Source organism: Pelodiscus sinensis, chromosome 17 (genome assembly GCF_049634645.1).
Source record: "Pelodiscus sinensis isolate JC-2024 chromosome 17, ASM4963464v1, whole genome shotgun sequence".
Lineage (NCBI taxonomy): Eukaryota > Metazoa > Chordata > Testudines > Trionychidae > Pelodiscus > Pelodiscus sinensis.
Window position 1 is genome coordinate 2,841,007 of NC_134727.1, and position 140,982 is coordinate 2,981,988.

Sequence of the window (140,982 nt, forward strand, 5' to 3'; positions counted from 1 at the left end):
GAGAGCTACACACACACACACACACACACACACACACACACACACTGAGAGCTAGATCACGTTGCCTCTTCCTCCTCTGCGAAAATAGCCCCTTCTCCGTTCTGTGCGTGACACTCAATACCCTTTGCCTTCCTGTCTAATCCACTGCATACGAGGAATGTGAGATTCCCTTCACACCCATCAGCAATTGCTGAGGTAACCTTCCCGCATCCTTTCACACCCCGGGCGCGCCGCTCCGGCGCAGAGCATGCCAAAGCCCAGCAAAGAGCTGAGCAGAAGGATGCTGACGGTGGGAAGAGAAAGGGGAACCGAGGGAGGGACGGGCTGGTATCCGAAGGCGAGAGGGTGGAAATAGCCCGAAATACTTTCTTCCAAGCTGCCTGTGGTGTTTGTTACATGCCCAAGGGTTGTCTAGAGGGTGGCGTGGTAATTACAGGCCAGCGCTAGCCTACGTGGCTAAGGCAACTCATGGAGGCCGCTAAAACAAGAGAAGCCATGGGCTGTTGGCACACCCAGCTATGGGGACCACTCTGCTTGCCCATCTCCATGGCACCGTGTTTTGGGTGCCGCATCCCAGCGAAGAGTCGTGATGAACTGCAGTGCCCAGCTGGCCCTAGGAGCGGGGCTGTAAGGGGCATCAGTGCCGTACCACCAATATTTCCACAAAAATGCTCCCTTTCACTGGTGACATGCCCCCCGGTCCTGTGCTCCCTCGTAAACCCCGATGCTCTTTGGAACCAGGCGGCGGCAGGGCGCAGCACGGCAGTGCAAACAAGCCCCGACGAAGCCGCGTCTCGCTGGGGTCGGAGAGCTGGATTTGCAGCGTCTGCCGCCGCCAGACTCTGCTCCGCTTGGCTGGCCGGATGCGGGAGGGACGTGGACATGCCAGCAGGAGTCCGGAGCGAGCGTGTCCTGGGGAAAAGTGTGCAGAGAGCTGCCGCGTGGTGCATCTGACCTGCCCGAGGGGTCCGTCAGAACCGGCTGGAGGTGCCCAGGAATAAGTCAGCCTCGCCTGGGGGTAGCTCAGCGAGAGCCACAGCAGACGGGGAGCCGCCTGATAGAGCTGAGCGAGCGCCCTTGTTCCGTCCTGCTTGCTGTGGTCAGCGTGAAAGGGTTAGCGGAGCGGTGCTGAAAGGGGCCCGGTTGGGCTTGAGAGAACAAGGCCTTGCCATGGACGGGCACAGGGCGCACCTGCCTTAGCGCGGGCGGGTCAGTCTGGGGCCGCTCAGGCATCGGCTTCCTTTGGGTCCCGCCTCCAGGCTTTTCTCTGCTGCCCTTGGAAGGAAGCGCAGCTCCCCTCTGGCGCACAAACTCTAGGCCGAGCTCCTGCCTAACCCACGACCCTGGGGGCAGAGCGTCACCGCGCATGTAGAAGAGGAGGCCTCGAACCAGATGCCCACAAACCGCCAGGGTAGAGCCTCAGCCTGGCCTTTCAGAGCCGTCCCACTTGGTAGATACATAATTCAACAGTGACTTGCCCAGAGGTGTGGCTCAGGGAGTCAGGCACCCCACGCCGCTGGGAGGAGGGAGACCCCGACCAGGTCTCTGACGTCCCCCCGGTGCGCCCTAGCGGCCGGTCTCTTGGCTAGTCCAGAGGTGGGCCCTGCTGGCCTGCTCGCTCCGTTTTGTTTCACTATAAACGTCCCCACCGCAAACCAGCTGTTTCATTTTCTGGCTGGTCGCAGCTGCACACTGGTGGCTCCTTAACATCGGGGCGCGTCTGGAAGGCCTGGGCTGCTGTGGGCGCCGAGGGCCGGCCCTGCCCTGCTGTGTCCCTTTAAGGCTGCTGCCCCTCAGCCCGCCTGCTGCCAACCAGCGCGCCTGGCAGAAGGAGCCTGCCATACATCAGCTGTTGCAGTACAGGCGGCCAGCTCCCTTCACTTCCCTGTTGAATATTAACAGAGCAACAGCAGCAAAACACCTGACCCATTGTTCGCCCAGGAAGGCTGGGCCTGGCTGGCCTGTCTGCCCACCGCCTGCCTGGCCATGCTCCCTGGGAAGGACACGTCGACTAAAGCAAGGACAAAGCACAGCCAGGCTGGAGCCTGCGCACGACTGGATCCCCTCCTCCCCCGGGGCCCATCCTGCAGCACCAACGCCCGCAGGGGGGTAGCTTTGGAGCACAGTGGGAGCAGGAGCAGGCCTCGGCGCGCTCGGGGCGCGAGCGCCATCCGGCTCAGATGAAGCACATTTTGTTCCGAGCTTCCTGCATCCTGCCCGCGTTCCCCACGTCGCTTTGTTTTGCCCAGGGAGGGGGCGTCGAGGTTAAAATGAGGTCAGGCTGCTAATTGCGTCAAAGCACCAAGCTGGGAGTGGGGAGTCAGCAGCCAAGCGAATGCGCCAGCAATTCAGAGCCCAAACCAGCAGCAGGAGTGAGAGAGGAGGCCGGGCGGGGGGCGGGGGGCAAAGGCTGTGAGAGGAGAGAAGGGCAGTGAGCGCGGGGAGAGGAGCAATGGGCAGAGGAAGAGAGAAAGAAAGGAGGGAGAAAGAAAAACAGGAAGAGCCATTAGTCACTGCCGGGATGAGCACTGTGGAAAACCACAGCTAGACAGAGGAGGAATAGCTGGATGGGTACGTATGGGGGTGGAGAAAGAAAGAAAGAAGGTGGCTGGAGAGAAGAGAAGCAGAAGACGAAGGAAGGGCCAGCAGCAACCAGAGCTGAGGGAAGGAGAGGAGGCAGAAAACGGCAGGTGCTGCAAGACCAGGGCTGGGATGCTTGGCTTGGATGCTCCATGGGGTTGCCTGGCACTCTCCAGCAGGGCTCAGAAGCTGACCGGCCCCGGCGGGAAGTGTGTACGTAAGCACCCGCCACCTTGGGCCTCACGCCAACGCCGGTAGCAACCCACTAGGCAGCGAGTCCGCGTGATCCGCTGCAGTTGTCAGATTCCCTCTTCGGTCTGCGGCAGCCCGTCCGCCCGTGGGCCAGCTCGTCTCCGCGCCCATGTGAATGAATTCCCCAAGTGGGCAGGAGAGAACTAGTCTTCAGAGACCACGATCTCGTGCCTCAACGGCAGCCCCCTCCCCGCCCGCCTTTCCTTGTTCGTTTGTAAACACGTTTGTTAGTCTTCCTGTGTCCTTGCTGCTGGTGGCTCCTGGGGCCTTCGCCCTCCAGCTGCGCAGAGCTTGCTCGCCGCCATGGTTCCCAGTATTTTAAGGAGGGCAACGGCCAGATGTACTGGAAGTAACGGCCAGGAGCACGGGCCTTGGCCTTTTGTGAAGCTCTGGGCCACATTTTCTTTCCCCTTCTCCACAATTCTGCCAGGGAGGTCACTGAGTGGGGTGAATTCCCTTTGCGCTAGGGCAGGAATCCTGCCGGCTGCCACATGCAATCCCCAACGTCCCCTCGCTTCTCCCTAGTCCCAGCTAGACCCTTATTGCTCCTCAGTTACTCTCTCTCCACGTTCTTCATTGGCCTGGCCTCGCAGGAGACATCCCAACACCCCCCAAAGCGTCGTGTCCCCTCCCTGCTCCTGAGGGAGCCTCCGGGGGCTGAGCCGACCACGGCCAGCTGAGGGTGGCCGTGCTGTGACCACTCGCCAGAGCAGAGCCGGCAGCAGCTCTTGCGAACTTGGCCCCGACGGGCTAAGGCCGGTGCCCCCCCGACTGAACGGCAACCTGGCCTGTGTGTGTCAAGCTCTGTCGCCCTCTAGTGGTTGTGTCAGGGAGGGACTAGGCCCTACTATTACTGCAGCGCCCGGCGGATCTCCTACCCCTCTCCATGGCCGCGAGATCATCCAGCGAGCCTTTGCTCTCCTGCGTGGGACACTGGCCAGCCCTCGCGTGGCTGGCTGAGGTCGGGACTCTCTTAGCACTGACCACGGCTCCTGCGGATTTCCCTCCCCCTTCCAGTTCTGGGTCTTCAAATCTCCTTTCTAACGGCTGCAGCGCTACAGCTCCTCCGGCTGGGCCAGGGCCTCCGGCCTCGTCCCTCGCCGGCTCGCTCCTTCCTCCAGCAGCTCTGTTGCTGCCAGACGCCTGCGACCTTTTTTTGCCCTTTGGGCCTTCTCAAAGGCATTGCCCATTCTCCTTCCGCCCACCCATCCTGGGGGCCGACTCGCTCTGCCTCCCCCAGCTTCTCAAGGAGACGGCAGCAGGATCCCTACACGTTGCACTGGTCATGCGCCCCCCCCTCGCGCTCCCTCTGCCCTCTCCCCCCATCCCAGCCCCATCTCCCTTCTCACACCCAGCCTGGCTAAACCTCCTCTCTTCAGCCTGCCCGGGCAGCCCCTCTGCCCCGATTTCCCTGTTCCCGAGGCTGGTTGTGCTCAGAGACAGCCGGCAGAGCTGGGGCGGAATGGTCGCTCTGTCTAGCGAGCACCTACCTAGGCATTGCCCTCATCTTACATAAGACTGGCCAGACTGGGTCCATCTACCCCAGCGTCCCACAGTGGCCAGTGCCAGGTGCTCCAGAGGGAAGGAACAGACCAGGGAATTAGCACGTGATCCCTCCCCTGTTGCCCATTCCCAACTTCTGACAAACAGAGGCCAGGGACACCCTCCCTGCCCAGCCTGGCCGATAGCCATTGATGGACTTGATCTTAGTTATTTCTTTTTTGAACCCTGTGAAAGACCTGGCCTTCACAGCATCCTCTGGCAAGGAGTTCCACAGGTTGTCTGTGGGTTGTGTGAAGAAATACTCCCTTTGGTTTGGTTTAACGCTGCTGCCTATTAATGTCATTGGGTGCGGCCTGGTTCCCCTGAATGTCTCAAACACAGCCAAGCCATATGGAGAAGGGCTAATGGGCGAATGACACTACAGCTCGTTTTGGCCAGGACCGTGCCTTTTTTAAGCCCTGGCCAGACCATCCCAACACTGTGCACGTGCTCTTGCCAATGGGACAAATGCACAATTGTCGCCAACAAAGTGGCATGCCATCCCTAGCGGAGTGTGGGGGAATGCACGAGGCGGATTGGCAACATCAGCATGGGGGGAGAGAGGCCTTGGGAGACCCCCTTGGGCTGGGCAGCAGGGGGGTCTTGAGCTGGCCCCCACCTCTAGAGTAGAGGGGGTCTTGGTGGGCCCTATATGTATAGGGAGCAGGGGGTCTTGAGCTGGCCCCATATGTATGGGGTGCAGGGGGCCTTGCGCTGGCCCCATATGTATGGGGAGCAAGAAGCCTTGGTCTGGCCCCATATGTATGGGGGCAGAGGATTTGGGGCTGGGCCCATATGTATGGGGCAGAGAGGGGGTTGGGCTGGCCCCATATGTATGGGGTGCAGGGGGCCTTGGGCTGGCTCCATATGTATGGGGTGCAGGGGGCCTGGCACTGGCCCCATATGTATGGGGAGCAGGAGGCCTTGGTCTGGCCCCATATGTATGGGGAGCAGGGGACCTTGGGCTGGCCCCATATGTATGGGGAGCAGGAGGCCTTGGTCTGGCCCCATATGTATGGGGAGCAGGGGACCTTGGGCTGGCCCCATATGTATGGGGAGCAGGGGACCTTGGGCTGGCCCCATATGTATGGGGAGCAGGAGGCCTTGGTCTGGCCCCATATGTATGGGGAGCAGGGGACCTTGGGCTGGCCCCATATGTATGGGGTGCTGGGGGCCTTGGGCTGGCCCCATATGTATGGGGAGCAGGGGGCCTTGGTCTGGCCCCATATGTATGGGGAGCAGGGGGCCTTGGGCTGGCCCCATATGTATGGGGTGCAGGGGGCCTTGGGCTGACAGGCAGGAGCCGGGGAGGACTCCGGCTGCCCCACCAGGAGGGAGCGGAGGCTTGGGGCCAGCTCCCTGCTGGGTCCCATGGCCCCTTTGGGATAGGAGGGCGACAGTGCTTCCAGTCCGTGATGCAGGCGGCCCGGCAGCTGCGTGTGACCCACGGGCTGGGGCAGAGCCAGGCCGGGTCACCCACCAGAGGCTGAGCGGCCGTGCAGGCCCTGCCCCGCCCCGGGGGTTCTGTCCCTGGCTCGGGGGCTGCTCTGCTGCGTCGGGCCCCTCGCCCCGGCTGCTCGCAGGCCCTGGGACGCGCGCTCCCGCCGGGCAGAGGCGCTCGCCTCCGCGCTCCCTTCTGGAGAGGGCCAGCTGGAGCCAAGCCGCCGGGAGGCCGCGCCGAGAGCCCTGCTGACCGGCGCTCGTGCTGCAGCAGGGCCCGCGCGGCGACGGAGCCAACACGGAGGAGAGAACATGCAGCTGGTGCTACCACCTGTGCGTGTCGGGCGGCAGCCAAGCAATGGCTTCCCCTGAGTCTCCCAGGCCGGGGGCGGAAGGGGGGGAAGAAGCTCGCGAAGCCGGGCCAGAAAGCGAGCGCCGTGTCCCTGGCGCCGGCCCGGAACGCATCAGGGAAGCGAATGAGCGTCCTAATTAATGCCAGTGGGCACGGCCCGCTCTCTCCGCCACGGCGGGGCTACCCCCTCCCCGTGCTGCTAGCGAGAGCTCCATCAAACACCTGCAAGGTAGCCAGGCCCATCCACTGCTGCCACACCATCTGCGGGCCGGGCCGGTGCCAGCTGCCGCGCAGGCGGTGGGGTAGGGAGAGCGGGAGAGGGCGCGAGGCCTGACACCCCTCGGCAGCACGGCCCGGCCCTGCGCTCCGGCAGCGTCTCCCTTGGAAGCGGCCCCTGAGGCGGCTTCCGAGGCTGAAGGCATTGGGAGCAGCCCCGGCCAGACGCACACGTGGGGGGTTCCTGTTCGCCCCGCGGGCTGCGTGTCAGCAACGTGCGCCCCTCTGCTGCTGGCTTGGCGCCCAGGCCTCGGCATCCCCATTCAGTCGCCACCTCGGCAGCCTCTGCGTTGCGCTGGGCGCAGAACGTGGCCCCGGGACGGGACCGTCTCCGTGGGCAGGTTGTGGCAGGACTGGCCAACGCGGGGCAGCTCAGTGTGTCTGCCCTGAGGTGGCTGATTCCCGGGGGGCTGAGGCGGGGCCCGGGGGCAGCATGGCTGGCTCTGCTTCCCTGCCCCTGACTCTACGCTTGCGTCCAGACGCTCATTAGCTGCTCAGGGGAGCCGGGCTCTCACCAAGCGGCTCCTCCCAGCACTGGCCCGGGGGGGAGCAGGATGTTGAGGGCCGGTCAGTGGGGAACAATCCTGCTATTGAGCAAGCTGGGCCCGGGGGCTTTCCTCCATCCTGTTTGGGGCAATACGGCCCCTCTCCCCCCGCCCGCTCAGCTACTGAGGCTGTGGCTTTGCCCAGGGCGTGTTTCGGCAGCACGGCACAGTCTGCAGCCCCCAGCTGGGGGGCTGCCCTGAGGCTGGACAGTTGCCCTTCTCCCAGACAGGCATTTTGTCCCAGCTCCAAAAGGGAGTTGGGACCCACTGCAAGCAATGTGAGTTAGGCGCCTAAATACCGTGGAGCGTGTGGATTATGCAGCTCACAACTGCCCACCCCAACAGCCTCTACGGCCCAGCCCCTGTACCGGGGCCTTCAGCTTCCCTTCGCCACTGAGCCGGCGCTCCCCCGGCAGCCTTCTCCAGTGTACTGCCTGGACCAGCCGTTCTAGTTCACCTCCCCGTGCTGTGCCGGGGCAGTGTGGGCTAGTGGGCGAAGCCAGGGCTGGGCGCTCGCAGGCGTGGGGTGGGGCCCTGGCTCTAGGGCTGCCTTGCTGTGCGACCCGTACCTGCAAAAAGGGCCGAGACCCCTCGCTGCTCCCAGGGGTTGTCAGGCGCAGGCTAAAACCGAAGGCCAGGCCATCACTGCAGCGCGCGAGGGGGAAAAGCCCTTCCAGGAACACGCAGGCTGCTTGGCTCAGTCGTTCCGGAGGCTGTGCGGGGCCGCGCACCTTCCCAGCACGCGCTTCGGCCTTCCCTTCTGGTGTGCCTTGAAGGCAGCGGACACGCCAGTCTCAGCCCCAGGCGGCTCGCGTCCTGGGTGAGGACAGGCGGCCCTGCGTTGCCCTGCGTGTCAGCACGTCTTGGGCGGCCGCACACCCTGCAGGGCCCAGTCGCATCTGGGCCGCGAAGGCTGGATCCGGGTACCCGGCAGCGGCGGCAACCCCCCTCCATGGCTCAGTGCTATAAACCTGAGCACGGAGGAATTTGGGGGGAGCCCTCATGCCGCAATGGGCTGCGCCCATACAACCGTCAGCCAATCACCCCGCATTTTATTGTGAGACACAACCCTGCTAAGCAACGTTCCCGCCACGGGTAGGTTTTTTCCCATCCATGTGTGGAATAACATTTGTGTGCGCCCTGAGGCACGTGTGATGGGCACCACCCTGAGAAACAAAACACTCAGCTGGGGGCGCTCTGCTAATCAGCTGGGCGGCCTGCGAATCGCTCCTGAGCGGCCCCACAAGCGCCCCGCCTACTGCTGCTCAGCCTGCGTCCGAGGGCCGTTGAACCGGGCTGACTGCAGACGGGCAGTGCCAAGCGGGGCTGAGCGCCCGCGGCCGCACGCTCCCATGTGCCAGAGCCCCACAGCGGCGTGTCTGCCCGGCGGGTTCCTTTGCCCGCCCCCATGTGCCATTGCGCCCTCGCAGGCCGTGGCCAGGTGAGCGCCAGCCGCCGAGCTGCGACCCCTGTGCCTGTGTCACGGCTCTCTGGCGTCTGGGCGTTTGCCAGGCTTTGTCTTCCCCAAGTCCCCACCAGCACGGCCACAGGGAAACTGGTGCCCTGGACGTGGTTGGCATCGTGCCGCGTTCCAAGGGGCCTGTTTACCCTTCCGCCAAGCCGCCCACTCCCCCTCCCATTAGGCCACGGTAACAGCTGCTGTGCACGGGGCCCTGTGCTCTCCACGGTGAGCGGGTGATGCCCAGGTGCTCTGGCTCTTTGGGACCTGCTGGCTGTATGAGGCGTCATTTCGTTCCCCTTGCTCGCCACAGGGCTGGAAGCCCCTTGGGGTAGGCCCGTGTCCAGCTGTGTTTGTACAGCGCCTGGCCCAGAGGAGTGGGGCTCCTGGCGTCCGATCCGGAACAGTCATAGCCCCCCCAGAGGCCACGCTGCTCGACCCAGCACAAGGGCCTGGCCTGCCCCGGCTAACACCTTGCCCTTCCGTAGCATCTCCCACCTGAGCACTGCGAGGCACTACGCTGGTCGTCATGACAACAGCCTCCCCGCCCTATGTGTGGTACGGTGGCACTAGGCCTGCTCTGACCCCAGGCTGTGCGAGGCCTCGCCCCAGGGCTCCGTGGGAAAAGGCCCGACTAGCCCCCAAATCCTGAGCTCCCTCGGCCGCTGCAGCACTAACCTTCTCCTGAAAAGCACGCGGACACCCCAGCCCCTGGCTCCCTCACCCGCCCCCACAGCCAGCCAGTCGCAAGCACATCGCCCGTCCCTCTGTGCAGTATGGGTGAAGCCAGGTGGGCAAACAGGGGCTACCAGCCTCGGACAAACAGGGGCTACCATTCCTGCCCATCCTGGCTAATAAGTATTGATGAAATGATCCTCCATGAATGTATCCACTTCTTTTTTGAACCCTGTTACAGTCCTGGTAGTCACAAACATCCTGTGGCAAGGAGTTCCACAGGTTGATTGTGCATTGTATGAAGGAAAACCTCCTTTTGTTTGTCAAATCCACTAGGACTCTATAAACACTCGCAAGCTCAGGGCTCAGTTTTAGCTTGGACCACACCCTCATGCAAAGGAGCATTCGAGACCCTCATGCGGGCTTGCCAGATCTCGGTCTGGGGCATTGGGGCAAGCAGGAATTGCAGCCCACAAGAGATCAGGGCATTTTATGAATGCCATTCCCCCATGCACAGCGAAGATGTCACCTGCTGGCTTAGCCCCTGCTCCATGGAGGAGTCTGAAGAGGGCGTCAGGAAGACACAGAGCCTTGGTCCCACCCCTGACAACCATGCTGGCCAGCACAGCTGAGATGGCACACAGGAAGACGAGGGATATAATTTGCTGCGGCTATTAGTCAGTGACAAATTACAACAGGGAGCGCATCGGCGCTCAGAGCCGTAGCTTGGGCACGCTGACTCTGCGCTACTCATGGGGCGAGTCCGCGCCCCACTGTGTCCCTCCTCCCCACGATCTGGCAAGGGACCCCGGCTGCAAGCCGCACACGCTTCTTAACTGTCCCCCACACAGACTCACCATGCACGAGCGCAAAGAACATTTGCTTTATTGAACATTCAGCTACCTAAACTTCCTCAATGCGTCCCTGTTCAAAGCCTCCAATTTGTACTTGCCTTGACACAAGCAGCTGGAATACAGTTCTCAGTGGCATGGTCACTGTATTGTTTTACAGATACCCACGGCTTGTCCTGCAGGGTGGAACTCCAGGCCGGTCTAGGTAATCAGGTTTTCCCGCGAAGGGAGACAGTTTTGAACCAAATGACCCATAGGATTACATACAGGGAGACCGATCAAGTAGGGACACTCAGTCCTATAGTCCATGTTTCCTGCCATGGCACCTGGGGCTCGTCCCCTCTCCCCCCCCCCCCCCCGCATGTGTTGGGCACCACTGAAAAAAAAATGCGCACCTATGGGTGGCCTGGGTTGGGACCTGTCTCTGGAGAAAACAGCTGTGGAGGTCTGGACCTTGCCACTGAAATGAGGAGCAGGAGAAATCTCCCTGCAGCTGTTTGTTAGGAAGGAAGAAGGAAAGAGATACTGCCCTGGCCAACCAGGGGCAGGTCCCGTTCCCAGTGGAATCCAAACCAGCCTTCTTGTTGACCTCACGGGGCACTGGGTCAGGTCCCCAGCGCACTTGCCAAAGCTGGAGCGCTATGATCCGGGGCCTAAGAAACAGCGTCACAGTCCTGCTCGCTTGCGGGGCGGTGGCTTTGGACCCAAGCAAGGTAAGCAGGGGGAAACAGCAACAATGAGAACGCTCGTGGGTTGGACACCATTTATTGAGTGCGACTCCTCTTTCCGAAACGCATCGGTCACTGATTACATCTGTCCATGAAGATGGGACTGTCAACCCCCTTTGTGTCGATCCATCTCTACTGCCATGGCGGGCAACGGTTGCCTAGGCAAACACGGATCGCTCCTGAAAATAACACCCATCATTTCCGATCGTGTTTGGCCTCAGTTGATACACGGGACTGCAGTGCTGATTCCATCGCCAGGCACACGTTGTCAATTCCCCAACAAACTTGCCACCAACCCTATGTCAGTTTCCAAGGATTCTGAGGTTTGGTTTTCCACATGCTGCCTGTAATGAAAATTCTAGCGCTCAAGCCTTGCACCGTTTGGTTTATAGACTCCTAAGGATTCTGTAACAAACCCAGATTTAACACAGTATGTATTTTGCAGAACATGTGCTAGTCAGCTAACCAGTTCAAAATGTAACATATGCAACCTTAGGGGGAAAATGTTTGATTGCTCCATTTGCACTGGCAAACATTTACAGTTCACTCATTTATTTATTTTGTAATCTGCTGATAAAAAAACAAAACTGAAACACAAACCAAAAAATACACCCCAAACCCTAACTGCCAAAAAAAAGGCAAACTTAGCAAAATGCCATGAAACCAGGAGTGACATCTTTAAAAGGGACATTTTTTTTTAAGGTTTTTTTTTTCCACAACTGCGTGCAACAAAAATGGACAGAAAAAAAACCCGAGATGTAAATCCTGACACAAAACATGCATTCATTTTATTCACAAAACAGCCTGGATCGCTAAAACATTACAAACAGCATTTCAATGTACTGATGTAGAGAGAGCTGGAAAGACGGGGATTGGAACATAAGAGAAATATTAGTTTTCATAACTTGCTTCAGCACAGGTCCTGCAATATATTTTTTATTTTTCTTAGAACTTCAGTAAGTTTATAAAAAATGATTTGCAATTAGGATCTTGTTTTCCCTGTATGCAGTACTTCTTGTTCTATATTAATAAACTAACAAGGATTTTTTTTTCCAAGACTGCCCATTTTGCAGCAATTTTTCTTTCACCTTTAATACCAAACTTTTTGCTGGTTAAACTTACATACGTGAATGGTTAGGAAAAGGGACACTACATCGTTTTAAACATATTCTCATTTATAAACATGAAGTTGAGGCATTCTAGAAACTATCCACTCTATTTTATGATGGGAAATAATCAAATAAAAAGTATAAATGAGGGTGTAATTAAACAACTGTGCTAAATTACAGTAGTGCTTATTAGTAACTAGATTTTAAAAGGTTACTGTAAATTTACATTCTCTACACAAGAACTGCATCTTCCACACATAAACAACATCAACACCAAAACACAGAAAGAAACTGATTGTCCATACTCTGTCTATTAAGTCTTGGTACTTTACAGATCCGGTTTTTTTATTATTATTAATTATTATTATTATTATTATTATTCGAAAAGCAGTTAAATGTTTTACTAGGACTTGGAGATGTTAAAACAAACGCAAAAAAAATATATATATAAAAACAGGAATGAAATCTGCGAGAAAATATTTTTGGTTCTAAAGAGACACGGGTGCATCCATTCATTTTCAGCCAAAAAATTCCTTGCCTGAGACAACACAAGCAAGCAGTGACATTGCACTTGGATGACAGAGCTTTGGAATTCTCATTCCTACTGAAACCATCTGAATGCAGCTCCTGTAGGAAGCATCACCTTCTGGAAAGAAAGAGAGAAGAAAACAGGGACAGGTTAAGAGTCAGGTACATGCGGGGCAAACGGCTGCTCTGCACACAGCCCTGCTGAACTCTTTCCTCGTGGGATCAGCCCCGTCACTCCTCCAGGATGAAAGCCCAGCCCACGGTGGAGGTACCAAATGAGGATGGGGTGGTAAAGTCTCGCCCTGTGGACAGGGTGTTGGGCGGGGAAGGATCCCCAAGAAGCACCATGTTTGTGCTAGGGACCTTGTCAAAGAGGTATTAGCTGGCAGTGACGCTAATACAATCAACTGGTAAGTTGATTAAAGGCAGCTAAGTAAAAGCAACAGATGACAACATGCAAGTTGTGTCTGGAGTGCACGGGGGCGTGGGCGGCACTCACATTTCAGTGTCTTTGGGGTTCTGTTACTATACAGCCCGACTTGTCCTTCTGGGGAGACTTACGCCTTTTAGCAGTTGCAGCCTTTGGTGGGGGGAAAAAAGAGAAACAAAAGTCCACACAAAAGAGGAAAATCTGCATGGGAGGGGGAGACAAAACATCTGCTTTGTCATGTGAGGAGGGAGGGGCTGGCTTAATGTAGGGGATCAACCCCGGCCCCACCCCTCTGGAACACAAGCCTGCGGAAACACAATGCACAATTCCTCCCGTTTCAGGCAAGCCACTTCTCCCTCAAAACTCCCATTGTCTGTCTGCTGATTAGGGCACAAAGGGAGCCAGCGCCTGCGTAGGGGCCCCCCGGTGCTGCTCTGTGCCAGGGTGCGGGGAGCGCAGCGTTCGCTAAGAAACTCACTCCCACCGCCTTGCAAAGCTGGCGGCGCAGAGGTGAAAGGACGCGGCGGCGCCCTGGGACGCAGCTCCGGCAGGAGCCGGCTGAGCTGCGGCAAAAGCCAGCCGGGGAGCTAGCTAAGGAGCTGGCAGGACCCCAGGTTGCAACAGGGCGAGACCTGTAAGAAATTCTCGGTTACTTTCACTGCTGCCTGCGACACACTGATGCCTGCTTTCACCGCTGCCTGCTCTGATGTAGCCTGCAGCCCCCGGGGCCATCTGGAATGGGGGCCCAGCGCCCCTGACAACCAGCGGGCCAAACCCCGAGCCAAACCTTTCACACCCAGCCGCCTAACGTCAAGTTCCTCAGTGCAAATGACGGGGGACAGCCCGATTCCCCGAGGTGCTGAGCAATCCTGTGCAAAGGGACGGGCGCTGCAGGTGCGCAGCAATCTGAAAAAGAAGCTGCTTCGACGCAGTCCTGCGTATGGCCGTAAGGAGGCGCATGCCTGGGTTGAAAAGGTGGCCCCAAGAGGCAGGATCCAGAACCGCCCGTTCACTGCAGGCAGAGGGTCTGCCGGAGTGTGCGCTGAGCAAGAAGCGAGGGCGTCCGGATTGGGTCCACCGGGAAAGGCTCCGCCCCTGAATTTGGGCTTGTTTGTACATTAGTGACCAGTGAACATGCTGGCCCAGAGGCCTTCTGTCTCGGGCAACGTTTGCCTCTACCCTGGGAAATGCAGCCGGCTCTGCCAGCCCTGCTCCGGACCAGTTCAGCCCCAGGGTCTGGAGCACATGCCCTGTCTGCGGTCAGCCTAAAGGCACTTTAAAAATGTATTTCGAGCATTTCAAAGGCCGGAAAAGAAACAGTTGGCCGAAGTCTGCTCCGTCACATGTGCACAGAGATTTTATAACAATCCACTGGGCTAGTCGCTGAAGCTAATACCCCGGCTCATGTTCTCCAAACCCTGCATCTCTGCTGCCTCTTTTAACCAGCGCCTTACAACACGAGATTCAGGTGACAGCTCCTAATTAGTGGTCTCGTTTCAAATGCACAGCATTTCGCCGGGCAGTCGCTCTCCACAGCTCTGCCCGGCTGCCCCCCCCCCCATCTTCAGTGACAGAAAGGGAGGTTTGTTTTCAACCAGCGGCAGCATGGTTATTATTCGGCTTTCAGCGCGGGTGGCACCTCCGCCCTCCTTGCCCGCCGGGCGAAGCCCTAAGGTTCGGGCTGTGATATGGACACAAGAGCCGCCCGGCCCCAAGCTGAGACCCAACAAACTCGCAGTGCCTGAGAAATGCCTGGCCCGGTGCGGTGACATCGGTTTTTAATATGAAAGAAGGAAGCAGAGCCTGCCTGGGAAAGGGCTCTCGCTTCCCCCCACCCGGGCTCATCCTGGAAGGATTTCACCGCCCGGATCAGGGGGAGGGAAGGAGCTGGAGAGAATGCCTGCTCCTGAAAGGGCATCTGGAAAACCAGCTCTGCGATTGTTCCAGCCGTCCACTTACTGTTCCAGACACAATGGAACAAGCTGCCACTTCCCCTGCGTCTGATGTAGATTACAATGTCCGGCTTCCACTGAGTCAGCGGCAGAAAAGGCAGGCTGGCCTTCCCAGCGCAGCTGGCACGGCAAGGTAACTTCCCTTCACAAAGCCCCCTCGCCTCACGCTGGCTGCTGAGCTGGCCCCAAACCTCCCCTTCGTTTCAGGCCCTGCAAAGCCAGCCAAGGCTGGAGCACTTTGGGAAAGCAGCAAACTCGCAAGCCGGGGACAGAGCCGCAGGTGGCAGAGCCGAGCCAGGCAAAGGGGCCCTTCCCGGCCCCCCGCACGTCGAATCGTGGCTCGCACACCCCCATCTAAGTGAGACCTCCAGGCGTTTTGTGGCCAGGCGTAACAGGCTGGAGCAAAGCGCTCGGGGGCCTGTTACAGGCGGCGAGACGGCGGCACCGAGAAAGCTGGGACGTGCCCACGGTAAGCGACAGGCAAAGTGAGAACCATGTCTCCTGTCTGCCTTACCTGTGACCCACCTGGCCCTCATTAAACCTGAGCACTTACAAACCCTCAAGAGCTCGTTCACACCACAGCCCCTTGCATGGAGGGAGAGTCCAGGAAATGCGACTAGCCTCCAGTGTCCAGTGCCAGCGCTCAGGAATGAGGGCAGGAGTGGCTTTAACAGTCCAGCACGGCTGCACAGTCTCCTGAGAACCAGCCCCCCAGGACTTTCCAGGTGCTGGTGCCGACAGGGGCCTACGCCCACAGCACCTCAGCACCATGGGGAAAGCCAGTGCATCAGCTGGTGAGAGCTGGGGGCATTCAGGCCTGCAGGGTCAAAGTGAACTCCATGCAGCAGCTGGTTTTGGGCAGCTAACAGACCGGTTAGCCCACACCTGTGTGCGTGAGCCTTCAGGGCTATGGCCGCACGGCAACGCTATGTCGGGAGACCGGAGTATCCGGAAATCGCTATCCCGCAGCTGCACAGCAAGCCTGTTATTTTGGGCTCGCTATTCTAACGGCCCTGGAAACCTCATTCCATGCATAAGGGACGTGGTGCTCGGAGTTTACCTGCCCTCTTGCCACCTTGGGAAGGGGGCTCCCCGCTGGACGCTGGAGGAGGTCCTGCAGGCTGTCGTCCCCGCCACGCCAGGCCCCTCTAACCAGAGCTGAAGGATTCGCCCTTCAGGGACTGGGGATATGGCCTAGGCCCTGGACAACTCACCAGGGGTTTTCAAGGCTGCCTGGACAGAGGAGACTGAGCAGCAGCTCGCCAGGGTTAGCCCTGCTGGGCCACTGATGCTCTATCGACCTGCATCTCCGCAGGTCCGGGCGATCGCAGCTCCCATTGGCCGGGAACGGCGAGCTGTGGCCAATGGGAGCTGTGTTCCCCGTACCTGAGAGGCGCAGGTAAATACAGAGGTGTGGGGGGCCTGCCAGGGGTTAACCCTGGCAGACCGGATCTGGCCCACCGCTGCCCTCGCCACAAGACACCCCACTTCGGGCCTGGGGGGCCTCTTCTCCCGCACCATCCCACGGAAACACGGAAATGGCTGCACGCGACAGGGCAGAACGGCCGCCTGCCAGAGCAGAGGGCTGCTGCAGAGGCCAGGCGAGGGCCTGACGCCAGCGGAAGCCTGGAAGCTCTGAGGGGCCCATCAGAGCCACAGCGGATCAGCGAGTTTGTCCCCTGCCGCGTGTCTGCTCACGCAGTGACTAGAGCATGTGAAGCTGGCCCTGCCCACAAGGGCAGTCACACGACTGCCAGGCACGGCACGGGCTCCTCTGCTGGGCCCGGTAGCGAGTCTGACTTCCCCGTGGCCCCCACCGGCGCGAACGTGGCGGGACAAACGGCCGGCTGCGCTCAGGCCTAGCCAGGTACCGTGCCTGACGCTGTTGGGTAGCCGGGTGGTAACCGGTTCAGCTGAGCCCCTCTGCAGGCGGGACCGGTCTGTGGCCAGACGGCACTCCCACACGGGGGCTGCAGAGCACAGGACGAGGCTGCGCAGCACCGTGCCGGATCGGGCCCGCAGTGGGCTGCTCAGACGCCGATGAGCCAGGCCTCGCAGCACCCGGCTGATTTTCTGCACTGCTCTATCACGGGGTTCGCACAATCAACGTCTCCCAACCGGGGCTGCAATTTGCAATCACCTCGCCGGAGGAGACAGAAGAGCAATTGGGCGATGGTGCTTTTGTGCTAGGGACGTCTCCGGTCGGCAAGGCTAGCGCAGGTGGGCCCCAGCCAGGGCTTCCTGAGGAAACGCCTTTTGTGTCAGGAGACGGGACGCTGGGCTAGAGAGCCCCTGGTCTGACCCAGTCTGGCCCTTCTCACCTGACCTTAGCGTGCTCAGGTGGCACAGTGTGCGCCAGGCCGGGGGGCATCTGCTTTCCCGCCCTTTCATCCGCCATTCAACGTGGCCTGGCCTCTGGCCGGCTGAGCCTGCCCCCCTCGGGCACGCTGAGGTGCGGGGGGAGACGGCGATGCTGAGAGGGGCTGCTTCATGCCCAGAGAGCCCGGATGTGGGGTTTTATGGCCCGGTTTGGCGATGGATGTGGACACAGCTGTGCGCCTTCGCTGGGTGCTGGAGAGAGTCCTCCTGGAAAAGCTTCTCCCGCCCCTCCCACCTCAAACCCTAGGCCTCCCTCCCACACCATGGTGGCCAGGCAGAAGGGACCTGGCAGGACTTTCCCTGGGTTTGACAGGACCAGCACAGTCCCCTCCTGCCCCCTGCCCCCTCTGAGTTAACGTCGTCTCACAAAACAGGGGACCAAGGTGGCTCTGAATCCCGGGCCATGAACTTCCCAGGGTCCCAAGGGCAGCTCGGGATGGGCCTGACCCCCGTGGGACTGACCCACTGCCGGTGAACAGCCAGGCCTGTGCTCTATACCGCCAGCGAGGTGACCCCAGGGCCTTCCCCCTCCTCCAGCATTCAGCCTGCCCTGAGCACCACAGCGCTTGGAGCCAGTCAGTTGAAAATACTGAGCCAGGCATGAGGCTTGCCAATCCGTGAGCTGACTGGGCGCCAGGCGTGACGGCAGGCGTGATAGTCTGAAGGGCCGACGGGGCACCAGGCGCGCTAGACTGAAGGGCCGACCGGGCGCCAGGCGCACTAGACTGAAGGGCCGACCGGGCGCCAGGCGCACTAGACTGAAGGGCCGACCGGGCGCCAGGCGCGCTAGACTGAAGGGCCGACCGGGCGCCAGGCGCACTAGACTGAAGGGCCGACGGGGCGCCAGGCGCACTAGACTGAAGGGCCGACCGGGCGCCAGGCGCGCTAGACTGAAGGGCCGACCGGGCGCCAGGCGCGCTAGACTGAAGGGCCGACCGGGCGCCAGGCGAACTAGACTGAAGGGCCGACCGGGCGCCAGGCGCGCTAGACTGAAGGGCCGACCGGGCACCAGGCGCACTAGACTGAAGGGCCGACCGGGCGCCAGGCGCACTAGACTGAAGGGCCGACCGGGCGCCAGGCGAACTAGACTGAAGGGCCGACCGGGCGCCAGGCGCGCTAGACTGAAGGGCCGACCGGGCACCAGGCGCACTAGACTGAAGGGCCGACGGGGCGCCAGGCGCACTAGACTGAAGGGCCGACCGGGCGCCAGGCGCGCTAGACTGAAGGGCCGACCGGGCGCCAGGCGCGCTAGACTGAAGGGCCGACCGGGCGCCAGGCGAACTAGACTGAAGGGCCGACCGGGCGCCAGGCGCGCTGGACTGAAGGGCCGACCGGGCGCCAGGCGCGCTGGACTAAAGGGCCGACCAGGCGCCAGGCGCACTAGACTGAAGGGCCGACCGGGCGCCAGGCGCGCTGGACTGAAGGGCCGACCGGGCGCCAGGCGCGCTGGACTAAAGGGCCGACCAGGCGCCAGTCGCACTAGACTGAAGGGGCGACGGGGCGCCAGGCGCACTAGACTGAAGGGCCGACCGGGCGCCAGGCGCGCTAGACTGAAGGGCCGACCGGGCGCCAGGCGCACTAGACTGAAGGGCCGACCGGGCGCCAGGCGCTCTGGACTGAAGGGCCGACCGGGCGCCAGGCGCTCTGGACTGAAGGGCCGACCGGGCGCCAGGCGCTCTGGACTGAAGGGCCGACCGGGCGCCAGGCGCGCTAGACTGAAGGGCCGACCGGGCGCCAGGCGCACTAGACTGAAGGGCCGACCGGGCGCCAGGCGCGCTGGACTGAAGGGCCGACCGGGCGCCAGGCGCACTAGACTGAAGGGCCGACCGGGCGCCAGGCGCACTAGACTGAAGGGCCGACCGGGCGCCAGGCGCACTAGACTGAAGGGCCAACCGGGCGCCAGGCGCTCTGGACTGAAGGGCCGACCGGGCGCCAGGCGCTCTGGACTGAAGGGCCGACCGGGCGCCAGGCGCGCTGGACTGAAGGGCCGACCGGGCGCCAGGCGCTCTGGACTGAAGGGCCGACCGGGCGCCAGGCGCACTAGACTGAAGGGCCGACGGGGCGCCAGGCGCGCTAGACTGAAGGGCCGACCGGGCGCCAGGCGCACTAGACTGAAGGGCCGACCGGGCGCCAGGCGCACTAGACTGAAGGGCCGACGGGGCGCCAGGCGCGCTAGACTGAAGGGCCGACCGGGCGCCAGGCGCACTAGACTGAAGGGCCGACCGGGCGCCAGGCGCACTAGACTGAAGGGCCGACGGGGCGCCAGGCGCACTAGACTGAAGGGCCGACGGGGCGCCAGGCGCGCTGGACTGAAGGGCCGACCGGGCACCAGGCGCTCTGGACTGAAGGGCCGACCGGGCGCCAGGCGCTCTGGACTGAAGGGCCGACCGGGCGCCAGGCGCTCTGGACTGAAGGGCCGACCGGGCGCCAGGCGCGCTGGACTGAAGGGCCGACCGGGCGCCAGGCGCTCTGGACTGAAGGGCCGACCGGGCGCCAGGCGCTCTGGACTGAAGGGCCGACCGGGCGCCAGGCGCGCTAGACTGAAGGGCTGACCGGGCGCCAGGCGCGCTAGACTGAAGGGCCGACCGGGCGCCAGGCGCACTAGACTGAAGGGCCGACCGGGCGCCAGGCGCGCTAGACTGAAGGGCCGACCGGGCGCCAGGCGAACTAGACTGAAGGGCCGACCGGGCGCCAGGCGCGCTAGACTGAAGGGCCGACCGGGCACCAGGCGCACTAGACTGAAGGGCCGACCGGGCGCCAGGCGCGCTGGACTAAAGGGCCGACCAGGCGCCAGGCGCACTAGACTGAAGGGCCGACCGGGCGCCAGGCGCGCTGGACTGAAGGGCCGACCGGGCGCCAGGCGCGCTAGACTGAAGGGCCGACGGGGCGCCAGGCGCACTAGACTGAAGGGCCGACCGGGCGCCAGGCGCGCTAGACTGAAGGGCCGACCGGGCGCCAGGCGCACTAGACTGAAGGGCCGACCGGGCGCCAGGCGCACTAGACTGAAGGGCCGACCGGGCGCCAGGCGCACTAGACTGAAGGGCCGACCGGGCGCCAGGCGCGCTAGACTGAAGGGCCGACCGGGCGCCAGGCGCGCTGGACTGAAGGGCCGACCGGGCGCCAGGCGCACTAGACTGAAGGGCCGACCGGGCGCCAGGCGCACTAGACTGAAGGGCCGACCGGGCGCCAGGCGCACTAGACTGAAGGGCCGACCGGGCGCCAGGCGCTCTGGACTGAAGGGCCGACCGGGCGCCAGGCGCTCTGGACTGAAGGGCCGACCGGGCGCCAGGCGCACTAGACTGAAGGGCCGACGGGGCGCCAGGCGCGCTAGACTGAAGGGCCGACCGGGCGCCAGGCGCACTAGACTGAAGGGCCGACCGGGCGCCAGGCGCACTAGACTGAAGGGCCGACGGGGCGCCAGGCGCGCTAGACTGAAGGGCCGACCGGGCGCCAGGCGCACTAGACTGAAGGGCCGACCGGGCGCCAGGCGCACTAGACTGAAGGGCCGACGGGGCGCCAGGCGCACTAGACTGAAGGGCCGACGGGGCGCCAGGCGCGCTGGACTGAAGGGCCGACCGGGCGCCAGGCGCTCTGGACTGAAGGGCCGACCGGGCGCCAGGCGCTCTGGACTGAAGGGCCGACCGGGCGCCAGGCGCGCTGGACTGAAGGGCCGACCAGGCGCCAGGCGCTCTGGACTGAAGGGCCGACCGGGCGCCAGGCGCTAGACTGAAGGGCCGACCGGGCGCCAGGCGCACTAGACTGAAGGGCCGACCGGGCGCCAGGCGCACTAGACTGAAGGGCCGACCGGGCGCCAGGCGCACTAGACTGAAGGGCCGACCGGGCGCCAGGCGCGCTGGACTGAAGGGCCGACCGGGCGCCAGGCGCACTAGACTGAAGGGCCGACCGGGCGCCAGGCGCACTAGACTGAAGGGCCGACCGGGCGCCAGGCGCGCTGGACTAAAGGGCCGACCAGGCGCCAGGCGCACTAGACTGAAGGGCCGACCGGGCGCCAGGCGCACTAGACTGAAGGGCCGACCGGGCGCCAGGCGCGCTGGACTAAAGGGCCGACCGGGTGCCAGGCGCACTAGACTGAAGGGCCGACCGGGCGCCAGGCGCACTAGACTGAAGGGCCGACCGGGCGCCAGGCGCACTAGACTGAAGGGCCGACCGGGCGCCAGGCGCACTAGACTGAAGGGCCGACCGGGCGCCAGGCGCTAGACTGAAGGGCCGACCGGGCGCCAGGCGCTCTGGACTGAAGGGCCGACCGGGCGCCAGGCGCACTAGACTGAAGGGCCGACCGGGCGCCAGGCGCTAGACTGAAGGGCCGACCGGGCGCCAGGCGCGCTGGACTGAAGGGCCGACCGGGCGCCAGGCGCTAGACTGAAGGGCCGACCGGGTGCCAGGCGCACTAGATTGAAGGGCCTACCGGGCGCCAGGCGCACTAGACTGAAGGGCCGACGGGGTGCCAGGCGCACTAGACTGAAGGGCCGACCGGGCACCAGGCGCACTAGACTGAAGGGCCGACCGGGCGCCAGGCGCACTAGACTGAAGGGCCGACCGGGCACCAGGCGCACTAGACTGAAGGGCCGACCGGGCACCAGGCGCACTAGACTGAAGGGCCGACCGGGCGCCAGGCGCACTAGATTGAAGGGCCTACCGGGCGCCAGGCGCACTAGACTGAAGGGCCGACCGGGCGCCAGGCGCTAGACTGAAGGGCCGACGGGGCGCCAGGCGCTAGACTGAAGGGCCGACCGGGTGCCAGGCGCACTAGACTGAAGGGCCGACCGGGCGCCAGGCGCACTAGACTGAAGGACCGACCGGGCGCCAGGCGCGCTAGACTGAAGGGCCGACGGGGCGCCAGGCGCACTAGACTGAAGGGCCGACCGGGCGCCAGGCGCACTAGACTGAAGGACCGACCGGGCGCCAAGCGCGCCGGACTGAAGGGCCAATTCAGGGCTCTGTTAAGGGGAACGCAGGTGCTCGAAAGATCGGGACAATTAAGTACCAGGTGTAAGATGAGTCTGGGAAGGTTATAGGCAGCAACGAGCCCACGCCCGGGAGGGGCTGAGCACCCCAGTGCCCGCGGTGGCTGTGCGGGGTGCTCAGCCCCTCTCAGCGGGGGGCTGGGTACAGAGGAGGGGGACGAGGCACGAGGGACGAAGGGCTTGGACTCCTGCTGCCTGGGCGGGGCACACGAGTCAGAGCGGTGCGCGGGCGCCGAGCGGGAGGCTGGCAAGTGGCTGCAGCCCAGAGCTGTTGGCGCGCGTCCCGCGAACCTATCCCAGGCTCTGGGCTGGCCGCTCTCTGCCCTTAGGACGACCGCACCCCAGCTACACCACGTGGGCTTGTTTCTGTTCACCGACTGGACGGCAGACCCTTTTGTGCAACAGGAGAGGCAACTGACAGCCATTTCAAAATGGCCGCCGATTTGCGCTTGTATTCACAGGAGCCCGGCGCCTCCCACACACATTCTTGTGCAAGCGGCTGTGGGAGGGGGAGGGGTGTAATGGCCACCAAAAATGAATACAGCCCGCCAGGGATGCTGCCGAATTGGACGCGCTGAAAAGCACGTCTGGGAACACTGTCTGCGTGTGCCCAGCCAGCTCAGGAAGAGGGAGATTTTTAACAGAGCGCAGCTCTTGAGGGACTGTTGAAGCCCCCCACGAATGGCATTGGGACAATGCAGCCCTGCCTCGCCATCCCCAGCAACGGAGGAGCATCCATGCGGGCCCACAGGCCATCAGCAATGCCTCCACCGCCCACCCAGGAGTCACAACCGCCTCCCAGCGTTGGAGCCAAGAGAATGAGCAGGAGCCAGCGATGGGGTGGGAGTTTGTTGCCGTACTTTGGCCAATGGGGACGGGTGATGCAGGTGGGGGACGGGTAGCTCAGTGGTTTGAGCATTGGCCTGCTAAACCCAGGGTTGTGAGCACAATCCTTGAGGAGGCCGATTGGGGGCAAAAATCTGTCAGGGATGGTACTTGGTCCTGCTGTGAAGGCAAGGGACTGGACTCGATGACCTTTCGAGGTCCCTTCCAGTTCTAGGAAATAGGCATCTCCATTCATATCTCAGGGTACGTCTAAACTACATGGCTCCATCGACAGAGCCATGTAGATTTGTTGTTTTGGCAAATGAAGCCGCGATTTGAATGATCGCGGCTTCATTTAAATTTACATGGCTGCCTCGCTGATCAGCTGTTTGTCCGCTCAGCGCGCTAGTCTGGACGCTCCCCTGCCGACATCAAAGCCCTTTGTCGGCAGCCCCAGTAAACCTCGTCCCACGAGGAATAACGGGGCTGCAGACAAAGGGCTTTGATGTCAGCAGGGGAGCGTCCAGACTAGCGCGCTGAGCGGACAAACAGCTGATCAGCGCGGCAGCCATGTAAATTTAAATGAAGCCGCGATCATTTAAATCGCGGCTTCATTTGCCTTTGCCTATGTGTCTAATCTACATGCCTCTGACGACAGAGGCATGTAGTCTAGACACAGCCTTATAGCGGAATGTGTCAAAACACGGGCGATTCCCAACCGTGTCCGACGTTATGGAGCTGGCAAAGCCTGTGAGGGGGGTTTGCATCGGGAAAGAGAGAAATGACGGGAGACAGAGGAGGCTGTGTTCTAGAGTAGCCGCCGCCCGCAGCTCCACCAGGTTCCAGGGAGCGGAAGGCGATGCCGGCTTGCCTTAGGAGCGCAAGACCTGCGTCTCCATCATACTCTGCCAGCTGCCTTCACCTGACGCTGCAAACCATAAATTCAAAGCCCGATTCCAGTGACTCCAATTTCCCAGTCAGCCATAGAACAGGAAACAAATCAAACAGGTGAACGTTCCAAGGGCCCCCCGTGCTATTTAACTTCCATATAACTCACCCGGCAGGAAAAAGCACTCCTCAGCCTATTGTGAGCTGTGGAATCAATTGACCTGCTTTAGGACTCTTCAGAAGAGATGAACTTTTTCCCCCCCTCTCCCTTTTTCCAGATCACTGACTCAGCAAATTAGAACAAGAATATAATTTAGCAATACAGCGGATTTTGAAAGACACTGGTCCCGCCGACCCCCACCGCCCAAATAGATTTTTTGCCCCCTTCACTATTCATTCAGAGCTGATGCTAATTGAAAACTTGGAAGGTGGCTAAGAAAACAGCAAGTTCTCTCTTTTGGAAGACGTGAGAGGTTGTTGCATAGCAGCCTTGCAACCCGGCACAACGTCTTGCTGCCTCAATGGAGGCGAAGATGTTTTTAACCTTTCTCAGCTTCACAGGAGCAATCTCCAGCAGCTGGAAGAGGAGGAAAGCACATAGCCTGAGCAGTAGTCCAGCTACCAAAAAGGGACTGTGGATTACATGGAATAAACAGAGGACTTTGTTCACCGACCTCGGTCTGCAGCACAAAACACTCACTCATATTTTAGCCATTTTCTGCTCAAGACGCAGCGGGAAGAATCAGATCCCTCATATCCACACAGCTCTTCCAAGTCAAGGTTGAACCCTTAATATGCAAGGGCTTGCTTTTGTGGCTACCTACCTCGCTTTTCTGCTAAGACGTTAGAAAGCTCTACCCAGATCCCTGCACCAAACCACCACGTGGAAATCAGAAAACATCTCTGGTCAACAGAAGGCTTCCATGTGACAGATCTTCTAGGACTTCAAATTCAAGCGCGAAACTGGTCTGTGGCCCTTCTACAGAGGAACATCCAAAGCCCTGCTTGCCCGTGGGTAGATTTTATTCTAAAAAGCCAAAATGCCGAGACAGAGCCGTGGGAAGAGCATCTGATGACACAAAATGCCAACATCAAGGATTCCCCCAACCCCGGTCCCCGACTGTATTGGCCTTTCCTCATTTAAGGGAGGAATAGAGTAGTGGATAGCTGCATATATGCTGGCGTTAATAATAAAGCACAGTAATTCATTGCCATCTCTTGTCTGAAACGGGCCCAGAGGCACTGCAGGCTCCTAGCTCAGGCCTAACTTTTCACATAAATTCAGCTGAAGTTTACTGGGAACAACTCAGTTCTCACCTTGCTCTGCAAGGCTCTGGGTGAATTTCAGGCACGTCTGATACCTCGCTCCGCTTTGCCTTGCAGATGGGCTCCGGATTAAGAACCCATCTGCCCGGTAGTGGCGTTCCGTCAGGAATCAGCTGCACAACCCAGCGGGAGCTGAGGGACAGCTTTTTTCCAGTGCTCCAGTCTACTGTCCTCGCTTAGACAAAGCTCTCGCTCCTCTCAAAGGCTACATCTAGACTGGCACGATTTTACGGAAATGCTTTTAATGGAAAAGTTTTCCGTTAAAAGCATTTTCGGAACAGAGCGTCTAGATTGGCACGGATGCTTTTCCGCAAAAGCACTTTTTGCGGAAAAGCGTCCATGGCCAATCTAGACGCGCTTTTCCGCAAAAAAGCCCCGATCGCCATTTTCACGATCGGGGCTTTTTTGCGCAAAACAAATCTCAGCTGTCTACACTGGCCCTTTTGCGCAAAAGTTTTGTGCAAAAGGGACTTTTGCCCGAACGGGAGCAGCATAGTATTTCCTCAAAAAGCACTGATTTCTTACAGTAGGAAGTCTGTGCTTTTACGGAAGTTCAAGCGGCCAGTGTAGACAGCTGGCAAGAGTTTCCGGAAAAGCGGCTGATTTTCCAGAAAAACTGGCCAGTCCAGACACAGCCAATGAGTGTTTGCCCACGCAACGAGGAAGGACCCCATCCTGAAAGACGCAAAGCACCCTCCACGCTCACTGGATTCTGCCTGCTCACCGCAGCTCCCGGACACACCCAGCACTCTCCGAAACTGGACAGTGAGGAAGATTATAGGACCTGGCCCATAATGCAGATCTGATAAGGGGAAAGTCCCCTTTCCAGTTACACCAGTGTAAATCTGGAGTAACTCCTCTTTCCTCAGCGGATTCATGCTGGTGTAACCACGCTCAGCAGCTCGCCCCCAGGGAGCATAGGTCGTCTCCACTGGGCGTGTTTCCCAAAGGAAGTGATCGCACCAACTTTCAAGAGCTTGCTCCTTAACAATTTGTTCACTGCATGATCAGGTTCTTGGGAATTAACCAGCAGCCTGTTTCTTCCCTTCCAGAATCAGGGACAAACTAAGGCCGGCCGGCAGAACGCTAGTTTACAAAAACAGGGGTTTAATAGACTGATAATGGCAAGTTACTACCTGGAGATCTTCCCTGGGCCCGAGCCAAAATTTAGGGCCCGAGCCAAAACGCACTGCTGTCCATGGAAAGACTACCCCTGACTTCAGTAGGTTTTGGATCATCTGCTTCCTGGCTCAGGAATTGTACTAAGCAATGGCTAGCTAGCTGGCAGGAGGAGTTGGGAGACATGCCCCAGGCTATACCAGAGAGGGGTATTAAAACTCAAAAGCTCCTCCGGGCGGCCGCAGAAAAGATACAAATCTACAGAGGGTTGTAATCATCATGGCAAGACCTAGTTCGGGTGACATTACAGCTAATTACTAATCAGAATACAGTCGATCAACATGGGGGGAGGGGGAATCACTGACAATCTGTGTGTGACGCTAAAGGCAAGACTTGCTAAGAGAGAGGGAAAAGCCCCTGGATTTTATCATCGCTACCAACATCCGAAGGCGAGTCGCCCAAGAGAAAGGTTAGGCCGTCGGACTACAGCCAGTTACCTCCAGCGCTGCAGACGGCTTCTTTTTGAGTTCCTCACATTTTCGAAATTTGCAAATCTGGTGACCAGTTTTGCGATTCCTACAACTGCTGCACTGCTCGCAGTTTATCCGTCTTCGGCACGGCGGGCACATGCCACATCTTTTCCGTTTCTTCTTCCCAGAATTGATGGCAGATGCCAATTCATTCTGCATCGGGTACTCTGCCAAGCCAGCCATATGGAGCGCGCTCTCTGCCAGAAACACGCCAGCAGGGGTCATAATGAAGAGGCCTGGGTTTATGGGAAAAGCCCCCAGGTAGGGAAAATCAGATGGGTTGTTCATTGTCTCTGCAGCTGCGACCGCTTCCATATCAGAGATACCAGTCCCGTGGTCATGCGGTAAGGGAATGTGCTCCTGGACCGCTCTTTTGAGCATCTCTGTCGACTGAGCAAACTGTTGTAGGCTGATCTGTCCTTCTGAGGAGATTTCTGACGCCCTGTCTGATTTGCTCAGCATATTCGAGATGCTTTTGTGCTTTGAGGTAGAGTGACTTTTATCCACAGTTGCTGCTTCGTTGCCATTAGGTAAGGAGGCGCCTTTCTCCGAGTGTTCGCTTAGCGAGCTGCTGCTGCTGAAGGTGGAGTAGTGGGAGAGCGGACGCGACTTCTTAAGACTTTTGTTCAAAGGTTCACTTATGATCCCGCTTTTGTTCCTCCTCTCGGAGCTGGCGGGGGGCTGCGAGTCCTCTTGGTTATTTCTGTCCAACGCGTTGGGCTTCTTACCAGCCTCTTGAGGGGCACCAGGATTAGACATGGTGTTCAAAAACCCAGAGCCGAGCCAAGAAACCACACCCCACTCACCGCGGCAACCAACCAACCAACCAACCGCCAAAAAATGAAATAATTGTAATCAACGGGGAGCTCCTTCCAGCGGGGCGGCTGCAGGGGTCTTCAGGGGGGCGTCAGCGTAGGGACATACCATGCGGCGCCAGTACAAACCATGCAGCTCTGGAAGTAGAAAACAACAGGCAATTAGTCGTGCCCCAGGCCACGGCGCTTTCCAAAGCCGCTCGCTGGCTCCCTGCAATGGAACCCTCAGCACCATCCACACCGAACGACGGGGCGAGGACCCAGGCTGGATCCGTCACTCGGCTCTGCCATGCCTACAGGTCACCCTCACGGACTGCAGAGGAACTGGCCCGGCCTGGCCGAGTAGCCCTGCGCTGCTAAAGCTCCAGCCGTTTGATCCCCGTCTCCCGCGGGTGGAAATGAGCAGGAAGCCCCCAAAGCCAGTGGCTGAGCTGTGTTCGGCACAGCCCCACGACGCAAGGGAAGGTGGCTGTAAGTCACCATTGTGCTGCCCTGATTCCGGACCTGCTGGCCCGGTCCCTGGAGCACCCTTGCCTCTATTTCCCTCCAGCAGCCATCCCCGGTGCCAAGGATCTAGTCAGACACTGGGGCGTCTTGTCCAGGCCCCTTGCCAGGGCCGCCCCGAGGATTCAAGGGGTCTGGGGCAAAGCAATTTCGGGGGCCCCTCCCTGTCTCAGACCTCAGACTTCAGATGTTCTCATGGGGGCCCCTATGGGACCCGGGGCAAATTGCCCCCCCTCTGGGCAGCCCTGCCCCTTGCCCCTAGCCACACACTCAGGCAGACCGATTTCTCCTCAGGCCGGGCTTGCAGTTGCCGGGTGCTGTGAGGAGAGAACCGGGCCCCGGCGCTCTAATTTGTTTTCCCCGTCTCGGGAATTCTTTTTCCTTCGTCTCACCCAGCTCAGGCAGCGTCTAAACGGGTCAGTGGGTTTCCAGCCTGCTCGCCGGCCTGCCCTCAGTGCCAGCCTGGGTCACCGCATTGCCGCGGGGGGCCCAAGTCCGAGCACGCGCCCGCTGACGGAGAGAGGGAGGAGGAGCCGCTCGGAGCCACGACCCATTCTACGGGGGTGCGCGCGTGTGGCGGGGCGGAGCAGGCTGGTGTAACCTGCCCCCACAGGCAGGAAGTCAGGGCCCGGCGTGGCTGCAGGGAGACTCCTGCGTGCGGCGCCCACCCCTGCCCCCAGCGCACACACAGACAAAGCCAGATGTCCTGACGCCCACCCGGCCAGCAGGCTGCGGGGCCACGCTGCTTCCTGACCTGGGAGGTCGGCACGGACCCTCTCAGGGCCTTGGTCGCTGGCAGGCCCAGCGGGTCTCCCCGCCAGCGCTTTACCCCCACGGGCCTATAGGGCAGGGCTGGACCCCGCCTCTGCGGTGCCCATGGGGGGTGATGACTTGTCCAGCTGCTCTGCCGATGCCTCAGAGCCTCGCAGCCCAGCCCATCTGGCATCACGCGGTGGCGTCTCCTCGGCCTTAAACCAGCACGCCCAGTCCCAGCGCCAAGAGCCGCAGCTGCGTTATCTGCCTGGCACGCTCCGCGCTGCTCGCCTCTCCGGCATCCCGCCCTTTCTTCTAGGTGCGAGCGCCTGCCTGGCCAGACCCAGCTACAGGGGCCCACGCGGCTCCCCGGGCCTGCTGCGATGGAAGGGGAGAGGCTTGCAAACAGGCTCGCCCCACAGCATGTGAGCTGCCGCCAACAGACAGCCACTCGGACAGGGCTGGCGCAGCTCCCCGGCCAGCGCTGTGTCTCCGGCCAGGGTCAGTGTGCTGGGAGGCCACGCTGCAGGGAAGGGGCCAGCTCCCGTCTCGCCCCCCTGAGGGAAATGGCTCCCCTGACAAGAGAAACGGTCCTGCCCCGTTACTGGTCTCCCTTCCTTCAGCGCCTGCATGTTGGAATGTAGCATGCAGCCCCCCCACCCGGAGGTCACCCCAGGGGTCGGTGCTGGACTGTCCCCTTGCCCCTTCCCCCATGCTAGCAAATCAAGGGGGATCCCCGCTAGCAGGAGAGGGGGCCCTGAGACACGGCTGAGACGCAGGATATTAGCATGGCTGCGAGTCCTAGTCCCCTGCCCTCGCGACAGGTCCAAGCACTGTCTAGACCTGTGCATCACGCCCCCTTTTAGATTTCTGAGAAACCCTCATGCCCCCCTCCCAAAAATATCAGCAAAAAAAAAAAAAAAGGAAGTGAACAGGGCAGCAAAACTTGATGGTAGGGGGCTGGAATGCCTCATACCCCCCCCCCCCGGAATTTCTTCATGCCCCCCAGTTTGGGAACCCATGGTCTAGCCCATCCCTACAGGTGTCTGTCTAACCTGCCCTTATATATCTCCAGAGACGGGGATTCCACAACCCCCCCAGGCAATTGATTCCAGTGTCTAACCCCCCTGCCAGGCAGCCTAAAGCTCCCTTGGTGCAGCTTAACAATGACAGGCCAACCCAGGTGAGCTGGTGTAGCCCCACTGGCGGCCAAAGAGAGCCGCGACAGAAAAGCCAGGGAGAGCTGGTGAAAGGCTGCCCACGGGGCTGGAGTCGGGGATCTGACACCAAGTCCCCGTCTCCCATGCGGCACTCCGGGGTGTCCCACCTTTCGTGCACAAACGCCTGCAACTGGCAGCCCTGGGGCCCTGCGGGGCGCGAAGCAGGAAAAGCATCTAACAAGAGGATGTGAGATAAAGTCCCCGGGCTGCCTTATCTGACACCCTCCTGTGACTGCTTTTCCTGCTGACCCTCCCTCCGCCAGCTCCGGGGTGTGGAAGTCACACTTGTTTGGCACACCTAGTGCGGAGTGGCCAGCCCCCGCCTGGAACGACGCCCACCCCAACTCACTAGCCTGGCCCCGACCAGCTGAGCCCGGAAAGGGCCGGGGCAGGCCAGGAATGCAAGGGGGGGATTCTGCTGCACAGGCATCCAGACGTCTTTGCAGCCTGGAGCGTCACAAACAGGTCACAACCCCCACACAAAGAAACACCCAAGGGGCAGCCGGGCCGTGGCTCTGGAAACCCAAGGCAAGGTGGAGGGGGTGCAGCCAAACGGGCAGAAAATCCAACACAGGCCCAAGGGGGCGCCTCCCTTTTGGCCCTGCTCCCCGCTTATGGCCTGGGTGAATCCGTGCCCAGGGCCCCGTCGCCCCAGCCTGCAAAGGCCAGTCCCCACGGCGCTAGCCCCATAGAAGAGTTCTCCAGGGCTCGTCCCCGACAGAGCCCAATGAACGGGGTCTGAGCTCAGCTCTTCTTCCCCCAGTGCAAACCTTGGGGGGGGGGGGGCGCTAACCCTAACCCTGCCAAACTCAGGGGACGGACAGCATCCGCATTGCTGCACGTCGGCACTAGCCCCGGATCCTGCCCTGCGGGTCTTGGAGGAGTTTGCCGCCTGTCTCGCTGACCCCTTCCCTGCCCACGCAGACAAGCCCTGACTCGGCGCGGCGGATTTGGGCAGCAGAAGCTGTTTGCAGCACTCGGGGGTGTCTGCCCGCAGGACGTGCCTGACCCGGGCAGTGGGGACGCTACGGCGGCGGGGGCTGATTCCCTCCCAGCGAGCAGGGCTGGCTGCTCGCGCCGCTGTTATCTGGGAGGCAGCTGCTGCTGCCGAATGCGAAATGGATTGTTCCCTCAGCACGCCTCATCCCTGCTGGGCTTCGGCGCCCCCCAGGAGCAGGCCTGGAGCGTTGGCGCTTCGCAGCGCTGACAATCCGCTGGCTGCGACCCCTGCGGAGCCTGGACGCGGGACGTCTTTGGATAATTAGGACGGCTCCGTAATTGGGATAACAGGCCGTCCAGCAGGCTGCTCCAATTAAGCCGCTTCTCGATGGGCAGCCACCTCTGGGGTGGAAAACGGCAGGTGCGGCGACGCCGCGCCACAGTTCAGCCGCCGTCGGCGCTTGGAGCTGCAGGGCCAGCGTGGGAGGGGGGAGGTACTTACCCCGCTTGCAGTGGGGCTAAGGTCGGGAGGGCAAGGTGAATAAGCCGCCCATGCAGCCCCTTTGCTTTTTGTTTTGAAACTCAGTCTGGGGGGTCCCTCCCTGTAGGGCAGCTGGCACTGGCCACGGTCGGCAGACAGGACCCTGCGCTAGATGGACCGTTGGTCTGACCCCGTCTGCCCGTTCCTATGTTCTTATCTCAGCAGGTGTAAAGGAAAAGGAAAAGCCAAGAAGTTCTCTTCCTTGTGGCCACATTCGCGAAGCCACGGGCATGCCGCCTGCCCGCTCCGCTCACATGGCCAGCTCGTGGGCAAGCTCCAGAAGTCGAGGTCGTAATCGACTTGGCTAGGGCACCGGGAGGCCTTGCGGGGAAGGGTTAATGACAGGCTCAGGACCTTGCGTCTCTAGGTCACTGCGACAGCCCACGGTTGATCAAGATGGACTAAAACTCATTACCACGTCATGTCAACCTCGTCAAGCCGCTGTCCCACCTGCATCCTACCGGCTGCCGTTCGTATCAGTCTCGTATGTCTCCAGCCACCGGTCAGTGTGTGTCTCCACCAGCTGTTTACAAAGGCAGAGCCTTTCTCGTGGCCGGGGGCATGGCCCAAATGCTACCACAGTGGGTTTTTTCATTGGCACGCCCCGAAAACATGGGTCCCTGGAGCACAGGCTGGGAATCTCAGTGCTACAGCTAACAGCAGTGGTGCGTTTTTCTGACCTGAATAATCCTGGTGCGAATGAGGAGTCACGCCATGCAAGTGGATGGAGTTACACTAGCACAGCCCTAATGTCAGTGAGCCAGTGAGTCCCAGGACAACCCCACAGGGCCTCCCCTAAGGGACGGTCATACAAAGCATGCAGGGAGGGGCACGGCTTTAGGTGCTCATCATAGAGAGTTCCACAACGGCTAGCAAAGTGGAGGGGGTGGGCTGGCATCTGAGCTGCTGGGAGATCACGCAGGGGAGTGAGCATCTGGCCTCGCTGATGGATGGGACCTGATCTCCAGTCAGACAATGGCCACATCTCATGTGCAAGCGTGAGCATGCATGTGTCAGTGTGTGCACATGGGCATGTGCGTGTCAGTGTGCGCATGTGGGTGTGCACGTGTCAGTGTGTGCATGTGGGCATGCGTGTGTCAGTGTGCGCATGTGGGTGTGCACGTGTCAGTGTGTGCATGTGGGCATGCGCGTGTCAGTGTGTGCATGTGGGTGTGCATGTGTCAGTGTGTGCATGTGGGCATGTGCGTGTCAGTGTGTGCATGTGGGCATGCGCGTGTCAGTGTGTGCATGTGGGTGTGCACGTGTCAGTGTGTGCATGTGGGCATGCGCGTGTCAGTGTGTGCATGTGGGTGTGCATGTGTCAGTGTGTGCATGTGGGCATGTGCGTGTCAGTGTGTGCATGTGGGTGTGCACGTGTCAGTGTGTGCATGTGGGCATGCGCGTGTCAGTGTGTGCATATGGGTGTGCATGTGTCAGTGTGTGCATGTGGGCATGTGCGTGTCAGTGTGTGCATGTGGGTGTGCACGTGTCAGTGTGTGCATGTGGGCATGCGCGTGTCAGCGTGTGCATGTGGGTGTACATGTGTCAGTGTGGGCATGTGGGCATGCGCATGTCAGTGTGTGCATGTGTCAGTGTGTGCATGTGGGCATGTGCGTGTCAGTGTGTGCATGTGGGTGTGCATGTGTCAGTGTGGGCATGTGGGCATGCGCATGTCAGTGTGTGCATGTGTCAGTGTGTGCATGTGGGCATGTGCGTGTCAGTGTGTGCATGTGGGTGTGCACGTGTCAGTGTGTGCATGTGGGTGTGCACATGTCAGTGTGCGCATGTGGGCATGTGCGTGTCAGTGTATGCATGTGGGCATGTGTGTGTCAGTGTGTGCATGTGGGTGTGCACGTGTCAGTGTGTGCATGTGGGCATGCGCGTGTCAGTGTGTGCATGTGGGCATGTGCGTGTCAGTGTGTGCATGTGGGTGGGCACGTGTCAGTGTGCGCATGTGGGCATGTGCGTCTCAGTGTGTGCATGTGGGTGTGCACGTGTCAGTGTGTGCATGTGGGCATGTGCATCTCGGTGTGCGCAAGTGGGTATGTGCATGTCAGTGTGTGCACGTGGGTGTACATGTGCCAGAGTGCGGGCATGGCATGTCAGTGTGTGCACGTGGCTTGTTGGTGTGTGCACATGGGTGTGGGTGTGTCTGTGTGTGCACGTGGGTGTGGGCGTATCAGTGCGTGCACATGGACGGGCTCATTCGTATCTCCCATGCCGGTTTCATCTGACCCTGTTACGCTCTCGGGGTACATGTGATCCATGCCTGGCTCAGTTAGGCGACCCCCTTCACTAGCTGGTTTCTCGAGGGGCACTTCTTGGCGCGCCCTTTGTGCTGGGAGAGAGAAGGCACCGCGGGGCCCAATACAGCCGGAACCTGTGAGAGGCGCTTACCTACGGCACCCACCGCCCCGGAGAAAGAACCCGTCCCGCTCGCCCACTGAAACCACGGGAAGGGAGAGGAGACCAGGGCAGCGGGGGGGAGACACTTGGGGTGGGTCATTCAGCTCCTCCCAGTGGGTTGCGGCGGGTCGAGATTCATTGTCCCAGGGAGCGACGGCCCAGGCTGGCCCTGGCCTCTCCGCGGCGCCGCAGCCTGCCTGAGGTGACCAGGACAGGACGCCTCAATCTAGGGCTCTCGGCATTAGTTGACTTCTGAGGTTGTCAGTTCCCAGCCTTGTAGCTCCTTCCCAGCAGCCGCGCAGCTCCCCTGCGGCTGTCCATCTTCTCACACGGGGCTGGGTGCCCCATTCCTCAGCTCCCCAGCCCCACACCCAACCCGCCGGGCCTGTCTGCATCAGGAACAGCTACGCCCCTGGAAACCCACCCCAGCCTCCTTCCAGAGCAGCTACGTCCCTAGCACTAAACATTACCCCCAGCCAGTCCAGAACGGGAGGGGCAAGATATTGGAGGGGGAGAGAGAAAGGAGACGGGGCAGAAAGGAACTAGCAGGAGAGGGAAGGAGGAGGGAACAGAAAGAGCAGCACAGTCAAGGTGGCTGGCTCTTGGCTCAGCCTGGGAGCCAGTCCGGATGCTGGAAGCAGCCGGAGCGACTGAGGTGGCCGGCGCGCCGACCCAGGGCCCGGCCTTTAGGCTGGCAGCCGAAGCGAGGAGCGTGTCTGGGGGTGAAGGGGCCTCAGCACCGACTGCTGTGGGCGCCCCGTCCACTGGGAGAGCGGGGATGGGGGGCGGCTGGGGGCTCACTCAGCCACGGGGCAGGAGGGGCAGCTGGCTCAAGGAAGGGAGGGGCAGTTTTCAAGCCGGCAGCCCTGAGCAGAGACCCAAGCGGCCGGCACGCCACGGGAGGCCCTGCAGGCGGGGGGCTGGCCCGGCACAGGCCGCGGCGGCATCGGGGCCAGTGTGTCTCAACTTTGGGGGCCCCCCTTCCCCTTCCTGAGGGGCGGTCGAACCCCAAGGCCCTTTGCTGGCTGCTGTCTCCCCTCGGACTCCACCGGGCCTCCTTGCTGAGGGGGGTTAACACGGCGCCCCTCGTCAGCCACAGGCCTGTGCTAACAAACACCGCTGTGGGGAAAGGGGGCCCCCCCGCTGCCCATCCCCCCGCCAGGCACGGTGGGGTCAGCCGGGCTCCTGTCGGAAGGCGCTTAGTTTCCAGCCAGAGCATTAAGTGTCATGTGACGCCCCCGTTCGTTCAGGCCTTTCCACGGGGCTGCTTAGCGGGCTGGAAAGGGGCCAGGGTTCAAGGGGATGCTGGCACGGTCGGGGGGCCCCGCCAGATTTAGAGCCGTTTGCAAAGGCCAAGCCGTTCCTGGGGTCCCTGGTTTAGCCCAAACGCTGTTATTCCATTGCCCACTCCCCGGCCTTCCTGCCCCGGGCAACCCTCGAACAGCAAACCAGCGCCCACAGTCCTGGGTAACCCTACAATAACAAACCAGCGCACGCAGCCCCGGGTAACCCTACAATAACAAACCAGCGCCCGCAGCCCCAGGTAACCCTACAATAACAAACCAGCGCCCGCAGTCCGGGGTAACCCTACAATAACAATCCAGCACACGCAGCCCCGGGTAACCCTACAATAACAAATCAGCACACGCAGCCCTGGGTAACCCTACAATAACAATCCAGCACACGCAGCCCCGGGTAACCCTACAATAACAATCCAGCACACGCAGCCCCGGGTAACCCTACAATAACAAATCAGCACACGCAGCCCTGGGTAACCCTACAATAACAAACCAGCGCACGCAGCCCTGGGTAACCCTACAATAACAAACCAGCGCACGCAGCCCTGGGTAACCCTACAATAACAAACCAGCGCACGCAGCCCTGGGTAACCCTACAATAACAAACCAGCACACGCAGCCCCGGGTAACCCTACAATAACAAACCAGCGCCCGCAGCCCCAGGTAACCCTACAATAACAAACCAGCGCACGCAGCCCTGGGTAACCCTACAATAACAAACCAGCGCACGCAGCCCTGGGTAACCCTACAATAACAAACCAGCGCACGCAGCCCTGGGTAACCCTACAATAACAAACCAGAGCACACAGCCCCGGGTAACCCTACAATAACAATCCAGCGCACACAGCCCCGGGTAACCCTACAATAACAAACCAGCGCACGCAGCCCCGGGTAACCCTACAATAACAAACCAGCGCCCGCAGTCCTGGGTAACCCTACAATAACAAACCAGCACACGCAGCCCCGGGTAACCCTACAATAACAAACCAGCGCCCGCAGTTCTGGGTAACCCTACAATAACAAACCAGCGCCCACAGCCCCGGGTAACCCTACAATAACAATCCAGCGCCCGCAGTCCTGGGTAACCCTACAATAACAATCCAGCGCACGCGGCCCCGGGTAACCCTACAATAACAAACCAGCGCACACAGCCCCGGGTAACCCTACAATAACAATCCAGTGCACACAGCCCCAGGTAACCCTACAATAACAATCCAGCGCACACAGCCCCAGGTAACCCTACAATAACAATCCAGCGCACACAGCCCCAGGTAACCCTACAATAACAAACCAGCGCACGCAGCCCTGGGTAACCCTACAATAACAAACCAGCGCACGCAGCCCTGGGTAACCCTACAATAACAAACCAGAGCACACAGCCCCGGGTAACCCTACAATAACAATCCAGCGCACGCAGCCCCGGGTAACCCTACAATAACAAACCAGCACACGCAGCCCCAGGTAACCCTACAATAACAAACCAGCACACGCAGCCCCGGGTAACCCTACAATAACAAACCAGAGCACACAGCCCCGGGTAACCCTACAATAACAAACCAGCGCCCGCAGTCCTGGGTAACCCTACAATAACAAACCAGCGCACACAGCCCCGGGTAACCCTACAATAACAATCCAGCGCACACAGCCCCGGGTAACCCTACAATAACAATCCAGCGCACGCAGTCCCGGGTAACCCTACAATAACAATCCAGCGCACGCAGTCCTGGGTAACCCTACAATAACAAACCAGGCAAGCCTATAGTAACAAACCAGCACACACAGCCCTGGTCAACCCTACAATAACGAACCAGTGCATACAGCTCCGGGTAACCCTACAATAACAAACAAGTGTGCACAGCTCTGGGCACCCCTATAATAACAAACCAGCGCACACAGCCCTGCCAACCCTACAATAACAAGCCAGTGCACACAGCCCCAGTCAACCCTACAATAACAAAGAAACGCGCACAGCCCTGGGCACCCCTACAATAACAAACCAGCGCACATAGCCCCGAGAACCTCTACAATAACAAAGCAACTCATATGTAATGAGAACGAAGAGGGGCTGATGAGGAAACACGTCTCAACTTCAAGCCTCGAAAGATTTAGCGCCCAAAACTGCTCCAGTGCCCCAGCAACCCACATCTGTTCCCATATGGACCCCCTATAACTACTCCAAGACTCCCACCGGCCACCCCTGAAATCTCCTGCACTTTCCCAAGCCACTGCCAGGCCACCCACAGCCTTCAGGATGCCCCGGGCTTGCCCCCACGTGACTTTCTTCACTGGCCCTCAGCACATTCCTTCTGCCCCCCCCCCCCCCCCCGCGCCTTCCCGGTCTCCGGTGGCCGTGCCCTGTGGGAGCGGCCATGGGGCACGAGGGCGTGAGCGAGTCCTATGCACGTCAATGGGCCGGGGGGGGGGATGGATTCAAAGCACTCGAGCCGGCCCCTGCCCCTCCTCCCGGCGTGACTCCCACTAGCGCTTTCTTCTCAGGCGTCCCATCACACCCCTCCTCCCCAGGGGCTGCAGGAGGGGGGCTCCCCCGTGCAGGCAAGCTGCCGTCAAGCCCCACCGCTGCTGCTGGTGATTGCTGGGAGTCGGGGACCCCCCCCCCCCCCCCCGCTCTGCGGCGAGGCAGAGACACGGCAGGAAGAGCTGCCAGGGAGGAACAGAGGGCGACCACAGTCCCCTGCTGCTTGGTGGGGGCGACCCGACGCTTCCCGCCACGGCGAGGGTGGCTGCAAAGCCCACGGGAGCACGCTGCTCAACCCCCAGCGGCTCTGAGCTCCTGTCCACGGCTCCCCGGACGTGGCCAACCCCTTCTGAGCCAGGGCCAGGCAGCCTCGCTGGGTGGTGGGGTTGGCGACCCCCCCAGACCTTCTCCCAGGCCTCTGCAGTTCTCGGAGTCCGGGGGTTTGCTCGCAGGATGAACTTGGCCCTGGCGAGGCAGTGCTGGCTAAGCAGCGATGCCGGATCAGCGCCGGTCGGGGCTCCAGATAAGAGTTTCCTTGGAGGAAGCGGGAAGGCGTTCTGGAGTGAGGGGGAGGAGCAGAGGGCAGGACACAGCTGCTCCGAGCCAGCTCACCTCGACCCGGCTTCGGGAGAGGAAATCCCGGAGCAGAGCGGCCACGCGGGCCATGGGAAACTTGCAGCGGCTCACCACCCTCAAGGGGACCTCTTGCTTATTCAAGGCTTAGCCTTGACTGGGTCCAAACCAAAACCCTGGCTCCAACACCCCAGTGTCAAAGAGGGGCCCCTACCCCAGACTAGAATGGGCCAGAACAAATTTCTGATCCCAGCACCCTGAGCGTTGGGGTGCGGAAAACCCGCAGCGGGGCTGTCTCAACCGTGCGGCGTGGGGACGCGGCGCGGCGCGGCTCACCTGGGCACGGCGCGACACAGTGGACAAGGCATTCAGCTGACCTGAGGTCTAGTCCCAGCTGCCCTATGTGGCCAGGGTGCCGTGCTGCCGGTATCTTACAAGGGGGCTAACGCTGCCGGCCGCGCCTAGCGACCGATGAATGGAAAGAGCTCGCTGGTATTATTTCGACGCTGCCACGTCACCTTCCAGGGCCATCTGTCCACAGAGCCACCCACGGCACGAGAGTCACACCGGCCTCTCACGACCAAGGCAGGGGCTGGAACGACCCAGACCACAGTGCTCTCCACACACCCAGCAGCACTCTCCTTAGCCAGTGTCCTGACCGGGGCTTGGGGACTCAGGCCTAGTGGTTGGGGTCCCAGTACCACTGCTGGGGCAGGACCAGAGCCAGGCATCAAGGGGCAAAGTCGGCTTTCGTAGCCAGAGTCAGAGTTCAAGCACCGCAGCCTGGGGTCAGGGGTCAGCTGGAGATGCAGGATGGAGGCCGAGGGTCAGAGCCATAATCAGGAGCCCAGGAGCGAGCCAAGAGGCAGGCCCACTGCTACAGCCGGCCGGGGAGTCCGCCTCATTAAATGAACACTTCCTGGAATTCCTCCTGAGCTTACACAGGGCACCCAGCCCAACCAGGGGCCATGAGGAAAGCTGCCAGTCCAGCTCTGGAGGTGGCACTCCCTGTGCGTTTCTCCTCATGAGATTTGTGTGCCAATGCACACAGCCCTGCCCTGGGTCGCACGCCGGCCGCAGGGCCTCAGAGAAAGCAGCACTTGTGTTACGAGGCCTTCTTAGCAAACAGAATCCTCCCGGCGTGTATCCCGGACACCCGGCGTTAGCCCCCCGGCCCGACACCAAACCAGAGCTGAGGCATTCGCTGAGGACCGCTCGCCATTTTGCTACCCTCGGCTAGCAAGCGGGCCGCGTGAGTGGGCTAAGAGAGTGCCATGCCCAAGCGGGGCTCCCCGGAGGGCATTTTGCTACGTACGCTTGCCTAGAACGTGCGGGGGGTGCCGACGGAACCGGAGCGGCGCTGGGACGGATGCAGAGGCCGCGCGCGGCGCTCGCAATGTGGCGTGCAATCAGCGTGCCCCTCACGCCACGTGGCCGTGCTTTGTGTGCGTGTCGCTATACTAACACCGGGGAGGGAAAACCAGCAGAATCTGACAGCCCTGCGCATGGCCGGCGGTAACAAAATGTCTCAGGGGCAGCACATCGAACCCAGTGGGTTGTCCACCACCGCTCGCTGGAGCATCCGCGAGATACCGAACCGCATAAGAACCCTTCCTGCTGGGATTATGAGCTGTAGATCTCAAAGCACTTCACAAAGGGGAGCAAGTACCAGTCTGTCCCTGGTACCGATGAGGCACTGAGCCGGCAAATTACTTACTCCTGCACGGCCAGGCCTTGGAGGGCAGCCGAGGAGTCCTGATTCGTAGGCCAGTGCCCTCGCACTTAAATAGCATGGAGTCATCAAGGCGCATGCGAAATCCAGAACACCCCCCTTCATCCCACCCTCATCCGGTCACGGCAATGCCCCCTTGGATTTCTTGGCTGGAACCCGTGTTAGCGTGCTGGGCCTCCCAGGTCCTCTCTACTGGCTGAGTCACAGAAAAGGGCGTTGAGTCGGTTACCGCCTCTTTAGCGCAAGCCATCGGGATTCATGCTTTTAGATCCAGGCTTCCCAAACCATTCGGCGCATCGCTGCTGGAAAATCCTAACAAGCCACGACGTGGCCCTAACCCGCCCTGCCCGCCTTATCTCCCCCTCCAAAGAGCCTCAGAGCGTCAAGATGCAGCAATTGTCAAATGACAGACGACGCTCTTGCTGATTGTACAACTCAGGTATTCATTAGAGGGAGCCAGGAAGAAGGATGCTGAGCTCTTTGCAAAGCCCGTAAAGACGACAGATTGTAACATCTATCGCCCCTCTGTTATTTCCCTGTTCGGGGCCCAGCAAAACTGGGAAGCCATCAGCCTCTTCAGGTGTAAAAACTCTTGTCTTTAAAAATCATTTCCACTTGCCTTTCATTTTAAATAAATGAGGGTTTGTCTACACTTGCACCTTACTTCGAAGTAGGGAGGCAAATGAAGCATACTGAAGTTGCAAATCAAGCCCAGGATTTAAATACCCCACGCTTAATTTGCATGTTCCCGGCCGGTCACCATTTTAGAAATTCACTAGCCTGGAGTAATTGCCTGTGTCTACACGCGCCAGTGAAACAGGAGTCCGATTTAAAGCCCTAACTCGAATTAGCTGGCATTCCTCCTGAAATGAGGTTAACCAGCTAATTCCAATTAGGCTTTAAATCGGACTCCTGTTTCACTACTCTGTGCTAGTGAATTTCTAAAATAGTGACCGGCCGGGAACATGCAAATCAAGTGAGGGATATTTAAATCCCGGGCTTGATTTGCAACTTCTGTATGCTTCATTTGCCTCCCTACTCCGAAGTCGGGGGCAAGTGTAGACATATCCTGAGTCTCCTCTGGCCGCCTCTGTTCTCTCAGCCCTGAACCAGAGCTGCACTAAAAGCCTCCCCCAAAAGAAGCTGAAGCTAATGACGAAGAGGGAAAAAAAGAACATAAAAGTTCTGCTTCTTCGACGCTGTCAGAGAAGCTGTTTCCCGGTGTGCATTGATTAGGGGCTGCTCTGTGCCTTCGCATTGTCTGAGACTTAATGGGAACGAGCCGAACGCCAAAAGAAAACAGACGCCGTTTCCATCTCCAAGACGAGGAACCAGAAGTCCATCATTGTGTCCGCGGCAGGATTTCGGTCTGTCCGTCATTTCTGAAAGCGCAGCAATCTGCCACGCCGTTTGTCTGCCCGTCTATCTAGCGAGGCATCTATAATGTGCTTGCTCCTAAGGCACGAAATACAGCAATTCTAAGAATCGCTGCTCTCCTAGAACGGACAGGTTCTTCATTCTTGTCTTGGCTAGGCCGTGCATTCCCGTGAGACATGCAGGCGGGAACGGAAGGGAAAAATTGTGCAGGCCTTGCGTGTGATTTTAGCTTCTGCCACGGGGTGAGAACAAGCCTTTGCAAAGGGTGTAGGTAGTTCCACTGCCAAAGACAATCGCACTGTCCTCCAGCAGCTGTAATCCCCCACACAACGGGAGGGTCTTAGATGGCTGCGTAGATATGGTCACTGCCTTAATGAAGCCCATGGAGGGCTTTGCATTGGAGGAATGAGTTTTCAGGTGACACCAAAACTCTCCAGAGAGCCTGCGTTGACCCGCACAGGCTAGCAGGCGAGCCCGTTCCAGCCTGAATGGGCTTGAGAGAGGGGAATGCTGCTACTTGCTTGAAAGGATATATCCCAAAGGCCCAAGAACACAGGCCCGCCATCCCACAAACCTAAGGGAGATGACGGGCGGTTCGGTTTGTAGCCTACATTGGGCATGAACCCGTGATAAAGGCTGCAACTAAAATCTGCTCTCCTGTGTACCCCAATACCCAAGCAGGCGGCCTACATTGGCTTCAAAGGAAGCTGCACTTTCATGCCCAAGGGAAAGCTCTTGGTGATGAAGCTTCAAAGCAGCTGTTAACAGCCCGGCAGATCACGGCTCGGCTCCCAAAGGTCTGATGCAAAAAGCTGGAATCACAAAGCTTCTCTCCCGCTTTCTTTCCCAGGTGAGGAAGGCAAAATAAAACTTAGCTCTGACTTCAAATGACAACTACCCAGCGAAGTGCTTCTGCGGAATGCAGCATGACCCCAACCAGGGCTGCTCAATATTAGTTAATCGAATAGTCGATTAACCTCACGAATTCTTACTGGTTACTCAACTATTCTATAGTCCTCCCACAGCCAGTGTGCTCTGGCCCCACTCCTGTGCCAGCCCCACTCCCTAGGAGCCTCCTGCCACTCCACGCTGCTGCCTCTGTATCAGAGGCAGCAGTGTATGGTGCCAGGCAAGAACTGAGCTTTTGTTTATCCGTTAATCAGTTAATCTACTACACTATTACATCCCGAACCCCAACACTTCTGGGTCCATTACAACGTGGACCCGAAGACCAAGAGGGATCTGAAGTGTGTGGCACTCGTGAGACTGTCTCTTATTCTTTAACAGCAGCGGATTTCGCTGGATTACGGCTCAGCACAGACTCCCAGCAGGGAAAAGACACCGGTTGCTCCCTGTCAGGCTTTCATCTTGCCCTGGTTGGCTCCATTCTCCTCCCGCCAACGCCATCTTGGAAGCAAGACAGATCCAGAGAAGGATGCCACTGACAGCTCTCAAGGGATCGTGGCTAAACGTCTCTTCGTAGCCACCGCTGGGTGACAACCTGAGTGGTGCAGGCATCTAGCCAGCATCCTCCAAATGAGCAATCACTGCTGCTGATTCTACAGGAGCCTTCCAAAGCTGCAACGGTAGCAACGATATGGTGCCTCCAACCATTCTGAGCCAGGGACTATCCATTCTGGTGCCCTCTCCCTATCGGCCTGTGCTCTGCGAAGACCCCGGCTCTGTCTCAGCCCTCCTATAAATAGGTGGATAAACATTTGGAATTTCAAGACAGGCCGTGAGTCCTTTTAACACACAAAAGTAACATTAACAATTCCCACAAGCAGAGTCAAGGAGATAATTCGTCTTGATGGTTTTCAATCTCCAGGCTTGCCGGCAGAATACTTAACTAGCTTCTAAACCGTAAGCTGTCTCCTACATCGGAAAGCCTTCCGGGGCAGGCCTGTTGATACCTGAGCGGCGTACAGCCCGATGCGCGTGGTTGATTCCTGGCAAATCGTCATGGCTGAGAGCTGGACTAGAATTTCGTCACGATTCAAGAGGGTCTCCGACGCTTGGGTCATTGCCTGGAGCGCTTGTTACTCGTTCCCAGATTCCCTGGGTTCGTCTTCTTCAAGAGCATTTATGGGACCCAAATCATCCTCCAGATGCAGAAACTGTGACGATTCCCCAAGTGAATTCATTACATCAGCAGCGGTTTATTATTTCTTCTTATTCGAGCACGTGACGGGTCTGTTGCCGTGAAACTTGTGCAGACCACAGGGTCAGATCAACACAAGTCAGCAATTCCATTTCCGACGGACACGGAGACCGCGGAGCCTCGGTTTCACTGGGCGAGGCTGTGTCTGAAAAGATGAGCCGCGTGCCATGCCGCAGAAGGCTAGCCAGGGCACGGTCTGGCAGACCACCCGAGAAGGACGCTTCACAGACAGGTCCCCTCCAGAACGCTCCTCTGGGGGCACAGCCTCGAGGGCAGCTGAGCTCAGCTTCCGGCTGCAGGGGGGCACCGGGACACGTGCACTCTCCGGGGAAGCCAGCGCCTCAGTTCGGAAAGGGTTGGGCGATTCAGTGCGGCACGTTGAAATGCACCAGGGAGCAGAAGCGGGGCCGTGATGGCGTCTGACCCTTCTCCCCCAAGCAGCTCACCCTTATTCTCCGCCTGACGTTGCCAAGCGCTCCCCAGGCCTCGCCGGGAGCCAGCAGCACGGCCAGGAAGTGACACGGATCTGGGTGGCAGTGGCACCGGTGGGCAAGGAAAGGCAACAGCCACTCAGCTCCAAGCCCTGGCCGGCTGAGCAGGAAGGAGCGAGGGAGCGAGCCAGCTCAAGGCCTAGATCTCCGGTCCCAGCCCTCCCAGGAGAAGTGTGTGTGTGGAGGGGAATTATCTATTGTCTGCGGCTCATGGATTTATTGCATCACCTCTGCTGCTGCCTCTGTGACTCCAAGAGTTGCTCAGAGGCCAATAAATACCCTGTTGAGCTTTCCAGCCCAGAGGTTTATCTACTAGTAACAAGCCCCCAGAAGAGACATTTCCTATACACAGATGCAGGCCCCACTCACGTCAACGGCAAAACTCCCGCGAGCTTCCTGGGGGCCAGGGTTTCTCCGGAAAGGCACCGAAAGCTGCCACCAGCCATGCCACCATCTTGGGGAGGAATCAAGCCCTACCACCGACAGCCACAAACACGCTATGTGCCCAGAGACTGCCAGCCTCCTGGATAGAGGGGAAACATCCTCCAGGCCGAGCAATCACTTGGGTCTCATCTGGCTGGCTCCTCAGCCAGCACCAGGGCCTGGCCAGCCGGGAGCTGATGAGATGGAAACGCAGATCTCAGCACGATCCACGGGGCCCCCAGCGCCAGGCCTGACGCAGTTCCAGGGGAAGTGCCTCCGGATCGGCTGCCCGTTGCCACAGCAACCCGAGTGTCCCCCTGTGTCCCACCACCCGGCACGGAAAGTGGCTCCCTGTTTATTTTACGGGTGGTCGCTATGGAAATAAGGAGACGTGCAAATGTCAGACAACCCAGGCGCTTGCTGGAAATCCACTTATCTCCATGGCCGCCGGGAATGTCCAGACCCGGGGTGGGGATGAAGATAAGGCCACGCCAAACGTCCGTCTGAATATGCAAAGACTCCGCTTGCCTGGGGCAACACACAGCATCTCTCCTCTCCCTCCGCACGCCGCAGAGCCGGGCCCCAGGGGCCACGACGCGGAGGGAAGGGCCGGCCCGGCCCCTTCCGCCAAGTGAGGCAAGAGGCTGCCCGCCACCTGCGTGCTCCCCGCAATCCCACAGATGCCGGCGGCTTGGCAGGCTCCCTGCTCCTGATGCTGTCAATGTGCAACGCGTCCGCCCCCCTCTCTGCCCTCGGCTGCCAAAGCTGCTGCGCTCCCTGCCCAAATCCTGAAACGACTGTCACGAAAACCGACCAGCTTGAGATTCGGGAAGGCAAGAGCCTGGTTTTTTCATCCTTCTCCCTCAAAATGGAATCGAACAGCTCTGTGTGTCCGGGCCAGTCTCACCGGCAACGGGCAGCAGCATCTGCCATTCAAGTCCCACAGTACGGGTCTCTGGGGGCAGCATTTCATCGCTCTCCACTGTTGCTGGCTGGCACTGCCTTCCGAATGCTTCCCTTCGCCTTTCTCCTGCAAAAGGCACCCCTGGAGTCCAGCGCTGGATACATACACCCAGCCCAAGAATCACATGGGGGAAGCCTTTTCCCCTTATTCAAATGTTTTGCATGGGATTGGGGTAGCGGGAAGGGCTAGTGCTGAAGGATCACCCCACGCACGGACAGCAATCTAGGCATCTTCTCCCCCCAAGGTGCCTCCTCCTCGTGTCTCGCCCCGCCCTTAAGGGATCCCTCCTCATGCAGCTGAATTTCTACGGCGCCTCGGATGCTCTGCAAAGAGAGATGCCAAATAACATTTGTGACCGTGAGCCACGGACCAGACCAGGTGACCGAATGGCCGTAACGGCTATGGACCGGGGGTGCTTCATGCAAGATGGACACCAGGCCGTGGGAAAGTGGACGGAAACCGAGCACAGTGAGCCGCAGGGGTGAGCAGATACCAGCTCCCGCCATGCATGTGACCGGCTATCGCCTTTTGTAACCCTCCTCCATCCACACGACTGGGACCAAGTTAATACTGAGCAACGCCTTCCAAGCGCTCCCTTTTCCTCCGGCACCCGGCACCAGAGAACCGTGGGCATTGCTAGCAAAAACCGAGCGAAGGAAGCCACCTGACTCCCTCAGGCGGGAAGGGAAACTGGCAGAGAGCGGAAGGAGCTGCTAGAAGGACTTTCAAATTTTCCTAGACGTCAGAGGCACTGCAGAGGGAAGGAGGGGCCAGGCCTGTTAACTGGGGCAGGCCCAGACGCTCCGGGCAAAACATTCCATCCCAAGCAGAGCACCAAACTGGTGCACAAAACCGTTCAGCGCCTTTCAGGTACACTGCGATCCATGGGAGAGTGCGCCGGAGCAGGCACGTTTTTGTGACAAGAAAGTAGTCGCTGGGTGAGACCAGTCGTCGTGACGTTACACACGTGGGCGTTCGAGCACAGACACGGGTATCAAATGACAGACTTATAACAGCCAGAATTTGGAGGGAAGGGGCATAACTGATAACCAGATCGACTGGCAAGAGAGGAGCCTTTGGAAAGTAAAGGAAAACGTTGCCGTAGCTGCGTCGCTCTGGAAATATTTTGAGATACACGACGGATAAGGTCGCAGTCGAACCGGGCTCACAGAAACGGGGGCTGTCTTTCTGTAACAGGAAAGATTACTTCTTATTACTGGACTGTGCTCCATTTTCTCTGCAACGTAATACCCCATTGTAAATCGGTTTGCTCTCCACAGGCTTCCAGATGAGTTAGTACCAGAGAGCGGCCAACAATTCACAAAAGACTCATTTCTGCAATTCTCCGACATATTAGTTCAAGCCCCCGATGCCAAGCCCGCGCGATGGATCGTCAAACAGGCTGGCCAAGCAGCCCGCGCAAAGAGCACGCTAGAACGAAAAGGGCCTAGGTGCTCTTGACTCCATCTTGACCAAACTACGGCGGGCAGCAGCGGACGCCGGACGGTTTCTGACAGGAGTAACATGTGCTAACCCCGTCTCTGACCAGGCCACCCCAAAAGGAGCCAACTGGGGCTCAAAGAACAGACCCTCCCCACTGCTGAACTGGCCCCCGAAGCAGGAGTCGTGCTGACAAGAAGTAGCCGCGCGACCAGACACCTGCAGGGGTTCCAAGATGGCGGCTGCTGACAGATGTCTAATGAGAGGCAGGCTAATCCTGCCTTCTCTCAGGAGGTGGTTGGCTGTCCCCCGCCTGCCTGGGGCTGGCTCAGCGTGTGGCTGCGAGCTCTGCACAATACCGTGTTTATTTGGGCTAGATTTTTAAGGCGAGAAAGGGGGAGATTTACCGGTAGCCCCTGGAATCAGCGGGGGCCGCTCCCTGCCAGGGGAGCTTTGTAACCCTGACCCAGCCCGGGTGAGGGGGGCTGGGAAATGTGGGTCCCCCACTGGCGTGCCTGCGTGTCACACCTTCGAGCCGAGGCCCTAACCTCGCCGCGCGGCCAGCCCGTGGGGCAGAGATTCTTCAGGGGAAACGAAGCAAGGTGGCAGGCGAGCTGGCGTGGCAGAGGTCACCTTTGCAATGGAGGGCGTGTTTCGCCCACCTGAGACAGCAGGCAGCCTGGGTGTGGGCGCAGCACGGCCGGCGTGCCCCACCCTGCTCCTCTCCAAGGGAGTCCGGGGCGCCCTGAGTTGGGTGCTTTGTTTCCCGATGGGCTGGTAGCCGGCAGCCGGGCTGGGGCGCCCTCCCTGGTCCCTTCTCGGGCCAGCTCTGGAGTAACTCGACAGGGCTCTGGGAAGAACTTTACCCTGCCCTGGCAGCCAGGGCACCCTGGGATCAATCCGAGCATTTTGCTCTCTAAGGAAGCCCCCCTCCCGTCAAAGGGCAGTCTGCTCTTTTCCACAGCACTAGCCAGTGAGCCCAGGCAAAACACTCCGGCCCTGAACCCCCGCCCCCCCACGCTCAGCGAGCTGTGAGCCCGCCTGCCCCGCTTCCCGAGAGCGGGCACGCTGCACAAAGCCCTTCTCCGGCGCGCTCCCTGCCCTCCGCACCGCTTGTCATCTGAGCAACCCTAGTGGCCTTCAGTTGCCAAGGCTCCGGAGCTGTTCCGGAATCGGCGTTAGCTCAGCGTCTGCCCTGGAGCAAGGAATCTGAAACGCTGCCACTGGAAACGAAAGAGAGCATCCATCATGTCGCAGGCCAGGAACACAGCCAGCCCCAAACAACATGCTGCCTGCGAAGCAGCGCGCCACAAAAGCCCTCGCTTTCATCAGCACTGCAGAGCCAGCGCCCATCGGTCATTTCCACGAAGGACGCGACTGTCTGCGTCGGAGACGGAACTCATCCTCACCGGTGGAACCTAAACAAAAGGGGCCGCCATGCCGGGCCGGGCCGAGCTGCGGGGAACCAGGCTCTTGCCGGGACGGGGGGTGGAAGCGTGCTCAGATCCGAGTCGGGGTCGCTTGCAGGGACGGTGGCAGACCCACACGCCATACCCATGATGCATCGAAAGATGCTGACGGTGATGGAGCGAGGGTTTATGGGAACAACGGTTCATCCTCACCCCACCCCGTGCACAGAGAAAACCCGGTTGTTCCTATCCCCAACTCCCACCTGGGGACCGGTCTCCAGAAAACGATGAACCTCCCGCTGCCAGCCAGCGGAGCATCATATAATAAACCTCCCCACGGAAACAGACCTTTAGAGCCTGTCTAAACACCATCCATCGGCCAAAGGGAAATGCGGAGGATCCTCCAGACCCTACACAGGCAAGCATCCAAAATGCCCACAGAAGGCCCCCCTATCCATGGGACACGTGGCCATACACATGCCTGCTTGAACCGTCCCAGGGAATACCACGCTGCCATGTCGGCCTGCCAATCAGCTAGCACCCACACGGCCACAAGAAACAGACAACTCCGGGATTTGCATCACAAATAAACATAAGCCGAATCCTAAAGCTCCATTTCGCCCTCCAGGAGGCAAAATCCTGCAAGTGTGACTCAATCGCCTCTCAGTCTCTTATCGATCTGACCGGGTGTTTATACGGTTCCATCACCATGGTACCAGGCAAGAGCCTTCCGAAGTCAACGTCAGCTCTGGGCAGTAAAATCTAAGACCCCAATTCGGGATCGCACTTAAGCACATACTTAATTTTAAGCACAATTAGTCCCATTGCAATCAATGTGATTACTGTGTTGCTACTTAGGCACATACCTGAGTACTTGCCTTAGAAACAAGCAGCGGGAAACCTGAGTTGCCCTGGATCTCCAGCCCCTACAGCAACTAAAAATCACGGGAGAGACAAAAAGTGCAAGGAAAAACCACATACGAAAAAAACCCCAAAACCAGAAGACTCTTTGCTCAGAGGCCCGACATCTCCCCCCTCTCCTGGCCTCGGGGCACCCGTAGGAGCAAAGGCTCTGCCGCTTACCCCACACCCTGGCTCGCATGCCCCATTCGTTCATTTCCAAATGTGCCCCGTGAGCCCATTTCTGGGTTTCAGAGCACAGCTGTGTCGAGACGACAATGAAACAACCCAACAAACCGACTGCACTCAGAGAAAGAGCCTCTTCCTTCCAACGTGCCTCCCCAAGCGTCCTTGCCCTCCCGTCTACTGTCCACGTACTTGTCCTGACCCATCGCCCTGCCTCTTGTCTGGCGTTTCTTCCTCTTGTCCTACCACTTGGATCTTTGAGATGGGTCGTATCCAGGACTGGGAGGGGTCCCGTCAACGTACAGCTCTCTCTAAATGATAATATGCTACGACTGACACGGCTGACTCTGGAAACGCCCACGTGTGGCCAAGCAAAGTGGACATTAGCCTTGCATTCAGCTGACCTGGATTCTATTCCCACTCTACAACTGACCACCCGTGTGATCGAGCGTGAGGAACGTCACCTCTGAGCTCCCCCTATTTTGACTACGGGGTTTTGGGAGGGCAGAGATTGTCTCTCAGCAGCTGTTTCCAACCCATGGCGCCCCAGTCTCAGCTGGAATTTCTCAGTGCTACCGCCACGCACACGGTAATCACTGATGTAAGTCCTCATACGGCCATCATCACCATCTGAGGGAGATAACTGGCCAGCCGGCTGCTCGTGCTCAGGAAGAAGGCTGAGGAAGAAATGAGTCTTTCCGTCCTGGTGAACCAATTCTGGCTGCGAGAGAATGGGGGGGACAGGAGAACCCCCTAGTGAGAACACCCCATTTCCAGACGTTCCAATCGAGGGACCACCAACCGATATGTCCCAGCAGGTCCAAACAGTGGGGACGATGCAAAGGGAGAGAAGAGACATTGCAACTGTGACATCGGTTTTAACCTATTGTGATGGCATGGACAGGAAATTCTCCTTTGAGCTAGGGTATGAGCAGAGAAGCTGGCCTGCTCCTCCCTTCCATGGCTAACTACAGATGCTGTGGAGAGAAAGAGACCATCCCTTCATCAGTGATCTAGATATTGGCATACAAAGTACAAGTATTCAGTTTGCAGATGATCCCAAGAGCTTGGAGGACAGGGTCTTGATTCAAAAGGATCTGGACAAACTGGAGAAATGGTCTCACATAAATAGGATGAAGTTTAATAAGGACAAATGCAAAGTGCTCCGCTTAGGAAGGAACAATCAATCTCACACACACAGAATGGGAAGCGGCTGTCTAGGAAGGAGCACAGCAGAAAGGGATCTACAGACCACATAGTGCACAACAAGCTAAATATGAGCCAACAGTGTGACACTGTTGCAAGAAAAGCAAACATGATTCTAGGATGCAATAACAGGAGTGTTGTGAGCAAGACATAAGAAGTGAGTCTTCCGCTCTGCGCTGGTTAGGCCTCAGTTGGAGTATTGTGTCCAGTCCTGGGCACCGCATTTCAAGAGAGATGTGAAGAAATTGGAGACGATCCAGAGAAGAGCAACAAGAATGATTCAAGGTCTAGAGAACATGAGCTACGAGGCAAGGCTGAAGGAATTGGACTTGTTTAGTTTGAAAAAGAGAAGACCGAGAGGGGACATGATAGTGGTTTTCAGGTATCTAGAAGGGTCTCACAGGGAGGAGGGGGCGAAATTATTCTCCTTGGCCTCTGAGGATAGGACAAGAAGCAAGGGGCTTAGATTGTAGCAAGGGAGGTTTAGGTTGGACATTAGGAAAAACTTCCTGTTGGGTGGTTAAACACGGGAATAAATTGCCCAGGGAGGTTGTGGAATCTCCATCCCTGGAGATATTTAAGAGCAGGTTAGACAGACATCTACCAGGGATGGTCTAGACAGTGCTAGGTCCTGCCGTGAGGGCAGGACTCGATGACCTCTCGAGATGCCTTCCAGTTCTAGTGTGCTAGTATTACCTCCGCACAACCTGATGTGGGGGGGGGGGGGACACTTTCAGGCAGTGGCTCCATGATCGCCGTGAAGTTGTGTAAGACCTGGGAAGCATGAAGTGAAGCTCTGGGGGTCAGCTAGGAACGTCCAACTCTCTCTGGAGTGACAAGTTGTATGCTTCCATCGGAGCATAGACCGAGACTCGGGGTGTTCCCAAGCCGACATGCCAGCCTCCTGTCATCTCTTCTAGATCTTGAAACGTGTCCATGTAAAGAGAATTTACTTCCCCGTTTTTGATCCCCTACTATACCTCTTGCTTACCACTAGGCCAGGGGGACCTCACTGCAAGGCAACATCGTGGAAAAGCCGCCTCAGGACGCAATTAATAGAGAACTGACAGGTATATAATTAACGCCAGGCAACATGGGTTATGGAAAATGGGTCTTGTCAAACAAACCTGATTTCATTCTTTGCGAGATTACAAATTTGTGTGACAAAGGTAACTGCATTGCTGGTTCTGTGAGGCGTTTGGTTTTGTGCCGCGTGGCATTCCGATTAAAAACCGAGCATTGTCTAACATCAATAAAGCATACGTTAGATGAGCTAATCCTGGACTGACAGGCAGAGCTCAAAAAGTAGCCATCAATGGGGAATCTTCACGGGATGGGGGGGTGTCAAGAAGAGTTGCACAGGGATCGGCTTTTGACCCAATGCTACGGAGCAAAGCCGGTAAATATAAACCCACGGCTGACGCAACAGGCATGTGGCATGAAGACTGGCGGAGTGCTAAGTAGGGTGGAGGACAGGGTCAACCCGTACAGTCATCTGGATCAGCTGGGAAGTGGGGCCCATTCAAACGGAGTGCATTTTACTACAGCCAAATGCAATTATGCATCTAGGTCTGGGGTCTGCAACCTACGGCTCTCAAGCCAAATCTTGCTCAGTATGGCTCGTCTGGCATCCCGAAATACACGCAATTTTTTCAATTCAAATGAAAAACCAATTCAACATTTTAAAAATGCATAATTACGCGTGTAGGTTGAATGCAGCATGAACCTGAATCTAACCAGTGATGATCTAAATTGCAAAGAAATGTGCAAAACAATGCAGCACAGCCATTCAATAAAGTCCGTGAGTACGTTTGCTTTGTGCTATTATTAATCAGCATGTCAATTATCAATACTATTAAGTTGTATATTTTCAGTCACGCAAAAGAGCGTTCTTATACCGGCTCTTAGTTGACCAGTTGTTCTGAATTTTGATGTTGTTTGGCTCTTTGGTTTGAAAAGGTTACCGGCCCCTGATCTAGGTCATAGCTACGGAATGATGGGGCGGGGGGGGGGGGGGAGGAGTATCCTAAAAAGCAACAACTCTAAAAAAGATTTTGGGGTCACTGTGGGCAAGCAAACTCCATCTGAGCTCTCCCGGCCAGGTGTGGCAAAAAGAGCTAATGCAATCCTCGGCAGTAGCAACACAGGGGTAACCAGTAGGAGTGATTTTTCTTCTGTTTAGGGTGCGGGTCCAACTGCTGCTAGAACACGGCATACAATTCTGGGGCCCGCATTTTTAAAAGGGTGTTCAAAGTTGGAGAGGGTGCAGGAAAGAGCCATACGAATGATTCGAGGGCTCGAGAAAATGACTTATTTCCTGAAAGAGCCCAATCTGGTTAGCTTATCAAAAAGGAGAGGTGACTAGATTAGTGTGTAAGTACCTTCACGGGGAGAAAATACCGGGCCCTAAAGGGACTTGGGTCTGTTTAGTCTGCAGAAGAGAAGAGTGAGGGGGGATTTGAGAGCAGCCTTCAACTTCCTGAAGGGAGGTTCCAAAGAGGATGGAGAGAGGCTGTTCTCAGTAGTGACAGATGGCAGAACAAGGAGCAATGGTCTCAAGTTGTGGTGGGAGAGGTCCAGGTTGGATATTCGGAAAAACTATTTCACTAGGAGGGTGAGGAAGCACTGGAATGGGTTCCCTAGGGAAGTAGTGGAGTCTCCATCCCTAGAGTGTTTAAGTCTCGGCTTGACAAAGCCCTGGCCGGGTTGATTTAGTTGGGATTGGTCCCGCCTAGAGCAGGGGGCTGGACTTGATGACCTTCTGAGGTCTCTCCCAGCTCTATAGTTCTATGATTCAATGATTCTTTAACCTAGCAGAGGAAGGCAGTACAGGAACTAATAGCTAGAGGCTGAAGCCAAACAAATTTCAGCCTAAAAATAAAGCCCAAATTCTGGACGGTGACTCTGATTAGCCCTTGGAACAAACAACAAGGAAAGGTGTGAATTCCCCATCTTTTGAGATTTTCAAATCCAGACTGGCTGCCTTTCTTGAATGGGATGTTTTAGCCAAACACAAGGAATTCAGCTCAGGACAGGGGAAACAGGGTGAAATTTCCTGGCCTGTGGCACTCAGGAAGTCAGACTAGAAAACCTCCTGTTCCTTCAGGCCATAAACTCTATGAATCTATTAATCAAAGACCTGCTACTCCAGGCAAGTGCTGGTTCTTCTGCACTTGTGATTTCTTACTCGGTTGGGAACCAGAAGAAAGATGACCCCCCAAGAGTGAGTAAACCCTCCATTCCGACAAGCCTGGTCCCCATCCTGTGCTGAACTGCCAAGCAAACAGCTGGTGTAGAGCAGCGATTTTCAAAGTAGGGATCACAACCCACTGCTGGGTCCCGGAATGCCAGGGACTGCGTCACATGGCTGGAGGGCGACCAGGTGACTGGCAGGGCTACTAAGGAACTCACCGTGAACGGCAGCATGTAGGGCTCATGATGCCTGGTCTGGAGGAAACATTCTCTGCACCTCCTAAGAAGCGTTTTGCCTTCCTGGTTCCTGACCGTCCTGGGTGCCTCCCACGCCGAGACAGAGATGCTCTTTGACGTTTTCACGAGGCGCCAGGGAGCAACTGGAGAGCTCCCTGGACAACGGGGGGTGGAATAACCGGCCGGGGGCGATCCCACATGGTTCAAAGGGAACGGGCTACTGGAGCCTGCGGGGAGACCCGGCAGCCACAGAGCCAGAGGGGAGGGGAGGCGGCGTGGGGCTGGGCACACATCATCTCGCGCAGTGGAGTGGAGCCAGGGAATAACCCCGCTCGTTGCGACTCCGCCAGGAGTCGGCGTTCAATTCTGGGTGAGGCAGCCCCAGGAAGATGCAGAGAAGTTGGAGGGAACGGAGAGCAAAGCCAGCGGGAGGGGCCGATTTACGAGGGCAGATTAACGGAACGAAATGTGTCGAGCTAAGTGATGCCTAAGGGACAGCACGATAAGCTGCCTCCGCAACCCTTTAGAAGCCATCTTCCAGCCTCGGCAGCCGGCACCCTCCTCTGCGCTTGCCCTCGCCGCCGAGGGCAGGAAACCCGACTCCAGGCACCAGCTGACAGGGAGGGGAGATGACACGCAAGGACGTCGTCCGGGGAGCCCAGCCTGCCCCCAGTTACTGAGATCTGTGGGGAGAACGCAGGTACCGACCACCAAAACCGCTGGCCTGTTGCTTGGGGTCGGCCCAGCGGACCTGGCGGACAGACCCATCCCACAGAGGTGATGCAACGGCCCTCCCCAAGGCCAGAACCTCCCTGCCCAGCTCGAAGCTACCTGGGCACGAGGGGATAAACTGTCCCTCCAGATTAACGAGCTATTTCACTCCAAGAGCCGTGTGAGTGGTCAGCGGGGCCCTGAGGAGCCGTGGAGATGCCATGCCGCTCGCGGAGGTGGTGGCGCTCAAATGGCAGACAGGCACTTACATTGGCGGGAGCCTAACATAGGTGCGGACGCTCCCAAAACGAGGCCGACGCAACACGGCGGATCTCAGCCTCCCCACGGGGCGTACGCCGGGCGTCAGATTACGTCTGTGCCCCGTGCTTTCCAGACACACTCGCGCTGGCTGTCAGCTGGGCGAGCCTGCGAAACATGGGGACAGGAGCAGCCCGAGGCCGGCTGCAGCAGCTGGCGTCCCCGCCTGCACGGCCGTCAATGGCTGTGACGTCACTATCGGGCTCCCGGGCCGGCAGCGCCCTAGGCGACTGATTACTCTGCCTAGGCTCATGGACCGCCCCTGCATGGGGAGCGGGTTGAGAGGTGGCCCCAAATACAAACCTTCCTAGACCCCACGGGTGCGTGGTTGGGGTAGCCAGCCTGTGGCGACGCTACTGTATTAATTGCACTAGCCCGACGACAGCTAACGCAGCAGCACCCACGCGAGCCGGGAATCACGGCCCACATTCATGGGTACACGGAGCCAAAGGGCGAAGTCCCCCCATATCAGTGGAGCCAGGATTTGTAGGTCCATGCCCTGGTCTAATGAAACCAGTTTAATTAAACCAGTCCCGTTGTGTGTGTGGACAAGGCCTAGAGGTATAGATCTTCTCAAGGGCGTGGCACCACTTCACTTAACACCTGAATTTAAACCACGTTAGTTAAGCTGATCAAACCGCGCGTTGGATGCTTGTATGTCGCAATACACCCGGCTTGCTTCAGTTCAGCTTCAGTCAATTCGGACTGGGCTACCGATGAACCGAAATGTGCCGCTCTTCAGCCCCAATCAGAGTGTCCACACGGGGGTCTGCCCTGGTTGAACTAAACTGGCTTAAAAGAGGCACGAGTCAAAGGAGCTACCCGGCTGCACGTGCCGGGCGGAGGGCTCTGCAGCGTGAGCTGGGTGTGGTTGTGCGGGGAACGACGCTGCGGTGACGACGGCCGGATGCAGCCGCCGGTTCGTGGCGAGGGCCGTGCCGCAGAGCACATGGGCAGCGGCTGGCGTCTCTCGACGCGCGCTCCCCATTGCCTGCGTGCGCAAGTGAAAAGCTGGCCCGCCACGCTCTGTAGGACTGTGCTCCCCACATTTTGGTGCCCTCAGAGCTGGTACTGAGCAGGTGCCAGCCAGGCATTCGGAGCATGGCGCCTGGGGGAGACCCGTCCTGTTCTGCCAGCCCCCTCTAAGGCCTTCCCCCTGTCCTGTCGCACACACTGAGAGACTGGCCCTCCGCAGCCCTCCGTACAAATGACCCCCCTGGCCCGGTATCCCTGCCAGCTGCGGCCCTCCTCCCGGCCCTGTCCATAACGCAAAGACCCCAGACCTGCACTCCCCCACCCCTGCCTGCCAGCGGGCCCCCAGCCTTCTCCACACACGGCCCCTGCCATCCCAGGCCTTGCTGGACGAAATGCGGCTCCTCTTCCCTTCCCCCGCGTCTCTGCCTCCCGGGCCCTGGGAGCAGGCGTCGCGCAGGCAAAGGGGGGGCGCAGGCTGGGCGGGGTGAGCTCATCGGGCCCAGCTGGAATTCAGAGCCCCGCAGACAGCCCTGCGCCGGACGCATTCATCTGCAGCGCGGGGCGAGAGATGAAAGCGCTTCCTGGGCTGACTGACCACGGCCCCCGCCCCCAGCCCTCCGCTTGCTGCTTCGGCGGAAGCCAGCGATGGAGACGCGGGCGGGCACACGCTGGGAGGACACACGGGGCGCCGCCGACCGCGGCTCTTTCATCTCCCAGGCCTGCTGCAGTCCTGGGGAGAGGCTTAGCCACGACAGCTGGGGCCACGCAGGGAAGAGACGGGCACGGGAACGAAGCCAGCCGTGCCCTGCGTCTCTGTGTCCCTGCCCGGGTCGGCGTGGTGCGGGGGGAGCTGCAGGGCCGAAGGCCCGACCATCTGGTCTTGTCACAGGATCAGCGCCAGCATCGTCCTGCCGATACCCCTCACTCCTGGCCTGGGGGTGACCCAGGCAGCTAGAGTCAGCAGGGGGTGGGTTTCAAATCACACCGCCCCTTCCCCACACACACCCCACTCGCGAAGGGAGGGAGGGAGCCGCCAGCGCCTTTCGTGCAGGCGCCGGATTCAAAGCCCTCAGCGCCAGCGGAACCATTCGCTAGCCCCGCTCCTGAGCCCCACCGCCCGCCGGGCCCCCACGGCCACTTCGACCTTGCCTGCAGCCAAGGGCGGGGACAAACAGGCCAGCGTGGGGCAGGCGCGGCCACCCGGCCCACACAGGAAAGGGAGAGAGAAGCCGCAGGCGGGGAAAGGGAGCAGAGAGGGCCCGAGATACGGGGAGAGGAAAGAGTGGACGGGCCGAGATAGCGAGCAGAGAGGAGAACGGAGCACAACACGGCACCCGGCCCCACCGCCTCCAACAGCACCGAGCGGGCAGGACGCAGCTTGCAGCACAGACGCCCTCCCACGCGCCCTGTGCTCGGGGCAAACGCCCCGCCAGAGGCAGGCCGCTGTGGAAGGGCGTCAGGACGCTGCTCAGACAACACCTGGTGCTGGCACCCGGGGTCTCAGCAGAGGCGCCGCAGGGGCCGGGTCGAGCATCTGGGAAATGGCTGGGCCCTGCCCCTGCCGCCCACACCCACCCCAGGGCCCTCTCCTCCCCACCCATGGGTCCCCCTCAAACCGCATCTCTGCCAAGCAACCTACACGCCTCTTGCTGACTTGTATGCACCCCCCACCTGCTCCGTCCCATCTGTCTGTCTGTCCAGCCGCCCTCGGGCTGAACTTCGGGGGTTACCTCCTCGAGACGGGGCGCGTGCTGAATTTTTAAGAACCTGTTACAAAATGATCCGTCAAAAACTGGCTGTTGGTTTAAACAGAGACATTTTCAGGCCCTGATTCCTAAAGGAGGCTTTGGGTATTTTCAGGGGGGAGAAAACAGGGGAAGCAGCTAAGCTACTGAGATTTCCATATCAGCGGCTGAACACACACACCCGGTGTGGAAAAAATCCATAGGAAATTTCGGTGAAACTCAACTAAACTAAAGACCCACGCAACACAGAGCGAGCCGGCCACGCCATGCCAGGCGGGTCTGACAGCGCCGTTACGGTCTATCGGGCCAGTAATCCACAAACTAAAACGGATTTATTGTACATGGCAGATCATAACAGCTCCAAAGACACCATCGCTGTCGCCTGTGCTTAAAATGCACCTTCTTTTTGAAACGGAGGCCAAAATATGGGCTCACACAATACCAGGCACCAGCTGTTCAGATTGCTGGGGTACATAACCCCCAGGGTTCCCCCAACCCAAGTACCAGAGCTCCGCCAATGTCCACAAGGAGTCCGGTAGCGCCTTATAGACTAACAGATGTATTGGAGCATAAGCTTTCGTGGGCAAACACATGCATCTGACGAAGTGGGTCTTTGCCCGCGAAAGCTCACGCTCCAATACATCTGTTAGTCTACAAGGTGCCACAGGACTCCTTGTCGCTTTTGCAGATCCAGACTCACACAGCTACCCCTCTGATACAAAACACTTGTCGTTACCTGCGGATTACCAGGACGGTTTTCACCTCGGCTGGCGAGATGGATTAGCAACACCATTGTTTCCACCGGGATATTACCCCGGAACACCGGGGAAGATAAAGGGAGTGCGTTAAATCCAACCCAGGCCTTGCACAAATCCAGCCCAGGCTTAGCTATTTTCCAGCTGGAAAGAAAGTAGCGAGGGAGCAACCTCAAAAAAGAAAAACCTGCGCTGGGAGGTTTGTTTCGGACCAGCACCCGCAAATTGGGATTTTCACGGGTCTGCGCGGTGGCCAGGATTAGCGGCGGGTGAGACGATGCTCAAAAAAGAACAAAAATAAAAACGACCCCCCAGTTTTACTCGTCTCATTTTCTTTCAGGCAATTTCAATGCAGGCAACGTACCCAGGTAAGAGTCCAGACCGCTGAGCAGTTGAGCAAGGGTAAAACCATGACAGTTTCCAGCGCCTGTTCAAATCAGGCCAGCATTGGAAATCATTCGGGACCCAGGCAAAAGCTTATGCTGGAGATGATACTATCAGAGGGGGATAAAAGAGGATAAGCTAACAGGTTTAGTGGGCAGATTGTCTGAGTCAGTGTCGCTGAAGGAGGGGGACCTGGCTTATGGCAGGGAAGAGAATCAGGCCGATGCATCTCATGTTTACATTGGTGCAAATCAGGAGTGACTCTGCTAAGTCAATGAAACGTTTACACCAATGGCAGCGGGAAGAGAACCGGTCCCCGTGTTTTCAGTGGATCTGTAAGTTCTTCCGTCTCCCTTCGCAAGGGGCTGCACAAGCAAAGGGGGGAGCTCTTGTATTTTCCTAGTTCACCCCCAGAAGAGCCAGTCTCCAGGCCGGATTTTACCAGCTCGGTCTTTTGCATTCTCCAGAAAACAGGGGCGCCACGGTTCGTGAAGAATGCCACACCACTGCACAAAGGAGAAAGGGTTGTCTAGTGGTTAGTGCAGGGGGGGCTGGATGTCTGAATTGTTGGCAGTGGCGAGTCTGGCCCAGCAGGGTGATTAGAACGGGCACTGCTGGGTTTTCTTCCTGGCTCTGGGCAGGCAGTGTGACGTAGTGGTTAGAGCAACGGACTGATGGGCAGAGAGGTTAGCCAAGCCAACAGAGAGGAGGGGCTGTGGATCGGCAACCCAGGCCTACCCTCCGCGGTTTTGACAGTAAGACAATACGTGACAGTTTTAGCACGGAGCTGCCAATGAAAGGGGATATTTATCCAGGCAAAGAATTAGACACTCATAACAACGGCACCAGCTTTTCAAAACACGCTGCTTCCCAACCCGCTGCCAGCCATCTGCATACAGGAGCTGCAAGACCTGACAAAGCATCGAGACGAGAGCTGTGTTTGCAGACTACACTCGGGAGTTCCAAGGTACCAGCAGGCGGGACCAGGCCAGGCGCAAGTCCCTGCAAATAACCCCAAGCAGGCGCAAGCCGGTCCCTGATCCTGCACTTGAGGCTCACACGCAAAGATGGTCAAGTCCAGAATCTACAGCTGACCTTGCCAAAGCCGCGCGCCTGATGCCCTAGAGAGAAGAGCCGAGCTGCTCCCTGCACGACTGCAGCACGCTCAGATCTATATTCAGGGGGAGTGTTGGCCTAGAAGCAAATCATCTCCAGTTGCCGATTTCCTAGCAGGGACGTCTGTGGCCTGGCTGACACGGCTGCAGTCAGAGAGGTGAGGGAGGCAAAGAGGAAAAAGCAGAGTCGGGGCTGGAAATCACGATGCCCACACGTGAGGGGTGAGCGTTTCCCAGAGTGCCGAAGAAATAACACAGAGGAGAGTTTAATTAACCCTGAAATGATATCCTTAAAAATAATAATTAATGACGAGTCAGGGAAATCACCACGGCACGGCCAGTGGGCGTTACCGCGGCTCAGATCCCAGCAGTCCCTGGTCAGAGAGCTCCCAAGAGGGAATCCAAAACGAAAAACCCTGCTCAAACACCCAGGCAAACTGGTGCGCCTGGGGAGGTGTCTGCAGAATTCCCATGACTACTTCCCCGCCTAGCTCACGCTAGTTTTCCACCAGACTCCCACAGTTCCGCGGGATTAAATCCATGGGCGACAGACCCGAATGAGGATGAGGGAAGCCTCCAAGGCCGCCCCAAACACTTCCCATCAAAGCCTGCCCTTTGGACGCATGGTTAGCCCCGGCGGAAGTGGGTTTGGTGTGGACGTGGCAGCACACAGATAAGCCCATTCCCTGTCCTTACTGGAGGTCTCCCTGCGGTGGACAGCGCGTAAGGACCAGCGCACGGTAGGGTCAAGGGGCACAGGAGCCTCTGAGCACGACATGTATTATTAAAGAATCATTATGAAAAGGAGCATGTAGGGACGGGCCCTGGAACCTAAGAACCGTCGCTCGGCTCCTGACTTTCCCCCAAATCTGAATGTATTACAGGAGGAGAAGGTGCCCCCAGAATCTCATTTTCAAATCATTAAGCTCTGTGTGAGTTGCAGGCGTGAACGAGCCGCCTCAGCATTGACTTTCCAGGGGCAAAACTTCAGCCGAAGAATTTGAATGCGTTGCACAATCTTTGCACGCCAGGCTGCCAAGACTTGAATTCACCTTGCGTTCATCCAGCACGGGGCAGCTGACGCCAAAGCGGTTGCCATGGGGTAACTCAGAGGAGACGCTGGACTCGAGGCTTCAGTTCAGAGGGTTCCCCCAACTTTGCCTTCCTGTTCTGCTGCCATGCTCCCCGCAGAGGGAGACGGGGGGCCGGACCCTGCGGATCAGAGCCTCTTCTCGCCCACATGGGTCTATCCCGGGGGCAGCTTCCCTGCAGCCACTGGACCCACACTGGTCCAGGAGGAGAGCTGGGCCCTACTTTCTAAAGCCAGGCCGCTTCCTCCCCGTGGTTCTGCAGACACCACGCTGGCCCGGAGCTGGGGAGGCCCTTCTGGCAGCAGATCCATGCAGTAGACAACCCCCCACCTTCTAGAGGGGCTGGCTACAAGTGCCCAGATAGCCTGCCCAGGGCCACTCTCCTGCCCACGCACAAAGGGTCCCCAGCCCCTTCCCCACGCCACACAAAGGCACCCATAGCCCCCTGGCCCGACACAGCAGGCCCCCAAGAGCGTCCCAGGACACAGCCTGATTCACAGCTCCAGGAACAACGGCGGTTCCCGACGAGTTGGAAGCAGGCCACCAGGAGAGCGCACACCTTGCTGCTTGGCGCGTCCAGCCACAGCGATGGTTATACCACGGCGTCACACTTGTCATCTCCGACCTGCTCGGTGGCCGCAGCCCGAGTACAATGCCATTTAACATCCTCCAGGGATGCGGGACGAGAGCCAAGACGCCCACTCCACTACCTTCAGAAAGGGGGCGCTACCCAAAAAGGAGGAAGCCAGCTGCGTGGAACTTCAAAAAGTACCATCCCGGAAGTGAAACGCAGGCCGGCTGCATGGAGACTTTTTAAAACCCCCACAGCAGAGGCCCAAATTTTAAATCCTTGGAAGAGGACCAGAAAAAGTGCCACTGTGGCTAAAAAACAGTGTAAAAGAAATGGTGAGGGGCGAAACGGCGGCCTTTGAAAACTGGAACTCAAATCCTTCCAAGGACAATCGAAAGAAGCAGAAACCCTGTCAAGTCAAGTAGAATTAAGCTGCTCCCCTCCCCCAAAGACTCAAAAATCAACAGCAACCCCCCCCAAAAAAGAGGTTGAGTACCTCAGAAGCAGGAAGCCTGCCCAACCGTCAAGGGAGCTAAGGGAGCACTCCAGAAGGGAAAGCCATTGCAGAGAAGCTATATGCATTTTTGGCACAGGTCTTCTCTGTGGAAGATGTGAGGGAGATTCCCAAGCCATGCTTTTCAGGTGACACACCCATGGAACTGCCCCAGATTACGTATCACTCAAGGCAGGGCTGGCCTGAGCCATTCGTGCGCCCCGGGAGCACGGCGCCGCCCCCGGGAGTGTGACGCCGTCCCCGGGAGTGCGACGCATGCGCAGCCCCGCCCCCCAGTGCCCTGAGCATGCGCAGCCCCGCCCCTGGGCGCCCAGCGCATGCGTGGCACCAGCCCTGGGCGCCCGGCACACGCGTGGCACCATCCCGGGCGCCCGGCGCTTGCATGGCACCACCCCTGGGTGCCCAGCACATGCATGGCACCGGCCCTGGGCACCCGGCGCACACGTGGCACCGCCCCCGGGGGGCGGAGCATGCGCGGTGCCGCCCCCACCCGGCCCGGCAGCCCCGCATGGCCCCCCCTACAATGGAACGCCCCGGGCACCGCCCGGTTGTCCCATACCTTGGGCCGGCTCTGACTCGAGGAGCTTTCGGAACTGATTCGTACATTAAACAGCAATCGGTCACCAGGCCGGATGCGATCACCCAACCCGTCTATGGGAACTCCAGCGTGAAACTGCTGAGCTAGGAACTGGGGTTTGTGACCGGTCCTTTCCATCAGCTGCGGTACCAGGTGACTGGCGGACAGCTACACGATGCCAACGGTTACAAAAGGCGCTAGAGAGGATTCCGGCAATTGTAGGCCCGTCAGCCTGACTTCAGTGTCGGGCAAAAGGCTAAAATGCGAGTAAAGAACTGAACTGCCAAACACACCGATGCACACGATTTGTCGGGGAAGAGTCCGCTCAGTTCTTGAAAAGGGAAATCCTGCCTCACCAATCTAGTAGAATTCTTTGAGGGAGGCACAAGCATGTGGACCGGGGAATCCAGTGGACGTAGTAAAGCCTTTGAAAATCCCTCGCCAAAGGCTCTTCAGCAAAGAAAACTGTCATGGGATAAGAAGGATCATGGATCAATAATTGGTTAACTGACAGAAAACAAAGGGCAGGAATACATGCTCGGTTTTCAGAATGGGAAGAGTAAGTAGTGGTGTTCCCGGAGGTCTATATTGCAACCAGTCCCATTCAACATATCCATACAAGAGCTGGAAAAAAGGGGTAAACAAGGAGCTGGCAAAATCTGCAGACAATACAAAATGACTCCGGTACGTCTAGAATACAGGCTTTTGTTGACAGAAGTTTTGTCGAAAAGCTTCTGTCGACAAAGAGCATCTAGACGGCATCCGGTGCTGTCGACAAAGCAAGCCGCTTTGTCGTCATGACAGTGTAGACGCAAAGGATGGTGTAGATGCAATAACGCCTTCTGTCCACAGAACTCTGTCGACAAAAGGCGTTATTCCTCGTAGAATGAGGTTTACAGCCGTCGACAAAATGGCTGAGTTATGTCGACAAAACTCAGTGGCAGTGTAGACGCAGGTATAACTTTGTCGACAAAAGTCCACTTTTGTTGACAAACCCTGTAGTCTAGGCACATCCAAGATCGTTAAGTCCAAAGCAGACGGCAAAGATTTCCAAAGGGAGCTCCCAAAACTGGGGGACTGGGCACCACAACTCAATGTTGACAAACGAAAATAAAGGCCCATTGGAAACCACCATCCCAACTACACACACAATGGGACGGGGCGAATTTAGCTACGACCCCTCAAGAGGGTCCTTGGAGTCCTGGTGGCTAGTTCTTGGCAACCACCCTCTCCGTGTGCAGCGGCCGTCAAAAGGCAACGGGAATGTTCAGAAGCAGGCGGAAAGGGAGAGAGAACGGGAATGTAAGTATCACAACGCCCTACACGAGAGCAGCACGCAGCCCTGTCTCCCACCTCCGCAACAGCTAGTAGAACTGGAGAAGGTGCAGAGAAGGGCAACAGAACTGATGAGGGGGTGGAACGGCTGCCCTCTGAGGAGAGATTAGAAAGACTGAAACTGTTCAGCTTGGAATAGAGACGCCGAAGGGGGATACGGGGGAGGGCGATAAAACCAGGACTGGTGTGGGGAACGTGAGTAAGGAAGGCTTGTGCACCCCTCCCCAGACCACACCGGCCCGATGCAATTTAACAGGCAGGTTTACAATAAACACGAGGAAGTACCTCTTCACGCAATCCAGGGCAGGGATGTGAAGGGCTAGTCGACTAGCCGGTAGGCAAACGCCTATCGACAGTCGACACACTAGTTGACTAGTCGCTCTCCTCCCCCATTTGCTGCCTCTATCAGAGAGAGGAAGTGGGGGGTGGGGGGAGACAGGAGCTGATGCTGGGGGGGAGCGTCTTAAAAGCTGGTTCCCCCCAGCACCATCTGAGGGGGGCCAGAGGTGTAGCTGGGACCGGGCGCGAGCCGGGAATCAGTGGATTCCTGGCTCCCACCCGGTGCCCCTGCTACGCCTCTGCTTTTCAGCTCATGATATATTAAAAAGGCAGAGTTGCAGCGGGGGGAAGCTCCCAGGGCCGGAACTAACCCCGCTGAGGCTCTGCAGTTTCCCCCTTTATCGACTCATCGAGTAGTCGAGGGAAATTCCATCGACTACTTGATTAGCTGAGTACATGCAATTTAACGTCCCTATTGCAGACGGAATTCCAGAAGGCGGGATGTAATTACAAATACTGCACGTGGCTACAATGGGGCTAAATCGGGTAGGGGGGTGTTACTGCTAAGAGGCAGCACCTCAGGTGTCTGTCTCCTCCAAAGTCTCGATTTCCAGTGGAGTTTGGCAAGAGAGCAGCCGGTTACCTTTTTAAATTAGAATCCAGGGCACATTTCTGATCAGCTGGACAGACAGGTATTTATAGCAGGTCAAGCTCTGGACCCAAACGACTTGTCGGGATCTCTTTCATTCCAATGCCGCCACCAGGCCCTTCCAGAAGATGCTTCAAAGTTTGTCCTTAATTGCTTTCATTTTTGCCTCATAAATGATTCACCGGGCGCGTAGGCCTCGGGAAAAGGGCCGTGGCAGAGCATGGGCTGCAAGCGGCTTCCCAGCCGCGGCGCCGCCTGGGCGAGGAAACGGGACCGTTAGCAGGGGCGGGTTCGGGGCTGCCGGGGGAACAGCGCAGCAGCCCCCTGGAGTCCCAGGAGAAGGCCCCGATCCTGTGTTGAGACCCAGGCAGGCACAGGGACCCTGCTGGGAACAGTTGGGGCCTGATCCTGGGAACGTGGGGCTTGTCCTGGTGGACCCCTAGAGCCAACGCGTGGCAAGGGCAGGGGGAAGGGTCTGGGGCATCATCTGATGGGACCGGGAGGCCCCTGCAGCTAGAGGAATCAAACACACATGGCACAATGCGGGGCCAGACAGAGCTCCCTGCCAAGGCCGCGGCGGCGGAGCCCGTAGGCCGGAGCCTCTGCCCGCTCAGCTCCTGCCCGCCCACCTGCACCCTGGCACCTTCCGCCCCCTCCGCTTCAGCCACGGCCCTGCCTTGGGGCCCTGGGTGGCCCAGCAGGGGGCAGAGTGGAGCCGAGGGCCCCTCGTCCTCCTGGGGCCCATCCCACCCGACCGAGTGACGGGTGGGGAAGCGGGTGGGGTTCCCCCTCTCGTGCGACCGCAGGAGGGAGCAGCCCGGCGCCACGCCTCACATACCCCTCGGGCGCCTGTATCGGCTTCACGGGAGTCCCCACAGTGCACAGCAGGCCGAAGGCACCCGGCGCGGCCAGCGCGCACCAGCCGAGTCTCGCCACGCCCAGCGCTTCCCCGCAGCCCCTGCTCCTGCGCCGGGTCCCACTCAGATCGGGAGCTGTGGAACCTCCATCCCCGGAGATCCGGACGAGCGGGTTGGGCAGACACCTGCCAGGGACGGGCGAGACGGTCCCCGCCCCAGTGCTCTAGGATTCGGACTCCAGCAGCCAGGCGCCGCGTTTCCCTTTCCCGACGGACGTCTGCCCCGAAGAGACGCCTCCCCGGCACGGACCAGCCATCTCCGCCGGACACGGCCGCCAGTGGGCAGCTCAGGGCGCGGGCACGGGGAACGTGACCTTGGGGCTGGCTCCGAAGCCCCCCCCCATCCCAGCTGGGGGCTGACGCCGAGGCAGGAGACAACCTCCCCCGCCCAGGCTCCGCTTCCAGCCGGCCGCCGCGGAGGCGGGGGGCGCGCTGAGCGCTGCAGATGGGCGAGCAGCAGGGTGGATACAGCCCGGCGTAGCAGCACACGGCTGTGGAGGTCTGCATCTGTCAGCCGGCCAGGTTCTCGGGGATGGGGGGAGCTCCTGGGGGGGGCGACTCCTCCTCCCTCCCGGGCTGACACCACCGTCAGCCGCAGCTGCTGCCCGATAGGACGGACGGGCAAACAGGCCCGGCTGTGCCTGCCAGGCTCCGGAGTCCGGGAGTGGAGGCTTGGACGGGCCCAGCGACCGAGAGCCGCCCCAGCGGGGTCTGGCTGGGCCTCCTAAACGGGCAAGGAAAGTCTCCGCCCATGGCCCTGAGGAACAGGCTAAAGGGCTCCCTGTGCCGCTCCCCACGCCAGGGGCTAGAGGAACGAAGACAGAGCAGCGGGGCAGCCTCTAATGCAGGAGCTCGGTGGCTGGAAAATGACCAGGCCTTCCCAAGCAGCTGCCCGTGCGGCCAAGGCCCAGGGAGAATGGCTCCACGGCCTTCGCCAGGAGCAGGAGACCCGCTGGCCGGGACAGGGGGAAGAGCCCCATCTGGCCACGGGGAACGCCGATCCAGACGGGGTGAGGCATTTCCACCACTGGGTCCAGGCCCAGTTCCCCACCTGGGGTCACCTGGGTGGCCTCTCTCCTACCTGGGAGCAGCCTGATTTGCACCTGCTGAGGATCCAGCCCATAATATGCCACTTCCGCACCCCTCCTCCCCGGGGGGCCATTTCAGATCCCCTCGCCCCAGCACGGACATGCAGCCACCTCTGGGGTGAGACGTGGCGGCCGCCGGAGAGGTGCCAGCAGCGCTGCCTGGCAGGCCCAGCGCGGGCGGGGAGGCTCGGCGGTAGGATGGAGTCGGGTGTCCCGAGAATGGCTCGATTCGCCCCCCGGCACTTGAGAACAGGGAAGAGGGGTGGGGACAGACGCGCTCCCTTGTTATTTCCCATCTGCGTGTGAGGAAGAGCCCAAGCCCAGGCCAGGAGCCGCGCTGGACACGCTCCCGGCAGGCAACGGTCCCTGCCCCACAGACCTGACCAGCTAAACGGAAACAAGGGGCCTCGACTTGGGGGTGAAGCCAGCGGCGGGAAGGGGAGGTAACCCCGCTAGGGCGAGGGCCACGCGTAACGTGTAACCCGTGCTCGCCGCTGCTCCGCAGATCCACAGTGAAACCAAGCGGCCACGCCTGGGCCACCAGGCCACTAACACCGACACCTCCCCTCCTCGCGCCAGGAATTGCCTTTCCGTTCAGACGCCTCCGGACACCGCCTCCGCCAATTCCCACCGGGGCCCCCGAGGCAGGAGGCCAAGGCTGCCACGCGAGGCCCCCGTGGCTGGGGTTCCCCAAAAGACCACGGCAGCGGGTGGCTGACTGGCCCACGGGGCGCCGGCGCCGCTGGCCACAGAACTAACGCAAGAACCAGCGCTCCCGAGATCCGCCGAGAGCACGTGCTGCTCGCTTCAGGGCCCTGAAACCACGGTCCCTTCCCAGGGCCTGGGACAGAGCTGGGGACCAGCAGCAGCTCCCCAGACGCCCGAGTTCCAGCAGGAATCGGTGTCCTCCGGCCTCCACGATGCAGCTCAGCACAGTCGCCCCTTCAGGCCTTAGACTCTCCAGAGCTGGCGTCGCGAAACGGCTGCAAAGGGGCGAGACAAAACCAAACCCCGTTCCCGAGGGCGAGGTGTTAACAGCCCCGGCCTGTCGCAGGGCTTTACCGCCTGACCCTCGCAGGCCTGCTCTGCCACAGCTAGCGTTGGGCCCGTTTTACAAATGGAGAAACTGAGGCAAGGAGCGGCGAGGCGACATGGCCCAAGGCCCAGCAGTGAATCAGAAGTAGAACTGAGGCACTTAACCAATACACCCTGTCTCCCAGTTCCTGGCTCTGCCCATTAGGCAGCACTGCCTAGGTTGGACCATTTGGTGGCTGGCTGGCCCATCCCTCAAAGTCTGGACACATCCCTTTTCATGCACCCTACTTGAAATCCCCTCCCTGGGCTGGATCTGGGACTCAGCCCCCTTTCAGGGTCTCCGGTTGGAGATCCCCAAAACGAGGCACCCAGAGGTGCCAGGTGCTTTCGGGAGCAGCCGCACTCTCCACGCGCCCATGGACAGCTGAGAAGCACCAGGCTGTGCCAGCGTTTGTGGCCACCGCCCTTGGCAGTAATTATTACCGTCCTCCGGACATATCCATGTGTCAAAGACCCCACCACGTGAGGCAGCGTGGGACCCGTGTGGAGTGCGGGCGTTCCCGAGCGAGTGGCTAGGGGGCATGGCGCTGGCCCTACCGACTGGGCGGCTCTGTCCTGGCCTGGTGCCTGCTCCGGGCCCTTTGACAAACGAGGCTCTTGGATCCAGGTTTGGTTCAACACTCCCCAAAACTGCCACCAATTGCCCTCTTCAGTGGCTCTCTCGTGCCGGGGACCACGCAGTACTACTCAGGGCGGAGAACCAACCTGGGACAGGCAGGCGAGTTGGAGTTCAGTGTGCTCTCCTGAGCCCGGCATGCACCCTGCTCTGGGGAGGAGCAGGCTTCGCCCGCCAGGGCTCAGGCAGAAATCTTGCACCTGCCCTGCCTTCACCTAACTGAATGACAGCGAGACGGGTGATGCTGCTGGGATGTTACCAGAGCAGGAGCTGCGGCGAGACACCAGCAAAACTCACATCCTTCCCCGGGCCACGCATGCAGGAGAAACAGCAGCAGCAGAAGCGACATGGCCCCCAAAATTAACCCGGGAATGGAAAAGTTCAGGCCTGCCCGGAAGGAAGGGGAAGATGGAACACAATGGAGGTGGAAGGCAAGAACAGCCCCGTCGCCAGAAAAGACCCTGCCTCTGTCCTCGTGCGTGTATCCCCCCGGGACAGGCGGCTGTTTCAGCTGCTTTGATCCCAGAGCCTGTCATGAGAAACGGAGCGACAGATGGTCCCTAGCCAGACTTGGCCTGGGGGATTTAGGAGGTTAAAGGTCGCCAGCAAAGCCCGGCAAACAGGCTCGTACTTTGTATCCCGCGAAAGGCAGAAAGAATGTTTTCTGCTTCTGAAAAGCTGTTGATTGCATTAGGAAGCCAGCTCCTTTGTGCCCTCTTTCACCTGAAGTCTTTATGGATGACTGGAAAGCTAATCAATTTAGGGCAACACCAGCGAAAACGGACTCACCGAGCAGCACAGTGATCGGTATTCACGCTAGATATCGCGCGCCGATTCTTTCCGGCGACATCTAGTCAACTCAGACGCCCGGCACACAGCTGGGAGAAAAGCTCTTGGTGTGCAAAACCCAACTGCTGAACCCCATGAAGCGAGGTCTGAGAAAGCTCGCGATCCGCGTGTCTGGGAGAAGACCTCCTCCCGCAAAAGTCAGGGAGGCCACTCACTGGGGCCAGGGGATCTGAGCCTTCCCAGCCCCCGCCAGACATCGTAAACAGCAAACATAAGGGCCCACGTCTGTTTTTTTCCTCCTGCAGGTCACATGAAAATACCTGGACATACTGAGACCTTGAAGGATAGAGAAGGCCAGACCAAAGGCCACTGAACCATTGACCCTGAGGGCCCACCGCTGGCAGAACAGTGCACGGGGCCTGACTCCTGAACCCAGTAGAAAACATCCCCGAGGGGCAATTCTGTGCCCGCTGCAGGCAGCATTACAAAGGAAGCCTGGCTAAAGAGTGATGCTTGCAAGAACTAGGGGGCACCCAATGACATTAACAGGCAGCAGGTTTAAAACAAACCAAAGGAAGTTTTTCTTCACACAGCGCACAGTTAACTTGTGGAACTCCTCGCCGGAGAGAAGTTCAAAAAGAGCTAAATACATTCATGGTGGCACAGACCAGGGCAGGCCCCTGTGCACAGACCCCTCTTTCCAGGTGCATCCCTGGGGCATGTCCACCCCCCAGAAGGTTAGGGGAGAGGCAGCCCAATCCCTCACTCCATCACTGTGCACCCACCCCCAGTGGGGGCCCACCCAAATGTCTGCTTCTAGCTACACCACTGCTGCGCCACCCACTGCTGTGTCCCCGCACTATTTGAGCCTCACAACCCTGCTGAGCAGCCCAGGGCAGGTCCCTGTCTGTTGGAGAGGGATGGCGAGGGATGACGAACTCGCACGATGGGCCTTACGCACCCAGCCAGCAGCAGCTCGGGGAGCAGGCAGCTTCCCAACCCCGCCACACTAACCACTACACCACACTGCCCCCTACACATCCATCATCCTAAGCATGAGGGTGTTGCCGGACCTCTGCCGCCTGCTCGGGTTTGCCCAGCACTAATTAGCACAGGCTGCCTTTCCCTGTGTCCTAGAATTGGCTCGTCCCCAGCCACGGCTGCAGGGCCCTTCCCATCAGCGCCTCGCCAGGCCTTTCGGACCCAGAGGCATAGCAGCCCCGACGAGCCCCTGGCATCCGCTGCTCTGAAGGCAGCACTGACAGCCTGTCGCATGCAACACACAGGGCCTGGCTCTTCCCCATGCTGCGCCTCACGTCCTCTGTTACTCCCGGGCAGAGCGGGAGTGCCTGGGGCAAGGCAGTGTGTCCCAGTGGGTAGAGCACCGGGCTAGGCGCCAGGAGACCTGGGGGCTGACGTGCTGCGTGACCCTAGCAAGCCACTTCCCCTCGCTAAACCTGTTTCCCTGCCACTCTTTGTCTGGCTGGTCCATTTGGACTGAAAACTCTGGAACAGGGGCTGTCTCTTGCGAGGTGTCCAGGAAGCACCCAGCACCGTGGGCCCCAAACCTTCACTGGGGCTCTCTAGGTGCAACCCTCGTGACCCTGCAGTGGTGTAAGGGACAGCCTCTTGTGCCACGGAGAACCACGGCCGTGCGTTGCACAAATCAGTTCAAAGCACCAGCAACGGCATTTGGCACCAGCTCTGTTCCAGTTCACAGTGTTGTACAACCAGAAACACCTTTGTCCTCCCAAACCCCCGAGGGGACAGGCAGGCCGGCATTTTCATCCCCATCTTAGCAGTGGGGAAACCGAGGCAGAGAGGTGCAGCCTACTGTCACACTGTAGCATGCGAGGTGGGGCCAGACAGAGCGCTGGCAGTCCTTGCTTGTGCTCCCCACACAAAGCTCTGCCGCTCTCGTGTTCGCTGGCCCTCGCCCACTCCCATGCCCCAGAAAGGGGTGGGGGGCTGAGGGGAAGAGAAGAAGCAAGCCTATAATATTTAAAATCCCCCCGTGAAGGAGAAATTCAGCTTGCCCTGCCCTGTAGACCATGCTCCTGTGTGCTCCGCTGAAATGGCACGCTACAGACTGGAAAATGCACGTGCAAGCGGGCAATTGTGCGCACAGAGCAGGTGTTTGCTCGCGCAAGTGGCCAACTAGATGCACACTCAGCCTTTAGCGCCTGGAGCAATGGCGGCTCGGCGTCCCTCCAGCCGCCGGGGGCGATATTTTCAGCCTTCAGGATGTATATTCCCCAGGCTGCGGGGGGTGCCAGGGGAGACCAGCAGAGACAGGATGCCCCGGGTGTGCCTCCCAGCATGTTGGCAGAGGGGCCCATCGACATTCAGTCTCTTTGGGTGGCGCATCGGTGTGGCACGCACGTCAGCTCCTGGCACGAGTGGGCACAGACGCTCTGGACTCCGTCCCCCCTCCCAAGCACGTGCCCTGCGGGGCACCACAGCTGTGCAAGAAGTGCCCGGCGCCGAGCAAGCCACGGCTGGCTTGTTCCGAGAGGCGGTCTCCGGAGGCCCCCGGCAGAAGCTAATGTCTTGTGATTATCAGATCCGCTGTAACATGAACGGTATGACAAAGCCCAGCCTCCACACGCAGCGGCTTGTCGGAGCAGCATCCGGCCGTCAGCTACGGCATCCCTGGTGTCACTGTCAACTCACCTTGGCAACGCTCCTTCGGCGTGACCTTCACTGGAGCCTCCGCCTCCTCCTTCCCCTTGACGGTCTCCTTCCCCGGGGGCCTGGCCTTCTCTCCTGGTTTCCCTCTCCGTGGCTGGCCGCTGGATGACCTCCCCGGCTCCCACGGTTACTTGGATTTCGAGGCCAAAGGGGAGCGTGGTGCTGATGCGGTCCGGGTTCCTGGATACCGTAGGCCGCAGCCTCCCCCACTTATCTCTCCCTGTAGCGCTGTGAGCCACACAGCCAACCAGGCCCCTAAAATGGTCAGCGATGGCGAATCCACCCCGCACAACGGTCAGTTCCCCTCCCTCGTCTGCGTGAGTCTGGTTCCGGCGCCCGGCCACGGGACGGCGTCCGATCTGGCTCCGGCGAGCCCGTTAGTAACAACCTGGTCCCACGTCGGTCCCGGCAGCCTGGGAGCGAGGCCCCCCCAAAACCTCCCTTCGTTCAGCTACATCGCTTGAGCACCTCGCCTCTATGCCCGCCAATCCGTCTCGTGGCTCTTCTCAGGCCCGGCTCCGGTGGATCCGCCTCCGGCGTAAGCTGGACACGGGATCCCAGCGGCGGTGGCACCCAGGCCACACACAGAGGTAAACAACCGCTCTCCTCCCCCAGGAGAGCCCCTCCTTACACGCCCCAGGATCGCTTTTGGCATGCCCGGAGCGCACATGGTCACCTGATTGTCCATCCCCCCCAGATCTTTGGCAGGGTCCCGGCTCCCCAGGGCAGAGCTCCCCGTGGCACAAGCAGTCCGGCGGTACGCAGACCGGACTCCTTTGTGCGTCTCACGGGGCTTTCAAACCCGGCATGATTTCATTCTGAACCAGGCTCGGGGCACGGCTACACGCCCAGCCGTTATTTCGACATAACGTCGAGCTGGCCAACGTCTCCCTCCAACTCCTGCAACCCTCATTTCACGAGGAGCAAGGGAAGTCGGCAGGGGAACGTCCTTCCTTCCACGTCCTGCGGTGCAGCCAGCGCCTGAAGCCGAGGGACACGACTTCGGCGACGCCACTGACCTAGCTGAAGCTGCGGAGAGTAATTCGACTGTAACCCTGCGGTGTAGACGGGCCCTAAGTGAGCGACCAATCAGGAGGCTTCTACTCTGCTGTTAGCCAATAGGGGAGTGCATTAGCTGGGAAACTGAGGCGCAGGCAGGAACGGGAAGTGCAGCGATGAAGTCACGCGGCTGGCTCTTCCGGATAATGGGGAGCACCAAGGTCTGGGGCGCGCTTGCGGCACGCTCTGCTCCCTGGTTGGCGTGGAGCCGTGTTGAAAGGCAGCCTCTGTGCGTGCACCCGGCTCACCCGGCACTGCCGATCGCGCCGAACCAGAGGCCTGCCCTCATCCATATCTACCAGCCCAGCTCCACTGCTGGCCTGCTGCCTCGCCGACCTCCCCACCACCACCCAAGCACAGCCTGAACCCCTCCCCTTTCCCCCATCCGTCTCCACACCCCCCTTCTCCATCACTGACCCAGCTCTGCCCAGCCCTGGGGCTGCTGTGCCTCCCCCTTCGCCAGCGGCCCCCTGGCTCAGATCTGCCCCTTCCTCTCCAGTCCTGCTGTCACATCCTGTTTGCCCCAGCGGCCTCTCCCCAGACACCAGAGCAGCCACGTCCCAGACTCTGCCCTCGTTCCCCTGCCATGTCCGTCTTCCTCTCCCGCAGCTCCAACGGGTTACCTGCCCCTCCACGCCCCTCGCTGGCTCCCACTCCACCCAGACCCACGCTCCCCTGCCTCCATCACTCCGCAGTGCCACGCCCCTCGCTGGCTCCCACATCCACCCAGAGCCACGCTCCCCTGCCTCCATCACTCCACAGTGCCACACCCCTCGCTGGCTCCCACATCCACCCAGACCCACGCTCCCCTGCCTCCATCACTCCGCAGTGCCACGCCCCTCACTGGCTCCCACATCCACCCAGACCCACGCTCCTCTGCCTCCATCACTCCGCAGTGCCACGCCCCTCGCTGGCTCCCACATCCACCCAGACCCACGCTCCTCTGCCTCCATCACTCCGCAGTGCCACGCCCCTCGCTGGCTCCCACATCCACCCAGACCCACGCTCCTCTGCCTCCATCACTCCGCAGTGCCACGCCCCTCGCTGGCTCCCTCTCCACCCAGACCCACGCTCCTCTGCCTCCATCACTCCGCAGTGCCACGCCCCTCGCTGGCTCCCACATCCACCCAGACCCACGCTCCTCTGCCTCCATCACTCCGCAGTGCCACGCCCCTCGCTGGCTCCCACATCCACCCAGACCCACGCTCCTCTGCCTCCATCACTCCGCAGTGCCACGCCCCTCGCTGGCTCCCACATCCACCCAGACCCACGCTCCTCTGCCTCCATCACTCCGCAGTGCCACGCCCCTCGCTGGCTCCCTCTCCACCCAGACCCACGCTCCTCTGCCTCCATCACTCCGCAGTGCCACGCCCCTCGCTGGCTCCCTCTCCACCCAGACCCACGCTCCTCTGCCTCCATCACTCCGCAGTGCCACGCCCCTCGCTGGCTCCCTCTCCACCCAGAGCCACGCTCCTCTGCCTCCATCACTCCGCAGTGCCACGCCCCTCGCTGGCTCCCTCTCCACCCAGACCCACGCTCCTCTGCCTCCATCACTCTGCAGTGCCACGCCCCTCACTGGCTCCCTCTCCACCCAGAGCCACGCTCCTCTGCCTCCATCACTCTGCAGTGCCACGCCCCTCGCTGGCTCCGTCTCCACCCAGACCCACGCTCCTCTGCCTCCATCACTCCGCAGTGCCACGCCCCTCACTGGCTCCCTCTCCACCCAGAGCCACGCTCCTCTGCCTCCATCACTCTGCAGTGCCACGCCCCTCGCTGGCTCCCTCTCCACCCAGAGCCACGCTCCTCTGCCTCCATCACTCTGCAGTGCCACGCCCCTCGCTGGCTCCCTCTCCACCCAGAGCCACGCTCCTCTGCCTCCATCACTCTGCAGTGCCACGCCCCTCACTGGCTCCCTCTCCACCCAGAGCCACGCTCCTCTGCCTCCATCACTCCGCAGTGCCACACCCCTCGCTGGCTCCCTCTCCACCCAGAGCCACGCTCCTCTGCCTCCATCACTCTGCAGTGCCACGCCCCTCGCTGGCTCCCTCTCCACCCAGACCCACGCTCCTCTGCCTCCATCACTCTGCAGTGCCACGCCCCTTGCTGGCTCGCTGTGCCACGCCATCTCCCGCGCCCAGCTGCTCTGCGCTGGGACTCCCTCCTCCCGGCCACCCTTCCGGCTCAGAGCAGGGGCAGCGTCTCCTGACAAGAGCCACCACCACACGCTGCAGAGTCCCAGGGTTCTGGCAGCGCCCGGCAGGGAGCACGTCGCACACGAGCGTCACGCCGGCCGACGGCAGGCAGCACCACGCGCCTCTGCAGTAGGGACGCAAATACCCGGCTGCGGGGTCCAGCCTCAGTCACTGCACCGGGGGCGGGGGCTGGTGCCTGCACCTCGGCCTGACCCGTCTCCTGGGGCTCAGAAGGCCTCAAAGGGCCCCTGCTATGGCAACACAGGCCACTGGAAGCTTGCCTTGGAGAAAGCACCACGGCCTGTCTGCAGCAGCCCCCTTGCCCCCAGCCTAGAACAGGCAACCTGGCAGGGAAAGACACCAGCTCCCTACCCCCCAACCGAGCCAGTCCTGCCCCCTTTTTCCCCACCTAGCCCCTCCCGCCTTCGCCCGCCAGCCCCTCCTCCACCCCCCGCCCGGCGCAGCGCGCAGACGCAGGTGGGACTGCAGGAGGGCGGCGCCACCCCCTTTCCGCAGGGAGCTACGTCCCCTCCCAGCAGAGGGGTGGATTTCCGTGGGGCTAGCGCTGCTGCGTTCTGCCCCAGGCCGATTCACCAGCAAGGGAGCCGCTCTGGCCCCATCCCAGAGGCACCGCCACGGGCTGCAAGCACATAATGCAGGGGTGGGGGACCTACAGCTCGGGGGCTGGATTCGGCCCCTGAGGCTTGGGGCTCCCTCCCCCTTCAGCATTAGGGAGCCGGTGCTCCAGCCCTGTGGACCCCCTCCCACCCAGATCCTGCACCCCCACTCCACTCCCGCACCCCTTCTCCCAGGCCACCAACCCCCAACCCATCCCTGCGCCCTCCCTCCAGCCCACCCGGACCTCACACCCCAAGCGTGCTCCACAGCAGCCTCCTCCCACACGCTGAACCCCTCAGTTTTGGCCCAGAGCCTTGGGGGGGGGCCACAAAACCGGGTAGCCTGGGCCCCGTACGTCCTAGTGGGGGGGATGTCGGGTTGGGGGGTTGCTTCTTCTGTGGGTCAGTGGCCCCCGGCCCACCCCTGACTTCATGGAAGGAGGAGGAGCAGGGTTACCCCAATGCGCATCCTGAGCTCCCCTCAACCATCGCAGCACCATGGCTGTTATTAGACGCACACTGGCCAAAGAGTTTGGTTTTCTTGTCAAAGAGCCTAAGCAAGGTCCTATTCCAGGTGCAGAAAAGGCTCCTCCACCCCAGCAGGGTTCAGACAGGACACCAGGGTTTTCCCCAGAGAGGCCAGACAGACAGACGGACGGACACGACACACACACTGGATGTAGCCAGAACAGCGACACGCCTCCAGAGCTATTTTCCAGACGTTCCCCCGTTCCAGGAGAATCCGGGAACGCCTCCCTCGCTCTGCCCGGCAGCTCCCCCCGGGGCAGGCACAGACCCCGCCGTGTCCCCGTCCTACCCCACGCACGCCAGGCCCTCAGGATGAGCCACCGGGCTCAAGTCTCCTGTTGATTTCCACCCAGGCCGGCGCCCACGCTCCGGATCCTATTTCCTGCTCTTGCCGGGGGGCCAGCACAGCCGGAGGGCTCCCCGTGTTCATTTGCTACGTTTGGGGCAGGGGGCAGTTGTGGGGCACCCATAGTCCAAGCCCCTGCCCTTCGCTGGCTCCTCCCTCTCTCACGCTGCTGCGCACCTCCGCACTGGGGTTACCATCCGTGGCAGGACCACGGGGCAGCTGGCCGTGGCCGTGGCCGTGGCCGTGGCCTGGCCTCCCCCGGGCTCGCCAGGCCTTCTAAACCGCAGCACCAGCCCCATTTCCCTCCATGCTGCCGGCACCCCAGAGAGCTGCTGGCCACCTGCACAAAGCAGAATTTAATATCACCCCCTCTATTCCTTTTCCTAGCACTCATCCTCTATGGTTACAACCAATGTTCCCTCTCATTTTTTCCATCCAGGTGCGAAATAAATTTTGTTGTGCGCACCGAGGCATGTGCAGATGTGCACCACCAATAAAAGCACAAGCTGCCGGCAGTGGTCAGCTGTCGGTGCTCTGCCAACCAGCTGGGCAGCACTTGGATCTCTTCTGGGTGGCTGCCCAGGAACACAGGTTACAACCTCTCAATAACAAATGGGAGCTAAGTCGTTTTCAAGCGCCGCGGGGGACGTGCCGCTTTCCTTTCCGCGTACCCCGCTGTCCCAGAATCACAGACCCTGGTGGGCACCGGCATAAGCCCAGGAGCAAGGATCTCTCCGGAGAAGAGGAGAGGTTTTAGCTGATGAATATTCAGAAGCTGAAATGGCAAGTCCCCAGCTAATCCTGAAAGATCTCTGCTCCATGGGGATTCTTGGGCGAGGTTGGCAGGATACCGGCTCCAAATGGAAAAGACCGTCCATTACGGATGCCGGAGCCCGTCCCCTGCAAGGGCAGCAGAGGGGCTCAGAGGGAGGACGGATTTGCTTCTGCGTTCCCAAGCGCTCGCATTTACGCCGAGTGTTTTCCAGCATTCTCTGCTGAGTTCAATGTCCTTTCGGATTAGCCGCCGGGCCTGGACTTTCAGCTGCGTGTCAGTTATTTGGAGGATTAGGCTGGTCGCAATTACTGAGGCGTCGACGCTGGTGCAGGTGAAGAGACGACAGCTGAACGGCTTCCATTTTAAAACCCCGCCGCCTGTTTGCGCACTTGACGGCACTTTGCCCCCCTTCCCCCCGGCCGCACTCTTCCCCCGAACAGTCGCGCAATCAGCTGGCTTCCTTTGTTGCTCCTGTGGGTGTTTTTCACGGTGAGAGGGGAGAGAAAAAAGCCTCTTTTGAAATAGGAAGATGGGCTGGCGCGGTGTGGGGGCGGGCAGGCCTGGCACACGCTGGCACGGACCACGTTTCCTGGGGAAGGTGCCCCTTGAAGGTGAAACGCTGCACCCTTCAGCTCCCCTCCTGCTGCAGACAACGGGAGGCCTTCCATGAGAGCCGGGTGGCACCGATGCCACGGCGCCACCGCCGTTCCGTGGCTGGCCTGGCCCATAGCGGGGCCTCCCAGCCGCTCCCACGTGACTGCCATGTATGTGAGAGGGTCTGTCTGTCTGTCCGCGTGTCTGTCTGTTCCGAAACGCCTCCTACTCAGTCCGGCTGCCAAATTCAGTGCGCGGCTTCCTCTGATCGCCACTTACAGCCAGGGCTGCTTGGGTGGGGCCAGGACAATGGGATGTGCCTGGAATGGGACTGCTGCTCGATGGGGGAAGGGATAGCCCAGGCATTGGCCTCCTAAACCCAGGGCTGTGAGATCAGTCCCTGAGGGGGCTGTTTAGGGATCTGGGGCAAATCTGTCAGGGATGGTCCTTAGTCCTGGCAGGGGACTGGACTCAACCGCCCAAGGTCCCTTCCAGTTCTACGAAATAGGAATATTTCCGTATAGAAAAAACCATACAGAACAGAAACAATCAGCAGGCAGGTGAAACGGGCTGACTGGGGGTGCCCCCTCATCTGGGCCTGCCCCTGAGCCTCTCACCCCACAGCTGCCCGCGGGGGGGGCTGATGATTCCCCCCCCAGCTCCCCCAATTCATAGGGGAACATTGCTGGCTTTTCCCCTTCATCAGGGAGACAGGGGAAAGCTCCAGTTTGGTGCATTCGTCACTCTGGCTGATGGGAGGCAGATGAACCTGGACCTGCCCCCGCCGGGGCACATGCACCCCTCCCCTGGCCGCGCCGGCGGGAGCTGCAGCTTCTGTGACCACGGAAAGACGCTTCCCCATGGGCGCCCAAGCTGCTGTGAAGTGAGAGGGGCAAGGCGGGGGCTGTCCTCTGTCCCCCGGGGGGCTGTGAACCCCCTTCGCCAGCCCCGCCGCAGAGCAATGACCGAAATGAAGACAAACAAACAAACGTGTGGAGCTGAGGAGCCGAGCGGCGCCGGTAAATGTGCTAGTGATGCAGAAGAACTTTGTCCCGCCACAGGGTCTTGCAAGATGGAGGTGCTTGGAGAATGTTCTAACCCTCAATGAATTAAGCACAGGATGGTGCGCTGCGCTAAGGCAGGGATGCTGAGGAATTACTTAGCTCGGCCACCGTGGAAATGCTGCCACCTCTGGGGAGGAACACGGCAGCTAACCGCAAAGCTCTGCAAAAAGTCCAGGGTCCCAAATCCAACTGAAACTGCCAGGGGGATACAGACAAGCGCCGCTGGCTGCTCTGACTTGGGACGTGGCCGCCACAACAGAGTTAACGCCTCGGGCCGGGGGGTCTTTGAGGAGCACAAGCCAGCAGTCTCAGAAGCATGGCTTGCCCAGGCCCAGGCCCACACGATGAGCCGAGGGGGGGAGCGCTTTGGGGCTACTCCCAATGCTTCGCCCATCGAATCAGCACCCAAAAGGCCTGGGTTCTCCTTGCCGCGTCCCGTCCGCAGGACAAAGCACGCAGCCGCCCCAGATCCCACACTTTGGGGCCCCGCAGCGGCTGCCCCAAGTGTCCTATGAACGGGAGGGACCCAGGGATTATGGGGCCTGGCGGGGGGTGGGAGCCAGGGTTGCTCCACCCCCTCTCCCCTGGGGGCGGCGGGCGTGCTCCTGGCCCGCTGCGCTCAGCCTCTCCCCAGCGGCCGGCAACCCCGGGATGCTCTGGATCCCGTCGCCACGGAGACACGGGGCGCAGGGGACTGGGAGGGCAGCATAGGCCGCTCTGACTACTGCCACCCGGGTGCTGGGTGGGGCCGGCCCCTGCTGCCGATGCGCCAGGGCCCCATAAGTCCCCAGACCGCGTTGCGTGGGGGAGGGGACAAGGGGGCAGAGCAGTGGGGGGGATTGCCCCGGGCTTGGGGCACCGGGCGGGAGGGGGTCTGCGTCCGCCTCAGGATGGCCCTGCTTGCTGGGCTGCCCTCTGAGCACCTGCCCTCCCTCGCAAGGCCCCTCCGCCAGCTCCCCTCGCCAGGGGGCAGAACCGCCCGGGGCTGGTGACCGCCTCCTGCTGGGCCTCTGCCGTGGGGGCAGCCTCCCCACACCCCGCTCCTGGCGGCAGGCGCAGCACGGCTCCTGCAGCAGCCCTGGCATGGCCCCCGGCGAGCCCAGGGCCCGGTGTCGCCCTTGCCTGGGACCCGGGGCGGTTGGCACAGAATGCATCTCCTGCATCGCTTTCCCTCCGCCCGCGTACCTCCCGCCCGCCCCTCTCGGCCCCCCCCACCAGCCAATTCCTCCCGATTTAATCTTCCCAGAGCATCCGCGTGAAAAACGTTGCCGCTTTTTCATAATCTTTACCTGAGGTCACGTTTCCTAATCCTTCCCTAATCCCCCCCACGCCTTCCCCAGTCAAAGGCCCCATCCTGCCCGGGGCTGGGAGCGAGCCGGAGCTTCTGCTCCCACGGAGGGCGGCGGGAGGCGGAGGGGCGGGCGTCGCCGGATCGGCCCGGAGTTTAACCAGAGCCCGCAGGTAAGTCCCAGCGCCCCTCGGGCCAGCGTGCAGAGGCAGAGGCGCCGGTGCCAGGGTGAAGCCGTTGCTCCCCGTTCTGGCGGTCGAGAGGCCGTCCGGAACGGCACAAAGATCCCCCTGCGAGGGAAGCAGGGAAGCGCTTTGGGGGTTGTGTGGGGCTGTGGGAGGCAGAAGGAACGGCCCCTATTCCCTGCCCAAATCCCAGCAATGACCTGGAGCGTACGAGCGCCCGACGTTTCACGGACGAGGCTGATAAATAATTTGCTTCTTAACGGGTACTTGGGAAAACAAGCGCCGGGCGGTGAGGTCGCTGCTCCGCTTAGATCATGGAAAAATACCAGGGCCTCTTCGATCCTGCGGCCCCTCGGGCCAGACGCACGCCAGGCCCCCGCGCCCCCCTCGGCTGCGTTCTCCACCCGACGGGCAGCCCGGCTGGAAACAGCCCCGCTCGGCGCCTGCCCGCTCCTCGGCCGAGGGGGGCAAAGCTCCCTGCTGCTTCCTGACTCTAATTGCCCCCCCCCCGCATCCCCATCACTCCTCATTGCAACCCCTTGGCGCCCCCCCACACAACATCTTCCGCAGGACTGGGGAGGGGGGGCGGGGCAGCCTCACCTCACAATACCCCATAGCCACAGCAGGGCCGTGCTGGGGGGGGCAAGGGCAGGTCAGCCCCCCTCCAATGTCCCAGGTGCAGGGCCCAGGACAACCCCCCCCACAGGCTCTATCCCTCCCCCGCCCCCACCCATTCCCCAAGCCCCGCCCCTGCTGCCCTCCCACCCTGCCTCTTCCTGCCCCCTCCCCCAAGCAAGGGGAGCCAGGGGACGACAGGGTCCTGGCACGGGGGCAGCAGGGATTGGGCCCCCCCATCATGCGATGGTGGCAGGAAGAGGAGCCCCCTTGGGGCCGGCGCGCTCCGGCTCCCGCTACCACAGGGGTGCAGGGGGTGGAGGCCGAGCCCTGCTACCGCCCTGTGCTGGGCCCCCAGGGAACCCCCGGGCCGCCCTGAGACCCATCCGCAGGGCCCCCCATCCCAGGGGCACCTACCCCTGGGCGAGACATTGGGAGCCTGCGCCTGCCCCTAGTGATTTGGGGTAAATTCGCCTGAGGGGCCCAATCCGGTGGGTGGCCTCTGAGCACCCCTCCGGCCCCGGGCCCCGAACACGCCTTGGGCCCCTGGCACCTGGCAGGCCCCTTTTCAAAGGGCACAAGTGGGGCACATGCAGGAGCCCCACCCCCTACTCCCAACATGCCAGTGGCCAGAGCCAGGCTGCTGTGGGGATGGCCAGACCTTCCACCTGCCCTGGACAGGGGTGGGGTGCTCGGATCCATCCCCCCCTCGGGTCGGCGCGCTCCCCTCCCATCCTAGGATCTCTGCATGCACCCATCCCCGCCCTGTGCCCTCTGCATGGACTGGCCTCTCTCCTGCACGCGGCTAGGCCCACCACTGCCAGGAATGTCACCCGGAAGGGAGCGTCTAGCCACGTGCCATTCCCAAGGCAGCCTCTCACACGTGGGGATGCCCCAGGGCACGCGACTTTTCGTGCCTCAGTTTCCCCATCTGTAAAATGGCCCCACTTCCCTCGCACACAGGACAAGGCGCTCTCCGCAGGGCTAGCGAAGCGTGAAAGGGACCGGGGGTAGGGTGAGATCCCGGCGTGCAGTGCGGGGCACCCATGGTCAGGCCCAGCGAAGTCCGACTGGAGCTGGGTATAGGGGAGCTACGGGGCTGATGGGGGAACGGAGCCCCGTCGTACGAGGCAAGGCTGAGGGGCAGGAGAGGAGCCACGGGAGCTAACGGGCAGCGGTGGCACAAGACTAGGTGGGCATGAACTGGCCATGCCCAGCGACCAGCCGTCCGAGGGGGGAGGGTCTGGAGTTATGGGAACAAACAAGCAACTCAACTGTCTTTACCAGAGAGCTGGACCAGGGCCTCAGCGGGGCTGTGCGACGGGGGTGGGGAGCGGGGCCTGGCAGCCCTGGGGCTCACGGCGGGTGTCTGTCTGGTGTTCCTCAAGTTCACGCTTCAGGGCTTCAGCCAGCCACTTGCAGGGATCAGGAAGGGATGTGGGGGGGCAGGAAGGGATGTGGGGGGGCAGGAAGGGATGCTTTCCCCCATAGTGGGGGGCAGGAAGGAAGGGAGGATGCTGGGGGGCAGGAAGGGATGTGGGGAGGTCAGAAAAGGATATTGGGGGGCAGGAAGGGATGCTTCCCCCTGGTGGGGGGGCAGGACGGGATGGGGGGGCAGAACAGGATGTGGGGGGCAGGAAGGGATGCTTCCCCCTGGTGGGGTGGCAGGAAGGGATGTGGGGGGCAGGACGGGATGTGGGGGGGCAGGACGGGATGTGGGGGGGCAGGACGGGAAGCGGGAGGGAGGGGCAGACAGGGACGCCGTTCCCCGTGGTGGGAGGTTGTCTGGTCTCCTCCCTCCAAAGCACCAAAGCCTGGGACGTCTCAGCGTCTAGTCTCCCGGGGGCTGTACCCAGGGGTCTCCGGTTGCCAGGGACGGCTGGGGCTGCGGATGGGCGGGCAATCCCTGGGACTCCAGAAGGGCCCAGTCTTACAAGCCCCGGGTGCTCCGGCGCCTGGCCCCCTCCTTCCGAGCTCTCCCCCTCTTGCAGCCCATCCTCCACGCCACTACTCACGGGTGCCACGGGGGACGAGGTCTGGGGCTCAGCCCCCCAGCCCTGGCCCACCCCTCTGCACACCAGCCGGCCCGGGTGAGCGCCCCCGGCCCCGCCAGACGCTGGCCTGGGCGGCCACACCCCTGCGCACCCCGGCCAGCCCCCGCCTCGCCCCCAGCCATCCGTGCTCCCCTCCCAGCCCGCCGGCCTGTTGCACGGAGCTGCCACAGCTCCCCCCCCCCCTTTCTTTTTTAAACTGTGCAAACTAAATCATTCTGTCAGCATCCCTGCGAGGATGCGAGCCGGCTCGCCGGGCGAGACAGGCGCGCTTGGACGGACCCGCTGGCCGGCACGGCAGGCTGGAATTCGCAAGCTGTCCTGATTCATTAAGGCGCTAACTCCGCACGCCTCACTGCCACAGCGCTCCCCCGGCCAGACAAAATGGTGGCGGCTAGCGCCCCTCCCCCCAGCGCCAGGCGGGAAGCAGGTTTGGGGGGCGACAGCGGAGAAAGGAGTGAGGAGTCCCCGAAGCGGCGGTGAGGGGAGGGCACCGTGCGGCTCGGTGTTACTGACGGCTCGAGTGAGGCCGGGGTAACTGGGGGGCGGGCACACGGCCAGGGCCCTGGGCGCCTGGAGCTGGCACACCAGCCTTTTAAAACCCATGCCAGGCCCGCGCCCTCCCCCGCTCCCACCCTCCCTCTTTAAATAGCCTTTGAGGCTGAGCAGGGACAGTTTCTTCCACAAACTCCAGACCCCTGCTGTCCCCCATGGCTCGGTGCTTGGGGCGCGGAGCAGAGCTGCCCCCCATGGCTCGGTGCTCGGGGCACGGAGCAGAGCTGCCCCCCATGGCTCGGTGCTCGGGGCGCGGAGCAGAGCTGCCCCCCATGGCTCGGTGCTCGGGGCGCGGAGCAGAGCTGCCCCCCCGGCTCGGTGCTCGGGGCGCGGAGCAGAGCTGCCCCCCCGGCTCGGTGCAGCAACCCCCCCGGCCATTAGTAATAGGCAGCATCAGGCCTTGAACCGGAGCCTTCAAGGGGCACATCTCAAAGGGGCAGAGCCCACCTGGACAGGGCCCTGAATTTACCCACCATCCATGGGTGGGAAATCCCCAGGCAGAGCTCCTTCCATGGCCACTAGTAGCAGGTCCACGTCCCATCCGTGGTTCAGCCAGCAGGGGGCGATGCTGCTCCCCTCCAGCTAAGGCCTTCCGGGACAGGGAAGGGACCCAGGTGGACCAGGCCGATCCACGGTTGGTGCCACTGGAACCCGATCCACGCCCCAGTGCCGCTGGAATACACCTGCCCTCCAGAGTGAGACAGCTCTGCCCAGCTGCCCAGTTCTGCCCGTTGGAGAGAGGAGAGCCCCGATCCTGCCCTCGGCTCGGGCGGTGGACAGCTGGCAGGGCAGTGCTCACGCCAACAGTGCCCAACCGGCCCCGGGTCCTCACGAGAGTCGCACAAGGGTCCAGGGAGGTAGCAGAGCCTTGCTTTTCTTCTGCACGCTACACGGCTCTTCGAACAAACCAGTGTCCTGCCTGCTTTCCGTGCTGCCGTCTCCGGACGACTCCCCCCAAGCAATAACCCCCCGATCTTTCCCCTGATCAGCGCCGGGAAGAGCCCCGCAGACGAGGGACAATTTAATTAGCAGTTTCATAAAAAGGGCGAGGACGTCGAACAAACAGGCATGAAGTTTTCAGAGCCGCGACAAAGAGCACTGATGAGGGAAGCCGTGGACATCAGAAAAGCTTTTTGATAGCGCGTGGCACAAAAGACTAATCTACAAGGTCAGTAAGTACGGGAGAGAGGGTGAGCTACTCGAGTGGATAAAGGGTTTGCTTGGAAATCAAAGGCCCATTTCCTTGTGAGTGCTAATAGTTTGGGAAGGAGGGAGGTGAGGAGCGGTGCTTCGCGAGGACCAGGAGTTTTGCCCTGGCTTTGCCAAGGAGCCGGAGGGAGCACGGTGCAGCCAGGGCACGGTGGTGACGAGGTAGGGCAGGCAATCGCGTTCGAGGAAGCCAGGGAGAAAGCCAGCAAGCAGAGGGTTTGATTCTGCAGTTGACCCTGGAGCAATGAAAGGCAGCGCAGCTGGGACAGGACGGACGGGAGAGGAGAGGGTCAGACCCAGCAGGACACAGAGCAGCAAAAAGGGGCAAACTGGAGCCCACAACACGGGCCACATCTCCTGCCCAGTGGGCCTGTGAATTTCACCTGGTCCAGAGAGCAAGGAGGATCCTATGCCTCAGGGACTAGCCAGGGCACCTAGGTCCAGGCCCGGCTCTGCCCCAGACTCCGTGTGACTCTGAATTTGGGGACGACCCTCCTTGGTCTGTCTGAATCGTCTGCTCTCTGGGGCCTGGCTTGGGCACTTAGCGCCAACACCACGGGATCCCCTCTGCAGTAAGGCCCCTGCCGTGTCCCCGGACGCCCTCATCACAAGAGTTACGCTCTGGGGCAAGGATGCACAGAAACCCCCCGGCCTGGCTGCAACACCCCAACTTCAATACTACGCCGCTTCTCTCCAGGGCAGCTCCCCAGACAAGGACACAGCCTGTGGAGGCGTGGGGCACGGAGGTGGGGCAGCTCAGAACTGTGCTGACGCAGGCAGTGCCTCTGGGGACCACAAGGGGGCGCCATCACTGCGCCGACTCCAAAAGGGGACGCAGCCTTCACACCCCTCCCTGCCCCCCAGCTGCAGGGTCTAGCCCCACCAGTGGAAGGTGCCCTGGGCATGAGAGTCACAAGGTGCTAGGGGCCTGGTGCATGTGCCCAAAGCCCTGCACCGCACGTGGCCTTCGCCCGACACAGTACCGCGCTCAGAACTCATGGAAGGCACATGCCTGCGCACGCCCCACACAGCGCCGAAGCATGCGGGGCGCAGGATTGGCAGGTGCCCTCCCTGCAACCGGGCACACAGGACGTGCGCGTGCACCTCCCGATCTCCAGGCACACAGTCGCTGACTGCCCAGGCGGCTCCGAACGCCAAGCCAGGCTGTGCTATTGTCCCGCCGGCGGCGTGCACACCCAGCGGGGAGTATAAATAGCCTTATTGAATAATGGTCCCAGGAAATTCTTCTTGCGCTTTGTCAAGAGGCAGACAATGCGCCCGTATCTGGAATGCTTTGCATACTTTCTGGTCATCAGATTAGAGAGATGGAGAAGGTAAAGCAGAGGGCAGCCGCTACAACGCCACCCCGAGTCAGCCATCGACCGGCATTCACAGAGGTTGCAGCAACTAGGTCAAAAGTCTCCAGCGAGGAAGAACAAAGGGCTTGTCCAGAGGCAGAGCCGCGCAGGGGCGGCCCCACACTCGGGTGGTGGCCAGGCAGCAGCCTGGGCGCCCGGGGCAGCTGGCATGCCGGCGGGCAAACACCGAGGAGTGCTGCTGGCGGACCCCCGGCCCCTCGCCGGGAGGTGGCCCAGAGAGTCCAGGCAGGCCCCCGGAGCGGCCTGCTCTCGGGTGGCGGGGGGGAGCGAGGAGGGGACGGCCGGGCGGGGGGGCTCGGCCTCCTGCCGCCCTGAGCTGGCCAGCGGTTCCTGGGCCAGCGCGTCGCACGTCCGCTTGTGCAGCGGGGTACGAAGGCCCAGACGGGCCGCGCTGGGACGGACCCTCAGCGAAGGCTGGCACCCTGGGGACGTTTGAAAGGCAGATGCTCCAGCAGCCCCAACCCTGCCCCGCTTATTCCCCCCCACCCAGCTCCAACCATGCCCCGTCCCGTCCCCCCAGGCCCCAACCCTGCCCCGTCCCTTCCCCCCAGGCCCCAACCCTGCCCTGTCCCGTCCCCCCAGGCCCCAACCCTGCCCTGTCCCGTCCCCCCAGGCCCCAACCCTGCCCCGTCCCTTCCCCCCAAACCCCAACCCTGCCCCGCTTATTCCCCCCCCCCAGCTCCAACCATGCCCCGTCCCGTCCCCCCAGGCCCCAACCCTGCCCCGTCCCTTCCCCCCAAACCCCAACCCTGCCCCGCTTATTCCCCCCCCCCAGCTCCAACCCTGCCCCGTCCCGTCCCCCCAGGCCCCAACCCTGCCCCGCTTATTCCCCCCCCCCAGCTCCAACCCTGCCCCGTCCCTTCCCCCCAGGCCCCAACCCTGCCCCGCTTATTCCCCCCCCACCCAGCTCCAACCATGCCCCGTCCCTTCCCCCCAGGCCCCAACCCTGCCCCGCTTATTCCCCCCCCACCCAGCTCCAACCATGCCCCGTCCCTTCCCCCCAAACCCCAACCCTGCCCCGCTTATTCCCCCCTCCCAGCTCCAACCATGCCCCATCCCGTCCCCCCAGGCCCCAACCCTGCCCCACCTCTTCCGCACCCAATGCCCTTTCCCTATACCTGCTGCGGGTATACCCGGGTCTCCACGAGGGGGTTTGCCGGCACAGCGACACCGGGGCGGCTGGGCCGGCAAAGCCTTTGCAGCCTAGACAAGCCCAGACTCAAACTGCGGGAACAAACCACCAAGGCCAGCGGTGGATCCTCCCCCTCTGCAGCTCCGGCGTGGGGCTTCAGCCGCCACACGGCCCAGGGCTCCAGAGGGGCAGGGCGTGGGCGGGACACGGCCCAGGGCTCCAGAGGGGCAGGGCGTGGGCGGGACACGGCCCAGGGCTCCAGAGGGGCAGGGCGTGGGCGGGACCCGGCCCAGGGCTCCAGAGGGGCAGGGCGTGGGCGGGACCCGGCCCAGGGCTCCAGAGGGGCAGGGCGTGGGCGGGACCCGGCCCAGGGCTCCAGAGGGGCAGGGCGTGGGCGGGACCCGGCCCAGGGCTCCAGAGGGGCAGGGCGTGGGCGGGACCCGGCCCAGGGCTCCAGAGGGGCAGGGCGTGGGCGGGACCCGGCCCAGGGCTCCAGAGGGGCAGGGCGTGGGCGGGACCCGGCCCAGGGCTCCAGAGGGGCAGGGCGTGGGCGGGACCCGGCCCAGGGCTCCAGAGGGGCAGGGCGTGGGCGGGACCCGGCCCAGGGCTCCAGAGGGGCAGGGCGTGGGCGGGACCCGGCCCAGGGCTCCAGAGGGGCAGGGCGTGGGCGGGACCCGGCCCAGGGCTCCAGAGGGGCAGGGCGTGGGCGGGACCCGGCCCAGGGCTCCAGAGGGGCAGGGCGTGGGCGGGACCCGGCCCAGGGCTCCAGAGGGGCAGGGCGTGGGCGGGACCCGGCCCAGGGCTCCAGAGGGGCAGGGCGTGGGCGGGACCCGGCCCAGGGCTCCAGAGGGGCAGGGCGTGGGCGGGACCCGGCCCAGGGCTCCAGAGGGGCAGGGCGTGGGCGGGACCCGGCCCAGGGCTCCAGAGGGGCAGGGCGTGGGCGGGACACGTCCCAGGGCTCCAGAGGGGCAGGGCGTGGGCGGCACACGGCCCAGGGCTCCAGAGGGGCAGGGCGTGGGCGGGACCCGGCCCAGGGCTCCAGAGGGGCAGGGCGTGGGCGGGACCCGGCCCAGGGCTCCAGAGGGGCAGGGCGTGGGCGGGACCCGGCCCAGGGCTCCAGAGGGGCAGGGCGTGGGCGGGACACGGCCCAGGGCTCCAGAGGGGCAGGGCGTGGGCGGGACACGGCCCAGGGCTCCAGAGGGGCAGGGCGTGGGCGGGACACGGCCCAGGGCTCCAGAGGGGCAGGGCGTGGGCGGGACCCGGCCCAGGGCTCCAGAGGGGCAGGGCGTGGGCGGGACCCGGCCCAGGGCTCCAGAGGGGCAGGGCGTGGGCGGGACCCGGCCCAGGGCTCCAGAGGGGCAGGGCGTGGGCGGGACACGGCCCAGGGCTCCAGAGGGGCAGGGCGTGGGCGGGACACGGCCCAGGGCTCCAGAGGGGCAGGGCGTGGGCGGGACACGGCCCAGGGCTCCAGAGGGGCAGGGCGTGGGCGGGACACGGCCCAGGGCTCCAGAGGGGCAGGGCGTGGGCGGGACACGGCCCAGGGCTCCAGAGGGGCAGGGCGTGGGCGGGACCCAGCCCAGGGCTCCAGAGGGACAGGGCGTGGGCGGGACACGTCCCAGGGCTCCAGAGGGGCAGGGCGTGGGCGGCACACGGCCCAGGGCTCCTGAGGGGCAGGGCGTGGGCGGGACACGGCCCAGGGCTCCAGAGGGGCAGGGCGTGGGCGGGACACGGCCCAGGGCTCCAGAGGGGCAGGGCGTGGGCGGGACACGGCCCAGGGCTCCAGAGGGGCAGGGCGTGGGCGGGACACGGCCCAGGGCTCCAGAGGGGCAGGGCGTGGGCGGGACACGGCCCAGGGCTCCAGAGGGGCAGGGCGTGGGCGGGACACGGCCCAGGGCTCCAGAGGGGCAGGGCGTGGGCGGGACACGGCCCAGGCGACCTGATGAACGGCCCCTTCTCGGAGCAAAAGTATCGCCAGGCCGGGGATGACACAGGTGGGGCCCGCGGGGTTCCACACAAGCATTGCCCACGGCCGCAGCGTGGGCTGGAGAGCTCTCTCCACGAGCTGACTAGCCCAGCCTGGCGGGGCCAGCGAGAGGAGCAGGGCCCAGCGGGGTACGGTGGCTACCCAGGAACCGGGGGGGCCAGAAATGCAGCCGTCACGTGGCATTCCGGGACCCTGAAATACAGGCCTAACGCGGAGCCAGAGCCTTAAGGAGCGGCACCGATTTACACCACTACAGCGGGCACCGGTGACGGAAGGCACCACACTGGCCCTTACACCCCAGAAATCCCTGCAAAGGGACGCCCCCGGAGGGATCTAGGCACATGGACACCACACTCGCAACCCGAAGCCCTGAGCCCCAAGAACCAGGCACGGAGGCAAATGAAGGAAGCCTGCGCAGAAGGAGCAGAGAGAAACCCCAGAGGGATGCGTTTCCGCCCACGCCTCGCGGCAGGGCAGGGGAGTCAGTGTGGGGACCGTCAAGGGAGCCGCAGAAGCAGCCCGGCTCCGGAAAAGCTCCGTGCCTGCATGGCGGAAGAGCAAGAGCGACGCCCCGGTCTGGCAGACGGGGCAAAAGGAGGCTCGGGGTGAGGGAGAAAGGCCCCTCTTGCGTTTGTGAGGGAGGTGAATGGCAGGTTAAGTAACAGGGAGGCGCTCAGACGAGAGCTCCCCGGTGGAGACCGTCAGCAGCGGGAGTGGAGAGAAGAGGTGGGCGATTCGGGGTGAAGGAGACCTAGAAAAGCCAGGTACGTGCGAAAGCAAAGCCCGGCAGATCCACGGGCGGGCGGGGTGGAGATGGCGGAGAACGGGGGAAGGGTCTGGGAACGAGACCCCACAATGTAGAGAAAGGGAAGCCCGAGAGGTAACTGAAATGGGACCCGCGGAAGCCAGGCAAGATTTCAAGGCCCAGATTCAAACTCCAGGCAGCCAAGTCCCGGGGCGCGGATGGCGAGATGGCCATAGGACCGTCAGGCTGCACAGGGCATTGACAGCTGGGCTGACGAACGGCGGAGTGAGGGCGGCCACAGCGCGAGCGCACCAAGACCTCCGTGCACTGAGCACAGCACCTGGCCTGCTGCCCGGGGACCCACCCCCCATAGCTGCCGTGATATTGTGTAGGCCTGTGCCGGGCCCACATGGGTCTGAACCTCCCGGGCCCAATTCTCCTCACAGTTACACTGGCGTCAATCTGCAGGAAATGCATTGTGTCCCGGGGAGTTACTCTGGATTTACACCTCGGCGCCGCACTGCATCCGGGCCCGCCGGAGACACCTCGGCGCCGCACTGCGTCCGGGGCCGCCGGAGACACCTCGGCGCCGCACTGCGTCCGGGCCCGCCGGAGACACCTCAGAGCCGCACTGCGTCCGGGCCCGCCGGAGACACCTCGGCGCCGCACTGCGTCCGGGGCCGCCGGAGACACCTCGGAGCCGCACTGCGTCCGGGCCCGCCGGAGACACCTCGGAGCTGCACTGCGTCCGGGCCCGCCGGAGACACCTCGGAGCCGCACTGCGTCCGGGGCCGCCGGAGACACCTCGGCGCTGCACTGCGTCTGGGCCCGCCGGAGACACCTCGGCGCCGCACTGCGTCCGGGCCCGCCGGAGACACCTCGGAGCTGCACTGCGTCCGGGCCCGCCGGAGACACCTCGGAGCCGCACTGCGTCCGGGGCCGCCGGAGACACCTCGGCGCTGCACTGCGTCTGGGCCCGCCGGAGACACCTCGGAGCCGCACTGCGTCCGGGGCCGCCGGAGACACCTCGGCGCCGCACTGCGTCCGGGGCCGCCGGAGACACCTCGGCGCCGCACTGCGTCCGGGCCCGCCGGAGACACCTCGGAGCCGCACTGCGTCCGGGCCCGCCGGAGACACCTCGGAGCCGCACTGCGTCCGGGCCCGCCGGAGACACCTCGGAGCCGCACTGCGTCCGGGGCCGCCGGAGACACCTCGGAGCCGCACTGCGTCCGGGGCCGCCGGAGACACCTCGGAGCCGCACTGCGTCCGGGCCCGCCGGAGACACCTCGGAGCCGCACTGCGTCCGGGCCCGCCGGAGACACCTCGGAGCCGCACTGCGTCCGGGCCCGCCAGAGACACCTCGGAGCCGCACTGCGTCCGGGGCCGCCGGAGACACCTCGGCGCCGCACTGCGTCCGGTCCCGCCGGAGACACCTCGGAGCCGCACTGCGTCCGGTCCCGCCGGAGAAACCTCGGAGCCGCACTGCGTCCGGGGCCGCCGGAGACACCTCAGTGCTGCAAAGAGAGTTCTCCAGTTGTAACCTCCCCCCGACCAGGGAGGGCCCGGAGACGGCTGTCAGGCCTGGCTGCTCTCACGACGCGGGACATCGGGGTCACAGCGCTGGCGTCAGGGAGGTGACGCCTGGGAAACCGGCAGAGGTGAGAGCAGAACGAACCCCCAGGATAGATCTGGCCCAGACGACGCCACGTCGGTGAGGTGCCGGGGATGCTTCCTACCCGCCCCAGGCCCTGGCTGGGGAACTAGTGCTTCCTCTTGGCAAGTGGGACGCGCGGGCCAGGCTCCGCCATCTCCCGCTTCTGGGACTTCTCAGACACCCCAGGAGAGCCTCCTCCAGCGAGGAAGAGGCGGAATGGATGACGCCAGCCCCTAGAGCCCCGCGCTCACCGTCTAGCTTTGTGAGGGGCCGCCGAGCTGGGGAGCGGGCGTGGACGCCGTCTCCGTGGGCCGCAAGACTGTCGCGGCCAAGACGCTGTCCCGGGCGGGGGAGCCGATCGCACCGTCGCCGCGCTCGCCCAGTCCCTGTCGTGTGCAGCCGGCAGGCCCCTCCCGTCACCCGCCCTGGCTTGGCGTGCGAGTCACCTGACTAACGCCGGTGGGGGGAACACGACGCGGCTGGAAGCCGGCGGAATCTGGCAACCCCGCACGTGGACAACGGGAACACCAGGTCTCGGTGGCCGCCCACGGAGCTCCGATGGGATCCAGCTACAGCAGGGGTAACCCCAACTTCCAGCGTGGCTCTCCAAGGCTAGGTCGATACTGCACCTTCCTCAGTTTCTCAGGAAGAACGGCCCTTGCGCAAGAGGGGGTTTTGCGCAGCTCCTCTTTGTGCAAAAGCCTCTTCCACAAAAACGGCCTCTCGTTAATTATGCAAATGAAGCACGGCAACATGAAGAAGGGTGCAGCACAGACGTAGCCTAAGAGCTGCCTGCAAGAGCGGCGTCATAGACTCACAGAACACTAGAACTGGAAGGGACCTCAAGGGATCATCATGAGCAGCAGGTTTAAAACATACAAAGGTGGTTGAATGAGCTATTCTTACAGGATGAAGGAAGTTTTTCTTCACTCAGCGCACAGTCAACCTGTGGAACTCCTCGCCAGAGGATGCGGGGAAGGCTAGAACTTCAACAGGGTTCAAAAAAGAGCTAGATAGATTCATGGAGGTTAGGTCCATCGATGGCTGTTAGCCAGGCTGGGCAGGAATGATGTCCCTAGTGACTGTTTGTCTGGATATGGGTGACAGAGGAGGGATCACGTGATGCTTATCTGTTGTGTGCCCTCCTTCCGGGGCACCTGGCACTGGCCACTGTGGGCAGACAGGACACGGGGCTGGATGGACCTTTGCTCTGACCCCGTCTGGCCGCTCTTCTGTTCTAATCAAGCCCGGTCCCCTGCCCTCACGGCAGGACCAAGCCCCGTCTAGAACATTCCTGATAGGTGGGGTCCCCATGTTTGTTGATTCATGGCTCCCCTATGAAATCTTCTCACGTTTCTCTTCTCATCCCCAATCCCTGCCAACAGCGATGACCCCTGTAGGCAGCCATGCCGCACGTCGCATTGCCTGGGCATCGCCTTCGGAAGGCCAGCGCGGCGGGACAGAGGCAGGACCCCCGGCGGGGTCACTTTTCAGACCTTCCAAAGCCTTCGTATTAATCCCCAGAAAGCGGGACGCTGCCGGCGGCAAACGGAGACCGACGGGCCCGGGGAGCCGGGTGAGAAAGGCCGCTGCCCAACGGCGAAGACCAGACGCGGTGCGTGTCCCGGGGAGAGGAGAGATTCCCGGCCACAAGACGCCGGCGGGAGGGGATTCACTGGGACGCCCGTGCTGGCGGAGGGAGTCTCTTTCTGACGCCTCGAGTCCGATTCGGACGGGAACGCGACTGACGGCAGCTGGCGTCTCTGTGCTTGGATTCGGGCCCTCGGCTTGGCGCTGGACACAGACTGCGGGGTGGCCCAGACCTCGCTGGGTAGCTCCCCCACGGGCGCACGGGCCGATCCAACCCCTTCCACGGAACACGAGGGACCCCTCTGCTTCCGCAAGCCGTCGCCTTCCAATCCCCTCTTCCAGCAAGGCCAGGCTGCCATCCGCCCGCTTCCCCAGCCAGGGGAGGACACCACGCCGCCCGACACCCACCGGGTATCCAACGGGGCGCGCCTGGCACGCGGGGGATGAGAGGGGAGGTGTCAGTCACGGGGCAAGGGGGCTCAAAGCCTCCGCACCGCGTCCACGTCTGAGGATTCACCGAAGCGCCGGGATGAGGACGCGGTGCCGACCCGACGCCCAACCCCACAGCGGCTTGGTGTCCAGGCCCACCGCTCCGCCCTCCCACCAGCAGGCCAGTTCGCACGCTTCCCAGCTCACCCACAGAACACCCTCTGGGCCCTCCACCCCCGTGGATTCTGGGCTCTTCCCCGCCCCGATGACTGACCCCACAGTTTTGCCCCACCCCCTGGGAATGAATGAACTCTGCCTCCCCATCCCGGAGCGCCAGGCTGCCCCCTCACGTCACGACTCGGCTGCGGGGCCGGAGGGAGTCCCATTTGCGAAGGCCAGAAGGGAGGGTGATGGTCTCCCATCTGGCTCTGAAGGGGGTGCCGGCTCAGAGCCCCGCGGGCGTCGCCGACACAGATACGCTGGTGCCACCCCCCCGCTGGACGCCACGGTGAGCGAGCTCCAGCGCAGGCCCTGCTGCGTCCTCGCGCCTGCCCCGTGTCACCTCAGAGATGGACCCCAGATCTCCCTCGTCGGTTTCCTCCCTCGCCGGCGGCAGAAGGGCTTTGGGGGCTCGGGAAAGGGAGGGGCTTTTCCCCAACCGCCAGCCCCCCGCTGCAGCCTCACCCCACCCCCACTGCCATCCCCCCCGTCGGAGCCCCTCCGCCCTCCCCGCATCTCCCGCCGGACCGAAAGCTGATCTCAGAGGCCATTAGCCTCCTCTTGTAGGTTTCACCTTGTCCCCCCCCCCCCCCCCGCCCTTTGTCTGGTCTCTGCAGCCTGGCAGGGTGGACTCTCCGTCTGCCGTCCCAGTGAAGTCCCTGGGCATCGCGGGCGAAACCAACAGCCGCCCAACCCACGCCAAAGGGGAGGCTTCTGGTCCATTTGCGAGGGGCCGGCGGTCGCTGGGTGGGATCAGCCCCCTCCGAGCAGGAAGAGAAGGATCCCGAGCGGGAGGCAGGGGGAGTGGCCGAGTGAGGAACCCGTCCCCAGCCCGGTGCCCAGGGCGCGCAGGGCTGCAGAGGGCCCCGACCGGAAAAGTCGAGATCGCCCCCAAACCCGGAGCCTTCTGGGGGAGAAAAGCGCCCGCACGGCCCCCCTCCCTCCTGGAAGCGGACGTTGTGGCGGGGGAGGGGGTGGCTGCAGCCCTATATTCTTGTTGAGCAACAGAGCATGAGTAAACGGTGGAGGCTTTTCGTGGTCTGGTGCGTTTAAGCTATGAGCTGAAAGTTTAACTATTAATACACTTAATCGGGGTCGCTCCTGCGCCCGGGTGTGCAAAAACAAACTGGCCATCCCTGGGGGGGGGGGGCCGGCCAGCGCTGCCCCAGCCAAACCAGCCTCCGGAAGCGGGGAGCGCTGGATCCGCGGGGAGGGACAGAAGGGGGGGCAGGGCGGGAGGGGGCTGGCTCCAGCCGCCCCATTGTGAGCCTGAATGTGGCCATCAAAGCGGGTGATGGAGTGGCAGCCAAACAAAGTGTGGAAAGCCCCACCGCCGCCCCGGCAGGAAATCCAGAGTCTTCCAAGCAGGGGCTCATTTGAATAGCAAAGGTAGCGGAGCTCCGGAGGAGATGCCTGCTGCTCCATCCCAGACAGAGGGGGACCGGGCCAGGCTGCTGCCGGGCGGGCGAGCAGGAGCTGAGCCCGGGACACACATCTTGGGGGCTGGATGCGTTTCGGTACCAGCCTCCTCCCCCCGAGAGTGCTGTGGCTCCTACAGGCTTGGCCCAGCCGGCCTAGGGGTCCCAGAGCCGGCCCCCGTCCTGCCCCCAGGCCCGGGGCAGCTCCCCGTTGGGCACCCTGATTTACCGATCCCGGGAGGATCTGGCCCCAAAGCCAGGGCAGGGCCGAATCCAGGGTTGGTGTAAACGGGTCTGCAAAGCGGGGGGGGGGGGGGATCCGGAGCTGGCAGCAGACAGGGACACAGTCACGCCGCACCCTTCCCTGCAGATTCAGTCACACCTGCACCATCTGCTCCCCCCCAAGGCAAACAGCCCAGGCCCGCGGGAAGCCCAGCTGGCAGAGGGTACCCTAGCCAGCAGGATGCAGCCTGGATTCCAGCCTTTTGACGCCCCCAAGAATGGCTTCAAGCTGGCAGACCGCTGCCAAGCAGGGAATGGCGGGCACAGCCACCGATCGCCCTGCACCGCGCCGCACTGCGCTGCCCGTGCCGCGCCGAATTATGCCAAAAAAGCACATGCCACGCTTGGCTTGCTGTGCCATGCCACGAATGCCCATGCTGTACCGTGCCGTGCCACACTGCGCCAGGCCACAAATGCCCATGCCATACCATGCCGTGCCACACTGCGCCAGGCCACGAATGCCCATGCCGTACTGTGCCATGCTGTGCCACACTGTGCCAGGCCACGAATGCCCATGCCATACCGTGCCATGCCACACTGCGCCAGGCCACGAATGCCCATGCCGTACTGTGCCATGCTGTGCCACACTGTGCCAGGCCACGAATGCCCATGCCATACCGTGCCGTGCCACACTGCGCCAGGCCACGAATGACCATGCCATACCGTGCCGTGCCACACTGCGCCAGGCCACAAATGCCCATGCCATACCGTACCATGCCACACTGCGCCAGGCCACGAATGCCCATGCCATACCGTGCCGTGCCACACTGCGCCAAGCCACGAATGCCCATGCCGTACCATGCCATGCCACATTGTGCCAGGCCACGAATGCCCATGCCATACCGTGCCGTGCCACATTGTGCCAAGCCACGAATGCCCATGCCGTACCATGCCATGCCACATTGTGCCAGGCCACGAATGCCCATGCCATACCGTGCCGTGCCACATTGTGCCAGGCCACGAATGCCCATGCCATACCGTGCCGTGCCACATTGTGCCAGGCCACGAATGCCCATGCCGTACCATGCCATGCCACACTGCGCCGGGTCACAAATGCCCATGCCGTACCGTGTCACACCGCGCCACAGATGCCCATGCCACGCCGTACCATGTCACACCGCGCCACGGATGCCCATGCCACGCCGTACCGTGTCACATCGCGCCACAAATGCCCATTCCACGCCGTGCCACACCGCACCGCGCCATGAATGCCCATGCCGTTCTGTGCCGTGCCACACTGCACTGCACCACGGCGCGAGAGCCGAATCAGGCCCTAGGCGACTCCGCCGCTCACAGGGGCTTACTCCTTGCGGGCTTTGGTGCTCCAGGTGGGCCCTTCCAGGCACAACGGGCCCCACCCTGCTCTCCACTGTAAAGCAGACCCAGCGATGTCAGACCAGTAAACTGGGAGCAGAGACCAGGCCTCCCTCCCTCTCCTCCTCCTCCCTTCCCTCCCCGCCCCACTTTCTGCAGACCCCCGTGTCTAGCTCAGTCATGGGGGTGGGGGGCGCAAGTGCAGCCATGGCACCAAATTAACACCCCCCCTCCCGGGACGGTCTTCCATGGCACCTAAGGTGCTGGGGACCAAATTGCCTGCTGGTGTAAACCGGCCCATCGCTGTACAGTCCCGTTCTGCAGTTTAGACCAGCCGGGTCATTTCTCACACTCAACCCCCAGCTTCTTCCCCCACCCCAAACTCAGCCTCCTGGGGAAAGCGCGTGGGAAAGACGCAGAATATCGACGGCGATGTAAATCTGCAGCGGCCCGGGCAACGGCATGACCCGGGCGTCACTGCGACGAGGATCCAGCCGGTGATCTCTCGGGTGGATTGTGATAAAATGACACGTCCCCCATGCCCCCTTGCACTAGCGTCTCTCTCTAGGGCAGGCACCTGCTTCACTAGAATTCAGCTGAGAACGTGGGCAACTCGAGTCACCCCACGGCTCCCAGTCGCTGCTGCACCAGGGCCAGCGTGGAACCCGCACGTTAGAGCTGATGGGCCCCCCAGAGCCAATGAATCACCCACCCCCCCAAAACGCGCCAACTCTCATTTCTAATCCACTTTGCGCTGGGTTATCAACCTTTTCCATGTGAACGGGACCCAGGGTTATCTCCCGTCCTGCTCGGGGGGACGAAGCCGACTGACGCCAGCTGTGGGTCCGGCCCAGAGTGCTACAGGCGGCGCTCCGACGCGAAACCACCAGAAAACCACACTGCGACGGGCAACGACAGCCAGCCGCATGCCCCCATCTCTCCGGACACACGGCCCAGAGAACAAGGCAGGAGATGCCCTAAACACCTCTGCCTGCCCTCTGGACCATGCCTGGCGGCCGAGTTTACCCCTCCTGCACCCCCAGTTTTGGGGGGAGCAGGCAGGTTGCTTCCCTGAAGCCAAGGGAGGAGATGTGAGCACAAGGAGGGGAACCATGGCACCAAAGGGGACATTCACCCTGCTTAGGGAACAGTATGTCTGGCCCCTCGGCGATATTAAGCCCATCGTGAGATGCGGTGGACAAGCCCCAGCCATGGTCATCCCACTGTAGCCTCCCCCTCTCTCCGAACTCACTCGGCTGCATCCTTTGTCAAGGAGGAACAAGCAGGTTTCTGGAAAGAGGCACCTGCCAACACATCCTCAGCCAGCTACCTTCACACTTGCACTTTCGGCTGCTGGGCTGGACCGGTCCTCGGCCGCCAGCACATCCCCCGCTGCTGGAGTATAACACAGCCCATGCTATTGCACAGGCAACGCGGGCCAAACTCCGTCCTCGCGTCAGCTGGCACGACTGCACCAAAGTCAACAGGGTGGCATCTGCTGGTGATGACGCCGGGCCCGGTTGCTACTCACATCTCTGCCAGTAAGCCCATGTCAGTAACAAGGTGGCTCAATGCCAGGGTTCCCTGTAAGCCGAGTGCTGGTGTGGCCACTCAGGAGAGAGTCCAATGACACCCAGCTGAGTAGCGGAGCGCCCACAGCTAGGCCTTTTGTTTCTACTGGTGGTGCACATTTACAATGCTTTGGTGCATGCAACAAAATTATTCCACACATGGATGATAAACCACAACCTTGGATAAAAAAGATGAGAGGGAACATTGCTCAATGCCGCAAGCGATCTATCTATTTTCCTGCCAAAGCGATGGTACCTTGTGAATGACGTGTGCGTGCATTCATTCAAAAAGCTGTACGTTGTACAAAGCCCTCGCTCCTACGACACACTGACACATGCACACACTGTCTGCGCCACCTAGGCCTTCTCTCCACCTCTGCCTGCTGCAAATGCCCTTGCGTAGCCCAACGCAGACACATACAACAGCTCCTTTAATTCTCTCGCTCGCTCGCATCCAGGATAAGCAATTGCATTTTGCAACGTGCACTTTGCATTTGCCACCGGTAAACACAACTCCTAGGCAAGTTCATTCAAACAGTCTCATTCATGGAACCAGGCAAACTTTCAAATCATTCCGAACATTCACCACGTTGATTTCATCTGTCCGGCGCTTTAAACTGTCGTTTCCTCCTAAGCTACTTTGTCAGCTTTAATGTGCAGATGAAGAACATCAACTAGAACTTCAAACGCACGGAGCCACGCCAGCCCTTCCCAGCAGAAAGCCATCGGCGGTTCTTTTGTTCGTTTACTTTTATTATCACACGCTGATGGGTTAACCCCCACAAAACCTCTGGAGGTCAGAGCCCGGGGTCTAACCGGCCAATAAAACGCCCAGCTCCGCACCCCCGCACACAGAGACACCTACTTGGGTTTAAGTGACAACGCAAGCCCGTTCTCATGGCAGAAGAACACAGGAATTGTTACCAACCGCTCCGAATTGCATGGGGCGATTACTAAAATCCGGTACTAAATGGTCACTTGGCAGCAAAGGGAGCGAAACCCACCCCTCTCTGCCTCGCCAATGCAGGCAGAAACCTTGGAGGAGGACACTTAACGCCTTGCGTGCTCAGTACAGATTTGCTTTTGAGGTTGCACGGAAGGTTCTCGTCACGGTTAAGTGTCCGGCCTGCGGGTTGTTTTTCCCCCCCGAGGTGACACCGGAGCCATGCATGAGTTTTTTGGGAAGGAATGAAAAAAAGGGGAAGGAGAGAGGCACACGGTTTTCTGTGTCTAACGAAAGGGGACTTTACACGCCAAAGGGAAAGCCCAGCTCTGCTTTTCTTTTAATCAACACCTCTGAACGGCAACATCCTTGCTATTTGGCCTTCGGTTTCAATGGCTCGGGCTCTTTCAAAGCGCACAGTAAAGCGAAGCTGTTTAACAGTCGGAGCATTTGGAAAAACCTCACGCAAATAAACAAAAGGGGGAAAGCGAGAATATTCAGGCTGGGACGCTGGCAGCCCCCGCCTGCCCCATGCCTAGGTGCTGCACAGAAGACCACCCAGCGGTTGGGGAATCCTCCAGCACACCCAGGGGATAAACGGGGGCGGGGTTAACAATGAAGTTGCCGTCTGCGCTCTGAATTTGCTGGCTTTGATGGGTTTACGTTGGACCCCACACCATTACTCACAGCGGTTGCTTGGAGAGACGGAGCAAGACTGTCACCGGCGGGTGCACTGGGTGCCTTCCTAATAAACCCCACACGTGGGCACAGACATCAGGGCGAGGAACCCCGAACCCCTCTCTGTAAGGGGAGCTACCTTAGCTGCACTCACAGAGGGCGGTCTGCAGAGAAGCATGGAACCTCCTGGGGAGCTTTGCAGCCACCGCTGCACTGGGGGCCGGACATTTTGTGTTTCCTCCTGCGATTTAAGAACTTTTTTCAAAAAAGGGGCGACGGCGAGTGAGTGGGGGAGTGTCCCCTTGACAGAACAAAGGGGCCAAGCCGCCTGGAAAAAACAAGCGATGGAACTGTGAAAGGACCACCAACCTGTCCTCACACAGGTACCAAAAATACAACTTCCACAGAGTTCAGTGCTGCAAGAGGCAGCCCCTAAGCCTTGCATGCAATGTATCGGTCAAGCCGCACAGTGATCAGAAAGGTGCCCTGCCTTCGAATCCAGGGGCTTACACGGGGGGAGGGGAGTTCTTTTGGAAAACCCCAGAGTTCCCCAGGTATCCTACCACTTTACTCCATCGAGTAGTGCTTCCCTCACGCCAGACATCCCATCCGCTCCAAGCAGTCTACTCCTGGGAGCAAAGACTGCCGGACCAGGGTCACATGGCACCCTGCACACATGTGATCTGTTATCACTGTATGTGTGTACAGCTTTGTTTATGTTTAGGACCCAGAATAAACAGCGCTTCCTTTTTAATCACCCCTTTGAGCAAAGAATTAAAGGACCCAAACCCATCAGCCGGGAGCAATGGGAAAGGAAGTGGCTATTGGAGGACACAGGTTGGGCCTAAATGAGTTGAGCTAATTCTGACCTGAGTTTTGTATAATAATCCACAGTACAGTCAATCATTTGCCAAAGGCACTGCAGCTTCACCCCGACCAGCGTGCCGGGGATGGGTATTAGGTAAATGACACATTGTACATAGAAATCCTCTGCTTCCATTAAATCTTTTATTCCGCGTGTGCGTTCCGTGCCCACACACCCAGCGCCGGGGGAGCGGGAATCGCAGATTGACCACTCCCAGGCAAAGTGGGAAAAAATATGACGAAACTTCAGTGACTTGTCACACCTGGCTCCGTGACAGCCGGCACCCCGGCGCAGGCTGCAGTTTGGGGAACAAAACTAACCTGGGCCACGGCCCAACAGGCGGATTCGGGCTATGTGGGCGGACGCAGAAATCTGCTTTCTAAAAATCAATGAAACTAAGGCAGCTCTCTTGTTGCTTTAGTAATAATAATATTTTAAAAAGTGGAAAACTCCGAACCAAGGATCCCAGCCCTGACTTGCCCTCTGAGCCCCACAGAGAGGGAGAACAGCCACCCCGCAGATCAGAGGGGCAGCCCAGGCTGCGGGGCTGACCCAAATCCTGCTGCTATTTACACACTTTTACACACACACACACACACTCCCCTCCCCCCCCGGCCTGGCCTGGCCTGGCCCTGCGCCCCCTGCCCAGCAGCGCCGGGCTCTGCATGGCAAGCAGGCGAGGGAGGCGGTGGGTTTGCTGCCTGCAGGCCGGGGGAGGACTCGCTGGCCGCCCCGCAGCTGCGGCGGCGCTAGCGGGCGCCGCTCGGCTCCGCGGCTCGCACACGCAGCAGGGTCAGGGCGAGCAGCCCGCGGCTCCCAGGCACCAGTGTAACCCGGGAAACAGCCCGGCCCGCGGGCGGGGAGGGGGCGGGCGCCCGGTCGATCATGCAGCGTCCTGGGCTGCAGGGGCCGCCCCGCGCCGCGAGCTGACATTTGCCCCCCTCCCCCGGTTCCACCTCCTGTGAATTTCACTCCGGGGGGAGGGGCCGGGGCAGGGCGGGGGGAGGGGGGGCAATTGCCATGTTGCAAACAAAACTTTGCACGTTGCACCCCGCCCCCCAAGGAAGCAGCCGCGACCGGGGACTTGCAGGACTCCGAGCGCTGCGGGAGCCCCACGCGGGGGGCCGCCCAGACACCCCAGCCTGGGGGAATCGGGGCGGGGGAGGCGATTGGTCCCCGGGGGCAGTGGGAAAGGAAAGTGCAGGGGGTGCATAACCCCCCCCCCCCCGGATGTCTCTGCCTCTCCCGCAGGCAGCCGGGCTGGGGCGAACTCCCGGGTCGGGTCCCCTCGCCCCCCCCGACCCCGCTTTTTGTCCAGACCCAGCGATCTGAGACTAGCCCGGCTGCGGGGGCCAAGGGTCGGATCCGCCCCCCCCCCCCGACCCGCACCTGAACGCGGGGACATTCCCAGGCAAACTTTTTTCCCGAGACTTTTCCCCCAACTCCGCCGCCGCCCGCGGAGGCAGCTGCCTGGTCCGCGAGCCCGGAGGCCTCCCCGCGCCCGGGCACCTACCGGAGGAAGCGCGATCCGGAGCGAGAGCCGCCGCAGCCGCCGCGGCCGGGGGAGGAAGGAGGAGGGCTGGGAGCTGCAGCCACCGCCACTCCGGGCAGTGCGGGTGTGTGTGTGTGTGTGTGCGCGCGAGCTGTCGCCGGCCGGATTAAAGAGCCAAATCCAGAGCATGCAAAAAAAATTCACACCTGCCAAAAAATTGTCTCTTTGCAAAGCCGGGGGGGGGGGGGGCTGGTCTCCCTCCCTGCTGCGGGGTGGGGGGCAGATCAGGGGCGGGGGCTGCTGCGCCCAGATCAAAGGGTCGCCGGCATGAGGGAGGGGGGCTCCCAATGGGAAATTGCAAAAAAAAAAACCCCAAGCAGGCGCGGGGGGGCCTCTCCTCGGAGCAGCGTCTCCTTCCCCGCAAACCCACCTCTACATCCCTGCGCGCTCGGGAAGTACAGAGCCAGCCCAAGCACATTGCATAGGGCTGCTGCCGCCGCTGCCCGCGGGCTGCCGGCAAAACCCGGACCGGACCGCGCCGCCTGCCCGCTGCCATCTCCCCGCCCCCCCGGCGCGCAGCCCCGGGCACCTCCCCGAGCCGGGCGGGACGAGACCAGCCGCCTCCCGAGGAGGACTTCGTGCCATCGCTCCGGGAGCGGATTCCCTCGTGGCGGCGGCTGCACCTCGGGGCCCCCGCTTTCCGCTCCTGGACCCCCGCCCCGCTTTCCGCTCCCGGACCCCCGCCCCGCTTTCTGCCCCCGCCCCCCTTTCTGCTCCCGGGGTTCCCCCTTTCTGCCCCCGCCCTCCTTTCTGCCCCCGGACCCCCGCCCCGCTTTCTGCCCCCGCCCCCCTTTCTGCCCCCGGACCCCTTTCTGCTCCCGGGGTTCCCCCTTTCTGCCCCCGCCCTCCTTTCTGCCCCCGGACCCCCGCCCCCCTTTCTGCCCCCGCCCCCCTTTCTGCTCCCGGGGTTCCCCCTTTCTCCCCCGCCCTCCTTTCTGCCCCCGGACCCCCGCCCCCTTTCTGCTCCCGGGGTTCCCCCTTTCTGCCCCCGCCCTCCTTTCTGCCCCCGGACCCCCGCCCCCCTTTCTGCCCCCGCCCCCCTTTCTGCTCCCGGGGTTCCCCCTTTCTGCCCCCGCCCTCCTTTCTGCCCCCGGACCCCCGCCCCCCTTTCTGCTCCCGGACCCCCGACACCCCTTTCTGCCCCCGGCCCCCCGCTCCCTTTCTGCTCCTGGACCCCCGCCCCCCTTTCTGCCCCCGCCCCCCTTTCTGCTCCCGGGGTTCCCCCTTTCTGCCCCCGCCCTCCTTTCTGCCCCCGGACCCCCGCCCCCCTTTCTGCCCCCGGACCTCCGCCCCCCTTTCTGCCCCCGGCCCCCCGCCCCCTTTCTGCTCCCGGCCCCCGCCCCCCCATTCTGCTCCCGGGGTTCCCCCTTTCTGCCCCCGGACCCCCGCCCCCCTTTCTGCTCCCGGACCCCCGCCCCCCCATTCTGCTCCCGGGGTTCCCCCTTTCTGCCCCCGGACCTCCGCCCCCCCTTTCTGCTCCCGGACCCCCTTTCTGCTCCCGGGGTTCCCCCTTTCTGCCCCCGGACCTCCGCCCCCCCTTTCTGCTCCCGGACCCCCTTTCTGCTCCCGGGGTTCCCCCTTTCTGCTCCCGGACCCCCGCCCCGCTTTCTGCCCCCTCCCCCCTTTCTGCCCCGGCCCCTCGCTTTCTGCCCCCGGGGATCCCCCTCGCTTTCTGCTGCGCTCCCCCTTTTTGGCTCCCTCCTCGTGCCTCCCCCACCCCCACCTTGCAGAGCAACTTTCAGCTCCTGCCCCTTTAAACCAAATACAAACAACCCCCGACGGAGGAGCGAAACTTTGCCCGGCGTGCGGCGCGCTGGCCGGGGCTGGGAGCTGCCCCTTGGGGCCTTTGTTAGCCCCCCTCCTCCCCCCTCCGGGGGCCGGGCTGCCCGCCCTGGCCACAGCCCCTGGGGCAGGGGAGCCTTTCGTGCCCCCCCCCCCCCCGCGGTGTCAATGCCCCTGCGGGCCGCTCGGGGCCGTGCCCTCTGTGGGGGGGGGGCGTTTCTCAGCCCTGCGATTGCTTGGACCCAGGGCCGTTTGCTGGGCATGTCGAGTTTCTCCTTCCTAGTCCTCTCTGGGCGCCGCTCAGTGCGGCATGGCCCGGGCAGAATCCAGCAGCCGGGTACTGGGTGGTATTGCCTGCCTGGGGGGGGGCAGCCCCGGGACTTCTCCTAACACCCCCCCCCATTATAACTTCTGCTAACACCGGCACACACACACCAGTATAACCTCTGCTAACACACACACACACACACACACACACACACAGTACAACTTCTAACACACACACACACACACACACACACCAGTATAACCTCTGCTAACACACACACACACACACACACAGTACAACTTCTGCTAACACATACACACACACACACACACACACACACACACAGTACAACTTCTGCTAACACATACACACACACACACACACACAGTACAACTTCTGCTAACACATACACACACACACACACACAGTACAACTTCTGCTAACACACACACACACACACACAGTACAACTTCTGCTAACACATACACACACACACACACACACCAGTACAAATTTCTGCTAACACACAGACACACACACAGTACAACTTCTGCTACCCCCCCATATAACTTCTGCTAACACAGGCACACCCACACACACACCCCAGTATTACTTCTGCTAACACACACACACCAGTACAATTTCTGCTAACTTACACACACACTGTACAACTTCTGCTAACCCCCCCAATATAACTTCTGCTAGCACACACCAGTATAACTTCCGCTAATACACACACACCAGTACAACTTCTGCTAACATGCACGCACACACACACACACCAGTATAACTCCTGCTAACACACACATACCCCAGTATAACTTCTGCTAACACCCCCCCAGTATAACTCCTGCTAACACACACACACACACACACATACAGTATAACTTCTGCGAACACACACAAACACAGCCCAGTATAACTTTTGCTAACACACACACCCCGGTATAACATCTGCTAACACCCCACCTCCAGAATAACTCCTGCTAATGCACACACACAATATAACTTCTGCTAACGTTCCCCCCTCCCCCAGTATAACTGGTACAAGGCCCTGTGAAAAGGCAGATACAACTTTAGGGGTTGATTAGGAGTGACGATTACAGCAAGTAATTCAGAAATTGACCAGCAAGAAAGAATTGAGCGGTGGTCTGTTTGGGGCGTGTTTCAACACATGATGCAGCCCTTCCTCCTCCTCCACAGGACCTGGCCAGGGGAGGTGTTGTTACATTCTTTAATCGTGGATTTTTGTCTCCCTTGTCTCAGGCTCGTTACCGTCTGACCACGTTTGGGTTTAGCTCACCGCATCACGTGACCTAGTGCTAGTAACAGAACTCCAGGCCAAAGAGCGGTTGCTGTCTCAAATAATAATTAATTAATAATAGGATAATGGAATCATACGGCGCACGCCGATCACCCTCGCAAAGCCAGGCAGGCGCTAGTCACCCATGCACCAGGCGTGACATTCGGTTCCTCCTTTCTTAACAACCCTTGGAGTTGACTGAAAAATCCTGCGCATCTTCTGCAACCCCACAGTGTGTGAGGGACCCCGCACAACCCCCAGCTGGCTCCCACACAACTTTACAGCACAACCCCAGACCTGGCCAGGGCTGGAGAAGACAGACACATCATCAAACTAGATCTTAGCTTCTCACCCCCTTGGACAAGGGCGCGTCTCTCTCCAGAAATCACTGCGGTCACTGTGTTTCTTTCACGTCCCACTTTCTGTCTCGTGTTTGGGTGGCTGAGGCCTAAAAAGCCTGGCCAGGAAGCTCTGGGGAGAACGAGCTAATGTGTCTCCACTGCCCGTTACCCTCTTCTATATTGCAGGTCAAAAGGCCAGGCGACCTCTCAGCAAATTTGTAGCTGGTCAATATTTGCCGGTGCCAGAAGCTATTGACTAGCTGGGAGAGCAATAGTGCAAACGCCTTTCGGTCCCCCGAGGCTGTGTCAGCCAATGGCATGGCAGCCGGCGAGGAAAGGGTGTCCTGAGTGAGTCTGGCGTGCATCATTCAGGGGCCGGGCGGTCTGAGCCGTGGTCAGAGGTGACCTCCTTCCGGCAGATGCGTGAAGAAAACAGGAAGGGGGTATTGCCGGGTCTTGCAATGGCCCCTCCACACTGGTGTCGGGACTCAGCTCTGCACACGTCCACAGGGACTAGCGCTTGCTCCTCCCGCGAGTCCCAGCCAGCCCCAGGACACGACGCCGTCGGTGCGTCCGGCACAACGCAGTATCAGTCGTCGGGCTGGGTTCATGGCCCTTCCCATGCCTGCTGGAGGAGCGGCTGCCAGAGGAAAGGCTGAAAAGCAATTTCTGTTCCCGCCCTCCGTTTCTCATCGCTTCTCGTGGGGCTAAAGCCACGTGGCAATTCCATAATCCACTTCAATGGATTATTTACACAGGACCACACCTGCCAGACCAGGGCCCGATCCCTGACTGCAAGTCCACGACCAAGCTTCCCATGGCACACCTGGCCAGATGTGCTGCCGGGGGAACGGGGATATGGGGGGTTGTTTTCCCCGGAAGCATCCGGCATTAGTCACAGCTGGAGCCAGGGCACAGGATGCTCTGAATTGGTACACAGAATCCTTTCCAGATGCCTGGGCGGTGGGTCTCGCTCACATACCTAGGATCCAACTAAGTGCCAGATGTGCAGGCGGACAGGAATACTCCCCCGGTCTGACTGGAGGAACCTGGGAGTTTTGCTGCCTTTCTGTGCAGCATGGGGTTAGATCACCTGGTGGAGCCATCTGGGCACATCTCGCCTAAATCAATTCTCGGACGTGGCATTGGTGGCCTCTCTGTTTCCCCTCTTCTCCACTTGTGGCACCTCCCATCTCCTGGGGGTGGCATGATTTGGTCTCACTCAAAAATGGTAACTGGGTAAAAATGACAGGCCCAGGTCCTACAGGAAATCAGACTAGATCCAAAAGAGTCCTTCTCCCCTTTAACTCTATGAAAGAAGGGGGCATCTTTTTAAAGGTACAGCCCGGAGCCAAGGCACCGAATTCCCCTTGATTCTCAGGGAATGTTGGCCCCTGGCACATTTGAAAATCTCCAGCTAAACAAAGACACAACAAAAAGTCATTTTTATGCAAGGCCCATGACAAGCACCTCCGAGCGATTAGACCCCGAGCACTAGAAAGTTAGACCCAGTTGAAATCATTTCTGTCCACTCAATTGCAATGGTTTTTTCATCGGAATGGAAGATTTACACGTAATATCTACTAGGTTACTATGTTTTCCCACTGAATAATAAATGAAACATACACGCCCTCCCCTGAACTGACCCTTCTTTTGGAATGTTCATCAACGGAAAACCAAACAATTTCCACTTACAAAAAATGAAGAAAAACTGGTTTCTGGCAGAAATGTGCCCAGGTTTGTGTTGCTGAAAATGGCAACCACCAAAAACCCACCTCTGGTTGTAGGAGTTTGCTTTTGAGGGTAGCCCAACATTGTCTGAAGAAAAACGTTGAGGGAAAATGAAACTCTGGTTTGGTTGGCTTTGGGGGGGGGGGGGCAGGGAGAACTAAAACGATGTCTCTGTGTGTAGTCACCGTGAGACCAAAATGCCGCCAGTTCGTGTATTTGGGGGCCTGTGGCAATGAATATAACACGGGGAGCTGTTTGTGTAGGTGCACATTCGGGTAATTCCCAGCGTTTTGCATCTGCAGCGGCGGGGACACCGAGCTGGCTTCTCTCTGCTCCTCGCAAAGTCAGGGAGAGTTCTAGCCCCGACTGCCCAGGGAGCCAGCGGTAGCTGCTTTGAAAATTCCTCCTTTCGGAGGCAAGTTGCGCGGCTCCGCGCCGTCGCCTCGGCAGGAGCAATGTGCAGCAGCTGGGCTAGGAGAACAGCGGCATCGGCGAGGAAAGGCCGGTGGAAGCGCCGCTGCTGCCCTCCACTGGGAGGCATTTTTAACCATGTGGATACGGTGTTGAAACAGGCTGCAGTGACCTCGTCCGGTTCTCAGGCAGGACCTAGGAGCGATGAGGAAGGAGGAGGCTGCGTTTAAAGCCCCACTCCGCTGCGTCTCCAGACACCTTCGCCGCCCTGGTGCCAACTCGCTCCCTGGGGTTTGCAAAGGCATCCAACGCAGTCCAAGGCGGCTTGGGGAGGTGGGCCGAAGCAGCCGGCCCCGCACCGCACCAAGCCAGCTCCAGAGCCAGGCAATCCGGCCACTAGCCGAGACCGGCCCGCCACGGTACCACCTGCGATGCTGCACCAAGATCGGCGTCACGGCGACAGCACGTTGAATGCCGCTGGTGAGCACAACCGAGGGTGGCAGAGTCCAGCTTCTAAGCCACTGACGCCTGGCCTGGCCACGGGTCTCTCTCGCGGCCCCCAAGAGCGTGGCACCAAGTGCCCCTCCACACAGCTGCTATTAGCCCTGTTTACAGAGGAGCTGGTGGCCAGGGACTAAAGGCAGGAGCCACGAAAGGACGCAGGCAGCTAACCTCACACTTAGGTAGGCACCTGCGACCCAGTTTTGGCTCCAATGCAATGCCAGCTCACATGGTGCCTCAGTTTACCCTGCCCTCCTGCCTCTGGGCATGTGCACTGCCTGCCTCCACCTGGGCCTCCCACCATCCTGCTTCCGATCTCTACCCAGGCAGTTCAGGAAACCAGGGGAAGACAGGCCTTCAGCTGCCTAAGTCAGGCGAGGTCCGGATTAAGGTTGCCAACTTTCTGAATGCAGAACACCATTGCCCCGCCCCTTGGCTGGCTCCCTCCTGAGGCTCCGCCCCTTCCCTTTCTGTGGGGCCCTATCCCAAGGCCTTGCCCCCACTCGCTCCACCCCCCTTCCCTCACTCGCTGTCCCAGTGTTGCACCGCCCCTGCAGCTCCCATTGACCATGTCCGTCGCCAGTGTTTTAGAAAGGCTCCAGAGGCCATCCTGGCAATTACAGGCCAGTAAGGCTAACTTCAGATCTAGAAAAACTGGTTGAAATGTTAGTGAAGCACCAAACGACGTGACATGCAGATGAACACGGGGAAGGGTCCACATGGGTTTTGAAAAGAGAAACCATGCCGCGCCAATCTACTAGCATTTCGGAGGACACACAATGTACTTGGACTTTCACACCGGCTTTGACAAGGTCCCTCACCCAAGAAGCTAAGCAGTCGTGAATTTAGCAGTAACTGGCTAAAAGTCAGCAGGGAAAAGGGCAGGAATCAATGGTCAGTTTTCAGAAGGGAGAGGGGTGAATAGGTTTCTCACAGGGGGCTGGCCGGAGACCAGGGCTGTTCAACCTGTTCATACATGACGTGGAAAAAAGAGTAAACAGTGAGGTGGCCACATTTGCAGATGCTACAAAATGATTTGAGACGGGTACGTTGAAAGTAGATTGTAAAGAGTGACAAAGGGAGCTCACAACACTTGGCTGCCGGGCCACAAAATGGCAAAGGGAAGTCAGCGTTAAATGCAACATAATGTCCCCTAAAACCTACCATTCCCAGCTATGTACCCACAATGACGGGATCTACATTAGCAATGACCACTCAAGAAACATCTTGGAGTCACTGTGGATAGTTCTTTGAAAACATCCCCTCCTTGTGCAGCGGCCGTCAAAAACCAAATGTTCGGAACCATGAGGAAAGGGATGGATAATAAGACGGTAAATATCATAATGCCGCTACATACTTCTTCATAGACCCAGTTCACCTGGGCGACTCCCTGCCACGGGATGTTGCGATGGCCAAAATTATAAGTGGATCCACACCAAGGTCAGCTCATAGAGGACTGGCCCGTGGATGGCTCTGAGCCTGGATGGGCGGAGATGTAACCTTGTGCTCCAGGGGTCCCTAGTCTCTGTCTGACAGACGCTGGAGTAGACCACAGGGGATGGATCACTCGATGACGGCCTGGGCTCTTCCTTCCCTCTGAAGCCCCTACCTGGCACTGGCCGCTGGGCAAAAGGGACCACGGGTCTGGCCTAGTTTGGCCATTCGTGTTCCTATGTCGGAGCAGGGGGACGGGACCAGGGTCACGTGGACCCCAGAGCCATCTCCCCCACCCTCTCCATCCCCAGGGCTGGTTATTCCCCATGGACCACCCACAATCCCCACACCTGGGGCCATCCTTAGGGGGCATAGGGCCCAGGATAACCCCACCCTTTCCCCCGAGTGACACAGGCCAGGGGACTAGCCACGAGCAGCAGGGGGCCAGGGGCAGGCCTGCCTCTGCACCCACTAGAGTGCCCAGCCGTGATCAGGGCCCCATTACGCTAGGTGCTGTACAGACCCAGAGTGAGCGATGGTCTCCGTCCCCAAGAGCTTCCAGACTAAACACAGCGGAGAAAAGCGGATGGGAGAATGGAACCTTCCACCCATTTTAGAGAGAGGAAACTGAGGTACGGGACAGTTACAACTTGCTCAGGATCCTACAGGAAATTAGTAGCTCAACCAGGATTTTAACTTTGATCTCCGGAGCCTCATTAACCAAAAGACCATCCATCTGCCTAGCGGCTACAGCGGCCTATTCACTGAGGCTGCGTCTACATTGGCGCGATCTTGTGCCAAAGCAGCCGCTTTTGCGCCAAAACTTGCTGCCTGTCTACACTGGCCGTGAGTTCTTACGCAAGTAAACTGACGTTCTAATGTGTGAAATCAGGGCTTCTTGTGCAAGAACTCTGATGCTCCCGCTCAGGAATAAGCCCTTCTGCGCAACTGTTCTTGCGCAAGAGGCCAGTGTAGACAGGCAACATGAATTATTGCGCAAGAAAGCCCGATGGTTAAAATGGCCATTAGAGCTTTCTTGCGCGTCTACACTGGCACGGATGCTCTTGCGCAAAAGCACATGCCAGTGTAGACGCTCTCTTCTGGAAGAGTTTTTGCACAAGATCAGGCCAGTGTAGACGTAGCAGTGTGTAAAGCTACCCGCCTGTCCACACATCGGGACCCTGCTTTCTTACTCCTGACCAGTTCAGCTTCTGTCTCAACCACCAAAACAAAGGGACCTGGAATTTAAGCCCAAAAGGCCCATTTTAGGCGCTCGAGAAAACCTGCAAGATGACTGAATCCCTCCGAATGTCCCTGCTTAGAAGTGGAGAAAAGAAAAACAACCCCAGCGTCTGCAGCAACCGCATTGTCCGCACAACCCATGGTTCCAGGGGTCGGGTTTCCTCGCCTTTCTAACCCTTGTAGGAAGTTAGTTGCCTTTCAAAATCTCCCTGGGCCAGGCTGTGGGGAACTCAGCCTGCTGAGCTCTTGCTAGACCGGGGCCCGCGCAAGGAGGTTACCCGGCGACTGTAAATGGAACCGGCAAGGAGCAGCTACGTTGCTCTTCTTAGAAACGACCCTCTTCTTTGACCGCTGCGTTATCTCCAGGCGTTGCCTGCTGCAGCCCCACCCAAAGGCTACAGTTACACTTTGCACAGCTGGACTCGGGGGGCGAGCAGCCCGCAGCGAGGTCTGGGGAGTCAAACAGCGCTCCCTGTGGATCTAAGGGGGTCATTGGATTCGCACCAGAAGACCGGAAGGTGGGAGCCTCGGGCCTGTCGCTACTGCATCGCGTCAGTTTCACACGCCAGCAGCTGCCCCAGGCCGAGGGATAACGCTGCGGTGGATCCAGCCACAGCGCTGAACAGGACGTGCCACCACATCAGTGCCCTGACCCCGATTCTGATGCCAGGCCGGCTTGCATGGAGTTACCCCCGCCCCGCCTTACACAAGGGGCACTCGGCCTGCCCATGAGCTGGGTTTGAAGTGGCCTCTACCTGTTCACGCTCCCAGAAGAGCGTGTTAATGTTTAACCCCAGCTGGCTGCGGCGCACGGCTCTGCCCACGGCAGTGCATTCCGGTTGGCGTTATCGGGGACGTGCAGGGGTCAACCAGCCACTTCCCCAGGAATCCGCTCTCCTGGCCATCCAGCCCGGGCAGGGCAGAGGGATGCAGCTGCGTCTCCGCTCCCCAGCACGTTGGTCGTCCTGGTAGAAGCGTGCCCCAAAGCCGGCGGGCTGAGGTTTCCACTCTGGGCTCCAGCGTGGCAGGAGCAAAGCCTGCCGTTGCCTTCAGGAAATGGGGAACTGGGCCCGGGCAGGGAGATAGCCCAGCCGTTAATCTGCAACGGAGCCTTCTGGCTGGGCCTGCCTACAGAGGCAAGCCCCAAACCACAAGCCACAGAGCCAGATGCAGGGGGGGAGGACGGACGTTGGTCAACCCAATGCAGCTAGCTCTGGGGGCTAACCCAGCCGCCTTTGTGCACGAGCCACGCTGCACGGGGCAAAGCGGAGGCTGGGCTGAGAAGAATACGTTCTACAGCTGCAACTGGGGGCGGCTGGTTTGAAAACACCCCACTTTACCTGGCAGGAGACTTCCCCTCCCATAGAAGGGAAGGTGCAAATTCGACTCTTCCTGCTCTACCTACACTGGGGAGGCTACCAAGGGGGTCCTTCGGCTGTCCGGGGGAGCTAGGGGTTGGCAATTCCTAGGGTGTTATTCGTCCATTGGGAGTTGGGGTAGGGGGCTTGGGTAGCCGTCCTAGACCTCCTTATTACACGGGGACTAATTTAGCTAAATCCACTCAAGCGAGATCTTGGAGTCACTGTGGCTAGTTCTCTGAACACATCCACTCCGTGTGCAGCGGCCGTCCGAAAAGCAAACAGAATGTTAGGAATCCTTAAAAAAGGGCTAGAGAATAAGACAGAGAATAGCTTACTGCCTCTGTACAAATCCATGGGACACCCACATCTGGAATACTGTGTTCAGATGCAATCGCCTCTTCTCAAAAAAGATCTCCTGGCATTGGAAAAGGTTCAGAAAAGGGCAACAAACATGGTGAGGGGTTTGGAACGGGTCCCATGTGAAGAGAGATTAAAAAGACTGGGACGTTTGGGCTTAGAAAAGAGGAGACTTTACAGTAGGGGTGGGCAAACTTTTTGGCCCGGGGGCCACATCTCGCTGTGGCACTTGTGTGGTGGGTCACGAATGCTCGTGGACTTGGGGCAGGGGCGCGGCAGGGGCGAGGGCTCCAGCTGGGGGGAAGTGCTCAGAGGAGGGGATAAGGGGTTTGGAGTGCAGGGGGATGCTCCAGGTTGGGACCAAGGGGCTCAGAGGGCAGGATACAGGCTCAAGACTAGGGCAGAGGGGTGGGGCACAGGGAGGCCTCGGGGGTGTAGGCAAAGCTTACCTCAAGCAACAGCATTACCCCCCTTTCCAGCTCTGCACGCCCATAGGCACTGCCCCCGCAGCTCCCATTGGCTGCAGCTGCCAGCCAATGGGAGCTGCAAAGCAGGCACTTGGAGCAGAGGCAGTGTGCAGAGCCCTGGCTGTTCCTATACATAGGAGGCAGAGGGGCACATGCCATTGCTTCCGGGAACCGCTTGCAGCCACAGCATGTGCAGAGCTGGGTAAGCCCGACTCGGCTCCCCAGCAAACCTGAAGGGCAGAGTAAAGGTTGTTTGCCATCCCTGCCTTAGAGAGATCCATTGCACTAAGCAAGCACATGGATTTCTGCTTCCCTGACAATGAACATGCCAAGTGCCCAGCTGTACCCCAGCTCCCAGTGGGCTCCCACAATTGTTCCACCAGTAGGGCCCAAGACAGCCCCACTGCACTGGGGAAGTCGGGTTTCAAATGGCCAAGCCGCTGTGCATACAGAGCCACCGACAGCATAAAGCGCGGGGTGTGCTGTGGCCTGCTGAAGCATTTCAGTCATGGTGGATCTCCCGAGGAAGAGAAAAAAAAACTCCATCAACTTTTAATTGAGATTGCAGAGTTAGGAAAGCTTCATAAGTAAAATCATTCCCTGGGGATATGTAAAAAGTTACTTAAGGCAAGAGCTAATCCGGGCATGCCCCAATCCGGCGCTGCTGAGAAACCACGAGGGCACACAAGACAGCCCTTCCCTCTGCTGAGCACGGGAACGAGGGCCCGCGCGGTTCCTGCAGACGCGGGACGAGCAAGGCCGGCATCCGAGCTGGCGCGATAGATCAGACAGGCTGCCAATCCCACGACCTGCATTATAAGGACCAGCCCCATCCTGGTCATTGTAATCCAGAGCCCTGTTCTGCTTAACGCCGCGCGCCCCCATGTGGAGACAGGCCCTGCCCCCCAGCACGGAGCCGTTTTACAGACGGGCCACGGAGAAACAGGTGTGGTGCCCTGAAACCGCCCCGAGGCCTGGCCAGGACTGACACCCACAGCTCCCAACGCCCCCGCCACGAGAGCATCCTGCCACTCCGCTGCTGTGAGCTACCCCCATGGCCACTTGGCCCTCAGGATGGGCGATTCTTCCTCGGGAGGGGGGCACCGCGAGTGAGTGCCTGTTCCGGGAGCCCCTCCCCCAGCAATTCCCAGTTACAGAGGTGCCCACCCAGGGACGTCAGAGGTCGGCCCCTTCCCAGCCATGCCGGCAAGGAGTGTGAGGCGGGGGCCCTAGGGACACGCCCACTCCCCCGACGTCGGGGCCACCCAAGTGGCTACGCTCTGGTTTGGGCACTGACTTTATGGCTCACTGGGAGCGGGGGGACCCCAGGCCTAATGGCCCCGTCGGGGAGGACAGCCAGAGACATCTCCTCCCCGGCCCCTCTCCGGCAGCTCGGTGGGGCCCTGCTGATCCGGGGTGGCCCCACACAGTACAGCGACCCCGCAGGAGGCCGGCCTGCACTTTGGACGGGGCGCCAGTTCACCCCCGGCCCCAGCAGTGGGATCGAACCGGGGAAGCGCGCTGGGTCGATGGATTGACACCGGCGCGCATCCAAGCAGGCTCCACGCCCTCTGACTTGGGCCCTGCGAACAGAGCGGCAATGCGGCCCCCGACCCGCCCGATTGCAGCAGCCTCGCCTGGAGGGCGCCCAGGCAGCAAGCCCCACACTGAGATACCCCCAGGCCCCGTGCACCCGGCTCTGGCACACCTGTGTCTGGAAACGCGCTCCAAAATGGGTCAGGCGGGCACAGGCGAGCCCTTCCCCCACCAGACGACGAGAGCCGAGAGGAACTTTGGCACCGCACGGCAAGTTATTCCATTACCAAAGAGAGAGCGAGCTGCGCCTCGCCTTCAGGAGAGAGCCCCCCTTTCCTCTGCCACCAAGGCCGACTGGATTTGTCCAGGGGAAGGAGGTTTATCAGCATCACACCCATGTTGTTTCACCTGAACGGATACGGGAGCTTGAGGCGGCAGCGTAGTCTAGTGGTTACGCAGTCAAGACTGTCAGTTCGGCCCCTGCCGTGCTGTCGGACCTTCCCCTAGCCATCCCCGGGGGTAAGTCTCACCTGGTTTTCTTCCCCGTAGCCCAGAGCACGGGGGTATTTCTGGCGGGGGCACGTGGTGTCAAGCTAAGGAAAGCATCCGGAAATGACTGACGCTGACGTCTCCAGGAAGGAGGGAGAGCGGGGAGCCCCCTTCTGTCCCAGGCTGCCCCGAATCTCACACCACGTGGTGGCTGCCTCCCAGCCGGGCAGCCCCCTCTCCGTCGTGGACACGAGCCCCAAATGACGTCACCACAGAGCCCCCGCTCACAATGGGCCTTTGTCAAGCAGCGTGCGGCTTAGACCAGATTTGCAATGCTCAGCCACGGACTGCCCTGGAGCCCGATTCTGGTCTCATGCCACCCAGGCCAGCGCGCACGTCCTCTCCGGTGGCATCTGCCGCCCCTTTCGCCCCTAGCGACCCTGGCCTCCCTCCCACTCAGCCAAAGCCGATTCCTGGGCCTAGGCCCAGACCCAGCTTTGGGCCCTCTGGACTGGACGGAGCAATAGGTGTTGCGGTAACGTTATGGGCTGGCCGCACCCTCCATTGTCCAGCCTGCGAGGCATCCCAAGGGGCCGGGACGGATAAGCCTGAGGCCAGAAATGGGCAGTTAAAAATGGTCGTTCATTAACTACCAAGCACACACGCACAATCAAACTCAAACAAGGAGAGTCCAGCAACACCATTGCACAACCTCCGGCCAGGCCTACCCATATCTAGGGCAAGAGGCGCAGCGGAAGAACATTCCGGTAGCACCTAGAAGCCAGCTCCGTTGAGCTGGGGCCGGTCATAGATTCCCAGGATGGCAGAGACCTCAGGCATCATCCTACCCCTGCCCAGAGCAGGACCAACCCAACTCAACCATCCCAGCCAGGGCTGGGTCCAGCCAGGACTTAAACCCCTCCAGGGATGGGGATTCCACCCCCTCCCATCCCAGCGCTTCCCCACCCCCCTAGGGAAAGAGTTTTTCCTACTATCCAACCTAGACCTCCCCCACTACAACTTGAGCCCATGGCTCCTTGTTCTGCCACCTGCCCCCACTGAGAACAGCCTCTCGCCAGCCTCCTTGGAACCCCCTTCAGGGAGTTGCAGGCTGCTCCCAAATCCCCCCTCGCTCTTCTCTTCTGTGACTAAACAAGCCCAGATCCCTCAGCCTCTCCTCGTAGATCATGTGCTCCAGCCCCCTCAGCATTTTGCTCGCCCTCCGCTGGACCCTCCCCATCCTTTCTATCATGGAGGGCCCAGAACTGGACACAACACTCCAGACGTGGCCTCCCCAGTGCTGAACGGAGGGGAATAATCACTTCTCTAGATCTGCTGGCCACGCGCCTCCTAATGCAGCCCAATATGCTGCCAGCGTTCTTGGCTCCAAGGGCGCCCTGTCGACTCATCTCCAGCTTCTCCTCCGCTGCAGCCCCCAGGCCCTTTCCTGCCGAACGGCTGCTCAGCCCCTCGGTCCCCAGCCAGTCGCAACCCTTCGGATTCCTCTGCACTTGTCCATGGTCGCTGCTCCCCACAGCGGACCGCAGACCACGGCAGGCAGCAGGGGGACGCGACAGATGGGGGGGCACAAGGAAAGCGCAGTGCCAGGGGCTTCAGACATCAGTCAAGGAAACCTCTGCTCCGTGGCTACAGCTGGAATCTCTCCTGTTCCCGGGAAGCTCTCGGGAACGGTCGCAGCCGGTCACAGATGCTCACTCAACGGCTCTCCTCTGGGCTGCCCCGCTCACTCGGAAAGGTGCTTTCCCTGTCCTGCGGCCAACCCACCCTCTTCTCAAGCCACGCTTGGGTGCAGCTGGAGTTCTGGCTGCTGTTTTCAGCATGGAGACCTTCCCTGCTCCCAGAAGGGCTGACCGTTTTTGTGGGCCGCCGGGCAAGGTGGGAAGGAGGAGCTCTGCACCCTGGAAGGGGTGGGGCTTCTGGCAAAGGGGCGGGGCTGGGGCAGCCAGCCCACAACACCACCTGGACTGCAGCACTGGATTCCCCCAGCTCTCAGAGCCCCAGGGAGTGTGGGATGCAGCGCTCCAGCGGCTATTGAGAGAGGCCCAGGGAGCAGGGCAGCCGCTCAGGAGAGGTTCAAATGCCACCCAGCTGATTAGCAGAGCGCCCACAGCTAGGTCTTGTGTTCCTACTAGTGGTGCACATGTGCAAATGCTTCGGTGCACGTCCAATTATTCCACACATGGCTGGAAAAGATTAGAGGGAACATTGCCGGGGAGGGAGGAGGTATGGGCCTGTTAATTGGCTGTTAACGTTGGGCGTTTCTATACGCAGTCTGATGAAATCCTGTACCCTGGCAGATTCCCCGCGCCTCTGGGCGTGTTCAGGCATTTGTGAAAGATACTCTAAGTTCCTTCTACCTCAGCATTGACTTGCCTTCATTGTCCACCTTCCATTCATTCCTGGTGCCTGCTGCCACCTCCACTGGGGCTCTACCCTCTAACGAGTCTAATTAAAGGTACACATCAATACGGAATGCTCACGATAATTACCAGTCAGCTGCTCTGTCCTGCCTCAGAGGTGGTGGCATTCTGGTGACAGGTCGTGAGATTTCTTTGTACGTGCAGTCCCTCGTGCGAGGTGCGTCGGGAGCCTTGGGACGAAGAGGGCTCTGAGGGTGTACGTTCGTACTAGGATTACAACGCATGTCAAAAAGTCTCATCAATCCGGTTGATCCCACAATTGTTGCGAGATCTCTTGTATCGTCCTGTGCGAGGGTTTAGTGCGATCTTTCAAGCTCTGCCGACCTCCACATGAGCATCCCCAACCACACGATTCAGAAGCCACGATTTGCCCCTCCCCCAAAACCCCCAAACAAATTACAAAAGGGGTTAACACAGTGAAGATTTTTAAAATACACATTCGGGGCTTGTCTGTGTCACGTGTTCAAGCTTTTCTCTGCAGCCAGAGGGGCCAGGCCAGCATAACCCCCTGACTCCAGGAGCTGGGGCTTTAAGAAGTAGCATCAAATATCCCAAAGGAGGACAGGCACCGTTGTGTCCTGGCTGATTGGTGGAATGAGCCAAAGAACCCCCTTAGGAAGGCGGCAGCCACCCAGGCAGCTCCAGGGACTGTTTAGCCACAGGCTGTAGAGTTGCCAGGAAGGGGGCGGGAGCAGCAAGGAGTGGGCGGAGCTACAGTGCCATGTGTGTGCCAGCTGATGGAAGGCGCTCGGCTAAGTGAGATGGGGACAGAGCTGGGGGGGGACGTATCAGCAAATGCTCCCCTCTGCAGTGTGTCCCCCAGCACCCTCCATGGAGGGTTACGGCACAACGACTCCCTGCAACCTGCTTTGAGGCCCCCGTGATTCGGGGGAGGGGGTTGTGTCCTTCTGTGACGTAGTGGGGGTAATTGCTGGGCTGTGGTGACCCCTGCTGTCTGGAGCAAGACCCAGCAGGGAAAACCTGGCTAGGCAGAGATAAGGCCAAACTGGTTGAACCAGTGGCCAGACACCCCCCATGGAGAGGAACAAAGGAAGGTGGAATGCTGCCCTGACTGCGGGGGCAGGGCTGGAGGGGAATTTAGTTAGACTGTGGAAGAGCATGGAGGAGAGCCTAGGGGAAGGGGCTGGAGTTTAGGGGCCCAGTCTCCCCCATCTCAAGGGGGCCTGAGGCATCCTAGCCCAGTTCCTGTAACCAGATTACATCTGTGCTGCGCTGTGCTGGAGGAGCAATAAACCACCCTCAATTCCACTGGCTGGTGCAGTCTGTTTGTGCCATTTCGGGGTGCAGGAGACGGGGAACCCCCAACGCGCCGTCACACCTTCCACTGATTCCAGCCTGCACGGGGCCTGGCGATCCACCAGCAGGTGCTAAGCCACGGGCTCTTTGGCCCCTGGCTTTAATTCTTTCCAAAGCTGGGATTGAAATTTCCGCACCCAAAAATGACCTGCCACTAACGGCGGGCGATTTTTCATGAAGACCCGTCCCACAGAGCACGCACAAAGCAATCAGAGCCACAGTAAATCCCTCTGTGGCAGCTGGTCCAGCCATCCTGCCCCTTGCTCCCAAATTTATGGAGACGCAGGTCCCTGCTGGGAAAATACAACACAAACCGGTGAGATACATAACACTCACCGGCAGAAATGCAGGCCAGTTGGGTCTTTTCTGGTCCTTCCTTTTCCTGTCCCGCGTCTTCTTTTTCTATTTCAACATTCCCTTCTTTTTCCTCTCCACCAGTCTTCAGTTTTCTGTATCTCCATCCCCATCCTGCTCCCTTCCTCCTGTCTCGTTAGTATTTTCCCTTTTTTCTTCTCTTCTCTTCCCGCCTTCCTTTCCAATCAGCACCCCGTTCCGCTCCTGCTCTATCACCTCATTGGAAGAGCCTGTTTCCATTGCTGAAGCACATACGGGTCCCAATCAAGGATCAGGCCCCCACGGTGCAAGGTGCTGTACAAAGAACAGAGAGACGGTCTCTGTCCCAAAGAGTTTACAAGCTAAGGACCTATCCCTTCTCTAGTGCAGATCCCACCTCAGCCCACGATCCTCTGGCCACCCCCAACCTGCCATGGCCCAAGCACAGGACGTGTGACGAAGACTGAACCCAACAGACAGATACATGATTCATGCAAAAGGTGCTGGGGGCTTACATAAGAGCCACTAGACTGGGACAAACCAAAGGTCCATCTAGCCCAGGGTCCTGTCTTCTGACAGTGGCCAATGCCAGGTGCTCCAGAGGGAGGGAACAGAACAGGGAACCATGAAGTGATTCCTCCCCTGTCACCCATTCCCAGCTCCTGACAAACAGAGGCCAGAACACCCTCCCTGCCCAGCCTGGCTAATAGCCGTTGATGGCCCTAACCTCCATGAATGTATCCAGCTCTTTTTTGAACCCTGTAAAAATCCTAGTCTTCACAAAATCCTTTGGCAAGGAGTTCCACAGGTTGACTGTGCGCAGCGTGAAGAAAAACTTCCTTTATTCAGTAGGAATAGCTCATTCAACCACCTCACGATGGTCTACTTGGGATGTAAATAATTACCGTTTGGCAACGAAATCTCTGCGGGGAGCCCAACTGTGTGTGGAACCACGGGACGTTCCTGGGGATGGTGGGAAGAGGAGCGGTGCTGTCTCCCTTTTCCTGGTCTCCGTCCCCCCGTGAACTCCCCTGCTCATGCTGGAGCTGACAATGGCAGAACCAGTCCCAGCGCCAGCACCTTGCGTGTGAGATCCCTGCCCGCCTGTTCGGGCTATTTCTTTAACCCAGCTCTCCAAAGGGTGAGCGCCACGGTCCTTCCCTCCCAGCGAGCGAGCCGGCACCTCCCCAAGCGGGGCTCCGTACACTCGCAGCTGAGGTAAATCAGAGCATCTTCGACAACTGACGCCAGCCGAGGATGAAGAGGTGTCGGGTCTGGAGGAGGACCCGGGGGAATGGAGGAGGCCCTGTCAGAGAGTCTGAGGAGATCTAGAGAAATGGGTCTGGTCTCTTTTCAGGAAGTGGGGGAGCAAGGGTGGAGGGTGGTTACTTCAGGTTTCTAAGGTAGCATCTATCTACCGGCTTAACTACCGATGGAAAAACCATAGCGGGGCCAGTGCCCATGTGAGATTGTGAGCATTTGCTGACAGCCACGTGTGGAAATCTGCAGCCGTAATGGCTCATTAATGTCATTTTCGGCATTTCGTTCTTTCTGGGAGGGAGGGGAAGAGACAGTCAGCGAAGACAAAGATCCCCGATCATACAGCCCTGGGAGGTTTGCCTGAGTCAGGAATAGAGCATCAGTCTCTGTCTTTCCAGGCCTGTCAGCGTCACTGCCGACCCAATTGCCTCCTAACGATCCCCCTGAACGTCCCCAATAAACCCGCTGGAGCTGAGGTTGCGCTAGGAACGCCGTGCATTCAGTCGCCCGGGCGTTTTGTACAGAACTCCATTGCTTGGTTGTTTTCACTGACGCCGCCTTCTTACTATCTAATTGAGACATGTGCATCTGACTGTCTGTACGTCTGTCCATCTATGAGTCCGGGTGTTCAAGAACTCCTCCTAAACAATAAGAGCTAGGGCTGTCAAATTCAGTAAGTCACTTCCTCGTCTCCTAGCTTAAAGCCAGGTCAGGGTTTGGTTGTGCCAGGACCATGGGATGTGCCTGGAATTCAATTGTTTCATATAAAATGGGAAGGAAGGGGTCTGGTAGGAGGGACAGTTATATTGTAGAATGACCACCAGGGGCAGCAAGGGGCCAGAGATGGAGACTGGGACAGCTATAACCCCACAGGGCCAGCAGGGGGCAGGGGTGGAGAAAGGGACAGCTCTCTACTATATATTTCACAGAGTTTGTCTGTCTGAGTGCCTGTCGGTCTGCCAGCTGGGGGACATGCACCCCTCCCCCGGCAGTGCCTACTGGAGTAGCCATGGGCGGGTACTTCTCACCCGGCCCCAAGCAGCTATAGCGAGAGAGGACTGGGGTAGTCCTCTCTCCCCGGGGCAGCCTGCAAATTGAAGCCCTCCCCCCCAGCCCCACACCAGAGCAAGCATTTACAAGAAGAAAACCAAAACTTTTTCGAGGTAAGGAGCCGAGCAGCACGGGGCAGATCCTCTAGTGTGGTTATTTCGGGTGAGTCTGTGCACCCGGCTGCCCAACATGGCCAGCTGCCGCCGCCTTCATTTTGCACCCTCCCTGCGGCTCCAGTTGCGAGCAGCTCGAGCCATCCCTGGGCCGATACGCCAGTTTGTCCCACTCCATTTTCCAGTGGTTTTTGCCTCCCACGAACATGGCTGCTTCTCCTCCATTGCTTCGGAGCCATTCATGTCTCTGCCTGCTTCTCTCTGGGATCCCTGGAAGGAGTTAAGATTCCCTTGGACGCCTGTAACCGATGAGTACGTAGACAAGAAATTAGGCCAGTTCTGGCAAGGAACTCTCTGCAGGGGGTGCACGTGAGCTCTCGATCTCAGTCAGCGCCGACACCAGCGGCGCCAGGCGGGCCCAGGCACTCTCCTTGCGTGGGTCTCTCTGATCTTCCTCATGGAGACGTCGCTTGAGCTCAGAGGGGCGGGCACCGTCCTTGATGGGGATCCTGCAGTTACCCGAGCCCTCCCCTGCCTCTCCCAGGTGTCAGCAGCAATGCCTCCCTGTCGCGCTTCCTCTGCCCGCCACAAGACCTCGCCCCGCTCCTCCACGCAGCGTAGAAAACCTGTCGACGCGAGCATGTCTCTGCGCACGTGACCGGCCCATCGTAGCTGCCCTTGAGCAATAATCGCCTCAAGGCTGCAGGAATCGGCCTCTGCCATGGCACTGACGTCGGTCCGTCTGTCCTGCATGCGAGGCCCGATATTCTCCGCAGGTCCCTTTGGTGGAACGGCTCTGCCACACCACCGTGCACACCACGCGTTTTGCGGCATCCCCACAGAGGTTTACGGGGAGCATCAGATCACAGGCCAGTCTGAGCGAGCGAGCTCAGTACACACCTGTGAGCACTCAGGGAGCACGAGGGGGAAGTCCGAAGGAGAACCAGGAGCAAAGGAAACCAGGGAGAAGTTTGCTGCGTTTCCAGAAATAAAGGAACCACCTTAATCCTGCTGGCAACTTGCTTGCTTCACTCAAACTACAACGCACCCCAGGCCGCTCCATTGCGTTTTACTGTCTTTCTCTTCCCTCCTGCTGATCATGGACCAGGCGACGAGTCGATTTCCCCCTCCCGCCCCGCGTAGCGGAGAATCGGCCACTGGAAGCCATTTCTGCATGTGCTCCACAAGAGCAGCCTTCAAAAGGAGCTGGGCGCAGGTCCCAAAGGCAGCCCATTTTATCCCCTTCCCGTCTTCTCTTTGTGCTGCCGTCACCTTCTGCTGCCGTCCACTTTGCCTTCCCTCTCCTGGCACTCAGTCATAGACTCCTAGAACACGCGGACTGGAAGGGACCTCGAGAGGTCATCGAGTCCAGTCCTCGGCCCTCGCGGCAGAACCGAGCTCCGTCTAGATCCTCCTTGATAGATGTCTGTCCAGCTTGTTCCTGCTAAGCTTTGCCATCCACATGCGGATTTTTTCCATTCGTGTACAGAATAAATTTTGTTATGTGCACCCAACACATGCATGAATGTGCACCACAAGGAAAAACACAAACCTAGCTGTGGGCACTCTGTGTAACCCCCCAAGTCCTTACAAGTGAGTTCCCATGCAGAAAGTTTTGTGAAAAACCCCAGCAGCCTTATAAATAGGGGACCAGGATACAGCACAGGGCCTCCACGCCCCCCAGCGCGGCTCACAGCACTCCTGGAAGGCAGGCCGGTATTATTTCCCCCATTTTACAGGTGCGGAAACCAAGAGATGAGCACGGCTTGCCAAAGAATCTGAGGGATCCTGGCTTCTCCCTCCCCCATTCCAATCCAGAAGCTACACTCCCACCTATACCTGCGTGAGCCCACTGTGAAGGCTTGTACGGTCAGCATCCATAACTGCCGAAAAGCAATCCCAGGATTGGTCCATCCAAGAAAGCAACTCCCAAGAGAGCTGCCACGTGATTAGTCCTCACCACCTCCGGCCAAAGCACTGTCAGAGGATTCTGGGCATTGCTTGGCTGAGACATGTATGAAATCAGCCCTGTGGATCTTGGCATTTTGTCAGCAATGGTCAGACAGCCACAGCAAGATAAAGACGCCCATCTTACCTTCCTGCGCAGCACTGGAGTTGGAACCGCGGATTTCATAGGGGAACATGACCGTCGCTGTGGCTGCCGTCCAAGACAAAGCATGGAAGATAGTTCCTCGGCTGGCGAGGGGCTGTTATGTATGAAGGGGGCTTAACAAACCCTCCGGAGCAATCAGGATACGTGGAAAGATGAAGGGGAACTCGCCAAATGAAAAATATTAATAATTTAGCACCCGGGTCCGGCTGATTCCCAGCAGAACAGAAGGCGGGTGGCGTGGCAGCTTTCTAAATATGGATTTGGAAATATGGATACATGTAACTTTCTGCTTCGATCATAGCTCTGATTTTTATTTATACACTGTTCCCGATGGCTAACATGGTCCAACTGTCACACCACTTGTTTACGGCTATTTAAAACCATTAGCATCTTTCTGTTAAGTCGTTACTCTACATATAAATAGCATGGAAATTAAACATGTAAAAATATCCTTTTGCTTACCTTTGGCAATAACATCTCTGAAAAAGAAGTATTGCTTATGTTATCATATTAATACTCGGTTTAAGCATAATTTTTCCAATGGGCTTTCATTTACAGGCCTTATTTTATACAGTGCTTATGATAGCTTTGCTTTTAAGTTGCTCACATTATCAATTACAAAGCATTTGAGGTTCGCAGCATAGTGCAAAAGAGATTTCAAAGCATTATCAATACTATGAAAGCTGGTCTCTTAAATCGGCAAACAGGATTCCATTGGTACGTAACGCCATTGGTTTATGTACCTACTACCCGAGCTGCATTCAAAAACATGGTTAGGTCATTTTCTCATGCGCACTCAGAAAATTAAGCAGTAAATAGACTCTGTACTTTTGTCTCTTTCTGTATGATTAATTAGGAGGAAATAATATAACAAATCCATTGCCTCTCAAGACATAATGGCTGTCACCTAGGCTATGTCTAGACTGCAGGCGGATCTTTCGAAAGAGAAATCCGCTTTTTCGAAAGAGAGCACCCAGCGAGTCTGGATGCTCTCTTTCGAAGACGGCCTCTTTACATTGAAGAACGCCTTCTTTCGAAAAAGGAACTTTCGAAAGAAGGCGTTCTTCCTCGTAAATTGAGGTTTACCGCCATCGAAAGAAAAGCCGCGTTCTTTCGAAATAATTTCGAAAGAACGCGGCTTGAGTCTGGTCGCAGGGGAAGTTTTTTCGGGAAAAGGCTACTTTTCCCGAAAAAAACCCTGAGTCTGGACACGGCCTTATAGGGCACAGGATAGCCCCTAGGAACTTAAAAGCACAAGCCCCTTGAGCTAAAAGAGAATCTTTTTTTTTTTCTGGTTGAGGTATAGGGGTTTTGCAACACAGTTGAGCAATTTCTAGTAGAGGACTGAGAGGCACATAGATTCCAAAGTAAGCCTCAAGTCTTTGTGGGTTCCATGCAAACAATCAAGAAACAAACTTTGATCCTCCAAGTTGGAGTCTGGCAGTGAAGCTGCAATGAGATGGGGCATGAACAATTAACTGGGAAAAGTTACGTGGAAATGATTTGTCTAAAATACAGGCAGAATATTCCTTCCGTGTCCCCTCACAGCCTGGCCAAACTGATGTGGCTGCTGCATTCTTCATAGACAGGAAGCGCTCACTGAAACGTTACCATCGCTCCATCCCCGGTTGGGCCGGTCTTTCTGGCTGGATGAGCAGGCTGAAAGCAGTCACCCCACCTGATTGATGGTTTCGGAGGTAGCCTGTGAAGTCTGTTTCAGCGAGCACAACAAGGAGTCCAGCGGCCCCTTAATGGCATAAGCTTTCCTCGGGGCATGTTCGCCTCCAGAAACTCGGAGGAGGGGCCGCGGCGGGGGAGGGGGCGCACACTGGCCGGGCCGGGGTCTGGCCTCCCCTGGGCCGCCCACCCAGCCCGTACCGGCTCGCCCCCTGGCTCTGCTCCCGATCTGGGAGCCGGCGGCTCCGGCCCGGCTCTTCGGAGCAGCCGGCGCTGGCGGGCGGCCAGGCGAAGTGTGTGGAAGTGACACCGCCAGGGCGGCAGAGATTTTCCCTAATTTCTCGCCGCGCCGCGCCGCCGGGCGGACATTGGCTGGAAAGTGGAGCAGCGCGTCAGGGACAATCGATGGGGATCGATCGCGGCGCAGGCTGGGGAGCCACACGCGGCTCCTCCGGCCGGCAGAGTCCGGGGCCGGGGGCCGCCCGGCGGGCACCAGCTGCCGGCCAAGGGGGCTCCGCCTTGCGCCCCTGCGCCCACGGGGGACGCGCTCCCGGGTGGGTTCGAGCCCCGCGCGTGGCCACACGCGCCCCACGGGGATCGGCCCGGGCCCGGCTGGGGCAGCGTGGGACGCGGTCCCGCGTGGCGCGGGCCCCTCCGCTCCCGGGCGCCGCTACTTGGCCGGGGGGGGGGGCGGTTCATTGGCCCCGCGGCCGGGCCCTTTGCACCCCGCGGGGGGTCCCGAGGAATTAAAGCCCCGGGCCAAGCCGCGGCGCCCCCAGCGGGTGGTGCAAAGAGCAGCCCCCCGCCATGTGCGATCCGGGCCGGGGGCGCGGCGATGCACTTTCCTCCGGCCATTAACCTTGGGCCGGAGCGGTGAAGGGTAACCGGGCCCGCCGGCTGCCTCCGAGCCGCCTCCCGCGGGAGGGTCAGGCAGGAAGCCGGGCGGGCTGCGGGGTTGATTGACATGCCCGTGTGGCCGGGTTCGTGCAACCGAGGGGCTGCCCGGGCCCAGGCCGGCTGCTTGCTTGGCAGCTTGCTAGGAGCCCATGCGAGACGGGAACGGGCCCCGGCCCAGGCCACAGCCTCTGCCCACCCACCCGCCGCTCTGTGCCCATGGAGCTGCTCCCCTGGGCTGGGCAGCCTTACAAACTTGTTTTCCTCCCACGTCCTGTAAGATCTCCCCGGGAAGAGGCTGAAGCAGAAGGAAATGCCTGTGTTGTGATTAAGGCTCCTTTAAAAACACACTGGGATCTGCTCTTCTCCCATTCATCTTTTTCGCAGGAACTGGTTTTAAAAGGGGATCTGGCAGGGTTGGGGACCGGCACGGGTCCCCAGGCCCCGCCGCGGAGAAACACCGGCCTAGCCCGCGCTTTGCCACTAAAATAATCGCCAGGCCCCCACCCAAACTGACCCAGGCCAGCTCTTGCACTTGGGACAGTGGTTTTTTCAGGCCCAGTCGTTGGCAGCATGAGTGTGAGATCATTGCAGGGTGGGTGTTGTGGCGGGCTTTGGTTGTTTGAGGTTGGAAACGTTTCTAGCCTTCCTGGTAGCAGAGAAAAACTTGAAATCACCACCCGGCCCGGCCCAAAAGGCAGGGGACAAATAAAAAGCAAGCCTGCATGCTTTGAAACCATCCCATGAGTTTTAAGTGTAATTTGGGGAGTCCTGCATCAGGCTCTTGGCATAATTGAGGTCAGTGATAGCACAGGCTGACATCACGGCATGGGTGACTGCTGTCTGCCGGGGGGTGCAGGGAGGGCCCCCCAGGGGAGCACGTGGGAGCCCCCCATTTAGCAATTACAATTTTGGCAGGAGCATCGTGGGGCCATGCACCTCCGGGGTGCTACCACGAGTCACCTATGCATGGCAGGTTATTAAAGTGACAATGTCACACATGCTAAGAGCAAACATGCTCGGCCTACCGGAAAGCCACTCGGAGATGGATCTCTGGAGGCAGGTCTGCAGCATGGCTCACCCATGAAACAGTTAATCCGGGCACCAAGCCCGCACTGCTTAAGTAAATAAGATAGTTACTTTTTCCACAGAGCCGCCTCGCTTCATGGCAGAATTTCCTGACCGGCTTTTCCTTGGTGGCGGCTGTTTGCTGGGAATGGCTGCAGGGGTTTTAACCTTGCAGCTCTGAAAGCTATTGTGTTTCAGTTCCTGCTGTACACCCATTTCCCCTGGGGGCGTTCTCCTTCCCCCTTCCCTCCCCTTCCCCCACTCCTCAGTGCTGGACGCATCCTAATCTTATGCCAATAGGTCACAGTAGGGCCCTGGTTTCACTGTATCCCACTATTGTCCGGTGTCAATCTTAATGACAATACTGTGGGATCCTCTTAATTGGGACCCCCCACTGGACAGGTTATCGCCCAGCTGAACAGAGGGGGCCATTTAAAACAAAAGAGGCTGAAAAGGCATGAAAAGAAGAAAAATACCTTGCTGAATAAAAATGATGATCTACTTCATTTCAGACCTGATTCTTCTGTTCCTCACCCCCGTTTGGTTCAGAGGTATTATTCCTGATCTACTCCAGCTCTCTCTCTCTTCTTTAAAAACCCTTTCTTTGGCAACTTTGGCATGAACTGAGTTAGAAGTCTGCAGCTATTTAGCAGCTGGCGAGTGCCACTTATCACTAGCGACAACTGATGCACAGTGCTCACGCAGATACTTCTCGCCTGAGGATCTCAAAGCACTTTACAAATGTGAACAGGCAGAATTCATGCCTACTGTACAGATGGGGAATGACGGCACAGAAGCCAAGATCATCAATGGTATAGAAGGTCCAAATCAAGGGTAGTCAGGTGCCTACATACCTTTGAGGGTCTGCGCTACAGAGGCTAGGTGACTTGACCAAGCTCGCGTGGCAAAGCAGTGGCAGGGTAAGGATTCCACGCTAGGGCTGCTAATCTGTACATCACAGAGAGGGTAAAAATCAGCCTTGTGTACAAGGCCTAGACACCACGTAAGTCACCGTCTGGTCCAGCCCTGCTCCTTTCTCTGTCAATAATAATCATTGACAATAATTTGTCAATAGGACTTGAATCTGGACCAAATCCTTAGCGGATGTAAATCAGTGTCACACCACTGCTTTCACCAGAGCTCTGCTGATTTACTCGAGTTGGGGTTCTGGCCCCTGGCTATGCACCATGCTAATTAATTTGAACACCCACCCCCACCGGTGTTTAATGCTCTTTGAATATACATCCCAGCGCTGTCAAGGTAAATCTGTCCAGACCAAATGCAATTTTCCACGAGGAACTTCTAGGACGGCTGCAGCGACAGCCTCTCTATAAATTAATAAAATACATGATGGAGCAGGAAGGTATATTGTAAGCATGATTCAAAATGAGTACGGGCAAACCTATATGACTGCGTACTCCATGTGGAATGAGCGTAGGTAGGTAAATAATTGGCTGAGCAGGTGACTCACGGAATGAAAGCAGCTGGAGATGAAAAAGACCTAATAGTTCATCTAGTCCAATCCCCTCGCCAGAGCAGGTTTGTTCTCCGCAGTATATTTTCCGGTGCTTCGGCCAGCAGTTTTAGAGGTCCCCAGCAATAAGGCTTCCTTCTGTACGCCATAGTTTATTGCTTTCACTATGAGGAAGATACTCCTATTGTCCGAGTCCGTTTTCCTTTTCTCCCAGTTACGCCCAGCCCTAAGCGTGCGTGGTGTCAGAGCTCTGAGCTGGCCCCCCCAGGCTCTTGGTCCCGGGATGACTTTCTACAAGGCCTTCGCCCTGCACTGAGCGTCACGGCGCCCGACCATGGACCCCGGTGTGGGTGCAGGGGTCTGACCGCACAGCGCTCGTGGCAGGGTTGGAGGCTTGGTCTGTTGGGTCCCGAGGCAGAGTCAGTGATACGACTCCCCGGGATTTCAAGGACAGGCTTGGCTTCTGTTTGGTAAAAGACCAAAGAGGAGGCGACGTGTGGCGGCGTGCCTGGCCATGTGCCCTCTCTCCTCGCGGCGCTGCTTGGCTTGCACGGGGCACCTCGGAAAGCCAGGCGAATAGGGCCCGTGGCTTCTCTCTGAATCCCACAGCTATTCCTTTCAGTGCCGGGCCGGTGTGCTGACGTATTCCACGGATGGCTGTTACGGATCCAGCCAGACGATCGCAACATTAGCTTCAGGTTTTACTGCGATCAAACAGCCTGGCAGGAGACTTTCTGAGGCCTCTGTCCGGTTAGACCTCAAGACGGTTCCAGTGCTGGTCTCAGTCGCGTTCCCCCTGCCCCTGTCGCCATGGGCACTGGCGGACACGCTGCAGGCAGCCACAGCAAACTGGTCAGGAGTTGCTGGTTTCCTGAACTCCCCTCTCAGGCCTACAGCGGGTCTGTTACCTTGGACCTGGAGAGGTTCGGCGTGGGACCCTCGGAAGCACTTGTGTTTACAGCCGGGCTGGCCTCGCCCTCCGCCCCCTGCACCGCCCACGCAGCATGGCTCTGTTCTTCGGGGAAGCGAGATGGTTACACGACAGGCTTCCGTGCAGACCTACGGCACCCGCTCCCACAGACACCCCTCCCCTCCCACCTGCTGAGCTTTTATTCCTCCTCTCCCCTCATCTCCTAATGCATCTTCTCTACTCTCTGTCACACACACCCCGCCAGGCTGCCTCAGCAGCCCTCTCCTGGTCCCGTCCTGTGCCCAATTGCTCTCACACACCGGGCGTTTTTCTGGATACTTAATTGAAATGTCACATTCCTTCACTTGAAGGGAGATTGCCTTACAATCCGGCCGTGGGCCGGCCCCAGAGACGTGTCACCCTCCTTTAGAAGCCGGCCTGCCAAGTGTTTGCACAGAACTGTCATAACCTCTCCCTCGGCACTTCAAACGCTCTCCAAGATAATCACGAGAGGCGATGGAGGGGCCCGGACTCCAGGGGGAAAGCATTTCCTCTGCTTGGGCGGAGGGGAAGCAAGAGACGACTGCGTGGCTCCCCGCCTCAGGAACGCGCCTTCTCCGGTAGGGATGAAGGAGTAACAAAGTTCAAAACCAAGACGGACGTCATGGAAACCTTACGGCAGCTGAGGAGCCTCTAAGGGCTTGCTGTTGACGCTGAGGATTTGGATACCTTGATTTGGACGAGTCTTCTGTCTTCTCGCACGGGGAGTTTTTCCTAAATCCCAGGCCCTGGACAATCGCCATTGGCATATGGCGGCAGATTATGGCAGGACAACCCTTTGAAGCCACCATCCTTGTACCTAGGAGGACTGACTAGAATGTTCTTCTGGGCCCGCTCTCGCTTCCAGAGAACCCGACGGCAGAGCCGCGGCTGGCGGGTGGCGAAGGTCCGGTGGAAGAATGTAACTAACCCAAGTGAGTAGCAGCCCCCTTTCACTAGCCTCCCTCTGCCCCCCGGTCCTTTCGCCCATGCTCCGTCACTGTTGTCGGAGCCCCGGTTTGACGGCTCAGCCGAACGCGTCCCTTTGTGTTGGCCAGCGCCGCGGTGCCGAGGGGTGGCCAGGTTTCCTGTGGCTGAGCCGCTCCGCAGGCCCCGAGGCTAGAAAGCCGTGGGGTGGAAGGGGCCGGTTTTCCAGTGGCCAGGCCAGGCGAGGGAGGGTGTGCCCGGGCTGCGTGGCTTTGTGAGGATTCCCTGCCGCGCTCGACGATCCCACGCCGCGTTGGCCAGCGCAGGTCTCTGAGGGTTCGCACACCGGAGCCAGCCCAGCGGATTCCTGCCCGTGTGCCCTGTTAGTCCCCACCCCGGAAGCCCTTCCAGAGCCCGTGTGGCATAAACTCAGAACCCCCTTCCCACCCCACCTCCCTCCCTCTGCCCTGCCCCGCCAGCCCTCCCTGCTGCCAGGCCCTCCCTGCTGACACTGCCCTCACCCTGCCCCATGCCCGGACATGTCCTCCATGCCTGAGCCACAAAAGAAGATGGCGGCATAGCAACGACTTCCTGTTGCCAGGCCTCTCCTCAGGGGGCCAGGTCCCGTGTAGACGGGGAGTCGCCTCTCGCTGGGGTCGGGGAGAGGAGACTCATCCCCTCCCCCCCATTGTGTTGCCAGGCCCGTGGGGCAGGGACCCGGCCCGTTCCCACCCAGCTCTTCCTGCAGGCTGGCGCCCCCGGCTTCAGCCACCGAACCCGTCCCTCCCGCGGGGCCCAGTGGAGTCTGCGTGCAGAGCCCGGCTCTGCCTTTCGGAGCAGGCTGCTCCTGGCTCGGCTCCCAGCCTCCCTGCTGCCCTGGCTGGACTCCGGCTTCCTAGTTCTCTTCTGTGGGCTCCTTTGTCTGGGGGCTTCCCCTGCAGCCGGTCCTGTTCCCCGGTGCCCCTCTTCCCTGGGGGCGGCCCCCCGGCACCACCGCCGGCTCACAGCAACAGGAGCCCAGGGCTTTTTCCAAGCCGCTTTCTCCTGCCTTCTTCCTCCGAGCAGCCTCTGCACAGGCCCACGCACCAGCTGGGCCCCCCACCGGGCTACTCCCACTGCCCCTGCTGTGCTGCAGCCGCCTCCCTCCCATCACCTGGGCTCTCCGCCGCCGCGCGAGCCGATGCCTCAAAAAAGAAACAAACAGCCTCCCCCCGCCACCCCGGTCTCTCTTGATCCTGGCGTGGCTTCGGAGCCGGTCCCTGCCCGCCAGGACCACCCACCCCGGCGCGCCTCGGGGCCGCGGCCCGGCCTCCCAGCGCAAACACAGCCCTCCAGCCAAGAGCCAGGCGCTGGCGGGGCAGAGCTAAAGAGCTCAGTGTTCGAGGAGGGGCCGGGCAGGGCACAGACAGTGGGGAACACGCAGCTAAATGCCCTTTTCCACGCAGGGCCCAGCCCACCCGGCTCTGCAGCAGCAGGCCCTTGTTATCCAGCCCCCTGGCTCGGCCCCTGCCCCACGACAGGGCCCCGCACTCCCCAGGTTGGGGGCTCAGATGTTGCCTGTCCTCCCCCCCCCACCCAAAGTTATGCCGCAGCATGAGGAAGCAAGAGAGCCCCAATCTCTTCCCTCACCCCACGAGCACCCCCTCCTCCTTGCTCTGCAGCATCACAGGAACTCCCCTTTGCCTGTCGCCCCTCCTCCCGGCTCCCTCAGCTAAGCTGTGCATGGGGCTGGTATCCGGAACGTAACCTGGTCTCCCGTGGGGCCGGCCAACGAGGCCAGGTGTTCACCCCGCGTGTCTCCCCCAGAGCCAGGCAAATATCACCTGCCGGTGTGAGGCTCAACCCTGCAAAATCCCAGAGCCTCCCACCCCCTCATTTCCCAGTGGAGGTTGGCCCAGCTTGACCTAAGCAGCACTGTTTCCCCCTTTCTTCCCACACCCCGTGACTACGCATCCACCTTTGAACTGGCAAAACAAATCATTTGGAGTATGGAACGGCTGCCGTGTGAAGACAGATGAATAAGACTGGGTCTGGTCAGCTTGGAAAAGAGACGACTAAAGGGGGATATGACATGGTGCAAAGAAAATAAAGAAGGACAAGTTATTTACTGGCTCCCATAACACAAGACCTAGGGGGCCATCGAATGAAAATAATAGGTAGCAGGTTTAAAACAAGCAAAAGGAAGCAGCTCTTCACACAATGTGCAGTCAATCTGTGGAACTCCTTGCCAGAGGCTGTTGTGAAGACCAGGACTTTAACAGGGTTCCAAAAAGAGCTAGATACATTCATAGAGGTTGGGTCCATCAATGGCTGTTACCCAGGATGGGCAGGAATGGTGTCCCTAGTGTCTGTTTGTCAGAGGCTGGAAATAGGTGACGGGGAGGAATCACTTCACAATTCCCTGTTCTGTTCCCTCCCTCTGGGGCAGACAGGACACTGGGCTAGATGGGCCTTTGGTCTGACCCAGTGTGGCTGATCTTACGTTTTTATGTTATGGACATCCAGTTATCTTGAGAATACTTTATAGGGATGGAATCATCCAATAGGGCGCCCAAACAATATCACATGACCTTAATGACCAATCACACAGCAGATATGCAAAGCAACTGTCCAGATGAGACTAGTTTGGGAGCAACCATTAGGCTGCACCATGGTCACTCAATTGTGGGGTCATTTAAAATAATAATTAAATTCACAAACATCTCAGGCTTTGCCTGAACTCGAAAAGTCTCCTAATAGCCTAATACAAACCAACCCAGTTAAAGCCTTCACAGCGATGGACTTAAACCCATGGCAGATCAACCCCGGCTTATATTGATCTAGTTTAAACTGGTAACTTAAGACTTTTCTGCTGACTCAACTCCATTAGCTTCCGTGGCGACGTGGGTAGATAATTTGCACACAGAAACTCAAACGCTCGGAATAGTTTGTTTGTTCGGAATAGTTCACAGAGCTCAAGTTTTTCCTCTAAGGCCCAAACGGCCACCTGTGGATCATTGCACTGGTCCCACTAAAAGCAACTGTGTGTTGTCACCTGTGCTTGTATTTCAAAAAAGACAAGAAGCACAACAGGCTGCTGTCCTGAGACAGAAATGGAAATTGAGGCAAAATATGTTTCTGCTGCTTGGACTTTTCAGCTTAGAAAAGAGGAGACTAAAGGGAGATATAACAGAGGTCTATAAAATCATGATAGGTGTGGAAAAAGTGAATAAGGAAAAGTTATTCCCACAATATAAGAACTAGGGGACACTAAATGAAATGAATAGGCAGCAGGTTTAAAACAAACAAAAGGAAGTTTTTCTTTACTCAGCGCACAGTCAACCTGTGGAACTCCTTGCCAGAGGATGTGGTGAAGATTAGGACTTTAACAGGGTTCAAAAAAGAGCTAGCTAGATTCATGGACGTTGGGTCCATCAGTGGCTGTTAGCCAGGATAGGTGTCCCTACCCTGTGTTTATCTGGAAATGGGTGACGGGAGGGATCACGTGAGGATTCCTTGTTGTGTTCCCTCCTTCTGAGGCATCTGGTGTTGGCCACTGTCGGCAGACAGGATCCTGGGCTAGATGGGCCTTTGGTCTGACCCCATCTGGCTGTTCTGATGTGGTTTTGTGTCCATTGCTCTGGAGTGGTTGTAACTGACCGCATGGGTATGCCTGGCTTTAAAAGAAACTGCAGAGCCCCCCAGCGAACCACTCTGACTGGGCCTGTATGTATGTGCTGGAAGAATTTTACTCTCAGGATGTCTCAGCAACTCCCTTGTTAAAACTGGCAGCAATTAAGATAGTTAATAGGCAGCTAGCTGGGCCATGGAGCCAAGAATCTAGGATCGATTCCTGATTGCACCAAGCACCAGTGGGTTCCCGGAAGAGAAGATGGCTCGGACCAGGCCGTCTTGGAGACCCAGCTGTCACAGCACAAAGCCACATGCTACTTCAGGACCTTGTACGCGCAGTGAGCTCCGTTCAGTCCCTGGAGCTGGATACACCCTGGCGCCTCTGTCTACACGGCGGTCAGGTGTGTGGCTGCGGCAGCGTGGTGGCGACATGCAGCCAGGGGTCCAAGCGGATGGGGATAATTCATGCCTCTGCCCCTGGGCTGTCACCGATCTTGGCACTAGCTGCATCCAAGCTAGTTCAGATGTGTCCAGACAACCTGCCGGCAGCGGTGCAGACACAGCGGAGGAGCTATAGCGGGTTACAAAGGAAAGGGAGGAGGGATGCGTCAAACCAGAGGGTCCAATGTCCGAGGAGGAGGCTCCCTTCCCTAGCTCCCAGACTGGGTAGGTTGGTTTCCTGACCCTCACCAGCACGGTGCTGGGTCCCCAGGTGCACACATCTCTGGACCGGGGACATCAGGCGCCTTCCGTGGCATATCGAAAACCGGGCTCACACGACCAGCTGTCACTTGACACCTAAGGGGCGCTGATCCTGCAGGCAAGCCCAGGGCTCTGAGACGTGGCCAGCCCGGAGCAAGGTGGGGTGATGTGGGCCTCTCTGCCTTAGGGAGCAGCCTTTCTGCCGCCCTCCGCTTTCGGCTGCCACGTGTCGGGGGCCTGGATTCTAAGACGTCGGGTCAAGTGGCCGGCTTGAAGCCTTGGGATGGCGGCCGCCCACAGGCAGCAGCAAGAGATACCTGGTCCGGTCCTGAGCAAACCCGAAAGATTCCGGTGCCGTTCGAGGGGTGGGCTAAGCTGTCTGCTGCTCCAGAGCTTGGCTCGTGCGCCTGGGGGCCGCGGTGCCGTGCGGACACGACGGTGGCCATCGGTGCTTGATGAATGTCACCACGTAGACAGTGGGGGTGGGGGGGCCCTTCACTGGAAGGGTCTGTTGGGATTGTGGTTTAATGCCCATCCCTAACTTTGCAGGAATACGCTGGAGCGATTCCCACGGGGTCACTCATTAAGCCTGCGCAGCCGGGTAATTATTGTATATCATTAGCACCCGCATCTCGCCGCTGCGCTTAACAGCGCCGCTGTCCCAGGCGGTGGAATCGTTTGGCGGTTGGTTTTTCCCTCCCGGGCTGAGGCATTCCCCCACAGCTGCGCCCTTGGCCCCCCGGACGCAAGCAGAGGCCTGGGAGACATCTCCCGTTCCCAGGGCTTCTAGGACGTCACGCCAGCGAAAGGGCCTAGCTGGGCAGCCGTGGGGAAAGACTAGCCGGCCCCCCGCCAGCAGCGCTTCAGAGGAAGCTCTCAAAGCACGGAATAAAGAAGGGTAATGTCCCAGGCTGCTTTCAGCCACTGGCATCTCCTTGTGGTTGAGTGGTGTGTCAGGGCCAGCCTGCCTCAGTTTCCCTTTTGCAGCCAGTCTCTGGTGAGCCCCACGGCGGGTAGTTCCCCCCTGTGACTGCAGCCAGCTCATTCTGTTGCTCCCCAGGGCTGTAAAGAACCCCAGCAGTGTCTAGCAGGCACCACACCCACCTCCCTGCCCCCTTGTTATCTTCCAGTCTGCCCAGCTGGGGAGGCAGCGCATCTCCGTGTTAACCCTTTCACGGCTGGGACCGGGGCAGGTCCGTGCACCGCATGGCAGGCGAGCATCAGCATCCCCTTCAGTGGTGGGGAAACTAAAATGCCGCACGATCAAGGACTTGCCCAAGGTCACCCAGCACGTCAGTGGCAGAGCCAGGGCCGCAACCCCCATCTCGTTGCTCTAACCCCTGGGCCTTGCTGCCCATCTGTCATCTGCAGGTGGCTAAATCTGCTTCCAGAGGAGCGGGCGGAGCTGGCCCGAGGGAGCGGTGTTGAGAGGACGGGAAGACACCGATAAAAGGGCGCACCAATGCAGGCAGGCGAGGAGCAGAGAGCAGCTGATGCTGGGGAGTGGCAGGCTCCTGCAGTAGGGGGAGTCCCGGTGGAGTGGCAGCTAGCTGGGGGGGGGGGGTTATCCCTCGCCTCCATGCCAGCACTGGCAGGGGGCTAGGAACGCTAAGAACGCAGCATGCCCAGCCCCTGAGAGCGCGGGGGGGGGGCGTGTTTTCTGTTACTCTGCAGCCTTGCTGAGCTCCAGCAAAGGGTCACCACTCGCCCCACTGCAGCCAGCGGGAGGGGGAAGGCAGGGGAGGAAAAGCCCAGGGAAATAAGGGATCTGGGGCCTGATCCTGGGAGGTGCTACGCTCCCCTCCCTCTGCAGCCAATGGAGTGAGGGCTCCGGACTGGGCCTGGAAATCCTGGTCTGCGAGCTAGAGCCCGGCCCGGCCACACCGAGGGTGGACGAAGTGGGGGGGATCCAGGCTTGCAGGCCCCTGGCAGTAGGGGAGCAGCAGCAGGGTGGGCCCACGCGTCCCTCCGCAGGGTGGGCACTGCCTTTCGGGCCCCCTGGTGCTCTCACGGGCCTTTGTGTGGACCCGGGCTGCTGTGGAGAACGTTTCCAGCCCGGCTCCTGTTCCGTGGCGTCTGGCCTCCGCAAGTCTGGGCTCCAAAATGGCCGAAAACGGCCCAACGGGGCTGGGTTCCCCCCTGGGAAAAGGCCGCAGCGCCCCAAAACGGGCTCCTCTTCGAACATATCCAGCCTGGCTGGCCCCCAGCAGGACACTGGGGCGTTGGCTGGGGAGACCTGACGCCCAGCTCCGCGCGTGGAGGCTCTGCTGAGGGGCCGAGCTCCTGTTCCCAAAGGGCCCTCTGAAAATGGCGGCTTTGGCACGTCAAAAGTGTCCGACCCCCCCAGCTTCAGTGCCTGGTTACCGCCTCCGCGGCAGGGACGCATCTGCCCCACCTGTCTCCCTCAGGGGACTCCATTCCACGCCAGGGACGTCGACGGGCTTTCCGGCGTCAAATTCAGCTGGGCTAGCACTGGACTTGAGTCCTGCTTCCATTCATGGGGGGTCTCCTTATCTCTCCAGGATACTCCGGCTCCCGTCATCTCCTCCAGCACCGACTCGGTTTTTAAACCGATCACGAGGCGCTGCCTTTGGGTTACCAACAGAAAACAAAATAACGTGTTCTTTCAACCACCGTGTTGTTTATGTGTAGGACCTACACTAACTGTGGCATTGCGTTGTTTTGCTTTTATTCTTAAATGATTCTTTTTTGGAAGGATCTCCCGCCTCCCACCACCACCACCACCACAAAAAAGGGCTAACCTGGATTTGAAATACATTTTCAGCTAGGACTGTCCAGGGTCCCAGTGAGGGGCATGGATTGGGAGTGTTATTTGTGGAATGCAATTCCATACTTTAAGGCCGTGGCCCCGGTTCCTGGCTTGGGCCAAGCTGCTCTTCCAGTTTAATCAGGATCCGATCTATGGCTCGCTGGTTCGCGTTTAGCTGGAAACCGCACCTTTTCATGTAACTCACCCAGTCAGGCGGGTGGGGGGCGCGGTTTGCCAGAGAGATCTCGCTTTCCCAGGGCTAAATGTAAGCAGGCCATGGATATGACGCTGAAATCTGCCCCCTGTCAGATGTAGGCCGGGGGCCAAAAGTTTCCCTTTAGAAGAAACAGTAGGTGTCTTGGAGATGTGATTTTATTACCCTTGTTCTCTGCTGCTTTGGGGGTTACTTTCATCTCCGCGTTTCAAGCTGTGCAGAGAGAGGGAAAAAACCTGGGAAGGTGAAAGGGGGGGGGGGGCGCCGTGGTCATCTCCAAAGAGCCAGGCCTGAGCGGCGCAGCGGCTGCTTTTAATTAAAAACCACTCACCAGCCAAGTCCGAGGCGCTTTCCGCTACCATGTCCTGACCCCCCCCAAAGCAGAATATTGCTGCTGCAATTCCCCGCCATCCACAATGATACGAATCATGCCGCAGACGGAGGCCCCGATCCGCGCTCAGAATCCGCAGACGGAGGCCCCGATCCGCGCTCAGAATCCGCAGACGGAGGCCCCGATCCGCGCTCAGAATCCGCAGACGGAGGCCCCGATCTGCGCTCAGAATCCGCAGACGGAGGCCCCGATCCATGCTCAGAATCAGCTCGAGTCAAGGTGCTGCACGTGATCCGGCCCCGAAAGGGGCTCGCGGCGCAAAGTGGCAGCGCGGCCAGGAAGCCGGCTTGCCTCCTTGCCGTGGCCCCCTTGCAGCCTTGCTCCCGCCGCTGTCGCAGACCGAGCTGGGGTTTTCAGTTGACTTTGTTTTTCTTTGCCTTCCACCCGCAAGCCAAACGACAGCCCCGGCTCCCGGAGACAGACACTAGAATGCTGCCGTCAGCATTCCCAGCCCAGGGCCGCGGCGGTGCCAGCCGCGGAACGGCCGTGTGTGCCAGCCGAGAGTGGCGTGCTTCCTTTGAATGCGCTCCCCCTCCCCCCGCGCTCTCCAAGGGAAACTTTTCCCATAGCCCCCGTGAACTGCCACAGGCTTGCCAGACGCAGCGGCCTGCAGTGCTAGCATTTCGAGGCAGCCGTGGATCTGCTCGGCTTCCCACTCAAACGCGACGCCACAGGGGGACTTGGTTTCACACGCAGGGCTTCGCCCCGCCGCTGATTCGCACGCATGGCTGCTCCGCTTGTAGACCATCTGGTTTTATGGCTCCCGAAAGAAAGGGGCATCCGCCGTTTATTAGAAAGCGGGACAGGATTCTCCCCCCCTCCCGGTGAGCCTCACACACACACACGCAGGCCTGCCCTGCGTTCGCGGTGGGAGGGATTTTTGTTCTTTTTAGCTCGCCGGGGACAGGCTTGGAGACCCCTTGTCAGAGCGAGGTGTAATCAGCCGCACTCCCCATTACTCTCACCCCCTCTGCTTTCGTCCCTCTGGCTTCCCTTTGGCTAATCCCGATTCCTGGATTCTGCATTCCCCTCCACCCGGCTGCGGCTGGCTTCAGTTTTTCTACACGCTCCAGCCTGGCCACAGTCTGCCTGTCCCTTCCCAGCTTGTCTGCATTCTCGCTTTTTTCACGCGCTGACCCCACCAACCTCTCTTCTCCGCGAGCCGCTGCATTCTTCCTGTTTTACACACATTCCATCTGCAGTCTCCCCCTAGAATTCCTAAATCTGATAACCGGGGGGTGGGGTTTTCCTTTGAACAGAGAAAGGTTGACCTTTGCTGGTGGAATGAAAGCTGCATGAAAAAAAAAATTGGCTGAAGAGAGCTACCACTGTTGTTTTACAATCCCTAAATAACACAGAGAGGTTTGCCGCAAACAGGCAGCGATTCCCCCAA

The 140,982-nt window shown here is 60.0% G+C and overlaps 1 protein-coding gene across 6 annotated transcripts; it reads right to left on the reverse strand.

The window, feature by feature from the left end:
• Positions 1 to 10,721: 10,721 nt before the first annotated feature.
• On the reverse strand, positions 10,722 to 116,344 carry CXXC5 (CXXC finger protein 5). Of its 6 annotated transcripts, none has more exons than XM_075900107.1 (4): positions 116,326 to 116,344; positions 26,739 to 27,724; positions 12,837 to 12,917; positions 10,722 to 12,455 (listed from the first exon to the last, which is right to left on the reverse strand). In XM_075900107.1, exons 2-3 carry the CDS (start codon positions 27,528 to 27,530, stop codon positions 12,840 to 12,842), a joined length of 870 nt encoding a protein of 289 aa, XP_075756222.1. In that variant the 5' UTR covers positions 27,531 to 27,724; positions 116,326 to 116,344; the 3' UTR covers positions 10,722 to 12,455; positions 12,837 to 12,839. The 6 variants fall into 6 exon arrangements, with proteins under 6 accessions (XP_075756222.1, XP_075756223.1, XP_075756220.1 ...); XM_075900108.1 differs by lacking the exon at positions 116,326 to 116,344 and adding an exon at positions 115,968 to 115,986; XM_075900105.1 differs by lacking the exon at positions 116,326 to 116,344 and adding an exon at positions 103,432 to 103,658.
• Between the last annotated feature and the right edge of the window lie 24,638 nt (positions 116,345 to 140,982).

Excerpts from the sequence above, each read along its gene's own strand:
- CXXC5 (XM_075900107.1), bottom strand. The coding sequence starts at position 27,530 with ATGTCTAATCCTGGTGCCCCTCAAGAGGCTGGTAAGAAGCCCAACGCG. Across the intron at positions 12,918-26,738 it reads AGCCGTCTGCAGCGCTGGAG|GCTGCAACTGCTAAAAGGCG; the intron begins GTAACTGGCTGT and ends CCCCCACCAAAG.